Source organism: Podarcis vaucheri, assembly GCF_965113315.1.
Source record: "Podarcis vaucheri genome assembly, chromosome: 9".
Lineage (NCBI taxonomy): Eukaryota > Metazoa > Chordata > Lepidosauria > Squamata > Lacertidae > Podarcis > Podarcis vaucheri.
The window spans coordinates 60,109,401-60,253,579 of record NC_138767.1 but is presented as its reverse complement, the minus strand read 5'-3'; the positions used below and the strand labels follow the sequence as shown (position 1 = coordinate 60,253,579).

At 44.8% G+C, this 144,179-nt stretch overlaps 3 protein-coding genes across 4 annotated transcripts; 2 read left to right on the top strand and 1 right to left on the bottom strand.

Annotated features, from left to right (window-relative positions):
• The first annotated feature begins 41,945 nt into the window (after positions 1-41,945).
• On the top strand, positions 41,946-48,674 carry GNPDA2 (glucosamine-6-phosphate deaminase 2). Its single transcript, XM_082238289.1, has 6 exons — positions 41,946-42,199; positions 44,759-44,860; positions 45,002-45,184; positions 45,685-45,869; positions 47,054-47,228; positions 47,774-48,674. The coding sequence occupies exons 1-6, from the start codon at positions 42,076-42,078 to the stop codon at positions 47,833-47,835; spliced, it is 831 nt and encodes a 276-aa protein (XP_082094415.1). The 5' UTR covers positions 41,946-42,075; the 3' UTR covers positions 47,836-48,674.
• Positions 48,675-49,093: 419 nt separating this feature from the next.
• Positions 49,094-74,839, bottom strand: GUF1 (GTP binding elongation factor GUF1). The gene is given in 19 exon segments (XM_082238154.1): positions 49,094-49,466; positions 49,924-49,960; positions 50,998-51,117; positions 52,066-52,167; positions 54,125-54,258; positions 56,406-56,549; positions 56,625-56,757; positions 56,944-57,067; positions 58,564-58,703; positions 60,029-60,232; positions 61,235-61,299; positions 61,645-61,728; positions 63,554-63,631; positions 64,939-65,019; positions 66,281-66,429; positions 68,367-68,478; positions 70,464-70,633; positions 70,636-70,869; positions 74,775-74,839. Coding segments are annotated over 18 exon segments (2,067 nt in total). The 5' UTR covers positions 70,688-70,869; positions 74,775-74,839; the 3' UTR covers positions 49,094-49,328.
• A 12,003-nt stretch (positions 74,840-86,842) lies between these two features.
• On the top strand, positions 86,843-107,816 carry YIPF7 (Yip1 domain family member 7). 2 transcript variants are annotated; one of them, XM_082238296.1, is made up of 6 exons: positions 86,843-86,942; positions 90,446-90,562; positions 92,644-92,810; positions 100,709-100,854; positions 105,999-106,180; positions 107,211-107,816. In XM_082238296.1, the coding sequence occupies exons 2-6, from the start codon at positions 90,447-90,449 to the stop codon at positions 107,371-107,373; spliced, it is 774 nt and encodes a 257-aa protein (XP_082094422.1). In that variant the 5' UTR covers positions 86,843-86,942; position 90,446; the 3' UTR covers positions 107,374-107,816. The 2 variants fall into 2 exon arrangements, with proteins under 2 accessions (XP_082094422.1, XP_082094421.1); XM_082238295.1 differs by having other exon boundaries at positions 86,891-86,988.
• The last annotated feature ends 36,363 nt before the right edge of the window (positions 107,817-144,179 follow it).

Below are 144,179 nucleotides of genomic sequence, written 5' to 3'. Positions count from 1 at the left end.
TCTATCTTACCTGAAAGGGGGCTCTGTCAACGATGCTATTCCCCAGGAATTTTGCACAGTCAAGTATGCCTCTTTTGACCAAGCAGTTAAGATGATTCGGCAATGCGGGAGGGGCGCGCTGCTAGCAAAATGTGATATTGAGTCAGCGTTTCGTCTCCTCCCGGTCCACCCAGCTGACTTCCGCTGGTTGGGCTTTAAATTTCAAGGGGAGTATTTCGTTGATAAAGCGATGCCTATGGGCTGCTCCGTAGCCTGCGCAGCATTCGAGTCATTTAGCACTTTTCTCGAATGGGCCCTCTGCTTCAGATCAAGGTCCGTGGGCGTGTCCCATTACCTCGATTACTTTATCCTGGTGTCTGACAGTACACAAGGCTGCTCCGCCCTCCTGGATGCCTTCACAGCCCTGGCAGAGGAACTTGGGGTTCCCCTGGCAGCTGAAAAAACGGAGGGTCCAACCACTTCTTTGGCTTATTTAGGCATCCAATTGGATACAGTAGCGCAGACTTCTCGGCTGCCTGTGGAGAAGCTGTCCGCTCTTAAAGCGCTGATTCAGCAGCTTCTGCCCCTAAAGAAAATCACTCTGAGACAAATCCAGTCTTTGCTGGGTCACCTGAACTTCGCCTGTAGAGTGGTGGTGCCAGGGCGCCCCTTCTGCAGCCGTTTAGCTAGATTGGCCGCAGGGCTCAGGGCTCCCCAACATAGAGTCTGGCTTTCCAAGGAAGTGAAGGCGGATATGGGCATGTGGTTGCAATTCCTCGACAAGTACAACGGCATATCTCTATGGCAAGATTCCATGTCCCTAACGGCCGACTTTCAAGTACAGTCAGACGCCGCTGGATCGTTGGGCTTTGGGGTGTATTTCCGGGGTCAATGGTGCACCAAAAGGTGGCCCCCAGAATGGCAGGGCCAGCCCATCACCCGGGATCTCACATTTTTGGAGTTCTTCCCTATCGTGGGAGCAGTACATCTTTGGGTAGATCAGTTCCGCAATCACAGGGGTTTGCTTCCATACAGATACAAGCAGTCGTAGCGGTTCTCTCTAAGCAGTCTGCACGTTCCTCCAGGGTGGGAAACCTTCTATGGTCTTTTGTCCTTTTCTGTTTAGAACACAACATATACTTTTCTGCCAAATTCGTACCCGGCATTAACAATGACATCGCGGATGCTTTGTCTCGCTTTCAGATGGAGCGCTTCCGCTTGTCAGCGCCGGATGCCGAGCAATCATCGATGCCTTTCCCGGAGCATCTCTGGAGCATTGGGAGCAAGAAGTGATGAAAGGTTTAATCGGTGCCGTGGCCCCTTCCACAATGAGATCATACAAGAAGGCCTGGGCCGACTTCTTAAAATTTCGCAGCAGTAGGCCCAGCACGGGGCCTCATTCCATTCCCTCAACGAGGGAGGTTCTCCACTACTTGGCTCACCTAAGGGAGTTGGGAAGGGCCCCTAAAACTCTTAATATTCAGTCCGCAGGAATTTCATACTTTTGTAAGGCCTTTTTTGCCACAGACCCATGTTCCGCTTTCATCGTCTGTAAGACTCTTGAGGGATGGCGTCGGCAGCACCCTCCCAGCTTAGACAGGAGGAGGCCCATAACGTTTGACGCTTTGACCCAGATCCACAAGAAGTTACGCTCTATATGCTGGTCAAAATATGAGGCGCGCTTGTTCTCTGCCGCCTATTCCTTAGCATTCTTTGGCGCCCTGCGCATTGGGGAGCTGGTCTGTGAGTGCGGGTTCGCCCATTCTCAGAGAGGCTTACTACTAAGTGATCTGTCCCTGTCCGATTCGGAGCTGGTCGTCCAGGTGCGGAGTTCTAAGACAGACCAGCTCGGTAAGGGCGCTCTCCTACGACTATCTGCCGTGCAGGGTAGTGGTCCCTGTCCCGTAAGAGACACACGGCGCTTTCTTTATTTGAGACCCAGTGGCCCTGGCCCATTTCTTGTACATGCAGATGGGTCATTCTTGTCTAGACACCAGTTCATGCGCGTGTTGCGGGCTGCACTTGCGGCTTGCGGTTTTCCAGCCGAGGAATTTTCAGCCCACTCCTTCCGCATCGGGGCCGCCACCACCGCAGTGCACTTAGGGCTCTCCATGGAGAGGATCAAGGACTTGGGGAGGTGGAAATCGAATGCATACAAAACTTATGTGAGAAAGAACCTATGACTTGCCGTGGTAGTCCTGACCTTGCCTTTTCCGTTTATTTTCCCTGCAGAAGCCAAGAAAGTGCGCATCTGGTTGGTGGGCCACAGTATAGTCTACTGGGCCAAGAACCGTGCTGTGAGTTCCAGACTGGGGCATAATTTGAGCCTGCCTTCAAACGTTGAGCTGACTTGGATTGCGCGTAGAGGGATGCGCTGGAGCGAATTCAAACCGGTGGTGTTTAAGAGGGCTGCCGCCGAGGGGCCTCCCGACGCTTTGTTAATTCAATTAGGGGAAAATGACTTGGCATACCGCAAGGCTATCGATTTGAGATGGAACATTTTCGATGATTTGGCGCATTTAAAGGCGGTTTACCCAAATATTACCATCTTGTGGTCCTCGCTGCTTGAGAGGAGGATTTGGAGGGATTGTGTGAGCCCCGCGGGAATCAATAAGGCTAGAAAGGTCTTGGAGCGGGCTGTGGAGCGTAGAGTGGCGGATCTGGGTGGGTGTGTCATAGGTCACCCTGGCATCCAGTTCAACAATGAGGCCCTCTACAGATGGGATGGCGTGCATCTATCAGATGCAGGAAATGACATGTGGTTGGGGGACATCAGTGCAGGGATTAGGGATTGGTTGCGGGTTTGAAGGTATTGGCGGCGAGCTTTGCTCGTGTGGCGGTTAGGCATTGGCATGGGGCAATGGTTAGACAAATGGAGGGGGAAGGAAGCGCCATCACCTTCCCCCAATGTGAAGGGGTAGTCCGGTAGAGGACTCCGGGGGGCATGGCCTTGTCCGAAGCCTTGCAAGGTAGGGCCCCCGAGCGGTGACACCCGTGGGATCCTAGTTGGCTTACTTCAACAGGACTCCCGCGGTTTGTGTTCAACCCTTCCCGGTCACCATGCCAGGTAGTCGATAGGAGCCAATGCCTAAGGCCAATACCTTCAATTTTCGTAATCAATAAAGTTGTGGCCATTTACGCCCATTAACCTTATATCATTGAGTCCGTGTCTTCATTTCATTGGGGGAGGTAACTTGCCACGCAATATACAGAGCTTTGCCTCCAGTGCCAGATGAGCCAGAGGTAGACGAGGGGTACGAGCGAATGCATAGGGAACAAGTCCCAGTGCAGGAACAAGCCCCATTGCAGGAAGCAACGGATTATTCTGATGTCCTGAGTGGTGTTCAAGCTCAGGAGTCAGATGAATCTTCTCTCTGAGCTTGAAAAGGGGGGAATGAGGCAAGGAAGAAGGGCTACCCCTATGCTATCCATATAATCAGTTATCAGTAATCAATACATTCAATATATATTTATATATGCTTACACAAATCAAGGATTACAGTACTTTATAATCCATTTTGAATCAAAGGGAAGCTGTGCTTTAGCTAACTGCAAACTGCTTGGAACAGCAAAGTTAGGAACCGACCTTTCCCCTACAAACATCCGTGTACACTGGACAAGGGGAAGACGTGAATCAGAGATTCTGGTACAAATTCCCCTCAGATACAGGCTAAATTAATCCCCAGAACAGGAAGAGCAAAACCACAAAAACTCAAAAACTCCATGTCCTGTCATAACTGGGGGAAAGGTTAGACTAAGCGTCACTGGAAGCATTGGAAAGCAGAACTAGAACCCTGTGCTTGACCAGTGCTTGACCAGGAGCTGGTAGCGTGACAACAGCTTGCTGATTGGCTGATTCTTGCTGACAATATTGTGAGTCCCTCATGGTTGTCTCATGATCTATGATTTGCTGTGATTTGCTCAGGTATAAAGACCTCTGGATTTCTGTCAATCGGGGTCCCAGTTCCTTTTGGAAGCAATTCCAAACTGGGTCCTTATTGCCTGGCAATAAACTTCACCTTCTTATTCTCCATTGCTGAGTCTGTTTGATCCTTATTTTTGCACCTAGCCAGAACCACTAACATCACGTGCTTCATTACAAGGCAAAAGCAATTATCACTCAGAGACTTTATGATATCGAACTGCAACAAGAAGGCGCCCTACTCCTGGAGACGTATAAATGTTTAAAAGCTTGGCCTAATTTTGCAGCTGCCCCTTACTTAACTAACATCACTAACGAAGCCTATAGATGGGCTTTCTCTAGAGCCCGCTTTGAGACAATGCCTTCAGCAGTGCTGTACGGCAAATTCACGCGGGTTCCAATGCATGCACGTCTCTGTCCTTGTATGTCTAATAAGGTAGAATCTGTCACACACATTCTTTTATTTTGCGAATTTTAAAGTGAAGAACGAGTTCAACTTATTTTACTGCTTCTATCAAAATTTATACCTCTTCAATATTATTTGGAATCCTCCCCCGAAATTCTTCCAAAATACCTCCTGGAAGATTCCTCAAGCTCAATATCATATGAGGTGGCAAAATTTTGCACTTTAGTAATTAGGAAGCATAAATCTCTTCTGTTGAATGGCACACTGCGAAGTTCCCTTGTGTAACCTTTTTTTTCCCTGAGGTTGTTGATTTCTTGTTGTTTGATCTTGTGGTGTTTAGTGTCACTGGCTTTGGCCGCAATAAAACTTGAAACTTGAAACATCAGTTCGCTAAAGTTATGCGTAAGGTCATCTCTGCTTATGGGATTTCGACCTCTGGTTTTGCCCCTCATTCTTTTCGCATAGGTGCAGCGACAATGGCAGCTCATTGGGGCCTGTCGGCTGCCAGGATCAAGGATTTGGGGAGATGGAAATCGGATGCCTTCAGGGGTTATGTGCGAAACAAATGCTGAGTTTTTATACTAATGCTTCTTTGTTCTCGACCCTTGTAGATCCTACAGTGGTCCGCATCTGGATAGTAGGGCACAGCATCATTCATTGGGCTGGCAGCAGAGCAAGGCAATCTGCAAGGGGATCAGGTCTCGGCCTCCCGCAGCACGTGGAAGTGTCAGGGATTTCCAGATGCAGAATGTTATGGGGAGAGTTTATGCCGCTCATTAGATGTCGGCTGCTCTTGGACCCCCCCCCCCCATAGCCATAGTGGTGCAGCTGGGGGGGGAAATGATGTGGCAACCATTGATTGCCTTGCTTTGCACACCACAATCCAACGGGATTTGGAGGAATTGGCAGCCTTATTACCTTCAGTGAGAATGATTTGGTCTCAACTGCTGCAGAGGCACACTTGGCGCAGCATTTCCCGCCTGGAGGCCGCTGAGAGGGCCAGGAAGTGCATTAACTCTGCTGTTTGAAGGTATTGGAGCTGGGTGGTTTGGTGATTTCGCACCCGGATATTAATTTTAAGGCTGAGGCCCTTTACCGGGCAGATGGAGTTCATCTATCCTACTTGGGTAATGATGTTAGGCTGGATGCAGTGGCTGCTAAATTGGGCATTTGGTTGGGTTTGTGAGTGGTTTGGTGGTGAGCGTAAGAGCTCATGTGGCAGTTAGGCATTGGTTATAAAAATTGGTGGTGGAGGGGTCAGGATAGGCTGTGCCTGCCCCTCCAATGGTGCTGGAAGGAAATTCCGTTAAAGGAATCCTGGGGCTTGCCACGATTTCGTCCAATCCCTGAAATGGGACCAAGGCCGGCAAGCCTTGGGGAGCTGCTTGGGTGAGGGGTGAGGGACTGTCACTCAGCTCAACTGATCCCCAACATTGTTTTCCCTTCACTGGCGTCCGATGGAGTTCGGATAGTCAGTTCTGTCCCAGGCGGGGGGACAGATAGTCATAACCAATGCCTAAGCAACCACTCACAGATTTTGTATTTTAATAAAGTTGTGGTCAAAATAGTGCCAAAAACCTTAAATTAAAATTACGTGCGATTTGTGAATTGTTTTGAGGGGTGGCTTGGGGACCTGTACACGCAACTGGCATATTTTTTTTGGAGCTAATCAGAAAACTGACAAGAGACCAGCCTACACTTCCACTGCATTTTGTGTGAAGTGGGATCTCTTTTTACCACATTTGGCTAATTCCTATCTTTCTCCTATGCTAGATTTTAATCTACTCTCTTTGTTCTTGACATGCCTTTCTAGGCTGCTCACATTTTGCTCCTATACAGGATTCAAAGATATAATTTCAGAAGGAAATCAACATGCTGATTCTGCTCTGAAAGCTTTCTGTCCATTATTTTCTAATACAATTGATAGCCATGCATTTTTTTCATCAGGGAACTACGTAGCTGATGAAATATTTTTCCCATTCATTTGACACAAGCTAAGGATATTGTTGATGGGTGTCCTTCCTGTGCTTTTTACCTTAAATCAATTAGCTGTTTCCTTTCCTAATAAATTTTCTCCTATGGAATACCATTGTAGGAAAGAGGTACCTCTGGAACCCTCTAGTGACGTACCAGCAGCTCCCCAACCCGCAGTGAGAGGGACCTGTTCCTTTGATTACCTGGGGCAGGATGCCCTATTGTTCTTACTTCCTCAGGTCCTTTGTGGATTCCAGGTCGCTGTATCCATCCCTATAGGCCAAGACATGTGCTGGCACCAAGGCCTGCAGAATCCCATTCCGGACTTTGCAGGGACCATGACCCTGACAACCCCATGTGAAAGTCCATCATGTCCATCCTCATCCTCGAAAGGCTAAGGGATGCCCAAAGGTGACATGGGGAATGCTGAAGACCTTGGACTCTGATGCCAGGACACGATTTTAGCAATCATGATGATTGGGGAACGGTGATGCAAAATTTACCCCTGGATGCAATCACATTATACACACCTAGAGTTGCAGCCATGCCAGACACCTCTTGTGCTCAGATCATGAACTGCAGTAAGAAAGCAACTCGCTGTCTGGACACAGGCCAACTTGGAATTGTTCACGTGTTCAGCAGATTACTTTTGATTATGCTCATGTGCGCTTACCAGATAGCTGGTTTTTCATGTGTAATCAAAGAAGTTATAACTACATTTCCAGAAATTTATCTGATGCTCAATGCTGCCTCAGCAGACTGACATGGGTCCTGCCTAGTTGCTCAGTTTTAGAAAAGAATAGGCAGAGGTTGTTGAGCACTCCTTTAGGAATGTCTGCTAGACGTCTTTATGTGATACAAGAACACATACATGAACATGAAGAGAACGCAGTACCCCTGATACCTTAACATCTACTATCCTAAACTCTTCTTACAAAAACTATCTTAAACTCTTCTTACAAAGCGTGTTCTCCTTCATGGAGAGCACGTGTTGCGGTGGGGGCCGCCAGGACTCTCCAAAGTCGTGGGGGGCGGGCTAATTGATCGTTGGCCACTGATGCGATTGGGGCTTCCCTTGTTGTTGGGAAGAAGTTAATGTTGCCAATTTTTGATTGACAGCCAGAAATAGTAAAACTCCCTGCACGAGGCTAGGGCTTCCTCTTTTCGCCCGTGCATCGGATTGATCACAGCGAAGGGAGACGGTGGTATTTTTCTACTAATTACCAATTATCCATGTGTCTTTGGCCTGCTTTAATTGCGTTAGCTCTATTTAATTCTTAATTTTGTCCTTTGATTAAGTTTCCTCTCTGTGTAATAATTATTACTTTTATTTTAATTTTCCCTCTCTCCTCCTAAAATTTTTACCCTTCATTCCCACCCCCCTTAGTCTTTTAATTTTCTCCTATCCCCCCCCCCCACTGTAGCTTACCTTAACATTCAGAGGCACTAGGCCTCTGCGAAGTGTGCCCAGCCGCAGGGGCACTCGCCCGGCCCGCGCAGGGGCGCAGCTGCCTAGGCCTGGTACCTGGTTGGACGAAGGGCCTTTTTTTGGCAGCGCCTGGTGCTGCGCCGAAGTGGGGGGGTGCCTCCAGCTCTGCTGGGCCTTCTTAGGCTTTCCCGAGCCCCCCCCCCACCCTCCCCCCCGCTGATTTCTGAGGCTGGATTTGGCCTTCTTTTGTCCTTGGCGGCCCTCCCTGCGAAGCGGGGAGGTCTGGTGTCTGGCAGGGCTGCAGGGAGGCAGGTGCAGCCTAACTTGGGCCTGGGTGCAGGCCCGTTGTGTTCAGCCGCCTTTCCCTGCTCCGTTTTGGCAGGAACGCCATATTCCGGGCTTCAACTGCTCACGCAGGCCATCTAGTGGCCGTTCTGAGTCACTGCAGCCTTTTTTATTATTGCTTTATTGCAGCCTCCCTGATTTGAATTGCCACTGCAGCCTGTTTTATTATTGCTTTATTTAGGCGCATAATTGCTGCCATCTGGTGGCCGTCCTGAGCATTGCTGCCTCCCTGATTTAATTATAAAGAAATACTTTAGACTGTTAACTGCTGTCACTTTGTGGACATTCTGTGCATTGCAGCCTGTTGTTTTATTTTAGTACAGGGAAGCTAATTTGCTGCCAGCTAGTGGCCAATAAAGGAAAGGCGCCTTCTGGTTAATTGGATGCTCCTTAATTAAGTAGCTTACCCTTTTATTTTGGTTCATTTGTGATCGCCAGGTATCTGGGGTACATTAACTTCTTTTCTCGTGTTGATATTTCTTTTTCTTGGTAGCCGTCATGTCTCCGAAGAGAGTCCCAGCGCAGCCTGCCTTGACCGTTCCGCCTAAAAGGACCATTCGGGGACCTTCTCAGTCGCTTCGATCCCCCTCGACTGGTCAGGCCTCAGGGCGTCTGCAATCTTTGGTTTCGAGCCTGGCGGGTGATCCAGCTGCTTTGGCTCGCTTTGCTTCTGAAGTAGATGGCCTGATCCAATGCTGTAGCGCCGGGCCTAGCCAGCAACCAGCGGTGACCACTGTGGCTGCAGTTTCTTCACCTTCTGATTCCGCATCTAGCGATGAAAATGATCTGCCTGTGTCTGGTGTTTTGTTTTCTGATTCTCAGTTTTCTCAGAATGCGGGCTCAGCCACTGCATCTAGTCACACACGGGAGGGCAGAACCCCTTCTCGGCGCACAACCGGGAGGGGGCGACGGGGAAAGGCCCCTTCTAGGTGTGGGGGGTCTTCTAGGCCAGGGTCAGCTTTGCAACCCTTACCTAGTACCTCCGTGGGTTCTCATCAGTCACCTGCCACCTCTTCTCAGTCTGTCCCAGACGCTGCACTTCAGGGTCCAGCATCAGTCTTCTGAGGAGGACAGCCTACCTGTGCCAGCCAAGTCCTCTTTGGGCAGCACACGCCGCCGCAAGAAGTCTTCCGAAAAGTGTGCGAAGAGAAGGCGGAGGGACACCTCCTCTTCATTGACAGGTACATCTTTGCAGAGTTCAGAGTCTGAGGCCTCCTCAGAATTTTATTGGGGTCTGGGAGAATCGGCCTCTGGTTTCCCCAAATGGATTTGGGAGCGGAGGGCCAACTCCCATCGAGCAAAATATGGAGCCACTCAGGAGTACTTAAATGGGGTGTTGTTACCTGATATTAAGAAGTCGACTAATTCGGCTAGGGATGTGATCCCAGGGTGTCACCTTTCAAGGAAGTTGAGAACTAGGATATTGAATGGTTGCTATGTTGACATGTTCAAACTGAGCCCTCCAGTAGACAGTTCGCAGGCCCAAGGGAAGTCAGTTCTATCCTCTAAGAAACGGGCTGCTGATTCTAAAGTGGATAGAACCTTCGACCGCTGGTTGGATTGTTTCCAGGTTTTTGCCGGGATCGTTTCAGCATGTTATCCCAAGAGAGCGGTTTATTTAATTGTCTACCAGTCTATCGTACGTAAGGCATTCGAAATGGCTGGTCAGAATGCTACCTTTGATTATGATGAGAATTTCCCTGGAATCCGGTTAATCAGCAGTCAGTTAGGGAAAGGCATGAAATGGAACGTAAAAAGATTGAGAAAGAAATTGCCTTATGTCGTATGGCAGGCCCCTTCCTGGCTCTTCCTTTCGCTAATCTACATCTCTCCCCCTTGGGAATTGTTCCAAAGAAAGCCCCCAGGGAATCTCGCCTTATTCATAACTTATCACACCCCAGGGGTTCATCAGTAAATGATGCTATCCCCCTGGAGCTTTGTTCGGTAAAATACGCTACTCTTGATCATGCGATCAAGATGATCAGAAAATTTGGGACAGGTGCCCTGCTGGCGAAATGCGACATTGAGTCTGCTTTTCGTTTGTTGCCAATTAATCCTCAGGATTTCTGGCTTTTAGGGTTCCAGTTTGAAGGGGCATTTTATTTTGACAAAGCCATGCCCATGGGCTGCTCAATTTCATGCGCAGCTTTTGAGTGCTTTAGTACTTTTCTCGACTGGGCCTTGCATTTTAAAACCGGCCTGGATGGGGTGACCCATTTTTTGGATGACTTTTTACTGGCCTTGGCGAGGGACACGGGTGACTGCCTGGCCCTGCTTCAGGCTTTCGCATCTCTTACGGAAGAGTTGGGTGTCCCACTGGCATCGGATAAAACCGAGGGACCTTCCACTCAATTGACTTATTTAGGTATCCAATTGGATACAGTTGCATCTACATCTCGCTTACCTGAGGACAAATTGGTTAATTTGCGAAGGATAATAGAGGAGTTGCTCCCATTGCATAAGGTGACATTGCGTCAGTTGCAGTCCTTATTAGGCCACCTTAATTTTGCATGCAGGGTGGTGGCTCCCGGTCGCACATTCTGTGCGCGCCTGGCCAGGCTTACGGCCGGCTTGCGTGCCCCTCATCATCGGGTGCGGCTGTCACCTGGTGTAAAGGCGGATTTGCAGTTATGGCTTGAATTCTTAAATGAGTTCAATGGGGTGCCATTATGGCAGGACACTTTGAACCTCCATAATGACTTCCAAATGCATTCTGATGCAGCAGGCTCTCTAGGTTTTGGGCTATACTGGAAAGGTCGTTGGTGCGCATTGCCCTGGCCGCCATCGTGGCGAGAGGAGCCTATTACGCGGGACTTAACTTTTCTTGAGTTCTTTCCCATTGCAGTGGCAGTGCACCTGTGGGTCAAGGAATTCAAGGACCATCGGGTCTGTTTCTGGTCCGATAACCAGGCCGTTATGAACGTGTTGGCAAAACAGTCGTCCTGTTCAGCCAGGGTATCGGCCCTTCTCAGGGCTTTTGTTTTTCATTGCCTGCGCTTTAACATTGTGTTTTCAGCTCGATTCATCCCTGGTGTTTCTAATGAAATTGCTGGTGCTCTGTCCCGTTTTCAGATGGAGCGGTTCAGGTCCCTTGCTCCAGAGGCGAATCTGCTGCCAGAAAATTTCCCGGATCATCTCTGGAACCTTGGCAGCAATTAGTCTTACAGGGAGTAGCCGCGTCCATTTCACCTTCCACTCTGCGCTCATATAATCGAGCTTGGACTAACTTTTTAAAATTTTGTCGTCAGTCTTTGTCTATGGAGATTGTGTCATCCCCTTCTACTTCACAGGTGCTGCAGTATTTGGCGCACCTTTTCCAATTGGGTTGAGCGGCCAGGACGCTCAGGATCCAAGCAGCAACCATCTCCTTTTTCTGTAAAGCCTTCTTTAATAAGGATCCTTGCGCCAAATTTGTTGTGTGCAGGGCTCTGCAAGGTTGGGGGAGGCTTGGAACTCGACCCCTTTTGGTAAGAAAGCCTATAACTCTTGATTTGCTTACCAGCATGCGCTTGAAGTTGAGGAGCGTCTGCTGGTCCAGATATGAAGCGCGGCTTTTTTCAGCCGCCTTTTCTTTGGCCTTTTTTGGTGCCCTGAGGGTAGGTGAGGTGGTATTGGAGGTCATCCAGGGCAGAGAGTCTAGGGGTTTGCTTTTGCAGGACGTAACTCTATCCCCTTCGGAGGTGGTTCTATCTATCCGGAATTCAAAGACAGACCAGTTAGGCAGGGGTGCTACTCTTAGGCTCCCTGCCACTGGGGGTAAAGGTCCTTGCCCGGTTAAGGATACCTCCCAATATTTGAACCTTAGGCCTCAGGGGAAGGGTCCCTTCTTTATTCACGAGAATGGTGCCCCATTGGCCAGGCATCAATTTGCCAAGGTGATGCGCAAAGTGATTGCAGCTTGCGGTTTGACGGCAGCAGATTACGCCCCTCATTCTTTCCGCATTGGTGCTGCCACTTCGGCAGCTCATTGGGGGTTGTCTGTAGAAAGAATTAAGAACATGGGTCGTTGGAAGTCTAATGCGTATCGCAGTTATGTGCATAGCCGTCGTTGATTGCTTGTACTTACATTCGCTTGTCTTTCTTAGGTGTGGCGGCTGTTCGCATTTGAATGGTGGGCCACAGCATTGTCCACTGGGGCAGCATCAGAGCGAGGGAGTCTGGACTTGGACCCAGTCTTGGCCTGCCTCATCTCGTGCAGGTGTCCTGGCTGACCAGACGTGGAATGCTGTGGGCCGAATTGCTTCCTCTTGTTCGGAAGCACGTGAGGTTGGAAGGGCCCCCTTCAGCTATCGTGCTCCAGTTGGGGGAAAACGATCTGCCCGCCACAGACTGTTGTTCTTTACGCTTTACAATTCAAAGGGACTTAGTTGAATTGGCAGAGTTTTTACCGGGTGTGAAAGTTTTTTGGTCCCAGTTGCTGCAGAGGCACACCTGGCGTGGCAGTCGCTGCCCGGCTGCCACTGAAGGAGCCAGAAAGCGTGTTAATAAGGTGGCAATGAAAACAGTCATTGCTCATGGTGGTTCCGTGATTGCGCACCCCAATATCACCTTCAAGGAGGCCGTCCTTTTCAGGGACGGTGGTGTGCATCTTTACCCGTTGGGAAATGACACATGGTTAAATTCTGTTGTGTTGGGTTTGAAGGTGGGGTTGCAGTTGTGAGTGGTTGGCGGCGAGCTTGAGTGCTCGGTGGCAGTTAGGCATTGGTTTATGGTTTGGTTGGTTGAGGGGCATGGATTGGCTGTGCCTGCCCCTCTAATGCTGCTGCTGCAAGGGATTCCGTTAAAGGAATTGGGAGCTAACTATTGCTTGTCCACTCTGTCAAGGGGGCTCGGGCCATAGCAATGAGCTCCTGGTTGCATTTGGGGTGCGGGCAGGTTCCCTGCTCCGCATAACCCCCCAAGTGTATTCCCCCATTCTGACTTTCGCATCGTGCGGAATGTCAGTCTGTCCCCCATGGTGGGGGCAGATAGTCGCAACCAATGCCTATGCAACCACTCACAAATTTGTATTTTAATAAAGTTGTGGCCAAAATATGCCAAAAATCTTAAACAAAAACGTCTGTGTGATGTGTGAGTTATTGGGGTGGACCTGGGGACCTCGACACGCAAAAACCAAAACAAATAAAAAAACTAAATAAATAAAAAATGGTGAGATGTAGTGATCAGGTGGGATTGCTATGAGGAATTATAATAAATATAGAGTAAGCCATCTGTGTCAGCAATGAAAGCATTGCGTTGACTGGGTTTAAACTATTTTGATATGATTCTTGATCAATCCACACCTCTAATCCCTGTTCCATTTTTCTTTCTTTACAAGTCACATGCACACAGGCAGGCAGGCTCCTGGGTTATCAAAGACAGTGGGCAGTTTCTTTGCTATAGCGTTTCTGATATGTTAATCTTAGGATGTTACTCTTAGGGCCAGGAAACAGTTTCACATAAAGGTGATAATGATTGCTGTCCTCGTGGCCATCCTTCTTATCATATGTATTGATTGTTTATGACCTCTGGGGTTGCTGAATGCACTCCTTTGTAGTTTTCATTCATTTACCCAAAAGTATGCATGCCTAACTAGTGTTTGTAATTTAACTTTGTCCCCACGTGGGGTTTGTTGAAATGCTAAGAAATCTGATTGGTTCTTATGAACACTCTGTAAAAGGTTATTTTGTGAATAAAACGACCTGGACTGAGGGGTAGAGGACAGAGATTATTATACACACCCTTCCCAGTCTTGCTGGTTCAAGCCTCTGTGTGTATTCTTATTAATCAGAGTTCAATCCTTCCTTTACTTTGTGAACGCCTCATCTATTCATCCAGGGGGGCTAAATTCTGAACTTGATTTAAATTGATTTGTTTAAATATTGCTGTATGCATTAGTTATATATTTGTCCTGTGTAACTGCTTCTTACAGGTCTACTTTGTATTCATATACTGTACTTGCTATACTGTCTCCTTAAGCGTATCGTCATTAGAAATACCTGTGGCTTACTTGATATATCCTATGCAATTGAGTTGCAAGTATCAGCAGCTACACTCCTAGTGAGCACTGAACTGTAGCATGAATCTTACTTACATATTCTTGTGAAAAATATTGGGTATGTACCTTTCTTTATACACTTTGTTTTCTATATTCTGGGGTTTTTTTTACAATGTCTATGTGGGTAGCTCAATTCTGTTATCATTCATTGGTTGTATGCTTTATATTGTATTTTCAGCTGATGAAGACTATCACGAAACAGTAATATTCCGGAAAAACTGTCCTTGAGGCTTTTGGGACGTCTTCCATCGAAATGTTTGAAAAACTTATCGAGAAAACTTTACTTTTTAGCTGTCTTCTGTTGAAACCTTTGAATACCCATTGTGAGACTGACCTTTTGACACCTATCTTTAACACATGGTCTGCGCCACTAGTCTGTTACATTGTATATATGAACGCTAATAGATTTATTTCTACCTTTTGAATGAGATCATCATTCTATTATATATTCTTTAACAGTTATGCCTACGTGTTGTGTCTATAGAGAGCCAGTGTGGTGTAGTGGTTAAGAGCGGTAGTCACGTAATCTGGGTAACCGGGTTCGCGTCTCCGCTCCTCCACATGCAGCTGCTGGGTGACCTTGGGCCAGTCACATTTCTTTGAAGTCTCTCAGCCCCACTCACCTCACAGAGTGTTTGTTGTGGGGGAGGAAGGGAAAGGAGATTGTTAGCCGCTTTGAAACTCCTGAAGGGGAGTGAAAGGCGGGATATCAAATCCAAACTCTTCTTCTTCTTCTATATTCCTGTGATTGGTTCTTGTTGCAATACAGGGGTTTGGTTTTGGAGCACTAAATATGGCTACACCGTGTGCATGTTCAGTGTGAGATGGCACTAGTTGTGGGATCCATCTTGGGAAAGCTGGTTGGGAGAGATGCCTTGGACTTCTTGGCTCATTGCTGTGGGGGGCAAGCCCCTCTTGAAACGACCATGCTGTAAGATCTGGACTCCCTCTATGCAGACTGAAATGTGTACATGGGTGAGTAAACCATATTTCTTAAAGCTGCAACAGCCTCTGCTGTGTTTCAGTTCTCCAAAGGAGCGCAGACTGTACCTGAGTGCTTGGGACCGTCCCCCCCCCGGAGTCTTGCAGAGAGTGGGGATGGTACTTGACCTTTGAAACACTATTTAGGCACACCGTCTTAAGAACAAATATATTCTCCTGGCTGTAAGCTGTTATTTTAATATTGTATGTATATGTATATGTATATGTGTATGTGTATATATATATATATATATAGCAGAGACATCACCTTGCCAACAAAGGTCCGTATAGCTAAAGCTATGGTTTTCCCAGTAGTGATGTATGCAAGTGAGAGCTGGACCATAAAGAAGGCTGTGATTGCCAAAAAAATGATGCTTTTGAATTATGGTGCTGGAGGAGACTTTTGAGAGTCCCATGGACTGCAAGAAGATCAAACCTCTCCATTCTGAAGGAAATCAGCCCTGAGTGCTCACTGGAAGGACAGATCGTGAAGCTGAGGCTCCAATACTTTGGCCACCTCATGGGAAGAGAAGACTCCACTCCCTGGAAAAGACCCTGATGTTGGGAAAGATGGAGGGCACAAGGAGAAGGGGACGACAGAGGACGAGATGGTTGGACAGTGTTCTCAAAGCTACCAGCATGAGTTTGACCAAACTGCGGAAGGCAGTGGAAGACAGGAGTGCCTGGCGTGCTCTGGTCCATGGGGTCACGAAGAGTTGGACACGACTAAACAACAAATTAGTAGTATTTACTTCTGTGAGGTAAGATGAGGGAAAGAGATGTTAAGTTTTCTCTGTCTAGATTGGACCAGAAATGGGAATTTTACATTGTATTTAAACTGAAGGCCATGTAATACCTGTGGTTGTCCTTAAGCTATTTCCAGAAGTACTATTGCTATCTAGGGTGAAGTAAACAAGTGAAAGGCGCTGCTCCCCTCCTTGCATTTAATCTATCCACAACTTTTTCTGGGTTGAATCACAGGCACTAAAGTCAGACACTTCAACTTACTGTGGGTCACCATGGTTACAATTCAGCAAGTTATTTCTTTTTGTACCCAGAATAGTTAGTGGGTTGTGGGTGGGTTTTTAAAAAATCCTCTTCAGTTGAGATACTCTCAAGCCTAACTTGTGAGACATAAAAAAATAACAATAATCTGGCACGACTATAAGAAATGAAAATCACATGGAAGAAAAGATGAGTGCAAATGTAGGTGTTATGTAGAGAAATGAGTTCAAACTGTGGGAGTCACTGAGCACAGAAAATCTCTCTTTTGGGATTTTGAGAGAACATTTTGTGACCTGCATATCCATCTGTGCAGAAAGCCTGCTTGCTTTCCCAGGGAATTTCCCTTAAAAAAGAAAAAAGCCTTTGAGTAGTTTCCTTCTGTTTGCAATCTGGAGCCTGGGCTTATTTCAGAACTACTGTTCAAATGCATGAAGAAAAATGCCAGAGTTTGTGTTGGACCTCATCCCAATAGCATGGGTGCAAATCTAGGCTTGCCATACATCAGAAAAATTCCTGACATGTCCTGGTATTCGGGTGTAAAAATGGCGGTGGGTTTCTACAATGCAAGAAAAGCTCAAAGGGTGTCAGGAATTTTATAGGCAACCCTGTATCTGAAGCTCAACATCAAAAAACCGAAGATCATGGCCACTGGTCCCATCACCTCCTGGCAAATAGAAGGGGAAGAAATGGAGGCAGTGAGAGATTTTACTTTCTTGGGCTCCATGATCACTGCAGATGGTGACAGCAGTCACGAAATTAAAAGACGCCTGCTCCTTGGGAGAAAGGCGATGGCAAACCTAGACAGCATCTTAAAAAGTAGAGACATCACCTTGCCAACAAAGGTCTGTATAGTTAAAGCCATGGTTTTCCCTGTAGTGATGTATGAAAGTGAGAGCTGGACCATAAAGAAGGCTGATCGCTGAAGAATTGATGCTTTTGAATTATGGTGCTGGAGGAGACTCTTGAGAGTCCCATGGACTGCAAGAAGATCAAACGTATCCATTCTGAAGGAAATCAGCCCCAAGTGCTCACTGGAAGGACAGATCGTGAAGCTGAGGCTCCAATACTTTGGCCATCTCATGAGAAGAAAAGACTCCCTGGAAAAGACCCTGATGTTGGGAAAGATGGAGGGCACAAGGAGAAGGGGACGAGAGAGGACGAGATGGTTGGATGGTATTCTCGAAGCTACCAGCATGAGTTTGACCAAACTGCGGGAGGCAGTGGAGGACAGAAGTACCTGGCGTGCTCTGGTCCATGGGGTCACGAAGAGTCGGACATGACTAAACAACAACAACAAATAAATCTAAATTAGCAATTCACTGTAGCCAAGAAGGCAATTGCTTTCATCCATAGCTGCCAAAGGTTATTTTCAAATTATCCTGTTATTATAATTTAGCACCCTAACCATGGTTGTTGCGAGGGGGCGGGAATTGTAATGCATATACCTACAAACGTTACATATATGTTCTAATTTTAAAAAAAATCCCTGTTTGTTAGTTATTCTACAAGACATTTTTAAAGTATGTCGATTGCAGGAATTTCAACATTCTCCAAGTTTGTCTTTGGTCACTGTTAATCCTGCCCCTTTCAGTGACAACTCCCCATTTACAAGATATCCTCCCCAAAGAGGCCAGTCTATACCCTTTTTGTTTTTCCAGAAGGCTTAACTGATATGCTACCTGTAGCTTCTGGTAGTGAGAGGGCAGGAACAAAGAATGGTGACCAAACACCGAAGCCCTGAAGGTGGTCACCCATGTGTATCTTCCCCTGCCCAGCAGCACTCACCACCACTGGAATTGGGGGAGCAAAACAACCACACCCTGCTAACCAGCTACCCAGAAACACTGATGCACCACTGTGCACCCCATATACAGCGGAGAGATTGGGCCACATAATACTACAACTAAGGCCCAGAACTATACACATTCCCACAGTCAGTGGATGTTAAATCCCCCCAGTTACAGACACTGATTTTGTTATGTACTGAAGTTCTCACCCTGGGCCAGCAGGGGGATACTGTAGAGTTTTCACTCAGGTCCACATATGCAAATAAGGGATGGCAAGTGACGTTCAGTGACTGGATAGTTACAGAAAATGGTTACTGTTGTGTTGTACTGGAGCTCTATATAAGCAGGCTGGCTGAACCAGTTCAGTTCAGGCCTGTGAATAAACAAGAGCTGTTTGAAGAATCGCTGTGTCGTCTGATATGTTCACCCACAATGTTAACAGATTTGAACATTTTACCATCTCTTCTGGAAACCTGAATATTTATCTACCTGAAGCGTACCAACCAATGTTTAGTAATTGAAGTTTAAGAAGAGGAGTACCTATAATATTGTGTTTAAACCTGAGACTTCTTACTTTAGCTATAAGTTGAATTCTACCTGAAAGAACTCTTTTCCCAACCCACTTTTTGTCATAAACTTCCTTTGTTTAATAAAACATTTCCTGTTTAATCAACTCCTGCTCTTACTTCCAGATAGCCGTGTAATGGCAAACAGAGGGCAAGCCTGATCGCTCTGACGGACTTGAGCTCCGCAGAAGGAAGGGGTAAGTGTGTAGGCGCGGTGCACCCCCAAAAAAGCCTCAGGGGGTGCTCTGAGGTATCTAGAGGTCCTGCAACCCACAGAAATGGCTTTCTGGCTGCTGCATCTACCTCTGTACCAAAAGTGGGGGGGGGGGTGTGGATGTGAGTGAGCCAGCGCACTATGCTCCAACCCAACTCTGCAGAGCGAATCTTCAAATTCCTGCCAACAGAGGACCATCTTTCCAAAAAGCTTTCAATGTAGACTCAGAAGGTAAAGAATTTGAATTTAAATTGGATGTATTAATTAGGCTCTAGACAGGAGGTTAAAACGGAAGTTCACCCCCATTTCTGGATAATTTACCCTACATGGGAAAACTTTACAAGTGAAAAAGCTTCTGTTCTACTTTTGAATTCAAAGCGTTGTTAATGAAAAGTTTGGAACAAAAGCAGACTGAATCCCTTCTTTAATAAATCTTATTAAGACATGAACTTGACAAGTGATCTTGAGATTTTGGATTAATTAACCCTGAACTTGGCCTCTCTCCACGAGCTTGGAACCCAGATTTTTTCCTCATTTCTATCTCTTTTTATTATTATTTGGAACATGAACTTGAGATCCAGGATTGAAAGCTTACAAACTTGGGAGATGTGAGCTGGAGATCTTGGATTAATACATTGATACTGAACCTAAACGTAAAAGAGTGTCTTCAAGAGTTTGGAAGTTGGAACCTATTAGGGCTGTTTTTCTCATTTTTATTTCTTTATTTCTACTCTTGGAACTTTATAGGTGATGCGAGACTCTGTATTTATTACTATATCCTGGATTTACAAGCAAGGCTGGTATCTGATTAAGCTAACTGCAACAAGCTCAGAGAGCGATTAAAAAGCAATATTTACAATTGTATTTGGATACTTATGATTGGAATTTAAGAGCAATAAAGTGGATCTTAACTGTGGCAAATAAGACTGAACTAAAACCAGGGACAGACTTGACACTGAAGGAGATCTGTTCCATTTGTCATTATTGGAGACAGTAACTGCTATTTTAAAACCTGGTACATTTAAATGGAGATCTGAGTTGTTTTGCAGATTCCTGTGGAACCGAAGAAAAGGAACTGTTGACCCATCTCCTCTGTTAATTTGAATCCTACTGGGGAAAATAGGTGGTTTCTTCTTTCAATTTTTGATTTTATGCGCTTTCTACTGTCTTTAAATTTGTAAGTTACAGTTTACGTTTGTGAACATATCAATTCATATTAATACAAATGTCTGATGGGAAGAGGGGAGATGGTAGAAGATATAAAGGCTCTGTAATTCATGCAAACCAACCTTGGTGGCCTTGAAGTGCAGTGATACGGTTTAAAATAGCTCTTCTTCCTTTGAGACAGAGCTTTTGAGAACTGAGACTGACTGAAGGATTTTGGAAAACTAGAAGACAAAGGGGGAAACATCTAGACCGTTTTTTATATTTGGTGTGAGATTTGTTAACTATTTAAAGAGGCTAGGAAACTTTTAATAGCAATAAAAAGGATAAAAACATAAGAGGAATTAACCTGGGAACTCAGTGTTGTGTATTGAGTCAAATGATTTTATATCTGTATTATTATTGTCTGTATTTGCATTAGGGTAAAGTAACTGCCTTTTGGTTTCAGAGGGTACAGCTACTATTGGTTCATTTAAGCTGCTGTATTTGGATCCTCTGTCTTATTGGTTTCCTCCAAAAGGCAGGACTGTGATTGCCTGATATTGTTCCCTCCAAAATGTATCCTTTCTAGCTAGTCCCCTGTCCCTATAAATGTAGCTTTCCCCTCCTCAGTCTTCAGTCTTGTTTGCTTTAATAAAGAAGTGTTACTAGAGAACTGTCTCCAGCATATTACAGTATGTCAAGAGAGCTGAAATCACAAACCCCACGTCACAACACTCAGTACTGTAAAATTAAAGCCTTTGCAGATGATGTAATCGTAACCACTGAAAACCTAGTGGAAAGTATCCAAAAAACGCTTGCACAACTGGAAGAATTTGGGGAGGTCTCTGGGTTCAAACTGAATAAAGGAAAATCCAAATTATTAACAAAAAATTTACGTAAGTCGGAACAAGAGGAACTGGAAAATACAACAGGTTTAAAAGTAGCCAATAAGGTAAATTATTTGGGGGTTTGGATCATCAGTAAGAATATAAACTTATATAAGGACAATTATGAGAAGTGGAAGGAAATAAAAAAAGAATTAAGAGACTTGGGGGAAATTGAATTTGTCCCTGTGGGGGAGAATATCCAGTTAAAATGATGGTATTGCCAAAGATTTTTATGTTCCAAACAATACCTATAATTAGAGGCGTAAAGTGTTTTAAGGAATGGCAGAAAGACCTTGCCAAGTTTATTTGGAAAGGGAAAAAAACCACGCATAAAATTTAAGCTCCTAACAGTTGAAGGAAAAAGGAGGCTTTGCGGTCCCTAACCTGTAACTGTACTTTGAGGCAGCGAGCTGGACATGGATTAAGGACTGGATATTAATTAAAAACACAGAAGTCCTAGATCTGGAGGGATGGGATATTGTGTACGGGAGGCATGGCTACATAGGCCATGACAAGGTTAAATCCCACAAAGGATTTTTATATTGTGAGAAGGGCATTATATGAAGTATGGGAGAGGAGTAAAAAATCAGTAGTAACCAAAACACCATGGTGGTTGTCACCAATGGAATCTATGTCGGTTCACAGGATAAATATGAACAGCGATTGGTTGACATATAAGGATTTAGTAGAAGAAACAAGTAGTGATCCGAAAATAAAGGACCTAAGCGAATTGAAACAGAAGGGAATAACGTGAGTCAAGTACTATCAACTAAAAGCTGCCCTTGAAAAGGATAAAGGAACCAAAGGATTTGGGGAAAAAATATCCTATCTGGAGAAGGATATTTTATATAATAATCAAAAGACACTTTCCAAAATGTACAAACTACCTTTGAATTGGCAAAGAAAGGAGGAAGATATCAAATAAATTACAGTAAAATGGGAGAGGGGCCTGCAACTTACGATCAAACCCATCATTTGGAATGAATTATGGACTAAAAATATAAAATTCACGGCTTGCTTCCTTATAAGGGAAAATCTTATGAAAATGTGCTATAGGTGGTACCTGACCCCTGTAAAACTTGCAAAAATAAATAAATCAAACAATAACAAGTGCTGGCGATGTAAGGAGCAGATAGGAACATACTACCATATGTGGTGGTCCTGTCTAGAGATACAAAGATTTTGGAATATGATTTATGAAGAGATAACTTTAAAAACTACATTTAGCAAGAAACCGGAAGAATTTTTACTAGGAATGGTTTCAGATAATATTCCCAAAAACAAAACTAGGCTATTTATGGATGCAACATCAGCAGCAAGGGTTATAGTGGCAAAACACTGGAAAGATAAAAATACACCCACTAAAGAGCTGACAGATGCAATAAGAGATAAACCTAAAAAAATGGTGAAAGAATGGGAATGTCTAAATAATTATTTGGGGGACAAGGACTTAACAAGAAAGACCTGGCTATGTTTAAAATGATACCGCATAGAGAAATGCTCCCTGATACCAAGATGAGGGATTCCTTTGGAATGCAGATAGAGAGAATTGACAAGAATAATGATCTGTTGTGAGCTTGACGGAAGTGTACAATAGATGAGCTTTCCTGCTTTGGCTTCCTTTTTCTTTTTTCTATTTTTCTTTTATCTTTCCCAGAGTTGCTTATGTTCTGTGTCATGTATTTCAATATTTTTTGTAGTTTTTTCACTACTATTAAGGAATTTTCCTTTGTCATTTTGGTTGTCTATATTTATATGTACTTGTTTAAAGCAAAAAAAAAGTTAAAAAAGAGGCTAGGAAAGGAGCGAGTAGTACCTTAAGGTGCACAAAAGGTGGATGTCAGCGCTGCCTCAGGTCCTAGCTCACAGAGGACCAACGCCAGTTGCTCTTTATAAACAAAAGTCTTTATTGTGGTTCATTGTTGGTTTGACATCCTCAGCGCGCAGCGCTACGTCTGAGTCCTTAGACCGGCGAAGCTCCGTCTGACTCCTCCCTGCCCACACACCAGTTCAAGACCCGAGCTTTGCCCCACCTTTTCCTCTCCTCCTTCTGCTCCTTTCTCCTCCGGGTCCTCCTGCCCTCTGGGGTTACCTCCTTCCTACTTTCTTCGGAGGCGGATTCTTCTGACTCCTCCCCACCCTTCCGGTGGGCTTTAGGACCTGGCTCCCAATCCTGGTTTTCTGCTGGCCCGCGCGCCTCCACATTTGAACTTGGCGCGCGCGCCCAGCTGCCTACTTTCCTCCTAACGGCTACACTGCTCCCCCCACTGCTTTCTCCTTCAGGAAGGCTGGCCGGACCTGCTCTTCCCTCCGCCCCTCCACTCTCTGACGGAGGCGTGGTCAGTCCAGCCTCTCTCCTCCTGCAGGAGGCTCTTGTGTTAACCCTTGGGATTCTTCCCCCTCGCTACGCTCTGGTGGGGAAGCTACCCCTGATTTCCAGCTGCCGCTGGGAGACTCCCCACTGGCCCCCCTTGCCCTGCCTTTGGGGGCCCCCTTCTGGGAATCCTCTGATTCGCTGGAGAGACTCATGGAATCTCTCTGATCACTGGCATACCCTCCTGAACTCCCCTCGGATTGTTCCCCTTCGCTCTCCATCTCCTTCTTCCCCTGTGGCTCAGCCCCTGAGCCCATGACAGTGGATTAATTTTTGCAGTCTATTTGTTTCATCTGAGTGAAAATCAGGAGTAGAAATGGCTGCCAAAAAATCCCCACAAACACCAACCGAGAGCAGAAGGTCTTCAGCTCAGGAGGGGGAATCGGAGATGGCGGAGCTTTTAGCAGAACTGAGGAAAGATACATGAAGATATGAAGGAAAATGTGAATGTTTTGGCAACTCAAATCGAAAGTAATACAAAATCGGTTTTGGATTTGACGGGCCAAATTAAAGAATTGACAAATAAAACCTCTGCTCTGGAAGTATGTATTCAGACTGGCTGCAGTTCTCACTCTGGGCCACCAGTATGCAAATGAAGGATTGCTTTCACCAATTGGGTAGTTGGAATTCATTACTGTTACAAGTTATTGAGCATTATATAAGGCAGCCAGCTTCACTTTTGTTCAGAGAGACTTAGAGCAGTGCTAACTGCTGTAATAAAGAGCTGTTGCTTAAAAGAGCTGTCTGTCGCCCATCTTTCCCACTATACAACAGGAAGTATCAGTAAAGGGCATGGAGGAAAAAACCTTTTAAAAAACTGCAATCTGAGACCCAGAACCCGAAAAAAGACCAAGAACTATTAAGGGTAATGGTGGAACCTGCACCATGCAGGGAGCACCCTGGAATGCTATCGCAGTTTTGGAAATGAAACCGAGGGAATTGGTTGTTAGGCAGAGAGGTATCCCAGAAGAAGGGAAACAGGATTTAAGAGAATATTTAATTGAGGCGTTTGTCGAGTTAACCTGCCACATGGAGGGAGAGAACACGCTGTTGATTAGACAGCTGTTGGATGTCTGTAGCTGGTGCCATAAGGGACGCCAATAAAGCTTGAGAGGACTGAGGAAAGTGACCCCCTCAACAGTAACATGTCATGACAATCACATGTGCCACCTGGGAGCCGCATCAAAGGCCATGCAAGGTCTTGGGACGCGAAGTCTGCTGCTTTGTAAAAACCCAGAAGTCGAAGGCCCCTGCGGTGTGGGTGCTGAGCCCCACTAATTTTTGTGGGTACCCAGGCCCAATATAATTGGCATCAGTGCCCCTATGTGAACACTGGGAGCAGTACCATGTCTCATATTTATGAGCTTCACCAACAACTGAGAAAGGACACTTGGTTCCTACATGAAAGGTGGTTCTTGTTGTTAGACCTCACCCTAAGCTGTTAACAATTATGGCTGTAGGAGATACTGCAGCCTATTATTCCCCACTGGAAATTCGTTTTGATCTGCTTTTTAGTGTTAAATTTATAATTAGAAAAGTTGTGTGCTTGTTTGTTTGTACCTTTTCTGTGTTGCATTGTGGACCAACTCGCAGTGAACCCCCACTCCGGAGCAAGGCCTGAGCCAAGGTAACAAACTGGAAAAGACAAAGTTCTGGGATTATAAAAATTGGCCACAACAGTATTGATTCCAGGTGTATGTTCGATTTGGTTTAGGCACTGTAGGGAAAACACTGAAGCCTAATTTGCTTAATAAAATATCTGGCCTCTAGTGGGTGGAGCTTTTATGCTGTACTCTGGAATTGGCCGATCCCTTGAGGTGGTCAGTTTTGAAATGGAGGTTATCAGTCATGGACCATCCAGATGTTTTTGGCCTACAACTCCCATGATCCCTAGCTAGCAGGACCAGTGGTCAGGGATGATGGGAATTGTAGTCTCAAATCATCTGGAGGGCCAATGTTGAGGAAGCCTGAGCTAGACCATGTGGTCTCCCATTCCTTTTTTAAATTTCTTTATTGCAAACACGTAGATACATCCATTATACATAAATAAAATGAAAAAGAAAAAAAAATAGTGTCAGGGCTGCCTCAGGTCTCAGCTCACAAAAGACCAACGCCAAGCTCTTCTTATATACAAGGATGTTTATTGCAGCTCATTATTGGTTCCACAACCGAGGCGTGCAGCCCCGCATCTCTTTCTCCTAGACATTAGAAGTCCCCTCTGAATCGGTCCCTCCCCTACACCAGTTTAATAAGCTAACGCTGCTCCACCTCTTTCTCTCTTTCTGCCTGCCGCGGTTCCTCCCCTCCTGCTTTCTCCTGAAGCGGAGTCTCCAGACTGCTCCTGCCCCCTCCTGCGGGCTTTGGGTCCTGGCCCCTCCTCCTCCGGGCTCCCTGTTCTCCCGCGCGCCTCCTCATTTGAACTTGGCGCGCACGCCCAACTTCTGACCTTCCTTTTGACAGTTATGCTACTCCCCTCACTGCCTTCCTCCCCTTCCGGGAGAACGGCTTGCTCTGATCCCTCCCCTTTCTCTGTCGCCGGAGCTGCTCCCTCTGACACACTGGAACCTCCCCCTCCCTCGCTGCGCTCTGGTGGGGAGGCTGGCCCTGATTCCCAGCTGCCGCTTTGGGGTCCCCTGCTGGCCCCCCGCTCCTGACACTTTCCCCCTGGGGCTCCCCTTGCCCTTACCACAGGCGCCCCTTTCTGGGAATCCTCTGATTCGCTGGAGAGACTCATGGAATCCCCTGCGTCATTGCCATCCTCTTCCTCGCTCTCCTGGGATTCCTCTCCATCGCTCTCCATTTCCTGCCTTCCCTGTGCCTCTGTCCCTGTACCCCTGACAAATAGCCATCTATTTTTTGTTCTTTTTCAAATTAACTTCTACATATGGAGTAGAAGCCTTATGTTTGTTTTGTTTTTTATTGATACAGCAAGAAAAGAGAAAACACAAATACCAAATTACACACAGGAATAACCATAAACACAAAATTTTCTTAAACGATAAAACATAAATTGGTCTTAACACTATAAAGACCCAACCTCCCATATATTCCATATTTCAATTTCATATTACTTATTGCCAATACACTTTTATCATAATGGATAAAAGCCACTTAATGGATCCAAATGGTTTCCAGAGAGTGGTAGGGGATGCTTTATCCCATGTTGATGGCCTTTCAGCTGATTCCCTGGTGACCCGCTGGAATGCGGAGTTAACCAGGGCTATTGACTGTTTGGCTCCGAAGCGCCCTCTCCGATTGCATGGAGCCTGGACTGCCCCATGGTTTTCCACAGATCTAAGGGCAATGAAACAATCGTTGAGATAGCTAGAGCGCCGGTGGCGGATAACTCATTCTGAAGCTGACCGGACACAGGTTAGAGCTCAATGCTGAGCCCACCAAGTAGTGGTAGCGATGGCAAAGACTTTCTTCACCGCCTCTATTGCATCTGCAGAAAACAGCAGGAGACTTTTTCAGGTGGTTTGCAATTTAGTGGAACCACCTACTACATTGGGGCCTGGCAGGGACCCCAAGATCTCCTGCAATGCTTTTGCAAAGTTTTTTGCAGATAAAGTCGCTCAGATTCAGAAGGAGGTATGCCTGATTTCAGTGGTTAAGATGTATGTATTGCCTAAGATGCTGTTTTTGTTCCAAACCCTCCCAATTATTTACAATGTGAAATGTTTTAAACAATGGCAGAAAGCTTCGGCTGGGGAGGGCGGGATATAAATAAAATTTATTATTATTATTTATCTAGATTTATCTGGCAGGGGGGGAAACCCAGAATTAAGTACAAATTATTAACTGATTCAAAACAAAGAGGGAGACTCTCCCTGCCAGATTTGAAGATTTATTTTGAAGCTGCTGCTCTTCGCTGGGTTAAGGAATGGATTTAACTGGATAATGCAGATGTTTTAGACTTGGAGGGATTTGACAATGTGTTCGGATGGCATGTGTAGTAAAGTTAGTGTTTATTTAGAAGCTATTCCTTGGTCAAGCAACGAGAGTGAGGTCTTGTGGGTAACCAACAAGCCACAAGAACCATGGGAAATAAGTTCTGTCCCTTTAACCCCAGACTAACAGGCACCCAGGGTGTGAAAGGTTTAGTATGGGAAAGGAAACCCCTGATTTAATGGAAGGTTTGACACCTGGGTCCAAAGTTATGTGCATTCCCTCAGTGATATTATCTGGCCTTGATTGCCTGGGAATGTGCATCTGCATAGGCTCCACGGAAGGGAGGAACCCCTTTAATTTAGGCCCTGGGTTCTTAATTGGCCCAGCTGCCAGAAGTTAGATTAATTAGCCCGCAAGCCGGTCATTGGAGAATTTAAAAATAATCAGGAGTTATGATTGGTTTCGGGGGTTCCGACGCCGCGTGCAAATCGGGGATAAAAGATATTGGGAAAGGCTGAGAAAGCTCGCTCTGCAATCCGCAAATCGCCCGGCTGCTGATGTTCCATCTAAGTAGCTATCCTTATGTCCTTTGTGATGGAGAATTGCGAAAGCCTCTGAATGCGGAACTTTGAAAGGACTCTAACTATTCTCTCTTTGCTTTATTCGTGAGTATGTAAGTTAGTTAGATTTTACAATGTTCTTGTTTTTTCTTGCTTGTAACTTCCTAAAGATGTGCCTGCTATTTTAGCATGTTTTCTTATGTTCCTTTAAAATAAATTTTAAATAAGAAACTGTTTTAGTTTGTGTGCCTTTCCAGGGGGAAAGCTAATTCCTAGCCTTACGCTTTGTTACGCTCTACCGTAGAATTTCTGTCTGCAAGTCTGTGGATACAACTTGTGGAGTGGGGATAACCAGCAATAACGGGGCACAGCCTTCTCCTTGGGTTGTGGCTCTGGGTTCCCCGGAACAGAGGGAGTGGTGGCAACCTTACCGGTTCTATTTTGTCCTGTTTCTGTAAAACGTAAACGCGCCTGCCAGCCCTGCTCAAGAAACCTGGTCTGGCCGGAGGGCAAAGACTGGTGAGGGAGGGGCGAGTGGCTAGGGGGAAAGTTTACCACATGTTGGCAGCGTGGTGGGATCGAGCTTCCCTGCGGAAAGGCACTGATTTTTTAAAATTGGCACGTATCTTTTGTGGGTTACAGGTGGTTTATTTTTTTGGATAGAGATAGTTAGGAAAGATGGAGGGGGAGGCCGCAACTTCTCAGGAATGCACCATGAAAACGTTAGACCAGTGGGGATTGGTGGGAGAAGGCAGTTCCCTTCCTGTGGAGACCAATCCCCCCCCCCAAGCTTTAAGCCCCAGAGCGGAATCCGCTTCCTGGTTTTCGGAAGACCCTGATTCAGAAGGGGAGCTGGTGGACGCCAGTGAGTTAAGTACTGTCCGGAAGGGTTGGCAAGAGTCCTGTGGTGGTCAGGCATGGAGAGGCTGCCAGTTCTGATGTTTCTGCAGCTGAAGACTTTCCTGGAGGTTGTGAAGACGGAGGGCTACGTTCCACAGCAGGTCTTCAACTGCGACAAGACCAAGCTGTTTTGGAAGAGGATGCCCTAAAGGACTTTCATCACACAGGAGGAGGCCAAGTTGCCTGGCCACAAGCCCATGAAGGACCGTCTGACCCTGTTCTTCTCTGCCAACGCAAGCGGCGACCTGAAGATCAAGCCCCTGCTGGTGTACCACTCGGAGAACCCACGGGCCTTCAAGAAACACAAGGTCGACAAGGAGCAGCAGAGTGTCATGTGGCGATCCAACAGTAAGGCTTGGGTCACACGTGTGCTGTTTGTGGACTGGGTCGATTTTGCTTTTGGCCCTGCTGTCAAACAGTACCTGCTGGACAATGACCTGCCGCTGAAGGCTTTGCTTCTGATGGACAATGCTCCTGCTCATCCTAAAGGCCTTGAGGAGGACTTGTTGGAGTTCAGCTTCATCAGAATCATGTTCCTGCCGCCTAACACCACACCACTGTTCCAGCCGATGGATCAGCAGGTCATCACAAATTTCAAAAAACTCTACACCAAGGAGCTTTTCAGGCGATGTTTCGAGGTGGCTGATTGCACCACCATCACCCTGCGGGAATTCTGGAAGGACCACTTTGACATCGGCACCTGCTTGAAGATGATCACCACGGCCTGGAACGGGATCAGCCAGAGAAATTTGAATTGCGTTTGGCGCAGCCTGTGGCTGGACTGTATGGCACCAAGTGACTCTAATGCACCAGAGTCAACAGTGGTGCAGGACATTGTTGCCTTGGGGAGGACCATGGGCCTGGAGGTCACAGAGGAGGACATCAGCGAGCTGGTGGAGGAGCACGACCACGAGCTGACCACCCAGGAGCTGGTCGAACTGCAGGCAGAGGCTGCGCAGGAGCAGGCCTCACTGGAAGAGGAGGAAGCAACTGAGGAACTGCTATCCTCCAAAAAACTGAGGGACATTTGCCTGAAGTGGAAGGATGTGCAGGCTTTTGCACAGCGGCACCACCCTGACAAGTACGTGGCACATGACCTTGCGAACACTTTTGATACGAGGGTCATGTCGCCTTTCAGGGAGGTGCTGAAAAGGCGGAAGAAGCAGCAGACCATGGACAGGTTCTTCAGCAAGAAGTAAAGAGTGGAAGAGGAACCTTCTTTGAGTTGTCCCCCATTGTCTTAGAAAATGTACTGTACACTTTGTTGATTTTTAAATGTTTTTCTGTCATGTTTAGAAACTTAATTGTTCCTTCAATTTTTGAAATGCTCTTTACAGTATGTGTTGACTTTAAAGAGCACTTAATAAACTCTTGTTGTACCAAATTTGGCTTTGTTTGGACTTTTTTGACCATAGGAACGCATTAATTCAATTTCAATGCATTCCTATGGGATTTTGTGCTTCACAAGACAAAAAATTCGCTAGACGAAAAAACTCGTGGAACAAATTAATTTTGTCTTGCGAGGCACCACTGTAATGAATTGAAAAAAATGTTGAAATATACATTTCAACAGGGCCTAGGGGGCGGGGCCTGCACACACCACCACAGCTTAAGAGGCCTGAGAGAGGCCTCCAGGACATTGCTGCTGCTGCTCTTGTGAGTGCAGGGAGGACTGCTCCCTCTCCTGCCAATTCCATTGGGCCTAGGGGGCGGGGCCTGCACTCACCACCACAGCTTAAGAGGCTTGAGCAGCTCCCTGCAGCAAGTGACAAAAATAGTTTTAAATGTTCTTAATTTGCTGCACCTCAAATGGTGGGGGCAGAAATATTTAGTCAGGGTGGGGAGTAGTTTAATTTTAGCATAATTGTTTCTTGCTTTGTTTTTACTTTTATTATTTTGTTAAGTTATTGTATTTTGCTTTTTAAGGGGAAGGGTCTGGGCTGCCTAGGAGTGGGCCTCAGCCAACAGAATGGCTGGGGCAGGTTTCACAGGGGGGAGGGATGTATTGGGACACCTGATCTCAGTGATCACGGGCAGGAGGAGTTATACTAAGACCAGACCATGTCATTACCGAGGAGGCAGGCTTAGTCGTCGTTTGAGGACTATCCCTGCCTCCAGGTCTGGTCCTGACCAGAAGGATACTGAAATCAGCAAGGGAAAACACCCATTGTTAGACCATCCATCTCTGCTATTGGGTCCCCGGAGCAGATTCACACAAAGCGGCGAAACGTCCTTGCAGGTTATTAACAGGATTTATTTGAAGTGCATATATGCAGAACAAAGGTACAGGGTGATAAGCTCACAACCTGCACACCCAGTCAGGGTGCGCCCCCTTTTTATACATTTGCAGAATACAATACCACCTGATTTCTGGGAAAAAGGAAGTTATAGCAACTTCCTATGTCCTTATATGTGCTTGCCCCTCCCCCTTCTTTCCTGCAATGGCCTCACCAGACTCTCCACGCCACGGCAATATGCATTCCCGAGTCTGCCTATCTCTTTACAACCTTGAATAATAAACATCTGAGCCTGTTCCATCAATGCCAGCCTTGTTCTCCTGATGGACCTCGAAACGTGTTCACATGTAAAACATGTGATTTACACTAATAGCAATAAGCTGGGGCTTTGTTACTTGTGTTACCCTACTCCTCTTCAATTCGTCTCTTTGTTTTCAGTCTCCCCCTGTCTGGGGTACAATAACATCCATTCAACTTTGCCGTTATCTTTTACCCGCCTAAGCCAGTCATTCTGAGAGAGGAGAAAATGCCTAAGAGAGTTTTTGGGATCATACAGAGAATATTCTAATGGCCCTTCAACATGACCTGAAAGTGTTGCTGTGCAATGCCCGGTCAATGATGAATAAAACCACTACCACCCATGACCTGATTGTGGATGGAGGATTTGACCTGGCATGTGTGACAGAGACCTGGTTGGATGAAGCAGATGAGCCTGTCCTTGCCGCTGCTTGTCCACCAAGTTTCTCTTACGCACAGCAACCCAGGTCATGTGGGTGGGGAGTTGCAGCGATTTTTACGAAGTCTTTAGTCTGCACCAGGCATCCTATTGGGAAGACCCAGTTTTCTGAGTGCATGTTCTGGAAGTTGGGCAATAGGGGCAGTACAGGATTCCTTTTGGTGTACCAACCTCCCCACTGCACCAAGGATTCCCTGCCCGAGCTGCTTCAGGTCGTGGTGGATATGCTCCTGGAGACACCTAGTTTGGTTGTCCTGGGGGATCTTAACATCCATGCCAACATGACCTTATAAGGGGCCGCTCAGGACTTTGTGGAAAGCATGGCCTCTATGGGGCTGTCCCTGAATAAGTTTGACCCAACTCATAGCCGCGAACATGTTTTAGACCTGGTGTTTACCTCTATGGATGTTGGTGATCTGACACAAAACAAAAGAAGTGCCATGGTCAGATCATTTCCTGGTGCAACTGGGCTTCTCCGCGACCCTTCCCCTCTGCAGGGAGGTGGGACCGATTCAGATAGTGTATTGAAGTTAGGAAATCTCGAGACAAAACTTTGGTCAAGTAAGAAGCAAAATATTATGGGAAGACCAAAGGCCATAGGATTTATGGGGGAATGTGTGCCCTTGTTACTTTAAAGCTGCAGACTAACAGTCTCTGAAAGTGTGACTTGCTTATCTCAGACAGGAAACTCTCCATGTTGATTAGTGGTATTCTAGTACCTAACAAGGCTGTCTGGGTGTGAATGAGTTATCAACCCTAATCATTCCGGGAATGTGTATCTGCCGAGTCTCTGAGAAATAAGGAAGAACTCTTTGATCCAAGGTCCTGAGAACTAACAAGCTCAGCTGTCACAAGTTATTAGTCAACTAGCTGACCATTGGTGAATTTAAACATAATCAAGAATTTTGAGGTGGTCCATGTGAGGTTTAGAAATAAAGACCCTAAGAAAGAAGCCGTGGGTGCGCTTTGCAATCCGCCTGTCTGTCAGTTGCCATCCAGACAGTCTGCCTGCTGCATTCACATGCGGGTCTTTGTGATGAAGATTCTTACTATCTTTGAGATGCGGATTCAACTGAGGACTTTGAAACCATTCTAACTTTAACTCTGTTCTCATTTTGTAAGTATGTTAGCTAGCTATACTCTACAATGTTATTGTTTTTTCTGTTTGAAACGTTTAAGAGATGTGCCTGCTTTTTAAGTATGTTTAATCTTGTTTTTAAAATAAATTTTAAAGAGAGACTTTCTTGTTGTTCGGTGTACCATTATGGGGAAAAGCCTGAATCCAGAGCCTGACCAATCAGCCGCATACTGCATCTTTTGAATTTCTGCCTGCATTTTGTGGAAGCAACCTGCAGGGTGGGGCAGCAGATAACTAGGAAGGATAACCTTCTCCCTTGGGTTAAGCCTTCTGGTGCCCCTGCTACAAGGGAGTGGTGGCAGCAACTACCCCTTTTGATGCGTTTTGTCCTGTGAAAAGTAGATGCCTCTGGCTGTAGATGCCTTCTACATCTACATCATGAAAAGTAGATGCCTTCTACATCATGAAAAGTAGATGCCTTCCTCTAAACCTGATCCAGCTGGATAGGAGGACAGGTGAGGGAGGGGCGAGTGGCCGGAGCATTACTACATCTTGGCAGCATTGTGGGATTGAGCTTCCCTACAGAAAGGCACTCTTGATTTTAATTGAGCATGTATCTTATAGGTTGCAGACATTTTTTTCCCCTTCTGGTAGACAGTTAGGAATCATGGAAGGCGGAGCCCCCCATGAAAATACAATGCTAACGTTGGATCAATGGTGGCTGGGTGGAGAGAGTAACTCTCTTCCTACTGCAGCAGAACCCCCCAACTTCCAAGTCCCAAAGTGGATTCCTCGTCCTGGTTTTGGGGGGATTCAGAGGAGGAAGAGGGACTGGCGGACGCCAGCCAATTAAGAACTGCTCGGACGGGTGGGCGAGAGTCCTGCAACTCTCAAAGAGCAATGGGCGTGTTGTTTAATCAACAATTGTCACCTTGTGAGAAAATTGGAAGCTGGGATGGCTTCTACACGTCCTAGAGAAAACTATCTTGTCTATGCTGAGCCGAAAGAAATGTAATTTTCAGCCAGTGAAGCTGTGGAGTGGGTGCCAGATCCAGTTCAAGGAGGATTTTGGTGCCGTGAGAAATTTCCCAGAATGGGCCAGTCCATCATTAAGAGCCCAAGAACCAGCTGGATGGCCTATGAGTATTGAGACTTGACACAACAACTGCGAGAAGCATCTGTAGGAAACTGCAATCTGGAGTGTCCACACGACAGTCGCAGATCGGTGAGACAGCGTTTGCCTAGCCCAATCCAGGTCTACTTGCCAGTAAAAGCTTGGGACACCCGTGGGGTGGTGCGACAGTACGAGGAGGTTGAACCTCACCCCAAACCCTCGCGTGGATACGCAGAGGACTGCCAGCGTCCGAATGGGCAGGCGCCTTGTTATTGTTATGCTCCAAGGTGCTGCCCTCTACAGGCCCAGAGCCACAAGGAGTAATTTCCAGACCATCTCCTCCAGGGCTTGCTCTGAGCAACCTTCATTGGAGGGCAGTTCCTAAATACCAACCCCCCACCGATGTCTTGAGTTACTTGACTCTCTTTGAAATAACTTGCCAGGATATGGGGGTGCCCTTGAAAATGTAGATGCCGATTTTGCGCCCCTTAATTTGTGGGGAGTTAGCTGAGCTGATGGGCCATCTCCCTTTGTCCCAAGCAATGACTATGAGCGTTTTAAAAAATTGATTATGCAAAGGCATGGGCTTCATGACGAAAATTATAGATGGGCCTTCGGAAGGGGGATAAGTCCAACCCCTCCGACAATATTTCTGTGTCTTCCGCGAAAATGCCCCAGAACTTTGACTTGCGGCTTTCAGCTGAAGGCGTCCATACTTTAGAAGGAATAAAGAAACTGGTGTTAAAAGAACAGTTTATGCACCAATTGCCTCCTGAGATTGCGAGCTCTTTGGACCAGGCGACAGAACTCGCAGAATCCTTTAAGCTGAACTAGTCCCATTTGGCGAATAGGGGACAGACGAGTGGGAATAGACCGACGGCATCAGCTCCTGCTGGGAGGTCTGCTCCTCCCGCCAGAGACCAAAGGCCACTCCCATGCCTGCAAAAGACTCTTCTGTAGCGGGAGGGGAGTGTCCTACAATTTCTCCTAGTTCAGGACTGTGTTTCTACTGTAAGAAGCCTGGCAATGTAAAAGCCGCTTGCCCCCAACTAAGTGAAGCCTCCAGTTCTAACTTCAAGTCCTGCTGTGCGACCTGCGACCAGAGGACGATTGGGAAACAGAACAGCAAAGTTCAGGAACTGGGGAAAACCAGTTGGATCCAGCTGGATGGTAGGACAGGTGAGGGAGGGGCGAGTGGCCAGAGCATTACTACAGATGGTCTGCCCCGCCACTTAATGGATCCAATAGGCTTCCAGAGAGTGGTAGGAGATGTGTTATCCCAAGTTGATGGCCTTTCAGCTAATTTCCTGGTGGCCCGCTGGAATGCGGAGTTAACTAGGGCTATTGACTGTCTGGCTCCAAAGCGCCCTCTCCGATTGCATGGAGCCCGGACAGCCCTGTGGTTTTCCCCGGAGCTGAGGGCGATGAAACAATCGCTGAGACGGCTAGAGCGCCGGTGGCGGAAAACTGATTCTGAATCAGACCGGACACGGGCTAGAGCTCAACGTCGAGCCTACCAAGTGGCAACGGCAAAGAGGGCCTTCTTCACCGCCTCTATTGCATATGCAGCAAACAGCAGCTGGGGACTCTTTCAGGTAGTTCAGTCTATCGGAAACCACCTGCACCACCGGGGCCTGGTAGGGACCCCAAGATCTCCTGCAATGCTTTTGCAAAGTTTTTTTTGCAGATAGTCACTCAGATTCAGGAGGTGGTAGACTCCACCAGGGTGGTAGGGCCAGGGTGGGAGAGTGCTAGAGTCCTGTCTAGTCTTGATGCATGGGATAAATTCCAATCTGTTACCTCCGAGGATGTGGACAGGCTGCTTAGACAAGTGAAACCAACCACCTGTCTCCTTGATCCTTGCCCATCCTGGCTGATAAAAGCGAGCTGGGAAGGGCTGGGCGATGGGCTCTGTGGGTGGTGAATGCTTCCCTCACAGAGGGAGCCTTCCCAGCCCTGCTGAAATAGGCGGCCATTAAACCGCTTCTAAAAAAACCATCTTTAGACCCGGCCAATATGGCCAACTATCGCCCAGTCTCAAATCTACCATTCTTGGGCAAGGTGATTGAGCAGGTGGTTACTGATGTGGAGCGTGGTGGTTAAGGGTTAAACCTCCTGAGCGTTCTGTATCTGGGGAGGAGCTTCAAACAGAAACTGCAGTTTCTTTGTGTGAAGTTAGTTTCACTTTTCGCAAGAGCGAGATGTGTCCAAGTTCGGATGGAAAAGTTGCTTGTAAATAAACGCTGTTAGGAAGAAAAGAACAGTGTGTGGACCTTTCCTTTCCTTCTTCTCACATGGCAGCAACCACTGCTCAGCTCTGCTACTGCCTGAAGAGACCTTGCACAGAGGAAACGTACTGGACAGGCAGATATAATACAGCTGAACAACTCCAAGCACGCCTGGAGGATGCGGGACCATTTGGATCCCTTCCAATCGAGATTCAGGCCTGCACTAAAGGGAGAATGTGTTTTCTTAAAGCGAATATGCTCATTTGTTTTCCCTCCTGTCCTCGGCAACTAAAAGGAGCAACAAGGAAAGGGAGAAGTACAACAAAGCAAAAAGGCCCCTTTGGAGTGTAATTTCACAAACTGGATGAAGGCCTATTAAATTTCCGCTGAGTTGATCTCTGCCTCCTACACCCAGATAGGTGATGGCAACTTTTTACCCAGCATGAAAAAAATCCTGGGGATTTAAGAGAAGGCCAGTGACATAGCTGCCATCAAGAATTATGAGATTTTTAAGGAAACGGGTCTGAGAATTCTGGCATCTAGTTGGAGGTTGTGCAATCTTGAGGAAGGTTTCAAATTTGGTTTTAAGGCAAAAGGACTTCTCAAACTGCACCAGCGCCTGCAATATATGCCATATTCTTATCGGTATGCCCATGGTGGCTAGTGTCCTGGTTTGCTGCCCAGCCCTGGCCATTGATGCAGATCAAAGATGTCACATGGCCATCACCTGAGCAGACTGCATCACTCTGCCTAATGGCTGCGCCGGCCATGTATAGAAGTAACCGCTGTGGCGCTTTTTCAACAGCCATGACTTAGTAAATTAATAAATGCTTAAGTCAAGAAAGAACTTAGAATATGAAGTTGAATGTATGTAAATACACCAAAATCTTGAGGGAGAATTTCCTGAAGAAATTAAATATTGCAGCTTAATCTAAGAAGAAATGTAACATATGGACTTGAATGTTTATAAATATATCAAAACCGTGAGGATTTACTGAAGAACCCAGACTCTTCATGGGCGAAACAGGTGACAAAGCCGCCACCCTCTCTTAACTCTTGTGCGTAACATCACTGACACTTCGTTTGATCAAACTTATCCTCGTTGATATCTACAGGAGCCTGGCTAAGGGAACATTTAAAGACTGTATCTTCCTTTTGGACACAATCTGAATGAGTTTTCTTTTTGTGGCTTCTGTAGATCTTGTACATAGCTCTCTCAATAAGATTTAGAACATAGAATTTGTTTTATTGTTTTGTGTGCCGCCTATGTGCGTCTTACTTTATACTGGTCATACTATAAGAATTGGCAGCATAGGTTCATTTCTTCAGAGCTTTTTCAACAGCAGCAAACCAGTAAGCTATACACATCAGCAGGACTTGCCCATTTCAGGAGATCAGGGCAAGCAGCATAGACGGGGGAACAAAAAGACTGCTGGTTACCTTAAGCCAATCATAATAAATTCCTACATTTGGCTTTTTGCACACTTGGTGTTCATTTTCTACAAGTTGCTCAGCCATTCACAAGCCTTTTCTGCCATCTGGTGGCTAGTATATATGTGTCACACAATTTTAAATATTGTTTGTACATTTAAACAAGGCATCTGAACACTGGAAGCCAACAGGTACAGCCAATACCTGAACCTAAAACTTAATCCTATCGATCAATGAAATTTTAAGCCAGGAGAGGGATCAATTTTTTAAAAAAAATATGTTTGCATGACAGCAATGTACATAACTGAGCATTAATTCACCAATAATGAGGCATCTGGTGGATGCACTTTTCTGAAGTCCACGGCAGCTACAAAATCTGGGCTGCAGAAGCAATAACATTACCTTTTAACTTTTGTCTTTTAATTCTCTATGGCCTTTTTGAGTAGGTGGGATGTTTTAAATATGTATAGGACTTTGGGTCAAGATGGCACCTGGAAAGAGGATATTCAATCTGTTCAGCACTCTCAAGTGAACCTAAGACAACAGATGCATAAATCTCAAAGGTGTGACCACAGGGTGTGTCTGTTTGGGAGAAGGGGAAGGATAATCCTATACTGGTGGTCACCCAAGCTCAGTTGCACAAAGCCGCCTAAGACACCTAACGGACCCTAGTAAAACCTTCAAAGGAGTCAGGCAAGGGTGCCATTGTGCCATTAGCCTCTCTACTATTTAATTTCTATCTAAATAACTTAGTATCTGCACTCAAAGACTCAGAACTCCACCTGCCGAAGCTTGCAAATCGGCATTTCGGTCCTGCTATATGCCGATGATGCGGTAAACCTATCTAGAACCCCCATTGGACTCAAAAGAGCACTAAGAAAGCTCGCAGCATACTGCGACTCTGAATGTCTCAAAATCAACTGTCAAAAGACCAAGATACTCGCTTTTGGGGAAAAACCAAAGCTTAGAAGCTGGGAACTCCAAGGCCATAAATTAGAACAAGTCACAAACTACAATTATCTAGGAATGGTGGTACAGGCCTCAGGAACCAACAAACTCCATCGGGAGTTCAGCAGAAAAAAAAGCACAAATTGTATTCTTAAATTCCGCAGCTCTAAAATTATACAAGGCCAAAACTTTGGCACAACTCCTGGATGGTTCCTTCCTCTGCTTTCTCACCCCTTGAGAGAGTTCAATCTAGACTTCTTAGAGCTCTCCTCCAAGTCCCCAGATGTGTCTCAAACACATGGGTGAGATTGGAAACAGGGATGAGAGTGGAGGCTAGCATTTACTTAACATCAATTACAAATGGCTGACATTGAATCTGCCCCCCCCGGGATAGCCCCACTGATCCTCTGTGACCAATTCCGGTCAGGCTGGCAGACTGCAGTTCTCAACACCCTCCACAAACTGGGTTTTGCCCCTCAAGCCCTTCTAAGTCTGGGGTTGGGCCAGGCAAAAGCCATGGTCAGGCAAACAATATTAGATACCAAGAGACAACTGGACTACGCAAGGTGCCCAGACTATAAAATTGGAGAAATCGAGGGATATATAGCCGCACCGGCAACATATCTCTTCTTTCTCGTATCTAGAAATGCAAGAAGGGCCTTTACACTCGCCAGAAGCACAGCTCTTCCCTCACCGATCCTGGGTGGAGCCTTTAGAAGGGTCCCGTATGCTCAGAGACTTCGCACCTGTCCATTGGGAGACAGGAAGGAAGCCCAGAACACTTGCTCTTTAAATGTCCCTTTTACTTAGAGGCACGTAGTAAGTTCATTTATCCCCTACTGGTGAGGCTCGCAGACTTCCCGCAAAAGCAAAAATTTGACCTTTTGCTGTTAGGCAAAGATCAGAAGAAAACCTGGATGTTCGCCAGATTCTGCGTACAAATCTGTAGGCGCAAACCATCACCCAACTCAAAATAGTCCGGCATGAAAATCCCCAAACTTGGTTCCATGGGTGGCTCTAAGTCAACTCCCTGGGATAGTTTATTGTTGCATTGTTTCTAAATTTATTGTTGTACATTGTTTTAATTGTCTGTTTTAACCATATTTGCACATCAGTTTCTAATGTTGTGTCTTCTATTTCAGAGGCTTGTACTCTGCAGCCTCTTATAGTTGTTTTAACTGCAAGTCTTTTAGTTCTTACGCTCTTACAGTTTTAACTACTTGTTTTTATTTGTTTTTAGTTCTTATCTGGTTTAAATATCAGTTTTCATCCATCCATTATCAGTGTTTAATCTTTTATTTTATTCAGATGTTTTATCCTATGCTTGTTTCTTTGTCCTTATTTGCTCCAACATTTATCAGTTTAAAAAAAAAATCCTAACTGCTATTCTATTTATATGTTTTTTTATACTGGTCTGTGACCGTAATAAAGTTCATTCATTCATCAGTTGAACCATTTGCAATGGAACAAAGCTGACAAATACCCAGGCCAAGCCAAATTACAGATTTCTGTGCTTGGAGTGTATAGCCAAATCTCATTTACAGCCCAGGAGTTTAATTGGTCATGTGGACATTTGACTTGGGAAAGGAGGGGGGATTCATTCAATTGCTGACAATAATTCCACATAAAAATCTTCCTTGTATTTGGTCCCCAGACCCAGAGTTTTTGAAAACACATCGTAAGACTTGACAACAGATTCTTTAAATTCTACCGCTCCCAGGATGAAGGACACAATGAGGTCCCTTTCCCTAATGCCCCTAAAAGGTATTTGCAAGATCCCTTAAATAAATATATTTTTTCAGCTGCAACTCACAGGAACACACTTCTGGCACCTCTCAGGTGGGTGCCATTGTCATTATAGGATAACAAGGGAGGAATTTGTGAATTCCGGCGCCTCTTTCTAGAAAAACAGCAATGGTTACTCTAGATATCTTTTTCAGCCAACAATATCAGAGGCACAATTTGGATTCCATAAAACTGGAAACACTATTAACTATGTCCTTTGCAATTTAATTAAAACTACAAAGACTCTCCAAGAATCTTCCAGCTTTCATAAATCTGATTTCAGCCTTCAACTCAGTAAATGTAAATAGCAAAGCTTGTCACACCACAGGCAGGAGCCCATACAAGTCTTGATCTAAGATACTATGATTATAGAACTCCATCAAAATCTTGCCTACGTAAGATTGAGTTTAACAGGATATATTCTGCCCCCTCTAATTTGTTATACTAAGTACTAGTAGTAAGTTGAGGATTTAGTTATTGCATTGCTATTTGTACGTCTGTCCTAAAAATTCTTATTTTATGCCACTATAATGGATGCCGAATTTTAAATCATGGTGATTAATCTATTAGTTTACAAGCAAGTTTGTCTTATCAAATTACTTTTTCCAGTGACAGCAAAGAAAAGCAAACTATACCCCCAAAAACTTTTTCTTTTAACTGTACTTTGCTTTGAATGTTTCCTGTCAGCTGCTATGTGCACAGCTCACTGTAGGGAAGCAGCATGCAAGTAAATTCAATTAACATTGAAAGATGTTCCTTTATTGGCCTACCAGCCAAAAAATAATTAGGTACTGCATTTTCACCCCTTCCCCTAAAGCAACCTAGATTTACAAGATCCTGTCATGCAGCCCCCCTGAACTTTAAAATGCAGTTTCCCTCAGCTCAAGTTTGAGTATCCTATTTATTTTTGAGTCTATATTGGAAGCTGCTTGCATCATTAGGAAAAACCCCAAGCATTCACAAAATTTTTTGCAGCAAGGGTGGGGGTATGTGTGCATAAGGCAATACAACTAAATATACAACTAGCTGCAGAGAACAAGTCTACAGCATATTTCCAGCATTTTGTGATTGCACCATTTTGAAGCCTGAGTAGCTATGCCTCTCAGTAGTTTAAGTTCAAAGTCTGCCTTTCTCCCAATAAACTATGCCAAAATACTAGTGGGCTAACCTAACACTTCCACATACACCAAGCAAACTAAGGATTAGTAACTTCGCAGGGTTGGCATAATATAGCCCACTCTCCAAGCTAGTTCCCCACCTACCCTTGCAAATACATGTAAAAATCAAATTTTATCTGCATTGCCAGAGTATTCCCATGTTTACAAACTATGGTGGGGGGGTGGAGGTTTGCATTTAGCCCACTCTCCAAGCTAGTTCCCCACCTACCCTTGCAATACATATTAAAAAAATCCAGTTTTATCGGCATTGACAGAGTATTCTCCGCATGTTTACAAACTATGATGGGGGGAGGTTGCATCCACCCCCCCTTGCACTGCTCAAGTTTGCATTTAGCCCACTCTCCAAGTTAATTCCCCACCTACCCTTGCAATACATGTAAAACAATCCAATTTTATCTGCATTGGCAGAGTATTCTTCCCTCGTTTAACAAACAATGGGGGGTAAGAAAGTTTAATTCCCCCCCCCCAGCACTGCCTCAGGTTGCATTTTTCTTTTCTCCCTGCACCGTTTGAAAACTCGTCTAAAAAGGCTCCTCCCTTTCCAAAGCAGCGTTTATCAGAATGGCTTCCTTGACACGCTCCTCGCCCTGCCCCTTCCCCCTCTAAATACACCCAACCTCACACTCCGCGCCCCAAACGCAAATAACAAGAGGGGCCGCTGCCGGCAGGTATTTATAGCCGAACTTGCGCACGCGCGCTGGGTTCTCCGAGCCCCTTCCTCAGCGGCGACGCCCCTTTCCCCATAACCGCGGAACTTGCCGAAGCAACCGCGGCCGAAAGGGGCGGGGCTCGCGGCGGGCGCCGGAAGTCCGCCCGCTTCCCTCTCGCTTCCATAGGCCGGGTAGTGAGTCGCTGCTGCTGCTGCTGTTGTTTTGTTTTGCTCGCCTTGGCCGCCGCTGCTGCTTCTCCGCTGGATCTTCCAGGAAGGAGGAGGAGAATGAGGCTGGTGATCCTTGACAACTACGACCTGGCCAGCGAGTGGGCTGCGAAGTATATCTGCAACCGCATCATCCAGTACAAACCGAGCCAGAGCAGGTATTTCACCCTGGGCTTGCCAACAGGTAAATGAATGCAATTGCTTGGCATTTATTTATTAAAAATTGCTGGGGGGTTTTGTGTGTTTTTTGCCCCCCCCTCTCTCTCTCTCTCTCACACACACACACACCAGGGGCTCCCTGAATTAAAATCCAGCACCAGAGACATAACAGGGTTCCCTGAGTGAGGAGGACAAAATTGGACACACCCACCCAACTTTGAGTTGCCACCTGTATAAATATAGATATTATTTTTATTTATTTTGTTTTGTGGCTCCTTGGCTCTGCGCCCTGTGCAGGGGAACTCCCCTAAATCCAGTGCTCCTAGCACAGCGTCAGAGAATGAAAACCAATACTGTACAAGCGATTAAAGTTGTAAGGAAAGCAGATTCCAGCTAAACGACAGGAATGATTTTCTGGCAGCATGTGTTGTTTGACAGCAGAACGTGCTGCCTCCGGAAGTGGTGGACTCTCCTTTCTGGGAGGTTTTTAAGCATAGGTTGGATGGCCATCTGTCATGGATGCTATGGTTTCCTCTGTTGCAGGGGTTGGGCTCATAGCTGTCAACTTTCCCCTTTTCTTACGAGGAATCCTATTCGGAATAAGGGAATTTCCCTTTAAAAAAGGAAAACGTTGACAGCTATGGTTGGGCTAGATGACCTTCGGAATGCCTTCCAACTCTACAAGTGGGCACCGAACGTGACCCTGCACTGTGCAGGAAGCCACTGTTCATCCTTCAACTGCCTGCGCATTGTTGTTGGATAATTTCCTTCCGGCCAGGCTTGTGAGTTCCTCCCTCATCCTGCTTTCTATTCTCACTTCCCTTATTTGTTTAACGCAGTTAAAGTGGGTTCACAGATACACACATATGACAGAAAGCCCAATAGTCTCAGGAGGGGCTGTAAAGGAAAGAACATAGGATGTTTTTCTTTTCCAACTTCTCCAAACCACCCCCCTCCACAGGATCCAGATTCATTTTTCGAATGGAAAATGACAGGTGCACATACACACATGTACTGCAATTTGCCTGATGAAAATGGCTTTTGGAGTTTCGTTACACATTCATGCGGCAAGAAAGTAGCACATTTTAAAAGTTTCAGCAAGGTCCTGACCAGGTTTACTCGGAGCCAGCTACCACACGGTTCAGTGGGGCTTGCTTCTGAGTAAGGGTTACTTCATATGTAGATTTCTTTCTCTTCCTGCTCTCCAGAATGAGTCTGTTATGGAAAGAAGGGTGAGGGGGGAGAGCTAGTGACTGCCGAAAAAGATGGCTAGAAGCCTTGAACTTCGTGTAGCAACAACGGGTCCCTGGCTTTTGAAGGCAGGAGTAAGAATGGTAGGAGCACCTTCAAAGGACTGCTGACTCTGGGCTTCTAGAGAAAGGTTTCTTTGCTGAATGCATTACATTCAGAAGAGCAGGTTCTATCTCTGTGGAGTCTCCAGAGCAAGCCAGCTTTGAGAATCACCTGTGCCTAGGAGTTTTTTGTGGGGAGCAGGTGGTCTGCAATCCTGTATGTGTACTGACTAGCTTCTAAAAAAATGTGCATCGAATAAAGGTAAGGGACCCCTGACCATTAGGTCCAGTCGTGGCTGACTCTGGGGTTGCGGCACTCATCTCGCTTTATTGACTGAGGGAGCCTGCGTGCAGCTTTCGGGTCATGTGGCCAGCATGACGAAGCCGCTTCTGGCAAACCAGAGCAGCACACGGAAACGCTGTTTACCTTCCCGCCGGAGCAGTACCTATTTATCTACTTGCACTTTGACGTGCGTTTGAACTGCATAGAATAAAAACCTAATAAAAGCCCTGTGTCAGGTCAGGGGCATGTCTAATCTGTATTTCCAAAAAAAATAAAATCCTTCCAGTAGCACCATAGAGACCAACTAAGTTTGTTATTGGTATGAGCTTTCGTGTACATGCACACTTCTTCCGCTATTGTATGACAGTTCTACACCTAGCTTGGCAACGTGTCCAGTCCTGTGACCAGCAAGTTGCTGCAACAAGTATTTATCTTCCTGCTTCTCTGGGTTACTGCTGTAGGTTGACGGCTCCCGTCGCTCTGTCCCAGCTCCTGCCAACCTAGCAGTTCAAAAGCATGCCAATGCAAGTAGATAAATAGTTAGTGCTGTGGCGGGAAGGTAAACAGCATTTCTGTGCGCTCTGGTTTCTGTCATGGTGTTCCGCTGCACCAGAAGTGGTTTAAGTCATGCTGGCCACATGACCCGGAAAGCTGTCTATGGAAAAACACTGGCTCCCTTGGCCCAAAAGCAAGATGAACGCCACAACCCTATAGTCGCCTTTGACTGGACTTAACCGTCCAGGGGTCCTTTACCTTTTTTACCTTACTAGTAATAAAAGGTGGATGTTAAGAGAGAAAGACACATAGTGTAAGTAAACACATGTCCTATTTCCATTTGTGAAATACTGGAAGGTATAAATTGAGGTTTTTGCTGCACGTATACTCAACAACTGCTCTTCAAACCTAGATTTAGCGATCAACTGGATTTGTGATTATTTTGCAATTTGTGACTACAGTGAAGGTATTTTTTCCCCGAGTGCATGAAATAATGAGAACTTGCTTCTTGCAGGAAGTACACCTCTGGGATGTTACAAAAAACTGATAGAATATCACAAAAGAGGAGACCTTTCTTTCAAGTATGTGAAGACGTTCAATATGGATGAATATGTGGGTAGGTTTGTCTTCAATGCTTTTTTGCAAAATAGGGTGGGACTGGGTGGTTTACATGTATGCCATGTAAACCTAGAAAAATTGTTTGCAGTCCAGTAATTGGATAACTAAATTAGCATTTGTGTTGAACCTTTTGTTCCAGGGCTTCCCAGAAGTCACCCAGAAAGCTACCATTCTTACATGTGGAACAATTTTTTCAAGCATATTGATATAGATCCAAATAACGCTCATATTCTCGATGGAAATGCTGCCGATCTAAAAGCAGAGTGTGATGCGTTTGAAAAAAAGATAGAGGAAGCTGGTGGAATAGATTTATTTGTTGGAGGTAAAATATATATATATATATTATTCAACAGTGGTGGCAAAAAAGGTGTTTTTCAGTGAGCACTCAAATCAGTAATGCATAATTACCAAACAGAATTCTGTGTGCAGGTTTACTCTGAATAATCCCATTGAGTTCAATAAGATTTACTCTCAGGCAAGGGGGGGGATTGCAACCTAATAAAAGTATCTGGGTGGAACAAAAATAGTTGGAATGATTTATTAAACAAATGGGAGTAGCCTATAAGCTTAATAAACACCATCTGTTTATATTACATATGCGCTCAGTTCTGTGCTGCGGAGTTGTTCAACTTGCAGTTTGGAGCACATCTAATGAACTAAACTGCAAATATAAAGATATGCTTAGTGTTGTTCTGATGCTCTCAAAAGCAAACTATCAACTATAGCTGAGAATGAATGCCACCAATCTACTGCTGCATAAAGTTATTTAGTATTACCAGACATTCCCATCTACATTGTCTTCCTTGTGTGTTCTCTTTCAAGGCATTGGTCCAGATGGTCACATAGCTTTCAATGAACCAGGCTCAAGTTTGGTATCAAGAACGAGATTGAAGACGCTAGCAATGGACACCATTCTGGCAAATGCAAAATACTTTGATGGAGATTTGGCTAAAGTTCCTACTATGGCGTTAACAGTTGGCGTGGGAACCGTGATGGATGCTAGAGAAGCAAGAATATTTTTCTTTCTCTTCTGGATATTTTTGTAGTGTGCTTGTTTTAGACAAGAAGTGTATCTGTGAAGCATAGCAGGTCCATTTCATTGCAAAACAATGGAACTGCAAAATGAATCATTGCTACAAACATTCTGTGCTAGTAATGCATGTTTATTTATTTTGTGTGGTGTAACTGATGATGTTGGTAAACAATCTTTTCCTCCCAAGTTGGACAAGGTGCTAGAGGTGTAATTTTATTCCCAATCCGTTAGTATCCTTCTTACTGTCAATTAACATCCTGATTGAACTGAATAAAACTCTCTAGATTTGGCTTCCTCTTGAGCCGATAATGCATATAATCTCAGTAGAATAGATGCTGCTGTTTCACACTGGTCTCGCTAGCTAGGGGTGATGGGAGTTGTAGTCCAGCAACAGCTGGAGACCCAAGTTTGAGAAATTGTAGAGGACAAAATATTTTTCTCTCTCCAATTACAGTGCAGCCTTTAGGTGGACTACATTATTTCAATGGGGACACACTTCTCCATCTCAATCCTGTCAGGTTTATGTCCTCTACTGCCTGTACAAGGTCGACTTTGGCAGTGTCTTCTTACAGAAGCATAACACAGTGTCAGTAGGAAATGTGTGCTTAATATCTGCCATCTTCTTTCTTCTTCTTCTTCGGCAATCACTCGTAGCCGAGTAAGATTGTCTTCCATAAACACAGATTTTAACAATGAGTCTGTAAGTGACTGTGGAGGCCAATTCTGTACCCACACGTCCTTCCACAGTGGGGACATTGGTTCCCGGACGAGATTTGATCACGGTGTGGATTTGCCAAGCGTGCCTTCCTCTTAGCACGTTTCTCCCTTGCATCCTGAGTTTGAGTGTCTTCAAAGCCCATGACACCTTTGGTAAAGGCTGTTCTCCAACTGGAGCGCTCACAGGCCAGTGTTTCCCAATTGTTGGTGTTTATACTACTTTTTTTTAGATTTACCTTGAGACAGTTTTTAAACCTCCTTTGTTGACCACCAGCATTACGCTTTCCATTTTTAAGTTCGGAATAGAGTAGTTGCTTTGGAAGACGATCATCAGGCATCCGCACAACGTGACCAGTCCAACGAAGTTGATGTTGTCATCTGCTATAACAACAACTGTCTGCAGATCTTCCTTAGCATAATTATGGTGCTCTTTTCTTCCAGGTGATGATTCTAATCACTGGCGCGCACAAAGCTTTTGCCTTGTACAAGGCAATTGAGGAGGGAGTCAATCACATGTGGACAGTTTCTGCTTTTCAGCAACATCCTCACACTATCTTTGTATGCGATGAAGACGCCACCTTAGAACTAAGAGTTAAAACGGTCAAGTATTTTAAAGGTGAGCTGCATTTGTACACCAGGCTTCTCCCAGTGAAGTCTCCCCTGTTCCCAAGTTATTTTAAGGAATAATGGTTTACTTATTTTTTTAATACACACACACACACACAGCAATTTATTCCTTGATGGGGTGTTTAGAGGTACAATGGGCCAGTGCGTCTGGCTGTTAGCCAGGTTGGTAGTTTTTGAGCTCACCCTTCCAGCTTTACAATTTCATGATTCTTGAACCTCGAAGTGCAAATTTGCCTATTAGTACTGCAGAATTTCCTTGGTATTGTCTTTAATCTGGCTTGCATATGTACTTCTCTCCATGATCCCACTTCTCTGTTTGGCCCAGCTCCTGGCTGGGGCAGGCAAGTCAGATGGCCAGGGTACAAATAATAAAATTATTACTGTTATTATTCCCTTCCCTGACAATTGGCCCTGGTGACTAGCAATAAATGGGAGCTGGATTCCACAGCCTGTTGATAGAGAGGATAAGAAAAGACATAGAATGAAGGTTTATCTACACTGAAGCATTGCTAACGTCGATTCTCTTTTCTCAAGGTTTAATGCATGTGCACAACAAACTTGTGGACCCACTTTACAGTATGAAAGAGCAAAACTGAGAGAGAGGATCAAAGTTGGACTCGTCTGGCTGACCCTGGCAGTGGTTTTAGGTAGCAGATGAATGTACTGCTATGCAATATGCTGGAATACTGGCTAAAATGGAGAATCTAAAGTACTGTGGGGTTTTGTCTTTGTTCGAAAGGTCCAAATGTGCAAACATACATTCCTCTTAGCACTGTTACAAGCACTGTTCTCTGCTTTCTTGTCCAGATCTTTTTTGCCTGTTACACGCTACCTGTATGCTACTGGAAGCCAATGGAAGAGTAGTTCAGACTTTAAAGGTAGCTCTAGACAAGCTGTTTGCAAGAGGAGAGCTCTGTGTAAATTCAAGTATATATAAAAGTTCTTTTTGTCACGGGCTGTGTAATTTTAACCTACAAACTGGTAATTGAGCACTTTACTTTGAGAGACTTGCACATAACTGTCAGACCTAAACCTCAGCAGCTGCGTGCCTTAAAATCTACACCTGGGAATCCGCATGGGGCACAGAAATAAGGTGAAAGACTTTTCATCCCTAAGCTGCTGGTCGTGTTTTGTTGAATTCTGGAGGTGTAGCCAATATTGGTCTTTTGCAGCAAAAACAGCAAGGAAATTATTTGGCACCTTGAATATGAACTTGGACAGTCAAGGGGTGTGTGTACGTATATCTTTGTCTTTCTGCTATAACACTCAGTTTCATTAAACGAAGCTAGATTTTTGAGGGTTAGCTGCCCTTCCTGCAAGGCGGAAGAAAACTGAATTATACACATCTCGAAGTATTACCTCCTTCTTGTTAACTTTCCATAAGAATGCCACTCTCTTGTAATTCTAGCTTAAGTAAAGCTTAACATAGCTATTATGCTGTCTAAAATTCAATTGATGCACAACCACTGGTGCGCACACAGGACCTTTTAGACCTGGGAGAGGGAGGAATAGGCTTATGCATGCTCTGCCAATACGCATAGGGGGCAGGAATGGAATCCCTGCACAAAATGGCCGCTGCCTCTACTGTACATAATACGTTTCACTAAGGACCTCAATGGTGCAGTGGATCAGCGTGTCTGGCTGTTAACCAGAAGGTTGGAGGTTCGAGGCCACCCAAGGATGGCTGTGGGCGGGATTGCTCCACTGCAATGGGGGTTGGACTAGATGACCCTTGGGGTCCCGTCCAAATCTACAATCAGAGCATGTCAGAAATGCAAGTGGAATAAAAGGTGGCATGCAAAGTTGTGGTGGCCGATAAGTTGCAGGATCATAACGCCATCATAAAAAAATTGATTACCAGCCAGAATGCTTTATTAAAGAGTTGCAGGCTTTCTAGCCACTCGTCATTTATAAACGTTCTTGAAATCAGAACACTTGTCAAAAGTGTACATTTACATTCATGACATTTCAGAGTCTTGAGTTGTATGTACACACAGGGTATATCGGATTCCAGACAGGGCATCCACACACTGTAAACACTAGCCTGTCAAATATTTACTTTTAAAAATCCATAATTGTGGACTTCCAACTACTTGTCAGTCTGTCTCTTTAGAACACTTATGAAGGCATCCTTTGGCACTTCCACGTTTCCGATTTTCCTCAACTTCTTCTTTCCCTCGGCTTGCTGCTTTAATAGCTTCATTTTCCGTGTAATATCTCCTCCGTACTGTTTAAAGGAAAACAAACAGGTTATTTTCTCTGTTTTACAATATGAATATCTATAATACTGGCCGGCATACTCTGGTCAAAACATTTCTACTGTTTTTCAAGTACCCAAGGCAACTAAAAAGACAGATAAATGTAAAACTGCTACCCTGAGCTTTGGGTGAAATAAGTGGCAAAACTCTTATAAAAACCAGATCTCTTAACTTCACACACTGTGGAACTGCCACCAAAAGCAAACTTGTCATATTTACTGAATATGCATGTATCAACATGAACCTAAAACATAACAGAAAAGCAGGAATATATTGCTTAGCACCAGTACCTACAATAAAGGAAGCAAAAAACCGAGTTGGGGGGGGGGGATGATTCTATGATCACCAGACGTTACCAAAGGAAAAGGAAGGTGATTATCAGTCAGTCTCTCTCTGCCCCACAGAAAAGAAAAGAATGACACTTACACATTTTGCCAGGACGTTTTTTCTATAAGCTTTCACTCTGGAAGAAATAAGTTTCAATGCTTAAACCAAAGTGCATTTTCACAAGATGCCCTGCAAAAATGTTACATGATGTCACCTAGTGCTGTATCACAAAAGGCAACTCAATAATCGGCATGTGGCCTCAAGTGAAATCTGTTTTCTAGTTCATTTTAACCACTGGGTGTCAGCCTTACTCCATGGCTACTTTTCCCATATCGAAGAGGAAAATTGGAGAGATTTCTAATAGTCTACTATGCGCTTCCTAATTACAAAGCAGTATGACAGAGAAATATAATTATATTTCCTTTTGTGAGACCATTCCTTTAATTCGGAATGGGAAGTTATTTGGTTACTGCCTCAACTATGCCCCGTATTCTGCATTCTATGTGGGACTACCCTTCCAGACAGTTCAGAAACCTTTGGTGATCCAGATTGCAACTGCAAACTAATACCAGCCACCTAAGGCACATGATATACCTTTTTAAGAAAGTCAAAATTCTGGTTAGTCTCCAAGCTAAAGGCAAAGTGCTGATCTTTAAAGTTACGAAACGGCCTGGATCCAGGGGGTCTTTGTGAACACCTCTCGTTCCAATATCCTTGTATGTTGAAATTTTCACGCAGAGCCTTTGTCTAGATGCCTTCTCTGAAATAAAGCTGGCATCCGCTAGAACAAATGGAGACTAATCTGAAATGCTCTTGAAGTGGGTAGCCTAAATGAAAGACCACATTGATTTTACCTTTAGTTGTAACCTTTTAAGAGACTAGAACAGGCATAGGCAAACACGGTCCTCCAGATGTTTTGGGACTACAACTCCCATCACCCCTAGCTAAGAGAACCAGTGGTCAGGGATGATGGGAATTGCAGTCTCAAAACATCTGGAGGGCTGAGTTTGCCTATGCCTGGACTAGAATGTCATCTCAAGTAAATATTGGAAACAACTTTAATAGTTACAAGTGATAAAAGGGGGAGGGGAGGGACTTTTATTCGGTTTGCAATACTTGCACTTGTCTAACAAATTACTTTTTTAGAACAAAGCAAAACACGAAACAACTCACGTTTCTCTCGCAATGACTTTTTTCCCAACAGCTGCCTGAATAGCTATCTCAAATAGCTGTCTTGGGATAACATCTTTTAAACGTTCACACAGAGCTTTCCCAACAGTGTATGCTTTGTCCCTTAAAAAAAAAAAAGAGGAAAAGACCGGGATGTCAAAGTCTAAAACAAGGTTTACAATTAGATTTTCCCATTTAACTATATAAAGGGGAGAAGGATTAATGTTCCACAAAGAAATGGAATCGCTGAAATGAAGAACTCATGTTCTGCTGGAACAGCACCAACCTGTACAATGAAGCTGAAAATCCAAACAGGTAGTTTTGGGAATGTAAGCAAAAGTAGGAAATTGCACTTCAGGCACAATCCTATGGTACCTGAAGGGGGTAAGAAGATACTGTGGGCCTTCCAGTGGCATTTTCTATTATTCTGCTGTCAGTGGGGTCAAGGGTTGGCTCAGATCCACAAGCCTTCCAACATGGACCTGATAAGCGAGCCCCTCCCAATGTAATCAATGGGATTTTTAAAAAAGAAAAAAGCTTATTACAAGGAAAAAAGTAAACCTGCTTTCTGCCCTAAAAGGTAAAGGACCCCTGACAGTTAAGTCCAGTCACGAACGACTCTGGGGTTGCAGTGCTCATCTCGCTTTACTGACCGAGGGAGCCGATGTTTGTCCGCAGACAGTTTTTCCGGGTCATGTGGCCAGCATGACTAAGCCACTTCTGGCAAAACCAGAGCAGCGCACGGAAATGCCATTTACCTTCCCGTCAGAGTGGTACCTATTTATCTACTTGCACTTTTTGGCATGCTTCCGAACTGCTAGGTGGGCAGGAGCTGGGACCGAGCAATGGGAGCTCACCCCGTCGCGGGGATTCGAACCACCGACCTTCCAATTGGCAAGCCCAAGAGGCTCAGTGGTTTAGACCACAGCGCTGCCCGCGTCCCACTTTCTGCCCTAGTGAGTGTAAATCCAGCAGAGTTTAGGGACTGGCAATTCTTCCACCACGGACACACCCACACCATCTCTTAAAGATACCCTCTACAGACTACGGCTGCATTTTTAGTTTACTTACTTATGAACAATAGTTATGAGCTCTTCTACAGGGTTCCCATTTAAAAGAACATCCATTTTGATAAGATCCGCAGGCTGGTATCCTGCATCTTCATAGTCAAAACTGAAGAGGGGGGGGGGGGAATATAAAATTCATCACTCAAAATGGCTTCATCTTTTTAAATACAGTGTTTTTAATATAATACTTGCATTAATTCTTCAAATAAAGATACAGGTTTGTTGTCCCTCAGTAAAAAAGGAAAAAAAGTCCCCTTTGCAAATACCAATAAATACATGGTCTATTCTTAATCACAATATATATCTATTCCCAGTTCAGTATATTAAATTCACCCAGTTATATAGACACCGATCCAATAAGTCATTGCTCTTCCATTTCTATAGTCAAACCTTGGTTGTGGAATGTAATCTGTTCCAGAAGACCGTTGGACTTCCGAAACGATCGACAGCCGAGGTGTAGCTTCTGATTGGCTGCAGGTGCTTCCTGCACTCAAGCGGAAGCTGCGCCGGACGTTTGGCTTCCGAAAAACGCATTTACTTCTGGGTTTTCGATGTTCGGGAGCCAAAACGTTCAAAAACGGAGGTGTTTGAGAACCAAGGTTTGACTGTACTTGAAATAATCTTCTCGGGAGGGTTTTTCCCCTTTCAAAATATTCTTCGTGTTTACTAGCGTTTGCTAGAGGACTTAAAATAGTGGAGAAAGGAAATAACCTGCTTATGTCCCACAAGGCCTTAAAGACAGCCTCCCCCACCCAGCTCTACTTCTCCTTTAAATCAGAACCAGTGAAGGCGGTAAAGGTCCTGTGTGAGTGCCTGGAGGCGGTTGGAGGATGGATGGCGGCTAACAGATTGAGGTTGAATCCTGACAAGACAGAAATACTGTTTTGGGGGGACGGGGCGGTCTGGTGTGGAGGACTCCCTGGTCCTGAATGGGGTAACTGTGCCCCTGAAGGACCAGGTGCGCAGCCTGGGAGTCATTTTGGACTCACAGTTGTCCATCCAGGCACAGGTTAATTCTGTTTCCAGGGCGGCTGTCTACCAGCTCCACCTGGTACGCAGGCTAAGACCCTACCTGCCCGCGAACTGTCTCGCCAGAGTGCTGCATGCTCTAGTTATCTCCCGCTTGGACTACTGCAATGCGCTCTACGTGGGGCTACCTTTGAAGGTGACCTGGAAACTGCAATTAATCCAGAATGTAGCTAGACTGGTGACTTGGAGTGGCCGCCGGGACCACATAACACCGGCTCTGAGAGATCTGCATTGGCTCCCACTACGTTTCAGAGCACAATTCAAGGTGTTGGTGCTGACCTTTAAAGCCCTAAACGGCTTCGGTTCTGTATACCTGAAGGAGCGTCTCCACCCCCATCATTCTACCCGGACACTGAGGTCCAGCACAGAGGGCCTTCTGGCGGTTCCCTCATTGCGAAAAGTAAGGTTACAGGGAACCAGGCAGAGGGCCTTCTCGGTAGTGGCGCCCACCCTGTGGAACACCCTCCCTTCAAATGTGAAGGAAATAAGCAGCTATCCTATCTTTAAAAGACATCTGAAGGCAGCCCTGTTCAGGGAAGTTTTTAATATTTAATCGTGTACTGTTTTTAATACTTGATGGGGAGCCGCCCAGAGTGGCTGGGGAAACTCAGCCAGATGGGCAGGGTATAAATAATAAATTATTATTATTATTATTATTAGTCCTCAAACATGTCACAGGGAAACCTGAGGAATAGACTGCATACACATGTACTTGCGAAGAAGTCCAACTGAACTCAATGGGTCTTACTTCAGAGCAGACATGTATAAAATGGTGCTGCAAGACGCATAAACTTGCCCATTCTGCCCCACAACAGAGGCAAAACCATTGTATTCCTCAAGTGGCTGGGGCAACCCAGTCAAATGAGTGGGGTAAAATTATTATTATTATTATGTCATGCACTTTGGAGAGACTCCACCTCTTCTGCAAAACCTTGAAATTCAGTGGGGACTGGGTACAACTGGAATTCTGAAAACCCAACAAATAATGAATGTCCCACTTTATTTTATTTTATTTTAAAAATACATTACTGTACCTGGCATATCCAGAAGAGAGGGATTTCAGAGCATCGTAGAAGTCAACGACAATTTCATTCAGTGGAAAGAAATATTTCATCATGACTCTGTGGTCATCAATGTATATCAGGTCCTTCTGAATGGCCCTTCGAGTCTGGCAAGCAACACAGTAGTTTTGACAGTCAACTAGAATTTCTCATGATATAAATCTTCAGTAAATATTCCATTCTAAAACATGATGGGTGAATTTTAAACTGAAGGACCGATATTACCGGGACCTGGCAAATTAACATAACTAAGCAATAAAAGCTCCAGTGTTTCTTTACGGAATAGATATTTATTTTCTCATCTTATTTGCACATTCTTCTGTGAGTCTTTCTCCCGACTACTCACATTTCTTATTGCTAAGGTACCAAAAGTTTCATGAAAATACAGTGGTACCTTGGTTTAAGAACAGCTTAGTTTATGAACAACTTGGATTAAGAACGCTGCAAACCCAGAAGTAGGTGTTTTGGTTTGTGAACTTTGCCTTGGAATAAGAACATGTTTCGCTTCCTGTTGAGTGTGCTCCATTTGTAAATTGAGTCCCCCGTTGCTATGGGAAATCATGCCTTGGTTTAAGAACGCTTTGGTTTAAGAACAGACTTCTGGAACATTAAGTTCATAAACCAAGGTACCACTGTAATGGAAAGCTATTTTGCTTGATCTCCTATAACTTTGTCTGCTGGGTGAGAAATGGCTTCAGGAGACCAAGTTGTACGGAGTGAAATAAATTGTAATTTAAGATGGTAAGCTAGTTAGGACAAAGTCTCATCTATTTTTGCTGTGCTGAGCCTCGATAATCTGGAGAACTGGCTGGCTATCATCAAATATTTTGAAGGCTCTTAGTACAAAGAAAGGGAAATGAAACATCCACTGAGGATAAGACTAGAAATAGATTATAGTACTAATATAGCTCTAAGTATGAACCTTAGAAGGGACGCGGGTGGCGCTGTGGGTTAAACCACAGAGCCTAGGACTTGCCGATCAGAAGGTTGGCAGTTCAAATCCCTGTGATGGGGTGAGCTTCTGTTGTTCAGTCCCTGCTCCTGCCAACCTAGCTGTTCGAAAGCACGTCAAAGTGCAAGTAGATAAATAGGTACCGCTCCAGTGGGAAGGTAAACGCGTTTCTGTGCACTGCTCTGGTTCGCCAGAAGCGGCCTAGTCATGATGGCCACATGACCCAGAAGCTGTCTGTGGACAAACGCCAGCTCCCTCGGCCAATAAAGCGAGATGAGCGCCGCAACCCCAGAGTCGGTCACGACTGGACCTAATGGTCAGGGGTCCCTTTACCTTTACCTTTTATGAACCTTAGAAGAAACTGCACTTAATCTAGGATGTTCAGCACTGCATCAAGAAGCCTAAGGTAGCGGTGGCATCTTCTTTCTTGGTGGTCAAACAAGCATTTGTAAAGGATGTTTTGTTTGAGAGAAGTCATCGGACAAGACAACCAACTGAGTGTCTCCATGCTATAAAACTCAGCCATAAGGGTTTTCATATATCTATCCTGTTGCTGCATAAGCCTAAACATATTTATCAACCAATTCCATATTTTAAACCCACATCTGTTCATTTAATCAGTTAACCAGTTAAATGAATAACTGTGGTACGTGTAACTTCCTCTCAACCAATTTATACATATACATGGATTTCATTTGAAGAGACAGAGTACTTCAGTGGCTTAGAGTCTGAACGATGAGAGCCGGGAAGTTGTCAGCTGAAACTTCATCTCCGTCACAAACTGAATATATAGCCTTAGGCCAGCCACTGTTATTTCAGCTCAGTTTCCAATCTGTAATGAAGCTGCCTAGTGCCTCACAGGGTTGTAATAAGGATTACTGGGATAAAACAGGCTAACAGCTCTGAACAACTTCATGGTGAGTTAATCCATGTGAATGTGCTTGCCCAAATCAAACATGTTCCTGGCTTTCCAAACTCTTGTGAGGAACCTGTGATTTCTGGAAAACTTGCTTGCCACCATGGATGTTCTCTGCATTGCAGGTTGAACGTGTTCTAGAGCAAACGCTCAGTTCACACAGGGGAAAAGGAGGCTCAAGATACTTGACCCAGGCTCCGATGTTAACAAAGAATATCCCCCAGAATCCTCTGCAATAGGTGAGGTTCTTCAGCAGACAAGTGGCTCTCTAAGAGTGTGACCGGCCCGTTAAAATTAACTTTTGGCTCGTTAAAATTAAAACGGCCTCATTTCATCTCAACCCTGAAGGCAGAAAGGAGACCCAAGCTTAAAAAAAATTCACTAACCTGGCATAGACTTATTATTTTTCCAATATATTCATCAGGTGCTATGATAGTGCCCAAAACTGTAGGCTCCAAGTATTCCGCCACTACTGACTTGTCAGGAAACTTGTCAGGATTTATTATAGTGATCACCTCTTTTCCATGTTCCTACAAAAGGTTAAAAAAAAAGTCAGCATTGCACCTCCCCGATTTCAAAAAGCCAAATCAAAACCATGCCATTACCTTTATCAATTTTGCTGAGGAAAGAACGGCTTTATAGGGTACGGTGGGTGCTGTCAAAATGACAGATGCATTGTACTCTTGTTCCAAACGCTGATTAAAAACTTCCATATGTAAAAGGCCGAGAAAGCCCAACCTGTAAATGCAACGTTTACATGGTACTCAATCTTCCCTGTCAATCACATGGTGCTAAAAAATGTGTCTCGTCCCGTCCCCCCCCCCAAAAAAAGCACCAACTAAGGATGTTAAACTTCCTGGCCAAAGGAAATCGAGAAAATGTTTGTGCTTTGTGGCGCTGAAGTTTGAATATTGCAAGTCTCACCTCCATCCGGCTCCCAAGGCAAGGCTGCTATCACGATGAACAGAAACACTGGAGTCATTAAGAGTCAGTTTTTCTACAGCACTTTTCAGGTTGTTATATTCCGACTGGTCTACTGGGTACATTCCTGTCAATACAACACAGAACTTGGCTGATAAAGGCAGCTGATCCTCATATATTTCATCCAGCATTTTCTCTAGAACCACTTAAGACACTTCTCTGTAAGAGATAGGTGCCAGCCCACAAATAATATACCAGGTTCTTAAATTATCAGTCTTCAGTCTTGTTTCACATAAGGGCTGAATTCAGTGGTTGACTGAGCAGTAAAGGTAAAGGTAAAGGTACCCCTGCCCAAACGGGCCAGTCTTGCCAGACTCTGGGGTTTGTGCGCCCATCTCACATTTATTGGCCGGGGGCCAGCGCTGTCCGGAGACACTTCCGGGTCACGTGGCCAGCGTGACAACGCTGCTCTGGCGAGCCAGAGCCGCACACGGAACGCCGTTTACCTTCCCGCTGGTAAGCGGTACCTATTCATCTACTTGCCCCCGGGGGTGCTTTCGAACTGCTAGGTGGGCAGGCGCTGGGACCGAGCAGCGGGAGCGCACCCCGCCGCGGGGATTCGAACCGCCGACCTTTCGATCGGCAAGCCCTAGGCGCTGAGGCTTTAGCCCACAGCGCCACCCGCAGTAGGCAGCTTGAATAACTTATCCTTCTCTTCTGGGAGGAGGGGAAGAGAAAGATCAATTGCATGAACATAAGGAAGTCTCAAAAATATTCTCCTCCTGGAAGTTTTACATTAGAGTAAACTGACTGAAATTTTCGAAGGTACCCGTCCGTGTGAGGAAATCGTTCCTTGAAATTAAATCTGATCGGGTAAAGCAGTTTATCTGAATAACTGTGAAAAGGCATAGCGATTCACAAGCCTGTACAAAATCACTATTCTGTCAACAAAAAATAAACCACCTTTCCCAAGAAGAGTTTGGATTTGATATCCCGCTTTATCACTACCCTAAGGAGTCTCAAAGCGGCTAACATTCTCCTTTCCCTTCCTCCCCCACAAGAAACACTCTGTGAGGTGAGTGGGGCTGAGAGACTTCAGAGAAGTGTGACTAGCCCAAGGTCACCCAGCAGCTGCATGTGGAGGAGCAGGGAATCGAACCCAGTTCCCCATATTATGATTCTGTCGCTCTTAACCACTACACCACACTGGCTCTAAAGCCACTGTTGTAATAAGCAGTGATCTTGACGGGCACAGCACTGAAGCACCACCTCACCTAATTTACAGAAACCCACCATAAACACAAAATGAAAGCATGGTCAACAAGAAGATTCTGCGCTCTACGTGGGGCTACCTTTGAAGGTGATTCGGAAACTGCAATGAATCCAGAATACAGCAGCTAGGCTGGTGACTCAGAGCGGCTGCCAGGACCATATAACACCAGTCCTAAAAGAACTACATTGGCTCCCAGTATGTTTCTGAGCACAAAAAGTGTTGGGTACAATTCATACAGGGATCCATGGCGTTCCTGTTACGGTTAACAACGATTCCTAAATGCACCCAAGCACTCTACCGGTATAAGTAAACATGAAAGTACTTCCTGTCATTGAATGCGTGTGCCTCACCTGCAAAGACCATGGGTTTTGCCGACTTAAACCCGGGCAATGGCTCCACTGGTTGGTTATGCAAATAGATTGTATCTCCTATTTGGGCCTCTTTGACCTCTTTCATTCCAGCAATGAGATAGCCAACCTGGCCGGCATATCTAAACAAAACCAGCATCATGCGGAAATATTTATCACATTAGATATTTCGAGCCTTTTTTCTTGGCGAGAAGAAGCTGTTTAGGGATTTAATCGCACATTATCAAATGCCTACAATTATGTCAAATCCTCTTCCCCACATTCGTGTGCTGCAATCTTTACAAAACTTGCTGCACAGCCTTGGCAAATGGACAGGAAGCAGAGCATTTTACTCTTGCCTGAAATGTTAATGTAATAATAATAATAATTATAATAATTATAATAATAATTTATTTGCACCCCGCCTATCTGGCTGGGTTTGCTTCCAGCAAAGATTAAAAATACATTAGTCAGTCAACAGTGCTTTGTCCTGGGACAGAGGCACCATGAAACAGCTCCTATATGCCATCATGGGACACGAGTGGTGTTGTGGTCTAAACCACTGAGCCTCTTGGGCTTGCTGATCAGAAGGTCAGTGGTTTGAATCCCCATGATGGAGTGAGTTCCCGTTGCTCTATCCCAGCTCCTGCCAACCTAGCAATTTGAAAGCATGCCAGTGCAAGTAGATAAATAGGTACCATTGTGGTGGGAAGGTAAATGGCGTTTCCGTGCACTTTGGCTTCTGTCACGGTGTTCTGCTGCACCAGAAGTGGTTTAGTCATGCTGGCCACAAGACCCAGAAAGCTGTCTGTGGACAAGCGCTGGATCCCTCGGCCTGAAAGCGAGATGAGCGCCGCAACCACATAGTCGCCTTTGACTGGACTTAACCGTCCAGGGGTCCTTTACCTTTTTATATGCCATTAGCCACTTCCCCACGCTGAGCTAATCAAGAAGATGCTTCCACTCTGCGTTTTGCAAAAGGAAAGTGCAAAGCTGATGGGAAATCAATCTTACTGCTGCTGGCAGTAGCAATCCAGATCAGTTTCCCAAACCTTGGTCTCCAGCTGTTTTTGGACTACAACTCCCATCATCCCTAGCTTGCAGGACCAGCGGTCAGGGATGCTGGGAACTGCAGTCCCCAAAACAGCTGGAGACCCAAGTTTGGGAAACCCTGATACGGATACAGTGGTACCTCGGGTTACATACGCTTCAGGTTACAGACTCCGCTAATCCAGAAATAGTACCTTGGGTTAAGAACTTTGCTTCAGGATGAGAACAGAAATTGTGCTCTGGTGGTGCAGCAGCAGCAGGAGGCCCCATTAGCTAAAGTGGTGCTTCAGGTTAAGAACAGTTTCAGGTTAAGAACGGACCTCTGGAACGAATTAGGTACTTAACCCGAGGTACCACTGTATTGACAAAGGCCAAATAAATAACAGTTTCTGATTTATTTCAAACGCTTGCAACTTACAATTTGTGCGTTGGCTGCTCGTTGGGTTTCAGAATTCCCACTTCATTAACTTCATAAACCTTTTTCGTGTGAGCTGATGCTATCCTTTGGCCTTTGCGAACCTCCCCACCCAACAGTGCAATATTGGCAATCACACCCCTGTAATGATCAAAGGTGGAGTCGAACACCAAAGCCTTCAACGGATCCTGTGTGCTGGCGCTGGGCCTGTTATAAGAAAGACATATATATCACGGTTACTGTGTAATACATACTGAGAGTTAATTTTCAGTACCAAATGTCTGTTTTCCAAGTGCTCGCATAAATACAGTTCCACTTACTGTAGCAAATAGCAACACACACTGCACGCAGAACATTGAAATGCCTTTGTTTCTGCTTTATCATGTTATATTTACCAGAGAAATCTACTGTTCTGAATTCAATCAAGAATTCAATTCAGACTGAAATTCCCAGGTGTCAAAAAGGGTTATTTATGTATGCCACTACTGCGGCCCCACAATGGAGAGTGAGCGAGGTCCCAACCAAAGAAGAATGGCAACTTAGGTTGACAGAATATGCACAACTTGCAGACTTACCATATAGAATAAGAGAACAAGAAGAACATATGCTTAGAGAAGACTGGAAAAATGTTTATTGAATATATGGGGGGAGTTTGTGTACACTTGAAAACATGGGCAGCATTAAGATAAACTCAACAGTGTAAATAAGTTTTGATGGATGCAATAATGGAATACTGAATGGCACAGTTTATGTAAAATATGCAGGGATTTATGATATGGAAAATGAACCATGGAAAGAGAGGAAGGGAAGTTATTGATATCTTAAGGATGTAAAATGAGGATTTTAAATTGTAAAACTGAAAATTTGAGAGCGAGCGAGAGAGAGATATGTTAACTCACTAAATTAAGGAGATTATTAAAAAGAGGCAAAAATGTAACTGGCTCTAGCAGATGGCTCAGCGTAACTGCAAGGCAGTCCATTTCTCAATAGTACAGTGGTACCTCCAGTTGCGGACGGGATCCGTTCTGGAGCTCCGGTCGGATCCTGAGGTTTTCCCAAGCGGAGGGACCTCTTAAGCGCATGCGCGCGTGGTGAAACCTGGAAAAATACTTCTGGGTTTGCTGCGTATGTATTCTGAAGGATACGTAACCGGAGGTGAATGCAAGTAGAGGTACCACTGTATATAAGATGCCAGAAAAATAAACTTACGGAGGGATTCGTTCAATAACTTCCTGAAGTATTCTTTCAACATTTGTTCCCAGTTTAGCAGAAATCTAAAGCAAATTAAAAAGGGAAAGAGAGCTTAATTCAGTGCACACTAACTAGTAAGCTGTTGTCACCTCAATATATTATGCTTCATGAGGTTATATTTGAAAATGCTTTACTCTGAATAGTAAGCAAATACATTTCTTCAATGATTACAGTAGAAGGAAGCAAAGCACTTTATTCTGGGAGAAGCGCCGAGTTTCATTTATCTCAATGGAGCTTAATTGTAAGTAAACACTCTGCACTGTGAGAATATAATCATTTAATAAAAATAACCTGGTAAGGTTTCCATGTAGGAGAGTTTTATCAACAGCTACTACACACATATTTATACACCAGAAAAGGTGTCTTACCCTAATACAGTCGTCTTTGGGGATATCAAACACGGTTTCAATTTGATTTTCCACCCGCTCAGGATCTGCATTCTTTAGATCAATCTGCAAAACAAAGTTATTGTTGGAAAAATGCACCCAATGTAACAGAAGTCAGAAGTAAATTCTGTTAGAGCAAAAATAAGAAAAGCTTCAAAAATGTGCATTGCCTTTACACTTTCACTTTCCTCATCTTTTACTAGTAACCTGGGAAGTTTTTGTGACTTATGAACAAGACTAGGGACCTGCAGTCAAGAAGATGGAGTTTGTTGAGAGCAGTTTATTCAAAATTGGAAACCTGGGGTTCGTTGTCACCCTATTTTATTTATAAAGCACATAAAATTACCGGGCACGGGACAAACCATTTTTAAAAAGACAAACCCTCTGCCTAACGCAAAGGGAAGGGTAAGGGAGGGGATGCATAAAGGGGGAAACCACAGAAAATGGACATCTGAAACAAAAATCCAGCTAAAGTATTTGTAAAAGAAAATGCAGGGCAGAATAAGTCGGTTCAAAATTCTGTTTTTCTTTCGGCATCAGGAGACAATGCGAAGCATAACCGTGTGCATGTTTACTCGGAAATAAGTGCCACTGTTTTCAGCAGGGCTTACTCCCAAGTAAATGCACAGAATTGCAACTGCTGAGCTCAAGGATAAGGCAGCACTGAGGAAGTAACAAGCCTAGCCAGAAGATTAAATTGAGCACAATATAAAGAATAAGAGGGACCACTTAGTAGTGTATATGCTCTCAATAATAGTAATAATAATAATAGTAATAATAATACATTTCCAAGCACAATTCAAAATGTTGGTGCTGACCTCTAAAGCCCTAAACGGCCTCGGTCCAGTATACCTGAAGGAGCATCTCCACCCCCATCGTTCAGCCCAGACACTGAGGTCCAGCGCCGAGGGCCTTCTGGTGGTTCCCTCACTGCGAGAAGCCAAGTTACAGGGAATCAGGCAGAGGGCCTTTTCGGTAGTGGCACCCGCCCTGTGGAGCGCCCTCCCACCAGATGTCAAAGAAAACTACTACCAGACTTTTAGAAGACATCTGAAGGCAGCCCTGTTTAGGGAATGTTTGACGGACTACTGTATTTTAATATTTTGTTGGAAGCCGTTCAGAGTGGCTAGGGAAACCCAGTCAGATGGGCAGGGTATAACTAATATATTATTATTGTTGTTATTGTTATTATACCCCGCCCATCTGTCTGGGTTTCCCCAGCCACTCTGGGCGGCTCCCAACAGAACACTAAAAACACGATAAAAGATCAAACATTAAAAGCTTCCCTAAACAGGGCTGCCTTCAGATGTCTTCTCAAAATCAGATAGTTGTTTATTTCCGCGACATCTGATGGGAGGGCCTCTTGTGTGGCAGCACCTACCCTTTGGCATGTGTCCTGAAAGAACACTAGGCTGGCAATTTCAATATTGGCATTTGGGCACCTGGTTACAACTCATTTGTTCACCCATCCCAGGCTTTCCCTGCTGGATTGGTGTTTATGTGGAAGCATCAATCCGACCTACAGATTTGTGATGTACTTGTTTCACTAATGAAATTTCATTGCGGATTTCATGCTGTCCACTGCCGTGATATTATTATTATTATTCCTTAACCCCGGCAGGTATAGAGATTCTGAAAAATAAAACAAATGAACAAACCATGGGAAAGAAAGAAGACGCTCATAAAGGACCTTAAAAGTTAAGTATATGTTGGCGGAATGATGTAAATTAGGGAAGAGACAACTACAGAGATGACACACAACCAGAATGGCCACTTGCCCTTCTGTGGGTGGCCTCTGTCACAACTGCATTTAGAGGTGCTGAGTGCAAGTTGCTATTCTACAGTCCAAAGTTATCTAAGATTTTTTAATACCGCGCATGGCAGGTATTACCTTATTTATAACAGGAATTATTGATAGCTGTGCTTCAAACGCAAGATAAAAATTTGCAACCGTTTGAGCTTGAATACCCTAGGAAAAAACATCATTATTAAACATTTGAGAGGTTGTGAATGTAGTCTCTCCACCCCACCCCAAATTGTCCCAAAGGGAAAAAAGACATGGCCATAGCTCAGAGGCAGAGCGGATATTTTCCACATAAAAGGTCCCAGGTTTCAATTGCCAGGTAGGTTAGGAGAGGCCCCTGCCCATGAAATCAACTGGTCATGGAAAATTGTTTATGTAGCAGTAGAGGTTAGAATCACAGAATTGTAGTCCTGGAGGGAACCACGAGGGACATCTAGTCCAACCCCCTGCAACGCAGGAATATTTCGCCCAACATGGGGCTCAAACTCATGACCCTAAGATTAAGAGTCTCAAGCTCTACGGGATGAGCTATCGCAGCATAACAGGTTACCTAATCTATCACCCCAGTTATCAAGCGAAGGTAATATCTGCAGAAACTCAAAGTGTTCATTCAGAAGGCTCATTATATCTAGTAGGGCTTGGTCTCTTGTGGGCTGCAATCCAGTACTCACTTATTTGGGAGTAAGTCTTGAAAGACCTACACTGGCTCCCAGTACGTTTCTGAGCACAATTCAAAGTGTTGGCGCTGACTTTTAAAGCCCTAAACAGCCTTGGTCCAGTAGACCTGAAGGAGCGTCCCCACCACCATTGTTCTGCCCGGACACTGAGGTCCAGCTCCGAGGGCCTTCTGGCGGTTCCCTCACTGCAAAAAGCCAAGTTACAGGGAGCCAGGCAGAGGGCCTTCTCGGTAGTGGCACCCGCCCTGTGGAACGCCCTCCCACCAGATGTCAAAGAGAAAAACAACTACCAGACTTTTAGAAGACATCTGAAGGCAGCCCTGTTTAGGGAAGTTTTCAATGTTTGATGTTTGATCGTGTTTTTAATATTCTATTGGGAGTCGTGCAGAGTGGCTGGGGAAACCCAGCCAGATGGGCAGGGTATAAATAATAAATTATTATTATTAAGTCCCACTGCACTCAATGGGGCCTGCTCCTGAGGAGACGTCTATAGGATTGTATTGCAAGTGTGTTTAGGATTGTAGGCTAAGATCCCTAGCACTCGTAGCACCTAGAGACTCATAATATCGGACAACACACAGGATCTAACTCTCAGAGCCAACAGTCCCATAACTGGCTCATCAGGAACTGCCTGTGGTGGAAATCTCACTGGTCTTTTCCATATTTCTGAAAAGTTATCTACAACGATAGACAACTCTTCCCTCGAACCATTTGGGAGAGGGAACCTCTTCATTGCTCCAAGAAGAACAAAGACGATGCAGAAGTTACTGTTGTCAGTCACACCTCAGACCCTACCTCATTTGCATCCACTACAAGCAAGACGCCTTGACAAGCAGACAACGACCGTGAGACTTCATAGCTAAAATCTACGTGGCCCTGTAAGGGGGGAAACAAGCAATGCAAACATTTCAAGAACTTGGCATCTCAAGGTCCGGTTAAAAAGACCATGAAGTCATGTAACCCACTGTCTGACAGCTTACCAGAAAGCATCGAATCTAGTTTCTGCCATTTTGTGAATATTGTCAAAATCTGTGGTTCCCAATTAGGGGTCCACGGACAACACACCTATGCCAGAGACTCACGTATCTTGGAGGAACGGCTCATAACATCAAAACAGCAACCTACCCCCTTTAGGAAATTAGTTATGAAAGCTTCTTGACCTGTATTTAATTAACTGTAGTTCCTGAAGAAATGACAGAATTTTTATTTTGTGGGGAGGAGGCAACAAAGTATCGGAGGGACTAAGTATCTACAACCTGGTGTTTTCCATGATGACTACAACTCCCATCATCCCTGACATGACCATTGGGCCAAGATAGCTAGGGTGGATGGGAATTGTAGTCCGAGTTATCTGGGATGCACTTGCATAGTGTCTTAGGCCTGTGAAACCTTGTATTTGTACTTTCTTTCGAAGAGACCATGAGAGTCAACAAATTCCTCCCTGTACTGATTTCTGGATGACTCATCCAGTTCATTTGCTTCAATCTTTCTAAACCCCCTCATTAACTCAGCTTCTCCTATTTAATAAATTAGTTGCATTAGTCTAACAACTGCAGTGTGTCCAGTGATTAATTGCAGCTCTGCTTTGTTCCTGCCTGATAACAACGGAGCTTTATCCAACCCCTAAAGCAGGCATTAGGATTCATCACTGCTAATATACCAAAACATGGTATCCCTGCATGAACTGAGCTACACAACCAATTCGGTGTTACTAGATCACAGCCATGGATTTGCTCCAGTCCGCGGTTATTTATATATTTATTTTACAATATTTACACCCAATTATCTGGGCAGTTTGCTGTAAAAAGTGAAAACCAGAGGGTTTTTTCCAACTGTTCGGTCTTCGCAGAACAGACCCACTGAAATGTATGGGGATGACTAACTTCAGTTCATTCATTTCAATGGGTCTCCCCTCTGAGCAAAGCAGACGGCCATTGAAGTAAACAAATAAAGCATACATTTAAAAGCTAAAGAAAATAAAACCAACAGCAGAATGAAGCCAAAGTAAAAAACCAGCAACAAGAAGTAACAATAATGCAAAATATAATAATCTAGAAGCATTCAATATTTACTTTTTCAAAAACAACAACAATAGTTCAATTTCGTAGTACTTCAGCAATGATGATGATTGACTTACAGGTGTATCAATGAGATTTAAGAGGTAATTTGTTCCTTTGTGGTTATAAATCAGAGAGGCAGTCTGGGCTTTAACGGTGATTCCTCTTTCTCGTTCCACTTGCAATTTATCCAGCACCTGTTTGTTATGGTCTGTTTTGGCAATGGTTCCTAGAGGGTCAAAATACTGCATAATTAATGTACATCATGATAAGTGTCCATTTTTGCACAGCCATATTTAATTCTCATAGACCTATGGCTGCTTTAAAAAAAACCAACCACGATCAATTTTATGTGTTATCTTTCTCAGTCTACTCCTATCAAGAAAGCTAGGGTTCCAAAGTTTAGCGGAGCAGGCAGACAATACTCAGGGAAACTCATCTAAAACATTCGAGCAACTGATTGGTGAAAGGGCTACTCTCAAAATTGATGTAATATATTGTTAATTTTGACATCTGAGTTTCAGAGTTCTAGTGGCACAGCCCAAATGTTGAAGTGCAGTCTCAATACCTGTGTCCATGCCTTTCCTAGTCCTGTCTTAAACTCCACAGTACATGTAGTCCTGACTTACCAGGCCTTCTCTATAATCAGAGACCTAAATAGGTGCTACGCATGAAAATGGTAGGAAGGGAGCTGGATACATTATCATCTGTACAGATGCTAGTCTGTATAGAAGATCCCTATGAAAAAAAGAGCTAAGAGCTGCACGCTTTCAATGGACAAAGGCGGATTCGCAAACAAGGCAAGTTACACAAGTCATATGTGTGCATATCATATGTTGCCTCTGTGACTTTGATAATCTGAGAATGTTTAGCTGGTAGGAGAAATGTGTATACTTCTTTTGGTAGTAAGGTTAACATGTTTTTTTTTAATGCAAACTGACTGCCGTTTCACAAAACAGTTGTCCCCCAAATTAAGCACAATAAAATAGAATGGAAACTTTAGCGTCCCACTTCTGTGACAAAAATGCACTCTCATCTCAGGTAGTGAAAGAAAACTTATAATTTACAATACCATAGCCATTACCATAAAGCGTTTTATTTTAGGTATGGAAACGATATACATTAGAAGTATTCTACTGAACCTATAAACAATGGTCAGCATAGAAAATGAAACTGGTATTGGAATCGTAATTGCTGTGCATAAATAACGAAGACGAAGACGATTACCACAGTCTGTGAAGCAGGTCCTGGTAGCCATTCCATGGCCTACAGGTCACCACCTCACCATAGAAAGAAGGGCTTTCTCCCTTGTGGCATCTCCCTTGTGTAGATCAGGAAGCTGCTAAATGTTTGCTTCCAACAGCAAGAGAAATCAGACTGCTTCACCCAAGCTTTTCCTGACTATTAATAGGACCTTGCTATCATAACAGAATATGACGTTTTATCCATATGGCTTTTATTATTCTATTTTGTCTTATGTCGCTGTTTTACATGTTCTGCCTCGGTATTTATTTTAAATGAAGTGTGGGAACGTCAAGGATATCAGGAAAGGATATACTGAATAAGTACTATCCTTCCTTCAGAGCAGATTCCCTTCAATATAGCAGGAAGCTGGTTTGCAGATTCATTTGAATCTCTTTAGTTAAGTAATCCAATCTGGCTTGCCCATTATTCCTGGTGTCCCCTTTTATCCCTCTTAATAGAATAAAGACACAAGAGTCTTTCCTTAAAAGTAGCAACAGGTTTACTCACGTTTCAGTTCACAATTTGATTCCTGAAAGGCAGGCTTGACTTAGTAGTTACATAACAATCTGTGAGTACATCTCACATGGAGACTGAACTCATGTGCTGCTAGCTGGGAGCCAGCAGACAGCAAAATTACATGAAGAGAACAAAATGGCTGCAGGAGAGCAGCATGGCAGCAAGCAAGAGAGAGATCAAGAGAAAGAAAATGGCTGCGTGACTCGGCTCTTTTATGGAGGAAACCATGGCCATGCCCATCTCCCAGATCACATGCAGGGGGAAGACACTCCAGACCAGTGGAACAGGAAGTTACCTGTTGTGCCCACTCTAGGGAAATAAGGAATGTTGTATTTGACTGCTCCAATGGATTACATCCCACAGGCAGTACCCAAAGAAATAAAGCATACTGTAAAATTATCTCACCTGTTATCTCCAGCAGCCTATCTGCTAGAGTACTTTTCCCATGGTCCACATGAGCTATTATGCTGAAATTTCTAATGTTTTCAACAGGAAACAATGACATGTCCACTGTATCCTAAAGCACATAAAGGAAAAGGGTCACAAATCATGAATAGTCTGGGGTGGTGGACCAATGTATTTGCCAATGTATTTATATTCTCGTTAAAAACCTAAAAAATACCATTTTGCATTTTTTGCTCCAAGATACAAAACTGGGAGGAGGTCCAGGCCAATGAAAGTTTGTGATTCTGATGGAAAATCCCTTTGGTACCCTTACAGCTTTTGTTTTCCATCTGCATTAATAAGCAACAAATGCATGGGCAAACAGAAAGGTTGTTAAATTTAAATAATAGTAATAAAATCAGTGGCTGTCTTTATTTCAAGGGATGGGGGTGATTTCACAAACTGGGCACCGTAACAGAAAAGACTGCCCCTATGGTTGGTCCCAAGATGAAACTTAGGGCTTTATAGCTCAACAAGAGTAACTTAAACTGTGCTGTTCTTTCCAAAGTGGTGCAGCTCACATTAGGCAAATAGACAGTAGTCAAGTTAAAACACCTGGAGAACACTAATCTAGGGAACACTGAATTATGTTACACACACACAGCGTGTTTTAAGTTGCAGCTCGTAACATCTCAGTTAAGAGTTACTATTCGTCACCGCATACACCGCATAGTAGCTACGCAGTCAATTGATAGTCACTCTTAACCGAGATGTTTCAGGTGGCAACTACATGCTGTGAACCACTCTACTGTTGCGAACTCATATGTTGCATACAAATTTACTAAATAACTAAAGGTAAAGGGACCCTTGACCGTTAGGTCCAGTCGCGGACGACTCTGGGGTTGCGGCACTCATCTCGCTTTGTTGGCCAAGGGAGCCGGCGTACAGCTTCCAGGTCATGTGGCCAGCATGACTAAGCCGCTTCTGACAAACCAGAGCAGCCCACGGAAACGCCGTTTACCTTCCCGCCAGAGTGGTACCTATTTATCTGCTTGCACTTTGACGTGCTTTCAAACTGCTAGGTTGGCAGGAGCAGGGACTGAGCAACGGGAGCTCACCCCGTCACGGGGATTCGAATCGCTGACCTTCTGAGCGGCAAGCCCTTGACTCTGTGGTTTAACCCACAGCGCCACCCACATCCCTACTAAATAAATAGACCAACTCAAAACATAAATAAATAAATAAATAAACTCAAAACGTACCTACTTGGGAGATATGCTTCACTGAAATGAATGAGACTTACTTCCAAGAATATGTTCTTAAGACTGGGATTTTTGATAAACCTTTAACCTCCCTGATACTCATTTAACCAAATAAAAAGTGGTAAGAGGGGAGGAAAACATCAGGTGGCCTAGGAGCATAATTATGTTTGCAAAGTACGTTTCCGAGCACAATTCAAAGTGTTGGTGCTGACCTTTAAAGCCCTAAATGGCCTCAGTCCAGTATATCTGAAGGAGCGTCTCCACCCCCATCGTTCAGCCGGGACACGAGGTCTAGCTCCGAGGGCCTTCTGGCAGTTCCCTCATTACGAGAAGCCAAGTTACAAGGAACCAGGGAGAGGGCCTTCTCGGTAGTGGCACCCGCCCTGTGGAATGCCCTCCCATCAGATGTCAAAGAGAAAAGCAACTACCAGACTTTTAGAAGACATCTGAAGGCAGCCCCGTTTAGGGAAGCTTTTAATGTTTAATAGACCATTGTATTTTAATATTCTGTTGGAAGCCGCCCAGAGTGGCTGGGGAAGCCCAGCCAGATGGGCAGCGTATAAATAACAAATTATTATTATTATTATTATTATTATTATTATTATTATTATTATTATTTAGTAGTAGTAGCAGCAGGAATTAGCTACCTGTTGTCATCTACTTCAGAACCCAATCCAAAGACTTGGATTGCAACTTGCTATGGAATTTGTTGGCCACCCATTTACTTCTCAGTTACAATATTTACAAGGTGAACTTAATCGTGCTGAACTCAACCCAATAACAGTAGACAATATTTACAAGGTGAACTTAATCGTGCTGAACTCAACCCAATATAAGTAGACAAGACAACTGTCACCTTGCCAGTCTCGGAGGAATATCGCCTGAGGAATGTGACGCGATGTCCGGGAGACTTTTCCAAACCCAGAGAAAGAGACGAAAAAATGCCAGCATGATATGACCTCTTGAGGCAGACAGCAAGCCATAATGCCCTTTTCCTAAGCGCAGACATGCTTTTAGGAGAACTGCAGCAGTCACCGTCCAGAGTGTGGTGTGATAAGCAAAGCGCTCAGAACAGGGCATAAACGCAGCCACTGGCTGAGCATAGTTTACTTATCAGTCAAAGGAATCCTTAACAAAAATACATTTCCAAAAGTTGGAGAAACTTGGTTTTATGAAGCTGTGCATGTGTTCTCTGTATAGGGCAGAAAGATCCAAGGTTTACATTGTTTATTCCCATTCTGCACCGAAACACTGGGCTACACCTGTGAAGAGAGAGAAAGCTTGAACTTAGTTTTTTTAGCAGTACACTGAACTTGTTCTCAAAGTGTGCTCCTTTCCCAGCTGCAACCAAACCACTAATGTTTGAGAGAACCAATTTACGAAGCAGTCTTGAAGTGACAGACCTTGCCTGTATCAACTTACATCCTTCATTGCAAAGGACTTAATTTTTGTCCTAACAGTTAGGTTTATTGCAACTCAAACTCATCAGTGCTCTTTCTTTCACTTCTGCCCACCAGCCAGTGTATTAGAAGGATAGGCCGATCAACAGTTAATTGCCAGGGTAGCTAGGTAGAAACTCCCAAGTCACAGCCAATATTCCTGCAACTACCAAATGATGGTGAGATAAAGAAGAGAGGGCAGTTGCTTTGATACCCTATTTGTAACCCTTCCTAAGCTTTGGTTAGGCACTGCTGGAAACAGAATGCTAGACTAGAAAAAATGGCTAAGCTTTTCTTATTTTCCTCATGCCTTCTATCATCTTGACCCACATGCTCCATGGCCATTATTTTTAAATGCACATTATTTTAAATTCCGGCGGAGTCAAGAGATGCAAGCTGCCTGTTTACAACAGCACAAATGAGCATTATTTCAGAATACTCTCCCGTGGCTGGACTAAACATAATTTTATGTGACTTGAGTTTCATAGTCCACTGATCAGGAATTTGTTCCACAAGTCTAAATGCATGGCCTATTAACTATTTAATAGACTTCTGTGTAGGAATCAATCTGCACATTATGCAGAACACAAGGGACCTGAAACAAAACATTGTTCCAGGCAGTCAGCTATGACCTCCAACACAATACTCCATTACTGCTCACATCCCATTGACTCTTTTATTCCTCAGCAGTCTGTCATTATCTATAGACAATGAACACACTCAGCCTTCACTGGGCTTTTGGGGGGGATCTTCCCCATTAAGGTTTTAAAATATGAATTTCTGCAAATCCAAACCTGCTGTTATCTCCCTCTTGTATGTGGGTGGTGTCCTTTTGGGTGCATAAGCATTTTAATATTGGAAAGGGGAAATTATAGCGGCAGAGCAAAGCAGTAGAATTCTAGTGGGGGACAATATTTTTTAAAGCATCTCCACATAAAACAGGCAGTCTTTGCGTGTGTGTTTTCCTGTATATGCTAGTTTAGGGGCAGGCATTTAAAATGGAACTCTCTTTTTCTCTCCCTGCAGTCTGAAGTAGTACAGTTATACCACATTATGCATAATGCATAGAATTGTTTCACAGCTGGTGTAGACATAATGTTTATGGTTTTGTTCGCATCAACACAGGCAAGGCAGCAGCAAAGTTGGGAGCACACAGAAGATTGCATCAGCAACTTCTATGATAATAAAATATACATTTGCAACATCCAAGCCTGATAGGATGATGATTTTTTCCATGTTCCCACAATGTTACACTGCTCACATATATCACATTTATGAAAACAACACACAGGGTTTAGGCAGGTGTAGTAAACATATGAAACAGCTTGTAGACACGTCATCCTTGTAGGAAATCTGCAACACATAAAACTTCCAGAGAAGCAAAGCTATGCAAATTCAGAGACATATCTCCCACTTGCCTTCTTCTATTACAAAAGGCCACAGACAAGTTATATCAGAACTCTCTAAGCACCAGATCTGGTCAGTCATAATGGGACAGTGTGGGGGGCTAAGGTTGGGTAGGTTGCTTCAAGACTGGATTAGCTGTATGTGGGGCTCGATCTGGAAGCTGCAGCTAGTGTAGAATGCTGCTGCACGATTGCTGACGGGAGTGAGGCCTTGTCAGTATTTAACACATGCGCTCAGAGATCTGCACTGGTTGCCTATTTGCTACTAAGCCAAGTTTAAGGTGTTGGTATTAGTCTATTCAGGGACGCGGGTGGCGCTGTGGGCTAAAGCCTCAGCGCCTAGGGCTTGCCGATCGAAAGGTCGGCGGTTCGAATCCCCGCGGCGGGGTGCGCTCCCGCTGCTCGGTCCCAGCGCCTGCCCACCTAGCAGTTCGAAAGCACCCCCGGGGGCAAGTAGATAAATAGGTACCGCTTACCAGCGGGAAGGTAAACGGCGTTCCGTGTGCGGCTCTGGCTCGCCAGAGCAGCGTTGTCACGCTGGCCACGTGACCCGGAAGTGTCTTCGGACAGCGCTGGCCCCCGGCCAATAGATGTGAGATGGGCGCACAAACCCCAGAGTCTGTCAAGACTGGCCCGTTTGGGCAGGGGTACCTTTACCTTTACCTTTATTAGTCTATTCAGCCCTTAGCTGCTTGGGAACAATTTACCTATGAGATCGCCTTACACTACACTTCAGTCAGCCGAATTAACACTATTACAGGTGCCACATAATACCCATTCTGCATTTGTAAGAACTCAACCCTTCAGTATGGTGGCACCTTCACTCTGGAACTTCCTGCCTATTGAGATCAAGCAGGCGCCTGCCTAAACCATTTGTTTAGGCAAGCTTACGAAGATGCTTAGAAAGTCGGTGTGTAATTTTAGTCTTATTTTAGTATTTTATCTTTTTGTGTGTTTTAAAGTAGGGTTGTCATTTTTTCTTGATTTTACTGCTTCATCTTTTGTAAACTGCTTTGAAGCCTTTTTAGTCTTTTTTTTACAATCAAGTGCTGTGAATAAATCTTATGAAAGATCCTGGTTCAAATCACGAAGTTCTCTGGGTGAGTTTGGGCTGGTAGGTCACTACGTCTCTTCGCCTCACACACCTTACAGGGTTGCTGTAAGGACACAAAGGGGAGGATGAGATGAACACACACACTAAGAGGAGAGGCAGTGTATATAATACAGTAGTACTTCAGGTTACAGACGCTTCAGGTTACAGACTCTGCTAACCCAGAAATAGTACCCCGGATTAAGAATTTTGCTTCAGGATGAGAACAGAAATCGCACGGCGGCAGCAACAGGAGGCCTCATTAGCTAAAGTGGTACCTCAGGTTAAAGAACAGTTTCAGGTTAAGAACGGACCTCCAGAACGAATTAGGTTCTTAACCTGAGATACCACTGCAAATGGATGAAAAGTCACGCATAGCCTTTGCAAAGAGTTGCTAGCGGGCCTTCTGCAGGGACAAGAGCAGTCAGAGGAGCTTTTATAGAAATAATGGAATCGTAAATTTGGAAGCTCCTGCCAACCTAGCAGTTCGAAAGCACGTCAAAGTGCAAGTAGATAAGTAGGTACCGCTCTGGCAGGAAGGTAAACAGCGTTTCCGTGCGCTGCTCTGGTTTGCCAGAAGCGGCTTAGTCATGCTGGCCACATGACCCGGAAGCTGTACGCCGGCTCTCTCGGCCAATAAAGCGAGATGAGCGCCGCAACCCCAGAGTCAGTCACGACTGGACCTTTACCTTTTTAAATTTGGGAGGGACCCCCCCCCCGGGTCATCTAGCCCAACCCCCATTGCAATATGCAGGAATCACAACATGTGTTGGATCCCCATCCAACCGATGTGAAACCATACCGGATCCTGCTTAGCTTTGCGAAATGTGCTGGCAGTTTCATGGCTGCACACAGTTCTTCTCTCGCCACCCTTTCCATGTTTACAATCTCATCTGCCCTTGACATGGAAGTACGCGGATAAAAGCAAGACAGAATGCACCAAAACAAATTAAAACTTCAGTGGCAATTAAAGCCAATGTTTTATTAATCTATTCCAATATGGGTTTCTTCACTTAGCACTGCCCACTCTTAACATTTCTGCACTAGCCCCAACTTTACTCTACGGTCTTTCGCGTGGATTAGAAATAAAATAAAAACCTTGCATCACTTATCACAGACCCCAGAGTAACCCCTTGCCGCCGCCTCATTTAGCACCCCGGGTAAGATACTGCCCGTCCTCTTATGAAGGCAACGAGGTGAGGAAGGAAAAGGGAAAAAAAGGGATCACCCACCATTACTAACTCGGACATCACAGACTTCCGAGACCCTTGACACGGAACTAATCGATGTGTACCGGAAGTGAGAGGTGGAAATAATAACTCTAGTTTATTTCTTATCTCTATGGGATTTTCGGGGCGAATAGAGATAGAAAAAGAGAGTCGTACATCCATATAGCGCACGGTTTAGAGTTTTGCTGTTTGTCCACTTAACACAGTCTGGAATAAGACCAGTGCCGGATTTATGTATAAACTAAACAGGCTATAGCTTAGGGCCCCACTCTCTTGGGGGCCCCCAAAAAATTTAAAGGAAAAACAAACCTGGATGTACATTTCAAAAATACAAAATAGAAAACAAATAAAATAATACCTACATTCAGCAATAGTGTTGTGTGTTGTGTAGGCTCCTGTGATGTAAGTCTGGTTTGCTATTATTATTTCATGCTATAGCAAGTTTCTAGAGGCTAGATTATGAGTCTTTGTAAATTGTGTTTCTAAAGGAACTTTTGTTATTGCCAAATGCCAACGTGTTTGAATTATTAAGTTTGTCATGAAAAAAATAATATCATTTTAAGTTGGAACTTAATAATTATTTCACTATTGATATCCTTCTTAACTGTATTTCAGTTCAACAATTATTTGGATAAAATACATACTTTGTTATGTGCAAATGGCTTTAGATACCTATTAGGTCCATAAATTACCATATAGCATGTATTCAACACAAAAAACAGCGACATTTCGTTGTTGACAAAGGGCTTATAGAAGCGAAGGCCGCACATGGAGTTGTCACTTTTAATCCCTGCAGGCAAGAGAGAGAGAGAGATGGAGAGAGGCGAAGAGGAAGGGTATCAAAACTAACCCGGAAGTGAGCTTCCAGGCTATGAAACTGGCAGTCTAACCCTTTAAAAGTCTACAGGCTATACGCGGGGAGGGGAGGGGAGGGGAGAAAAGGAAGGAACCGACCGCTCTGCGCACTAAAACATGCTGCTCCGAGGGAGAGGGACGTACTGCGCGTGCGTTGTAGGCACTGGGAAACCTCTGATTGGCCAAGCTCACGGGCAGGGCTAGTCCTGGGGAGAGGAGAGGCTCTTGCGGCAGTTCGTTTTAAAGAGAGGGGCGCATGCGCGGGGCCATGTGCTGGGTATTACCTTATTTGGCGGGGGGCGGGGGGAGTGTGACCTGTCCTTCAAAACTGCAAGTGATGCTGGATTTTATTTTATTTTTAATCCACGCGAAAGACCGTAGAGTCTAGTGCAGAAATGTTAAGAGTGGGCAGTGCTAAGTAAAGAATCCCATATCTGAACAGATTAATAAAACATTTGCTTTAATTGTCACTGAAGCTTTTAATTTGTTTTGGTGCATTCTATTCTGCTTTTAATTTTATTTATTATTTCATAAAATCGATACACTGCTTTATTATTATTATTATTATTATTATTATTATTATTTAAAAAAGGCAACCCCAAAACCCTCAAAGGTCTCTATGTTTTTAATTATGGTTCTATGTTTTTAGTGATAAATTTATTCTTTTATCTTTTGTTTTGTTTTGTTAACAAGCCACCTTGAGGCTTTCCCCCACCACCACTCCTTACAATCAAGCTGCATATAAATCTGATGAAATAAATAAATAAACAAACAAAACTCAAAAGCCCTAGCTCATCAAGGAACTCTCTTAGCTAGAACCAGTGTCAGCATGAAATGGGTTGTGGAGGAAGTGTAGCCGCTCCCCTCCCCACCCTCTGGATGCAGATAGGGCGGGAAGACCATAGAATTGTACCGTTGGAAGGGAACCCTGAGGGTCATCTAGTCCAACCCCCTGCAATGTAGGAATATGCAGCTGTCCTGTACGGGGATTGAACCTGCAACCTTGACTTTATCAGCGCCACGCTGTAGCCAACTGAGTCATCCAGATCCTCCTTTGCTGTATCCCAGGGGTCAGCAACCTTTTTCAGCTGTGGGCCAGTCGACTGTCCCTCAGACCATGTGGGGGGGGCAGACTATATTTTGAAAAAAAATCTGAACGAATTCCTATGCCCCACAAATAACCCAGAGATGCATTTTAAATAAAAGCACACATTTTACTCATATAAAAACACGCTGATTCCCAGACCGTCTGTGGGCCTGATTGAGAAGGCGATTGGGTCGGATCCGGCCCACAGGCCTTAGGTTGCCTACCCCTGCTGTATCCTCATTGCCTCGCCCCACCCCAATATCCTGATAAGCCTAGCATAAGAACATAAGAGGAGCCTTCAGCTGGATCTGGCCAGTGTAGTAGCTAGTAGCTCAACTATTGCTACGATGATGACATTACCTGTAGCCAGCCACCCCTTACGAACAACTGCTGACTTTGTGTTAGGGGTTTTTCAGGGGGCATGGGCAGTAATGATGCGGTTGCCGTACGTCCAGAATTTCCCAGACATATCCAGAATACTGCAGTCGAAAGCAAAGTCCGGGTGGAATTCGGCTAAATGTCTGGGATGTTGGCAGTCTCGTTTTTGCCAATTTCCCACAAAAATTGCTCAAAAGCATCCCATTATTTCGCCCTCAACAACTCTTCTGTCCGGATTTTCACTTTTTGAAATATGGCAACCCTAGGGTAGCACCCCCCCAAAAAAAAAATGCATCCTGAAGTGATATAGTCTATTCTTCCATTTTATTCATGCCCTCCAACATTTCTCTCCATTGTCTTTGGAGACAATGGAGGAGTGCGCTTTTTGGGGTGAAGGCAAACTCTTGGAAGTTTACAGCGCCTGCTGTGGCTGGAGAGGTCGATACAGGAGAGACATGTTTTGTTCCATCCGGGGCAGATCAAGGCATCTGGATGCACTGCTGCAGATACACCATGGCCTTTCTTGCAGGACCAGGCATTGGGGTCCCCATAGGTAAAGGTAAAGGGACCCCTGACCATTACGTCCAGTCACAGATGACTCTGGGGTTGCGGCGCTCATCTCGCTTTACTGGCTGAGGGAGCCGGCATACAGCTTCCAGGTCATGTGGCCAGGATGACTAAGCCGGTTCTGGCGAACCAGAGCAGGGCACAGAAATGTTGTTTACCTTCCCGCTGGAGCAGTGCCTATTTATCTACTTGCACTTGGACGTGCTTTCGAAGTGCTAGGTTGGCAGGATCAGGGACCAAGCAACGGGAGCTCACCCCATCGTGGGGATTCAAACTGCCAATCTTCTGATCAGCAAGTCCTAGGCTCTGTGGTTTAATGAAAGGCTCTGATGAAAATAGGGACGCCCGATTCAATAACAACAGTTTTATTATTTGTATCCTGTGTTGCCCCAGCCACTCTGGGTAGCTTCCAGCACATATAAAAACAACATAAAACGTTTTTTAAAAAATATCCATATACAGGGCTGCTTTCAGATGTCTTCTAAAGGTTGTATAGTTACTTATCTCCTTGGCTCATGGGTCATATAACTCCATACCCTCCAACATTTCTCCAGTGAAAGTAGGGGTATCCTAAGGAAAAGCGGGACATTCCTGGATCAAATCAGAAACCGGGATGGCTTCTGTAAATCTGGGACTGTCCCAGGAAAATAGGGGAACTTGAAGGGTCTGTTTTACTTTGCTGCCTGAGAGCTGCAGACCTGTGTCATGTGTGACTGTTGTAAAGGCAGAAAAGACTACAGTATAGAGCAGAAATTGAATTTACGTTCGTGCAGGTTGGTTTTATGGTTCCCAATATAAACTTGTGGCCTTGGTATGCACAGTAATGGCCTGCTAATGCTTCTGACAGAATGGCCAAGGGCATGATTGAGAAATGAACTGGGTCATTAAAACAATGCATAGGTAAACACTTTTTAGCTTAGCCAGCACAACACTTAAATTGCGCTTGGAGTCACAGCTGTAAATAACTGTAAGCGGGCTGTTTTTAACAGCACGCTGGTTTGTCCATTGTGATATTTGGATCCTGCCTTTTCTCCAAATTGCTGAGGATGCTACACATATTTTAACTTACTTTATCCCGTACCACAGAGAGGTAGACGAGGCTGCTAAGCATGATTTGCCCATCACTCTTACTCAAACTCTGATTTCAAATCAAGATTCCCACAGCTAACACTAGTCACCTCAAACACTCTCTGCCTTTATCTGAGCTATTTTGTTAGATAAAATTCCCTGAAGAACCAAAAGGTAGTTCAAGTGATGATTTATTAATTCCTGCGTATATGCCAGAGACTTTATGTACCTGAGCATGAGGTAAATGACAAGGTGCTTTGAATGTAGAAATGCAAGGCGAGGAATAATATCTTGCCTGGCATAGCAAAATATAAAGCTGAAGAATGTGATTCAATATTATAGCAAACATTATACAAATCACTAGCTCTGTGCTATTGCACCTGCTTTTTTCTAACACCTGGCCCTATAAAATTGTCTGCACAGGAGAATGTCCAGAGATTTCAAAGAAACAATATAGTCTGCCACAGTTTTCAAAACATCCATTATATGCCGGTGATGAGGAACCTTGAATGAGACATAATTGCATTATGCACCATTCTCCTGGAGCCAGACTCTAAATGTATGATAAAGGCATATGGAGAGGTTGTCAATAAGCACATCTGTCAAACCACCCCTTTTTGCATTGCTATAACTCTATATTACGCACATGACACATCTTATCTGTATATGGAAGCAAAATAAAAACAACAGGGGCACAGTGTTTAACCCTAGTGATGTGGGGCAGAAAATAATTATTTTCCCTAAGTTCATTAGTAGTAGAGAATTGGTGCCAAGTAACCTTTAGATCACATAGAGGCAAATCACAGATTATTTTTCTTAATTAATAGTGGAAGTGGGGAGGGGTCGAGTTTCATCCAGACCACAGCATATGCGGAGGGGAGGTTTAACCCTTTTCTTCACCAAAGTCCTGGCAAAATAATCCGCCCACTTCCACTTTCCAGGCTGCTGTTAGCCTTCACAGAGATGCTCACATTGGTACTAATGCAGAGTCCCACAATATGTAGCACTAACACCATTCCAGAAAACATTGTGGAGAAGGTGGCTCTGCAATAACAAAGCCTTGTAAAGAATATGAGGATCAACTGTGTACAGAATATGACCTGGCTGGAATTTGGGGCTGTTCATCATTTTGATGACATTGTGATAATACATATGTGTCTGCTTTGTTGTTGTTGTTTAGTCATTTAGTCGTGTCCCGACTCATCGTGACCCCCTGGACCAGAGCACGCCAGGCACTCCTGTCTTCCACTGCCTCCCGCAGTTTGGTCAAACTCATGCTGGTAGCTTCGAGAATACTGTCCAACCATCTCGTCCTCTGTCGTCCCCTTCTCCTTGTACCCTCCATATTCCCCAACATCAGGGTCTTTTCCAGGGAGTCTTCTCTTCTCATGAGGTGGCCAAAGTATTGGAGTCTCAGCTTCAGGATCTGTCCTTCCAGTGAGCACTCAGGGCTGATTTCCTTCAGAATGGATCGGTTTGATCTTCTTGCAGTCCATGGGACTCTCAAGAGTCTTCTCCAGCACCATAATTCAAAAGCATCAATTCTTCGGCGATCAGCCGTCTTTATGGTCCAGCTCTCACTTCCATACATCACTACTGGGACACTACTGTGTCTGCTACCTAACAGTTAATACATCCCATTCTGTACTTACTTGGACTCAACACAAATGAGGTGAGGGAAAATTCTGCTCTGCATTTTGTCAACTGTGCACAAGGTAAAACCAGATGACATGGAACCAGTACAGTGGTACCTCAGGTTACAGATGCTTCAGGTTACAGACTCCGCTAACCCAGAAATCGTACCTCAGGTTAAGAACTTTGCTTCAGGATGAGAACAGAAATCGTGCGGCAGCGGCGCAGTGGCGGCGGGAGGTCCCATTAGCTAAAGTGGTGCTTCAGGGTAAGAACAGTTTCAGGTTAAGAACGGACCTCCAGAATGAATTAAATACTTAACCCGAGGTTACCACTGTATTCATAGAACCAGTGCTTTTTTTCTGGGGCACGCGCAGGGGTAAGCATACCCCTAAACATTTTGTGAATCTAAGTTTGGCCTCATTGAGGGGCAGTATTTCAATATGAGTGGAAAATGAGAGTACCCCTAAACATTTTTAAAGAAAAGAAGCACTGCATAGAACTGAAGGTTGACCACATAGGAGCCAGTGTCTCTGCTAACTAACATGCTGTTATAATTTACACACACACACAGAGAGAGAGAGAGAGAAAGGCTAAAATGTTTTTTCTTCCTGCTCAGACTGAATGGGCACCAGTCGAAAAAGCATTTGAAATTATGTCAGTGGTGTTCATTTCCCACAAAACATTCCCTAGCCCAACCAGTCCCCTGACTGAGTATATGCTAAAAGGAAATGGCATTGTAATGTGCACAATATGAATATAATTCTACCCTTCCAGAGAAAGCTCAAAATGTTATTAGCAGGCACGTTCTGTCGCCTACGAATGTGCTTCAAGCATCTCATCAGCATCTGGTCAAGCAGGTGTGATTAAGGCTGAAGGCAGAATAGTGCCTGAACATAATCATCTGCAGGAATAGGCTCCCAAGGGCAGAATCAAAAGGTTTCCGTCAATCAAGCTGGTGTAGGACCTCGTTTGCAGAATCTCAGGATGGCATCACAAGTCCTTGTGTCAGCGTGTAAGCTAATGAACGAGTCACTGAAAGAAATGGCTCAACATTTCCTTCCTTAAGTAGCTGGCTCGGACTCAACAGTGAATTTCAGTTTCTTCCAAATGAAGTTTGAAAATGAAATTTAGGCACCACAACAAACTTGCAAAATGGCCCCCTTCCCCATAGGTTCTGCTTCATTTGCTGGATTAAAGAAGAGTATTGCATGGATGGTGTCATTATATGCCTCAATCACTCGATGTCAACTATTCCCATAATGTTTAGTGATGCAAAACACACTTTAAAATTTGTGTGACGGGCGTTAACTCCTACTGGAAACTTTTCTGCTCCACCAGGCAATTAAGAATGTATCCCCCACAATGGTCTATTGATGTTTGTGAGCCATTTCACAGGGGCTCCCTGTCAGTCCTAACAACTGGCAGCTTGCTTTCAGTTGCCAGTTTTCCTTTTGTAGCTCCATCTGTACCTGCCCTGCATCTGATGTCCCATATGACATCAGGTGCAAGGCAGGTGCGCATGTTTTTTGGGAAGCAGCCGCGTGGGCCAAACTAGGCTGGAGTCTCCTCACCATTGTCTTGCACAATGATATTCCACCTGATAATTTGGTACACCAGGCTAAATCACAAGAAAAGCCGAGGCAATTTATTTGATATGACAGGTAGCATCATCTTAAAGATGTTTCACATTGAAAATGATTTTTTTTTAGAAAAAAGAAAAAACCTAAATATTATTGATGAGGAGAGTTTTACTGCTAATGAATCTCCCCCCACATTTCCTCTCCCACATGGTAATGTGACATTTGAAAGTGTGTTTTCCTTCTCGCATGATGGCATTAATTTTTCAAGAAGGTTCTGAATCTTCGAGACAGTTTGCATACGATGTGTTGCAAAATGGCACAGAGATAAATCAGTAGTTTGGATGAAAGCACAAAGGATTAAATTGCCTTAAGATTAGTCACACACACACACACACACACACACACACACACACACACACACACCCTGACTTGAATCTAGAGTTTGAGCACCTGCACGATTTGAGGAAAAAGCACAATTTTCCAGCTGTTCTGCAGAATAAAGGAAGTTGTCCATCCATTTAGCATGACCTACATTGACTAGTATCACTTCTGCAAGGTACAGCAGTGCCTTGGTTCTCCAACTTAATCCTTTCCGGAAGTCCATTCCAAAACCAAAGTGTTCCAAAACCAAGGCACGCTTTCTCATAGAAAGTAATGCAAAACGGATTAATCCGTTCCAGACTTTTAAAAACAACCCCTAAAACAGCAATTTAACATGAATTTTACTATCTAACGAGACCATTGATCCATAAAATGAAAGCAATAATCAATGTATTGTACTATAAAATAAGTAAGACAGTATTGTAGATGATAAAAATTAAAATTATTAGTTTTTCTTACCTGCACTGATGATAGTCATTGTTTGGATCGGGGGCTTTTTATCAATTTCCGCAGCCATACAATCAATCAATCAATCAATCAATCAGTAGCTGAACTGGGTTCCACACAGTCACAAAAACAAAGTAACCAAAAAAGCCTCAAAAACAAAAATGCAAAATAAATAGCTAAAACAAAAGCGCCAAACTTAATCCGTTCCAGAAGTCCGTTTGACTTCCAAAATGTTCAAAAACCAAGGCACAGTTTCTGATTGTGCAGGCGCCCAGGAAACAATAGTCAACGGCCACATCAGACGTTCGGCTTCCAATAAACGTTCGAAAACCAGAGCACTTACTTCTGGGTTTTCGGCTTTGGGAAACCAAGGCATTTAAGAACCAAGGCGTTTGAGAAGCAAGGTGCCACTGTATTAGGCAGGGGACATTTGCAGTCCTACCTGGAAATGCCAGGGATTCAACCTGAACTTCCTGCATGCAAACCAGGCTCTGTACCTCTGAGCTACAGGCCTTGCGCGGGGGCTCCGCTAGGGGCGCCATGGAAGATGGCCGATAATACCATCTCTCCAGCTCACACGAGGTAATTTAGAGGCTGAGATGGGAGTAATCAGCCTCCCAAATTCTTCCCGGTGGAAGGGAAGATGCAGTCTCATTCGCGGCTGCCCACAAACCACCCCCGAGTTCGTAAAGAAGGAGGGGGTGGGGGCACTGGATGGAAAGCCCTCAAGGGAGTTCAGATCTCCTGGACGCTGTCTCCTTGAGTGCTCCAAGTTCTATTTATTAAGATAAAAAATTGGATTTAAGAATTTTGGACATGCTTCAGGCGAAGAAAGGGTAATTAATCTGCCAACTACAGCCACTGAGGTGCTAAGAGTGATGGGAGGAAGAAAGATAACATCGAAGAATAACATCTAAACCGGTATGTTGGAACGGAACAGAAAGGAGGGGGGACAAAACTTTTTCTTTTTCTACTACGATAATACCCAACAACGCCCCCCCCCCGAAGAACCGTCTACATTACTTATAGCAAGTGAGATCGGAAAATATAAACTGTGTGGAAATAATAATATTAACTAAAGCCTTTGCTCTTTGAAATACTTGGAAGAAGATAAAAGACTCTCCTGTGACGCACTATTTAATCGGGATCTGCTGTTATGAGACAGACTGAGTTGCAGCGATTAATAGTCATAGGGGGAGGCGAGCTCTTACTTTGTTGTTATATCTGTATTTCAAGTCTGGTTTGGCAAACCTCCTCTGGAAAGACTAATGTTTGGTGCAACCTGTCTGAGAAAATTAATGAGCAAACGCCTAGACTTTATTTCATCGGAACTGAGAGAAGATGGCGTCTGCCACCAGAGAAGGACTTTTGGATTGATTCGGCATAAACACCAGCATGTGAGGACATACTGCAAATAAAAGACTACCAGTTGCAAAAAAAAAAAAAAAGGAGAGTCATACAAAATTCACACAGGAGCATATTATTGCTCACTTCAGCTCGCCTGTGGAAACAACTCAGAGGCTATGAAAGAAAGAAGGATAACAGCAGGAAGATTTAAAGAAGGAACTATTGGAAACTCAAGGCAGTAGAACCATAAGATGATTGAACCCCACTGAACTTGAAGCATGGGAAGCCCCAACAAAAATTTATAATTTGGCAAATTATGATATATATGTATTTGTATAATTTGGAATATTTAATGTGATTGGATTGAATTGTTAAAATGGAAAACTTAATAAAAATTATTCTTAAAAAAAGAGCTACAGGCCTTGCGCTGTGACAGATCCTCACCCAATATACCCTTACAAAAGTTGGGTGTCACTCCAACTCTCTGGTGAGCGGTGGCAACATCCCATAGGGTTCCAGGCACTCACATCAGGTCTGTGTTCCTTTGGAGAATGGAGACACGGCAGAGACTGTCATAGGTTTATGAAATATGGTTTGTTCAACTTTTTACCCCTTCAGTCTGCATGGAGGGAGTCCAGATCTTACAGCATGGTCATTTCAAGAGGGACTTGTGCCCCACAGCAGTGCAGGTCTCTCAGCCAGCCTTCAGCCAGCCTGCCCAAGATGGATCCTGGTCTTTCTTTCTCCTTCCTCCTTCCCAGAACAAAAACTCTCTTTCCCTGTCACTTCAAACACACACCTTGGCAACATCTATCTCCCCAGGCCAAAGGATCCCTCTCCGATGGCCCGATCAACCCTTTTTGTCATGTTAACAGATTTGCTCTTTGCTAAGCCAGCCAGGCTGCTTTGCATAAGGCAGCCCAGGGATTCCTTATCTGGCAAAGTTCTGGAGCTTGTACTTCCATACATATTACAGTTAATCAAAATCCTACCATTTATTAATTTCTAGGATTTAGGGGTCCCCCTGCCCCAATCTTTAACAATTCGTATACCCATACATAATAACCAAGACAGTTATTATATTGTTATGTGTTTGAGGGGAAGCATTTGTTGTCATCCATCTGTCTTTGGAGACAATGAAGGAGTGCACTTTTGGGGGTGAAGGCAAACTCTTGGAAGGTTACAGCGCCTGCTGTGCCTGGAGAGGTCGATACAGGAGAGACATGTTTTGTTGTATCCGGGGCAGATGAAGGCATCTGGAGGTGCTGCTGCAGATACACCATGGCCTTTCTTGCGGGACCAGGCATTGGGGTCCCCATACCCCAACCCAGAGAAATGAAGAGACCAATAAGACTGGTTTGGGGTCAAAACAGGCCACAACGGGATTGAATACAGATGAAAGAGGTTTGGCTTGGGCGTGGGGCAATCTAAATATGTGTGGTCAATCCAAGCGGAGGTTCCTAAGACACACATCAAATAGGATGACCCCCTCAGGGACCACTGCTTGCGGGAGCACCTTCAGCCCCGGCGCCTGTTGACATGGCCACTCTCCCCACCCCTCATCCCTTTAATAGGATACCCCAGTGTTTGGAAGGGCAGGTGGAGACTAAAACCTCCCCTCCATCCAAGACAAAGGATTGCCCCGATGCCCAGCCGCCAACCGAGCAACGCTCGCCACCAAACCACTCACATCTGCACCCGTGCCTTAATGCTTTTGATCGTATCTGACAACCAAATGTCATTTCCCAATAAGGAAAGATGCATGCCATCCGGCAAGGGGCGAATCTGACCGAAGCCTCCCTGCCCCCTGGCAAAGCCTAAGTCCCAGCCTACACCCCCACTTGCCAAATCAGGATGCAGGCTAGGATCCTGATAGGTGGTGAGGGCTTCAGGAAGGGCACGGCAGTTCCAGTTCCCGTGTCGGGGCTCCAGTGAAGCCTCTGCCGTCCCGCAACACTGCCACACCAAAAGGAGTGAATGGACTTCTCTCTGCGCTCCCGCCCAGCAGTCATTCCTCCTTTGGCCACTGCTATGGACGCGGGTGGTGCTGTGGGTTGTAGGACTTGTTGATCAGAAGGTCGGCGGTTTGAATCCCCGTGACGGGGTGAGCTCCCGTTGCTCGGTCCCTGCTCCTGCCAAGCTAGCAGTTCCAAAGCACGTCAAAGTGCAAGTAGATAAATAGGTACCACTCCGGCAGGAAGGTAAATGGCGTTTCCGTGCGCTGCTCTGGTTTGCCAGAAGCGGCTTAGTCATGCTGGTCACATGACCCAGAAGCTGTACGCTGGCTCCCTCGGCCAATAAAGCGAGATGAGTGCCGCAACCCCAGAGTCGGTCACGACTGGACCTTATGGTCAGGTGTCCCTTTACCTTTACCTTATGGATGTAGAACCTGACTGTCTCTTTGTCTCCAGGCACTGTGGTCATCTGCTAGGAAATGCTCTGGGTAGACCTCTATAGGATTGTTTTGTCAGCCACTTGAACAGAAGGCAGAAGTTTAGAAAAAGTGTCCCGTCCCCTGTGAAGGACAAGCCACAACACCAAAGAACCCTTTTTTTGTGCAATGTCCTTCTCTGGGACCCGCTAGGCAAAGCGGGTTTTTTAAATTACTAGTCAAAGACCAAAAATACTGTTTTAAAGTAAAGAGCCTTGTCTACTTTCTGGTAAATTTATTAGCTCTGTTACCAGACAAATCATGTTGGAAATAATGTCCATGGCACTGAAAGTCTTTCTGTCATGCATCTGTTGGAAAGCCAAATTTAGGACTTTATAAATAGCTCAAGATCACCCTGCTGAAGACAGCAGAAGGCTTGGCTCGTTTCTCTGCATGTAAGCTGAATCTATAGTAGGGAATTTTCACCGACGGTAGGAAGAGGTATGGGCCTTCAGTTTTAAATCTTTAGAAGGAGTAGTTCTAAGTCCCAGCTGTGAACCTTTTAGACACACTCAAGTAATTGATAGCAACAGCTTGGCTTTTGTTTTGGGTGGGGGTTTTTTGGGGGGGAGGGGTACGTCTGAGAAATATTAAAGGCATTTTAAAGCATTAAAATTGTACTGACAGTTAAATTAGAAAATATATTCCAGGGTTGCTTTAAGAATTATTATGTACTTACATAATTTTATGTGCACATAATTTATAGAAAATGTCACATTTCTAATAAAAAACCCTAATTTACTAGACTTATTAAAAATAAATCAGATTTTCTTCTAAATTTGGAAACATGAATGATTTGTTAACTGGCAGGAAAGAGAGTTGCTATATGGCATAATTGTTGTGCTAAGTATTTTTGATAAATGAAGGCATCAGCCTGAAGCAGATTGATTTGATTATAGGATATCAATCAGCACTTGTAAATACAAAATGCGTTCTGTGTTGTTTTTTAAAAAAGAACTCCCAATGAAATACTGATCACATTTTAAAGTTTTTCTTAGAAAGTTGTTCCTGCATCGGTTTACGTTTTCTTTGACTTTATTCATTGATAGAGTGAGGATGAGAAGTCGCTGGACTACAATTCCCATCATCCGTTGCAATTTGCCCTCCTGGCTATGGCTGATGGGATTTGGAGTCCAACAACATCTGGAGGAACTACGTGTTCCCTACGCCTGATTTAGAGGCCTAGTTGGACATTCTCTAGCCCTCAACTGGTCTAGGAGCAGATACAGGGCTGGTGGGTGAATCACTCACAACCCTTTCCCACCTCCCTATTGCCCCATTACACACATCCTAAACCTGCTGGTACCATATCAGCAAGAAAACAGGATGACATGGACATTTGCCCCTATTCAGGATGGCAGTTCTTATTTTTTTGTTTCGTTTCATTAGGATGCAATCCCGTACCCACTTCCTGGAGGGTAAGCCCTAATTAACTCAGTGGCACTTCTGACTAGAGAGCCACAGCTAAATGGAAAACAAGTGGACTCTATAAGTCCTTCCATCTCCCCTCTCCTAGACAACCTTACAGTCATACCTTGGTTCTCAAACATAATCCTTTCCTGAAGTCCATTTGACTTCTGAAAACCAAGGCCCGGCTTCCGATTGGCTGCAAGACCTTCCTGAAGCCAATAGGAAGCTGCGTCGGATGTTTGGCTTCCAAAAAAGTTCACAAACCTAGAGAGAGGGGGGTTTGCCCTGCCGGACCTAAGGTTATACTATGAAGCGGCAGCCTTCTGCTGGATGAAAGATTGGATTCTATTAGAAAACACTGATGTCCTAGATCTGGAAGGCTTTAACAATTCGTCAGGTTGGCATGCGTATTTGTGGTATGACAAGGGTAAATCATATGGAATGTTTAAAAACCATATTGTCAGAAAAGCAATATATATGGTCTGGAAAAAATACAAAGACTTATTGGAAAGTAAAACTCCGAGGTGGATCTCACCAATAGAGGCCAAAGCTCGGAAAACAACCAATATGGAGGCTTATTGGCCGAAATATTGGGAAATAATAGAAAATATTGAAGGTAACTGGAGATTGCAGAGCTTTGAAAAACTAAAGGATAAGGTGCAAAATTGGCTGCATTATGCCCAAATTAATGAGGTTTTTAAGTTAGACAAAAAAACAGGTTTCCAGGTGGAAAAATCGAAACTTGAGACAGAGTTGCTTGAACCAAAGACCAAGTTATTATCCAGAATGTATAACTTGCTGCTTAAATGGAACACTCAAGATGAGACAGTTAAATCAGCAATGATAAAATGGGCTCAGGACATTGGTTATAATATTATGTCTGATGACTGGGAAAGGTTATGGACCACCGGTATGAAGTTTACTGCATGTAATGCTTTGAAAGAAAACATTATGAAAATGGTATACAGGTGGTACATGACCCCGGTTAAGTTAGCTAAGATTTACCATCTGTCCGATAACAAATGTTGGAAATGCAAGGAAGCTGAGGGAACATTCTTTCACCTCTGGTGGACCTGCCCAAGACTGAAGGCCTTCTGGGAAATGATCTATAATGAGTTAAAAAAGGTGTTTAAGTACACTTTTCCCAAGAAACCAGAGGCCTTCCTTCTGGGCATTGTCGGCCAGAAGGTGTCTAAAAAGGATAGAACCTTTTTTATGTACGCTACAACAGCAGCAAGAATTCTTATCGCTAAGCATTGGAAGACCCAAGATTTGCCCACACTGGAGGACTGGCACACGCAACTGATGAACTACATGGAATTAGCCGAGATGACTGCAAGGATCCGAGACTTGGGAGAAGAAGCAATGGAGGAGGACTGGAAAAAATTTAAAGACTATTTGCAAAAGTATTATAAGTTATATGAAACATAAGATGTCGTGTGATTGGGAATCTAGCCCCAGTAACAAAACTTAATTATTTATGAAATTTGATAAGATTTACGAAAGAACCAAGGTTTAAATGGGTAAAAACGATATTATGGTATATTGCTTAGAGTATATGTTGATCAAGAGATTTAAACTTAAACTGTAATTGAAAATAGAAAGAAACACACGAAATAAGGATATAATTTGCTGATAAATTTATTGTCAAGAAATGCATTCTGCGAGGGATGGGGGAAGTCCAATGGAAATTTGAAATGAGTTATCGAAATGGTCGTGTTTTTCTTTTTCCTTTTTTTTCTTGTCTTTTTTCTTTTTGTTTTTTTGATCTCTTTGTTATTTCTGCAAAAAATGTAATAAAAATTATTATAAAAAAAAACAAAACAAAAAAGTTCACAAACCTTAACACCCACTTCTGGGTTTGCGGCATTTGAGAGCCAAAACGTATGAGTACCAAGGTGTTTGAGAACCAAGGTACGACTGTATATCTTATCTGGCGGACCTCAATAGTCTCCTTTCACAAGGGAAGGGCTCGATTCTGGCCCATGAATCAGCAGCAAGTAGAGATGGCATTGATGACAAGTCTTTATTGTTGGCTTCTTTCTCCTACCTGCAGAATAAACTCTATTTTCCATTAACTTGTTTAATATTTTTTTAAAGAGTGGGGGGAAGCTCTAAGCTGGCAGCTAGGGCCAGGGGCCATCCCCATAAATTGTAGTGCTAAGTTAACTATGAAAAATATATATACTTTACGGAGTCTACACATAGTAAATTGAATGCCAGTTTCACTAGCATTCCTACAGAGAAAAATACCTCTCTGCTGTGCCCATGATTTTATAGACTTGCTATAGAATGCAATAGTTTAGCAGCAGCATCATTTGGATTCACTGTAAATTTAATGGAAGAAATGCTTTTAATTCCAGAGAAAATGCCCAGTATATCAGTAATCCTGGATATCCAGCTTCTGTTCCAAAAGGCACATGTATCAAACATTTGCCATATTTCCGATTACATTGTTGCTAAAGTAACCTGTTTTCCTTCTCTTCAGTATGTCAAACTTTGAGCAATTTGATATAGATTTTTACCAGTCAGATTACATCGCTGAAAACCAAGAGCAAGGTTATAGCGGGCCTGAACCCCCTGGAAATGAGTATGGAAGCAAACAGTAAGTGCTTGAAATAGAACAAATTTACTGATTTAATTTTAACATCGCATTTCAATTGCAATTAATAACACAATTTAATTGCCCCCCTTTTGTTAAAAATGTGTTCCAGCCTTGAGAATTTTATGAGGCGTATCAGTTGGCTGCACTTATAATAAAACTAAAAACATTAAAATGTATGCTTAGGGTACTTTATAGTCCCTTTACCTAAAAAAAGAAGAAGAAGTAATAACACAGATTTAGAACAAGATCCCACCAATAGTTTTTCAATATTAATCCCCATGTTTCTTGAACACAGTTTTAGCAATCTTCTTCCTTCCTTCCTTCCTTCCTTCCTTCCTTCCTTCCTTCCTTTCTTTCTTTCTTTCTTTCTTTCTTTCTTTCTTTCTTTCTTTCTTTCCTTCTTCTTTCTCTCTTTCTTTCCTCCTTTCCCCCTTCCTTCCTTCCCTCCTTCCTTTCCCTTCCTTCCTTCCTTCCTTCCTTCCTTTCTTTTTTCTCTCTTTCTTTCCTCCTTTCCTCCTTCCTTCCTTCCCTCCTTGCTTTTCCTTCCTTCCTTCCTTCCTTCCTTCCTTCCTTCCTTCCTTCCTTCCCTCCTTCCTTCCTTCCTTTGTCTTTCTTTCTTTCTTTCTTTCTTTCTTTCTTTCTTTCTTTCTTTCTTTCTTTCTTTCTTTCTTTCCTCCTTTCCTCCTTCCTTCCTTCCCTCCTTGCTTTTCCTTCCTTCCTTCCTTCCTTCCTTCCTTCCTTCCTTCCTTCCTTTCCTTTCCTTTCCTTTCCTTTCCTTTCCTTCCTTCCTTCCTTCCTTCCTTTCCCTCCCTCCCTCCCTCCCTCCCTCCCTCCCTCCCTCCCTCCCTTTCTTTCTTTCTTTCTTTCTTTCTTTTTGGAAAGATGCTGCTTCCCATTTCATGCATTCCGAGGCCGACAAGACACATTCTCCAATTTCCAAATGCTACAGAAAGTGCATCTTTTTCATGGGCTGGCTCGCCTATGAGCCGTGGTGAGGTGGTTGTCTTAGGGCAGCAGGCTCACGGGCAATTGCCACAGCTGGGTGCTCGCTGCCTCCTCTTGCTCCTCCTCCGCTGCTGCAGCCATGGTCCCCGACACTCTGCTGGTGGTTGGGCCACAGTGTGGGTCACGGCAAGGGGCCATGGCTGCAGCATGTGGCACAGCCACAGCAGTGGAGGAGCAAGAGGCACAGAGCGCCCAGCAGACCAGAGCACTGGGTACCTGGCAGGGTTGAGTGGCGGCCACCCAGCCATGATGAGGAGCAGGAGGAACTGGCAGGGCACAGTGAGGAGGGGAGCGCACAGAGGTTTTTCTGAGGGCCTTCTGGTGGTTCCCTCACTGCGAGAAGTGAAGTTACAGGGAATCAGGCAGAGGGCCTTCTCGGTAGTGGCGCCCGCCCTGTGGAACGCCCTCCCGTCAGATGTTGAGGAAATAAACAACTACAGTGGTACCTCAGGTTGAGTACTTAATTTGTTCCGGAGGTCCATACTTAACCTGAAACTGTTCTTAACCTGAAGCACCACTTTAGCTAATGAGGCCTCCTGCTGCCGCCGCACCGCCAGAGCACAATTTCTGTTCTCATCCTGAAGCAAAGTTCTTAACCTGAAGCACTATTTCTGGGTTAGCGGTGTCTGTAATCTGAAGCGTATGTAACCTGAGGTACCACTGTATCTGACTTTTAGAAGACATCTGAAGGCAGCTCTCTTTAGGGAAGCTTTTAATATTTGATGAATTATTGTATTTTAATATTTTGCTGGAAGCCACCCAGAGTGGTTGGGAAACCCAGCCAGATGGGTGGGGTATAAATAAATTAATTGCTTCTGTGCATGCCCAGATGCTGAAAATCGCTTCTGCACAGGCACGATTTTTGGCATCTGGGCATGCACAGACGCAATTTCCGGCGTTGCGCTGTGCAGGTCCGGCTCACGGAGGATCTCCATGGGACTGATCCGGCCCATGCCCGGCAAGCCTTGCCGACCCCTGGTTAGACCCAATTCATACTTCACTGTTTTGAGGAAGACGCCCTTTCTCTCCAGTAGCAGTGCTTTTGACTCCCGTTCCCCATGTTGTCTTCCTTGTAGAGGTTGGGCAGTTGCCTCGCCACCGCCAGATGCATTTGCTTCTCCAGAAAGGGCTTCATCTTCTCAGCAGTACACAGGCCAGATTTTTCAACCGGCATTTACCTCAGAGTTCCCACCTAACAGCGCTTACCCTGACAGCTTTGATGAAGAACCGCCTTTGCTAGAAGGTACGGAATTAAAACGCTTAATTACACTTTCCCCACGTTCTGGCGGCTTATACGTGGAGCGGAATCCCTTAATACTCATCGCAAATTTCTGTGGTGTCAAGGAAGTGATTTATTTTCCTTCCCTATAATATTACTAACAAGAACTTGTCTAAATGAGGGGTGGAACTCGTCTGAGGCTGGGGAAACGACCTGCCTGGAATATTACCCTTTTTCTGGCTTCCCAACTAGGGAAGGCAACATTTCTCCACACAACAACGCACAGTGATCCTTCCTAGAGCCGGCCCTGTCATTGGGCAAAGCGTGGCCTTAGGCAGCAGATGCTCAAGGGCTGGGAGTTGTGTCCAGGTAGTGTTAGATGGCAGTGTTGTGTGTGCCACTTGAGCTGCCTTGCACCCCTTAACCTATTCGGCTGCCCTCAGGTGTGATGGAAGATGGTATCCTGTTAGCAATGTTAAAAGGTAAGGGTAAAGGGACCCCTTGACCATTAGGTCCAGTCGTGACCGACTCTGGGGTTGCAGCGCTCATCTCGCTTTATTGGCCAAGGGAGCCGGCGTACAGCTTCCGGGTCATGACTAAGCCACTTCTGGTGAACCGGAGCAGCGCACGGAAACGCCGTTTACCTTCCCGCCAGATCAGTACCTATTTATCTACTTGCACTTTGACGTGCTTTCGAACTGCTAGGTGGGCAGGAGCAGGGACCGAGCAATGGGAGCTTACCCTGTTGTGGGGATTCGAACCGCCAACCTTCTGATCGGCAAAGTCCTAGGCTCTGTGGTTAAAGCACAGTTCAAATGGCACTTTCTTTGACTTGTGCATGTGGACTGGTGCCGAGGGAGCATCTTGTATTTCACCTCCAGCAGTTGAAAATGTTTTTGGCCAGCTCTGACCCTCTACACCAGGGGTCAGCAAACTTTTTCAGCAGGGGGCCAGTCCACTGTCCCTCAGACCTTGTGGAGGGCCAGACTATTTTTTTTGGGGGGGATGAACGAATTCCTATGCCCCACAAATAACCCAGAGGTGCATTGTAAACAAAAGCACACATTCTACTCATGTAAAAACACGATGATTCCTGGACCATCCACGGGCCGGATTTAGAAGGCAATTGGGCCGGATCCGGCCCCCCGGGCCTTAGTTTGCCTACCCATGCTCTACACCGCTTGCAGGCCAGAAGCCAGATTTTACTCCATTCCTTGACACCATTTTGGCACCTTCTTTCATGTTAAAATTAAGCAGCAGATCACTTGTTCTTAATAGACATTTCATAATGTCCGAAATATCAAACTATAAATTGCAACTAAAACTCCCTTTCTTATAAATGAATAAATGTAAGCAAGAGAAAAGTTTATCGAAGTTTGGTATGTGTTAACTTACCACTCACACACACGTTTTCAGTTGCTCTGTGCCCAGAATAGTAATTTAACTGATCACAGTACAGTCAAAATCCTAGGTAAAAAGTATGTTTAAAAGCAATCTTAGGCTATCAAATCAGAAACTTGGGGTTGGGGGGGAGAGCTTTGTTTAATTTGTTGTCTTGCATTTGTAACACAGACACATGTTTATATTTGAAAGGGCAGCACTACAATTTGCATGGAAAATAAAGGTGATAACTCATTTTTATGGCACATACATCATGTACTTTACTGCCTCTAGATGACAGCATCACAATAAATTTCGTATTCAGATTTCATAGCATTGCCTTTCCCTCTATATTTATATTGCATAATCAGATATCATGTTAAGGTACCTATAATTAATAAACACTTGTTATAATCTTGTTTACATATCTAGTAATAAATTTGCCGGCTTTTTAAAAAAAATAAAGGCAGCGTATTCCAAGGCAAAACTTGATAAATTTCCTATAACTATAACATACTATAGATTACCATAACAACATCAACTGTGCTAGATTTAAATAATGAAAAAGGTTAAAAAATCTGTACATGAAATACCTAGTGGAAATATTTGCATCTCATTCTGATGTACCGGGAACTGTAATTTACACCCCCCCCCCCGAGCTATAATTCCCAGCACCCTTAAACTGCAGTTCTCAGTATTCTTTTTTGGTGGGGAGCGGGATGTGTTTTGAATGTGCTTTGATTGTGTATTTGCACTCCATAGGACTCCCCTGTTAGAGTATTTATCTCCATTTGATCCCTAAGAGGACAAAATTGATGCTTTTGAATTATGGTGCTGGAGGAGACTCTTGAGAGTCCCATGGACTGCTAGAAGATCAAACCTACCCATTCTGAAGGAAATCAGCCCTGAGTGCTCACTGGAAGGACAGATCCTGAAGCTGAGGCTCCAATACTTTGGCCACCTCATGAGAAGAGAAGACTCCCTGGAAAAGACCCTGCTGTGGGGGGAGATTGAGGGCACAAGGAGAAGGGGACGACAGAGGACGAGATGGTTGGACAGTGTTCTCAAAGCTACCAGCATGAGTTTGACCAGACTGGGGGAGGCAGTGGAAGACAGGAGTGCCTGGCATCCTCTGGTCCATGGGGTCACGAAGAGTCGGACACAACTAAACAACAAAATCTTTTATTGTTTCTCTGCTTATTGGGTGCTAGTGTAGGAGGGATCAGATTCCCCGAAACCTGACAGAAAGTCCCATCACCCCCAACCAATATCGCCAATGGCCAAGGAGCATAGGAATTGTAGTCCACCACTTCCGGGTTGGCGCGATCTGGAAATGGCGGATTCCCTCCGAGCTCCGGAGGGAATCGGCTCAGCGGTGGATGGGTCTTTGCCGTGCCGGCGACACGGGGACCCTTAAAAACCGCAGGCGCGGAAGCCTGCGGACTGAAGACTCGGTGGGTGCCTTAAGCGCCCCCCCTGATTCGCGAAGAGCCTTTTTATTTTTTTATTTTTATAATATTTTTTATTAGTTTTACAAAAGTTTTTATAACAGACAAACACAAAAAAGAAAACAGACAAACAAACAGGTATAATTTCATAATGTCATTTCATAAACTTCTTTCCTCGGACTTCCCCATACCTCCCCTTTCTGCATCCTCATGTCCAAATTTTATAGCAACTTATAAATGTTTTTTCCAACTCTAATTCATCATAGTCCTTTCTTATTCTAATCTTATATTACTGCAGCCCTTTCTCTCTATAGAATCTCGACATTCTAAGCTTCATCAAGTTTATAGTAGTCCTTAAGATAAATCTTGAATTTCTTCCAATCTTCTTCCGCAGTCTCCTTTCCCTGGTCTCGAATTCTGCTCGTCATTTCCGCCAATGTCATATAGTCAATCACTTTCATCTGCCATTCTTCCACGGTGGGTAGATCTTGTGTCTTCCAATACTTTGCGATCAATATTCTTGCTGCTGTTGTTGCGTACATAAAGAATGTTCTATCCTTTTTTTGCACCAATTGGCCGACAATGCCCAAGAGAAAGGCCTCTGGTTTCTTAAGAAAGGTATATTTAAATACCTTTTTCATTTCATTATATATCATCTCTCTTCGTGGGAGGTGGGGGGGCGCGAAGAGCCTTTTTAAAGGCTACGGAGGGGATACGGGGGACGGCGCGGCACTGAGAGTCGATCGCTACTGCCGCTGAGCGAAGCCGCGAGCCATAACTGGAGAGCGCTGACTTCCTTCCTTGAAATTTGGACTGAAAAAAAGAACCCGTGAGTAATCTGGAATTGAACTTTAAAAATTTTACCTTCTGAATTTGAGACGACCGGGGGGTGTGCTAAAAGGAAGTCCCCACCCCCCCTTGCAGACGATCCAGAGCAACAATATAAGAGCTAAGCTGGAGTGCCTACCCTGTAAAGGGTGAGTTTCAAAAAGACAGTAACTTCCAAGATTTGGAAAGGTAAATTTGAGCAGGAGAGTGGAGTGTTGGAAGTGTCTTTGTTTTGTTGTAAACAACCCTCCCTCCCGGGCCCGGGAGCGACCTGCTTTGGAGCCTGTATAAGAGGAGCAGAATTTGACAGCTGTCAAAGCTGTCAAATGGACTGTTAACAGTGGAAAAATTGCTATTTAAGATCTCTCTGGATTAAAAGGAGTTACAATTGAATCAAAATTGTTGGAAACAAAGAAACAATAACAGGACAGAGGATTGTTGGAGAAAAGAACATTAAGTAACCAGATTCCCTCTAGGGGGAATTCTGTGGAATTACAATGGCTGTGGATGGAAAGATACTGAGAGAAATCGAAAGGATGTTTTCACTGGTGGGAATCTTACAGGAGCAGACTACAGCTATGAGTAAACAACTGATGACCTTGAATTCTGAAACAAGTAGTTCTGCTGAATGTAATGAGGACCTGAGTGAGAAAGAACCCACAGCTGAATTTGAAATAACAAACAAAGAAGAGGAGAAGACAAAACAAGAAAGAGAACAAGTTAAGTGGGAAAATACTAACCAGAAGCCGACATCTGGAGAACACAAGCAAGGAGACTATTGGATTAAATCCATTTTAAGCCTACGAAAGATACAGAAGACGAAAGTGGAGGCCCTGGGAGTTTATGGAATTCAGGAACTTGAAATAAAGAAGTACAATTGGGGCCTCCACATAGACTCTGATTTTGATTATCATCAAGAGTCAGGCCTTGTGGAAATTCTTCAGCAGTTGTTTCTAAATATGGGAAGAGACTACGGACTGATTGGATTGATTGTGAAGGAACTCTTTCGAGACTCGATGACCGACAAAAAGGACTACCAACAAAACCGGCGGAGAGGGACTGAAAGAGATTTGAGAGCCTCGGACGTGCGGAACCCAGGCTAAAAACTGTTATTTTGGACATGTCTTGGGAAAGGACGCAAATCGGGGATGGGAGGGAGGGAAGGATTTAAATTCAAACAACACTCAAGACCAGGGGGTTTAGTTAATAAGAAAATTATTCAAAAAAAAATGAGAAATCGAGGGAAGAGAATTGGGGTCCAACTTAGGGAAAATTTATTTTTGCTTTTCTTTATAAAAGGATTAATATTAAGATGGAAAAGGAAATGCCAATTTGCTGACATAAATTTGGGAATAGGGATGCAAGGGAGGGGGTGGGGGGAAGTCAAGGACTAGGGTTAGAAAATAAGATTTTCGGAAATTATACATGTTTGTTGTCTTTTATGTTTGTTTTGGTCTTCTGTGTTTTGTTTTTGTCTATATAAAATGTGAAAACCCAATAAAAATATTTTTTTTTTTTTTAAAAAAAGGAATTGTAGTCCACACCCAGGGACCCAAGGCTGGGAAGCTGCCTAAGAGGAACCTCCAGGGAGGAACGCAAGTGGCTTAAACCAGTGTTTCCCAACCTTGGGCCTCCAGCTGTTTTTGGACTACAACTCCCATCATCCCTAGCTAGCAAGACCAGTTGTCAGGGATGATGGGAATTGTAGTTCAAAAACAGCTGGAGGCCCAAAGTTCGGAAACACTGGCTTAAACGATCTCCAAATTCTATCCTTGCAATCTGATTAGGAAGAGAGACAGTGGTTTGTTCATAGATGGTTCATGAGTTTGCGGGGTCCTTAGTTCTGACTGGACCATGCCCCTCCCCCCCTGTACCTTTGGCACCCAAACTCCACACACACACCCCACAGACCGTTGGACAATTGCCGACACTCTACTGAACAATTCCTCTGCCTGTTGTAGAAATTGCTGTGTGCTGAGCTTTACGATTTTTAATTGTATTTTTATCGCTTCCTTTATTTCTTAAATTGTATTTTATTGTATTACAATTTGCAGCCCGTCGGATTCAAATTGTAAAGCAATAAAATACAATGTTAAAAAATAAAAAATAAAATAAGCAATAAAGCACAGTTAAAAGTAACTGTGAATATTTAGTGTGCACATGCTACAGGCCATCAGAACGAAGCTCGCTGACCATGGCTGATCCCACAGACCACGATTTGGGAACCACTGACTGTGAACCACCCTGACTGTGAAAATGTCAGAAGCAAAATGCTATTTTTGCTGGGAGCTTGGGTAATTTCACACATTTCTGCTGCCTCTGTTGCTTCACATCTTTCCAAGCAAGCTGGCTAGGAGAATTTCTGATCCACCACCGGAGTTTGGCATAGCAATTAGAAATGCATTTGTAAACTTCAGGTTGTTGTTGTTGTTGTTGTTAAATAAGGCTTTCCTAGGTGCCACGTAAAACAGGTCTCTGTCTTACAAATGCACAGGCATTTTCCTGGCCATCTCACCCAAAATAACTGCAAAAAAGGACCCACTTGCCTCTTTCTCAGAGGCCAGGTGTTGGACAAGAAGATGGAGGGTGATGAGGTTTTGTGAGGGGCTGGTGGGGGCCTTTCTGAGCCCAGGAACCCTTGTCCATTGCCCAATCTAGCCAACCGCTGAAATTAAGCCTACTGTGAAGGATATCTGGTTCTGCCTGCTTCTCTCACCACCACCCCCGCCAACCCCCCCCCCCACATTTTGCTTAACACAAAGACAGAATGCTTAGACAGGGCTAGAGTGTTTCACCCTCTTTGTGCTTTCTGCGGTTTGTGAAGCTTTAAGGCAGCCCTGAGGCTTTGAGAGCAGCCCGGTTTGGCATAGGACGCCTTGTAGAATACTTGCTTCAACTCGGAAGAGCCCAGAATCTCTCCAAATCTGCCTGATTCAGCTCAGAATTCATCCAAGCCTCCCTCCCCCACTCCAAAAAAAGCTGAGAGGTTTCCAATGTTTGCAGCCGACAGGCTGCATTCGGCTTGTTGGATCACTAGTAAAACAGGCCTTTTAATAGTATAAGCTTAATATTCATACAATGCTACGTTTGACTGTGTCGTATTTAAAATGCTATGCAGAGAGGTTTGCATTAGGCATGAGGTGTTTGTCTTTAGCAAATGCGGCAAGGAGAGTGTTTAAGGCTAATTGATGGCTCGTCCCAGAAACCCAAGCAGAGATCTCTCACAGCAAAAAGATGAAACCTGAGAACTCAGTGTCTTAGTCAATCGCGGGAGCCAGCAGGAGTATCAGAGATAGTGAACAAGCAAGATGGTTGCATAGGATCTCGTTACAGAGAGAGGAAAGTTATTGAACTGTATTAATGACTGAAAAGAAGATCAGACCGCATTCCTTGCTTATTTACAAGCAATGTGTTATTTTGTATTTTGTACTGTTCATTTGTAACTGTTTCAAGACTGTTCTGCGGTAAAGCTATGGAACTCATTATTGTGGTGAAGAGCAAATTCATTTCTGCTCTGAACAAGGTCTGGATAAGGGATTCCGTTTGCAATGACTCTGACAAAGCCTACGCCACTGAATCCTGAAAGCCACCTACTCTGAAGCGAGATGCCCTATACAGCCACTTTCTTGTCTGTCAAAATTGGCGATTGGCTTATGAAAACAAAGCAGTATCTTCTTGTACAATTAATGAGGGCAGCTCATTAATCAAATTAATAAAAGTAGCATGGATATAAAGAGCATATCCATCAATATTCACATTGGAATATGTCCGATTTCATACATGTATTGTGTCAGGTGCAAGAGAAACAGAGCATGCAATGAAGGCTGTTGCACCCAGGTACTGCTTGTGAACTTCTCAGAAGTCTCTGTTGACTGCTGCAGGAACAAAATACTGAACTACATGGGTCATTGGCCTTATTCAACAGGGCTATTCCTGTCAGTGAAGTTATTCAGGACTCTTTCTCTCTGACTCTCTCTCTCTCTCTCTCTCTCTCTCTCTCTCTCTGTGTGTGTGTGTGTGTTTGTGAGAGAGAAGCAAAGCCATTTGAGGACAGTGCTGGCATCTGGTTCACATAGTTTTCCTTTGCCTAACTGAGTAATCAATACTTCCAAATTAAGTCTTGGCTACAACGCATGCATCATTAGAATAATTTGCCTACAGCCAACCGACTGTTTTGTTATTCTAAAGCGAGCTATTGCAGTGAGGTTTTTCATTTAGGGTGATTAACCATTTTGAAACTTCTCTTCCCCCCCCCCTCTGTTGCAGAGCTGGGGATCAACTTCGATCACATCTGGCAAAAAACATTAACCGTCCTCAACCCAATGAAGCCAGCAGATGGCAGCATCATGAATGAGACGGACCTGACAGGGCCTATGGTTTTCTGCCTGGCGCTTGGAGCGATGCTGCTACTGGTACAGTATAGTGCAAACTGCAGCTGTTCTCATAGCAATATCCTCCGTAGAAAGGCAAACGGCTTTGGGCTTTGTAGGGAGAAGGAGCCCGATTAAAAGCCCCACGTGCGAAGGAATGTCGAAAGCAACAGCGACTCATCTGCTAGGAAGCTAGCCTTGTGGCTGCACCCTGCTCAAGTGAGCTGCTTCTGATCAATGGTCAGAGATGATAGGAGGTCATGTGCATGGTATCTGGAGAGCCACAGACTTCCTATCGCTGGGATAGTGGGAAAGGACACCTGAACGCAGCACCTACAGCTATCTAACCAACTTAATTGATGAACTGAAAGCTTTCTCAGCTGCCTTGTGCGGTTGTGCCCTCCCCAGGCACCTTCCATTATATAAAGCGCAACACATTGAACTTGAAATCTTCCGAGCCACTCAGCTGCTGTGCTTCTTGACCTGTTCAAAAATGGCTTCTTGCAACTGGGAGAGGGAAGCGGCTAAGAGCATCACTAAATAGGGCTGTCAGTATATGAACTAGGTACCAACGGAAGAAAGACAACAACCCAACCCGTTTTAAAAAAAATAAAAATTAGGTTGTTATCTGAAACTACCTTATTGGACATTTCCCTTTAAAAGTTGTCAGCAGCGCTTTTGCTTAGAACACTCTATGTTTTGCTAGTTATGTGATTAATAACAATAATAGTCATTTTCTTATTTATAACCTGCCCATCTGGCTTGGTTTCCCCAGCCTCTCTGGGCAGCTCCCAGCAAAAAAAAAAAAAAGAAAACACAATAAAACATCAAACTTTGAAAACTTCCCTAAACATTACGTACCCCAAAACGTGCATGCGGGTGGCACTGTGGTCTAAACCACTGAGCCTCTTGGGCTTGCCAATCAGAAGGTTGGCGGTTCAAATCCACGTGACGGGGTGAGTTCTTATTGCTCTGTCCCAGCTCCTGCCAGCCTAGCAGTTTGAAAGCATGCCAGTGCAAGTAGATAAATAGGTACCACTTCAGCAAGAAGGTAAACAGTGTTTCTGTGCAATCTGGTTTCTGTCACGGTGTCCCGTTGCGCCAGAAGCGGTTTAGTCATCCTGGCCACATGACCCAGAAAGCTGTCTGTGGACAAACGCTGGCTCCCTCAGCCTGAAAGCGAGATGAGCGCCGCAACCCCATAATCGCCTTTGACTGGACTTAACCGTCCAGGGGTCTTTTACCTTTACCTTTTTTTGCATGTTAGGGTGCCAGCTCATTAGGTTCAGCCCAATTTCACACACAGCTGCATGTGAGACTGCTGTGTACAGTGGTACCTCGGGTTACATATGCTTCAGGTTACATACGCTTCTGGTTACAGACTCCGCTAACCCAGAAATAGCACCGCGGGTTAAGAACTTTGCTTCAGGATGAGAATAGAAATCGTGCTCCAGCAGCGTGGCAGCAGCGGGAGGCCCCATTAGCTAAAGTGGTGCTTCAGGTTAAGAACTGTTTCAGGTTAAGAACGGACCTCTGGAACGAAATAAGTTCTTAACCTGAGGTACCACTGTATATGTGTATGATTCTTCCATAGCTGCCCTCCACGGGGTCTTAAGATGGGAGAGAAAAGGAGGCAGAAATGTAGCCTCGCCAGTCCCATTTTAGAATTCATTTGCGCATGTTTACTCTCTGCACCTGCCAAAGAAGAACACTTTTGTCCGTGATTCTGCCTCTGGCTTACCAGCATCTGATGACTTCTGCTTTCTGATTCACTCGGGGCCTGACCCTGCTAAGGTGCCAGAACATTTGAAACAAAAAGTTGGCAACTCTTTTAAACAGCTGCTGGATCAGCACCAATTAGCAGGTTAGAATGTTCATTCCCATGTGATGAAAACCTTCGGTGTGCTGAGTTCTGGAGATCAAGCTGTTGTTAAAGGCCGGAGACCAGGCTGCATTTTTTCCTCCTCATTAAGCAAAGCTCCCGGCGAAGGGATGGAGTTAAATGAGATGGAGTTAAAGGGATGGAGTTAAATGAGAGGAGCCAACTTAGTTCTTTCCAGTTGTCATTGGACCTCCAACTCTTTTAGGCCCCATACAGTGTGGACCAGTGGTCAGAGATGATGGGAGCTGTAGCCAAACCATCTCTGGAAGGTAGGACATTTGCTACCCCTGGAGCCTCAGCTTCAGGATCTGTCCTTCCAGTGAGCACTCAGGGCTGATTTCCTTCAGAATGGCCTTAGCAGTTCTCAACCTGTGGGTCCCCAGATGTTGTTGAACTACATCTCCCATCATCCCTGAGCTCTGGCCTTGCTAGCTAGGGGTGATGGGAGTTGTACTTCAACAACATCTGGGGACCCACAGGTTGAGAAAGGCTGCCTTTGGCCCTCCAGATGTTGATGAACTACAGCTTCCATCGTCCTTGGCCATTGGCCATACTTGCAAGAGTTGATGGGAGTTGTAGTTCAGCAACTTCTGGAGGACCAAAGGTTCCACACATCTGTTCTACCGCCTGAAACAGAGACCTAAAAGACACCGAGCAGCCTTGAGCAGTTGGTGCGTTGGGACTGAATGACATTCAGATTTCCAGATTGCTGGTTTCTGTGTCAATTTCTGGCAAAATCTCTCTCGGAGAGGCTTGAACATATTCCTTCTTGGTCTGTATTTCAGGCAGTTTGAGAGATGGCAAGTATTTCTGGGCCAAAGTTGCCATCTGTGGGCTAAGTCATAAAAGGTTAGATCTGAGAAAATAATGTGTGTTCTGTGTACATAAACCTCATCAGAAATATTAAGTTCCAAAGCAGTGAATTCCCCCCACCCCACAAACAAGCCTTTAATGAAAGTCAAGGAGACAGAAACGCATGTGGGGCATGGGAAATGGGAAGATAATTTGACTTGATCTGTTCCAGCTTCATTTCCCTCCTCTCCTCCCCAACTACCCCCTTCCCTTTCTTATTGCACCAAAACCTCCCTCCTCCGCCAAGCAGTATATCAAAGAGAGTTTTCATTTAGCCGCTATCTTGCTGTCTTCTGCCTCTGGCGCAAGCAATTTGTTAATCTTAGATTAAGCTGCTAAGTATGGCTGTGTCAATTAATCAAACGCTCTGGAACAAACAAGTTAAAATATTAGCTGATTATTGCTGGCATTGTGTTTATGCGCGGCATCTGCAGGAAATATTGCAGATCAAACCTCCCTGGCCAAATTGAAAATGCTAAACCTATTGAAAACCTTTAATGACTATCGAGGTTGTTGATAGTAATCTGTTACACTAATGGCATTATATACCCACAGTATGTCAGCAGCAGTCGGGGGAGTGCTGGAAATATGAGTGTTGGAAAAGCCAGTGGCCCGTTAATTCTCTTTCAGAGATAAAAGTGTCTTGTCAAATTGCCACGACAGTCCTTGTTACGGAGTCGATAGCTATTAACATGCTGTCCCATGTGGGTCTCCTCACATGTCAGTCCCATTGAGTTCAATGGGAATTAATCCCAGGTAAGGCGGGTGGCGCTGTGGGTTAAACCACAGATCCTAGGACTTGCCAATCAGAAGGTCGGTGGTTCAAATCCTTGTGACGAGGTGAACTCCCATTGCTTGGTCCCTGCTCCTGCCAACCTAGCAGTTCGAAAGCACGTCAAAGTGCAAGTAGATAAATAGGTACCGCTCCGGCGGGAAGTAAACGACGATTCTGTGTGCTGCTCTGGTTCGCCAGAAGTGGCTTAGTCATGCTGGCCACATGACCCGGAAGCTGTACGCCGGCTCCCTCAGCCAATAAAGCGAGATGAGCACCGCAACCCCAGAATCGGTCACGACTGGACCTGATGGTCAGGGGTCCCTTTACCTTTACTTTTTAAGGATGTGTAGGATTGCACCCTAAAAGGAGGGGGGGGAATGATAACTGGGTGAAGCAAAGGAAGAAGAAAAGTGTCACGAAAAGGTCAGCGGTCATTGATAGGTTAATGCAGCGGCAACTGCTTTTTGGCTGCAATATTAAGGGAAGAAATCACAATTGTACTATTGGTGCCATTAGCTTGGAGATTCATAAAAGGTATCACTGAAACTTTCTAGGTATTCCTTTGCTTACAATGGCCAAGCGCACACGCTCAGACTCATTTTGTGGATTCAGTTACGTAAGTTTTGTACTTTTTCATGAAGAGGTATGATGTATCTTTGCTGCAACAGAAAGGTGCACCCAGATGTTGAACACTTTCCAGAACGCTCAGTATGGAGAAAATAAAAAAGAATGGGTGCAAGCCAGCAAGGTCAGCAATAACTAGACCCTGGTTCTTAGTGGAGTGGTAAGCTCCATTACATCAGACCGCAGGCCTTTATGGCAGGGAAAACCTTCCACGTAGAAAACTGGATGTTGGGATGGAAGGAAGGGTCTTGCATAGCTGACTCCCTGGTATGTTGGCTTTCCATGTGGAAGGAATTGTGTTACAGGTCAATTATATCTCAGGGTACTGCCAGATACTCTGTTTAGTGAGCATTTGCCTGTGTTTGCAGAGAGATTAGACAATGCTGGCTATTGGATGATCTGTTTGCACACAAAAATGCGGGGAGTTTAGATTACATCTGCTATTTATCGAGCACTCGTTCTGATTTGTTTGTGGGAAGCTTAGATGATAATAATATTAATAATAATAATAACAACAACAACAACAACAACAACAACAATGATTATGATTATTAATGATGTTGTGTCAAATGAAATGCTGCCCCACACTTTCCAGCGCATTTCCCTCATCATCAATGCATCTCTTAAGGATGCAGAGCCAGTGTGGTGTAGTGGTTAAGAGCCGTGGACTCGTAATCTGGTGAACCGGGTTCGCGTCTCCGCTCCTCCACATGCAGCTGCTGGGTGACCTTGGGCTAGTCACACTTCTCTGAAGTCTCTCAGCCCCACTCACCTCACAGAGTGTTTGTTGTGAGGGAGGAAGGGAAAGGAGAATGTTAGCCGCTTTGAGACTCCTTCAGGTAGTGATAAAGCGGGATATCAAATCCAAACTCTCCTCCTCCTCCTCCTTCGCCTCCTCCTCTGTTCCTTTTTTTAGGTGGGATTCAATCACATAACAGCAAATTCTACCCCCATTGCCTCCATGGCTTGGCAGAAAGGAAGACCTTCCACTGCTTTTCCAGCTGATCTACCATTTGTATGGTGATCCCCTCCTCTCTTTCTTCATTTCCACAGGCAGGAAAAGTCCACTTTGGCTACGTTTACGGCATGAGTGCTATTGGTTGCACAGCAATCCATGCTTTGCTCAGCCTGATGAGCCTCACAAGTGTTTCCTATGGCTGTGTAGCGAGTGTCCTAGGCTACTGCCTGCTGCCCATGGTGATCCTATCAACCTACGCGGTCTTTTTCTCCCTACAGTAAGTATGAAGTTTCATCTCAAATGCTGGCAGGTTGCTTTGAATGATAAGGAAGGGGTAATGTGAGCTTCACTGAGACAGAGGACACCAGGAAATAGCAAGAAAGGATAAGAGAAGCAATGGGGAAACTGAGAGTTATGGGAATTGCTTTGCTGGATCTGTTTAGGTTAGCATGCTTTTTTTCATTTGCGGCCAGCCAAATTTATTCTAGATACTCAGATTATGGTTGTGACAGGTACCCTCTAGGGCCTGGCAATACAGAGAGCCAGTGTGGTGTAGTGGTTAAAAGCGGTAGTCTCGTAATCTGGGGAACCGGGTTCGCGTCTCCGCTCCTCCACATGCAGCTGCTGGGTGACCTTGGGCTAGTCACACTTCTTTGAAGTCTCTCAGCCCCTCTCACCTCACAGAGTGTTTGTTGTGGGAGAGGAAGGGAAAGGAGAATGTTAGCCGCTTTGAGACTCCTTCGGGTAGTGATAAAGCAGGATATCAAATCCAAAGTCTTCTTCTTCTTCAACAACAACTGTTTCTCTGCGGAGAGGGAGGGCAGCAGTTGCACGAGCGAACTCACAGCCCCTTCGCTAAGCTGCCGCTTCCAGCTGCCTCCACAAGTCCGTCAAATTGAGACAAAGCCGGCATCAGTTTGCAGGGCGGATGTGCCCGTTGCCCTAGATTGCACAGTGCAAATATTACATCATGCACACATTTCTCTTTATCTGCTGCCAGCTTCTGGTTCGCTGCGGGATGAAAATGCTGCGGTTGTTTGTCTTACCGACCTAACAAACGAGATAGCAGCTGACTAATTTACTACTTGCTGCTTAGTCTTTTAAAGCTGCAAATTATGAAGCTGTTTTTCATCCGAAATGAAAAATGCCCTCCCGCCTGCTCCCCTCATCTTCTGTTTGTTTGGCTTGATGTTATATTGTCTTTGCCGCTGGCCCTTGGCTATCAATGCATCCCTGATTAGGAAGGCTCTTGAAGTGTTTCTATTCTGCTCTTATTAACCAGCAGGGGTTTTTTTATGTTCTTGCAGGGGGTTTCTCGGAACTCTGCTAGCTCTCCTCATCATTGGATGGTGCAGCCTCTCAGCCTCCAAAATATTCACTTCCGCCTTGTCGATGGAAGGCCAGCAGTTTCTGGTTGCCTACCCCTGTGCTTTGCTCTATGGTCTCTTTGCACTCATGGCTATCTTCTGAGCTTTGGTCTCCAGGAAGACTGTGCTATCTTATCTCTACATTGGACTGCAAAATCAGAACCATCTACAGATCTTTTTGAATGATTTAGAGGTTGCTCCCCAAACTCATGGTTTAGGGCTCGAATTCAGCCTGGAAAGCTTGCTGTATTGAGGGGCACTAGCTCCTGGGGACCGAGCGTTTTTGGCCCCCCAATATTTTGGGGGTGAGGGCCAGCCCCCCAATGTCTAAAAAGTACAAAGGCAAACCGTGGAGCTGAGTGCGGTATGGTTCGAGTGGCCGGCTCCTTTTCTTCCTTCATTTCATTTTCATTTTACTTTTAATTTGTATACAGTGGAACCTCGGCTTACATACGCTTCAGGTTACATACGATTCAGGTTACAGACTCTGCTAACCCAGAAATAGTGCTTCAGGTTAAGAACTTTGCTTCAGCCTAACAATGTTAGGTTGGAGTCCCCCCGAGATCTACTCCTCAGCGATAAAGGAAGGAAACTAAGAACAAGATCAGCAGAAGACAAAGTAAAGTGCAGGTATAAATATGAAGAAGATCTGCAGAAGGGACATGGAAAAGAGTTAAGAGCCTCGGATAGAAGATCACCAGGTTGATGGACTAAATGAATGGATAGAAAGGACTGACAGAACCCAAGACCAGGAAGAAGAGACGGTGGATGAAGATTGGAAGAAAGTTTAAAAATTCATTTAGAGAAATATTGTAAAATTAATCAGTGTTAGAAAAAATGTTGGAATGAAACTATTTGGCTTTAGTAGAAATGCTATAAGGAGTTATGTACAAATAAGTTTTAAGTTTTAGGGCTTTTATGGTAAAATAAGGTTAAAATAAATTAAGACAATTTAATGACAGAACATAGTGAAAGATGGAAAGGATTTGCTGAGATAATTAATAACTAGAATACAAAAAAGGGAGGTGTGAGGAGGTCGATAAAACAAGATAACGAAAGATAAAGATTTGGGAATATTGGATTTGTTTTTAATTTTTTGTTCGCTTTTGTTTTTGGTTTTGATGTATTGTGTGTTTTGTTCTCTTCTTTCTTTTTATTGACTTGTATTGTTTAACTTCTTTTTTTTCTCTTTTTCTCTGTTTTAAATTCTCAATAAATATCATTTTTTTAAAAAAAGAACTTTGCTTCAGGATGAGAACAGAAATTGTGTGGCAGCGGCGTGGCAGCAGCAGGAGGCCCCATTAGCTAAAGTGGTGCTTCAGGTTAAGAACAGTTTCAGGTTAAGAACGGACCTCCAGAACGAATTAAGTACGTAACCAGAGGTACCACTGTACCACCCTTCTATATTTCTATATACAAGGTGGTTTATGGCAACAAAATATACAGCAAAGAACACACACCTTATCATAATCTGATCCAATACAAAAAGTCATAATAAAGCGTAACTTTAAAATGGAACAACTTAAATCAAATCAAATAATTTTCAAAAAAACTAGTAGAATATAATAGGAAACAATAAAATTCAAGTCTCAAAACATCAGCAAATAATAATTAAGCAGAAATTCACTCTTAACAGCTACAATAAATAATGACTAAACTATGATCTATAAAAATAACTCCCAGTCACAATGCATAAAATACCACAATACATACAAAACCATGTAAAAGGGTCAATTTGAGAAACAATTTGATTGTTTCCTTCCCGCAGAGGGGAAGGAGTGTCAAAGCAGTCTCCCCCCAGTGGCAGTGCTGGCCGCTGCATTTGGCTCCGCCCCCAGCTCCTCGCAGCGTTCTGATGTCACGCATGCAACGATGCCCGCCCCCATCACCCTCACAAACTGGCCCCTCTGCTGTATTGTGAATTGAGCCTTGTTTCCTCCAGAAGTTTCTCCTTGGTTCAGCATATAATACGTTATTCTGACAAGGTTGCTTTGAAGGAAAACGTACATCAAGGTCTTTTACGTTAACCTCTTAACTCCCAGTGAAATGCCTATTGATTGCAATGAAGTATGTGGCCCGAACACCTAACCCTTCTCTTTTTTACTTGGTGAATAATTGCTCTGTTAGGGCTAATTATCTTCATTTGTTTCTTGCAAACCTTTTATATTTTTCCACTCCCACTTCTAGATCTGGAACCTGCTCCTGGATTTGTTTGTTTTGAGGTGGGAGGGTTTTGAATATCTAGCTGATTCTCAGCCATGGCTGACGCTGAGAATTACATTTTCCAGGAGACTATGTGATCATCCACTTACACATAGCCCTGTCACCACACCGTCATTTCCCAGTGGGAGAGAATTCTCAGAAAGCAAACAACAGTTCCCCCCCACAAAAAAACTTACTAATTACCAGGTCAATTCAGAATTGATATGAGCATTCACTCATTGCTATCTAGCTCATTCAACTCTTCATGATCATAATATCGATCTGAGGAACAGAATGTATAGAGTTTGGGGTGAGGGGTGGAGAGAAAGAATTGTGTCACATTAAACCCTCTTCATTATGTAATCATTTTTCAAATTAAAAAATGGATAAGCAAAGACTGTATTCTTTGAAACCTCTGTAGTGATTGGCTAATATTATGATGAACATGAGCCCTCTCTAGCCATTGGCTGAACTGCTTGAGTGCCACGGAATGTTTGTGACCATTCCAAATGCTCAGAATTAAGTGGGGAGAGGGAACTGCCAGCAGACAGTGTCTAGGGACATATTGGTCTATGAAGTTAATGGAAAAGGATGCTGCAATAAGAGAAACACTTACATCAACTACTATACCATGCCTGGCTGTGCACATATTCCTATTTTACTCTGCCATCCCACAGCTGGCATTAGCCACAATCCATATCGCTTCATCCATATCTGTGACGTTAGCCACAATCTATATCCAGTCTGTCATTTCTTAAGAATTACAGTCGTACCTCGGAAGTCGAACGGAATCCGTTTGGAAGTCCGTTCGACTTCCAAAGCATTCAGAAACCAAGGCACAGCTTCCGATTGGAACCTGCAGAACCTGCGTTGGACGTTTGGGTTCCAAAGAACATTCACAAACCGGAACACTCACTTCCAGGTTTGCGGTGTTCTGGAGCCAAAATGTTTGGCTCGCAAGGCATTTGACCTTGAAGGTACGAGTGTACTATATTTTAATGCATTTCACCCCAAAACCAGCTTCGAGCTGAATTGAGAAAAAAAGGACAACCTAGCTGCATATTAAGCTAGTAAGGTGTACACAGCTTGTGTTGTGAATATTGTCTGAGTTTGAGAGTAGTATGTGAATAGTATACCCTGTGAGCATTTTCTGTAACTCAGTACACAGGGTAAGTGTGTGTACGTGAATAAGACAGTGTATGAGAGAGCGAAGAGGGAATGGGCAATGAAAAAGATTCTGCATACAGGAAAATTATGCATTAATTTTTGGAGATATCTACTTCTGTATTCACATTTAAATGTTTTCTGCTCTTCCCCTACCTAGCATGCATTAAATCCCATTACCGAAATTAGATTATATGATTTACATTTTATTTGTTTAATGGATGGAAATGAAATAAAACCAGGAAGGGGATGTTAATAATTACACAGGGAAAGCATTAAGCTGTAAATGTTTGCTTTTAAAAGCATTTTTGCTGAAACGACTTTTTTTTTCAAGGCACTGGAAAACTTTGCTTTAAAACCCCCCCAGGGAAAATAAAATAAAATGTATTTTATAGACGATGGGAAAGGCACATGTATGAATCCTGCAGTTCTAGGGACCTGTCCACATATCTTGGGGTTTCCAATGCAATTTTCTTGTGTGCACCCAGGACTGAGGCCTGGCTGCTGTGCAGCAGAATGAGGCCAAATTTAGATGGGACCATGGCGGGGGTGAGGGCAGTAGATGGAGGTAGTAATTCATGTCTGGATGGTGCAGTAAGATGTCCCGGGCCAGGACTAGAGGACATTTTGGCTCCACTGGTTTGTTTGCATAGCCCTGACCTCCCCGCCAGCTCTCCTCCCAGAAGGCAGCAACAGCTGGGAGATCAGGTAATGGCTGCCACCCCATCCCATCTTCTGCTGCTGCCAAATTACGTGGGCAAAACATGGAGTTTGCAATCTCCTTTTGCCATCTAAGTTTGACGCTGGTATCAAGAATGGAAAGGCAAATGTCTTCAGAAGAAGAAAAAACCATGGAACGGAAAATGGCAAAGTTAAGCAGGGCTGGACATGAGAAACTGCAATTCCACATAGCCGCTGAATTTCACATACTGATTAGAAACTGAATCTTTTTCTCCAGGCCTTCAGTTTTAAATTATCCAAACACAAGTTTGTCTTGGCACCTTGTACAAAGAGTTTATTCAAACATGAGAAATGTGTTTGTTTTTTAAATGGAATTATTATGATGCTGAAGGATTACATTATGGGACAGGACAACAGGAACATGTTATTAGAGCGCCACATGAGCTAACTGAATTTCAGCCCATTGGGTTGCTGTTTCTCTTTTTCAAGACAAATGGTTCTGTAAGCTCCATTGTACTGTACATAATGTACAGCAATGTTTGATTCCAAAATTGCCACTAAACTACCACCTGCTGTCACAGCAGAAACAACCCTTTGCAGAGCCAAGGTAATTCCTAAATATGTCTCCTGGAAGCCAGAACTGAATCTGAGCATGTAACGTACAAAGCTCACTCAGCCAGTCTATGGGGAAGGAATCATCAACAAACAATACATCTGCAGCAAACCAACCACTTGAAGAATACAAAACAGAATAACGGGGAGCCAGTATACTGAGAGGGAAGAATTTAGAAGGGTCATTTTAACATTATAAAACCGGAGTTTTCCGACTTTGTCCTCCATCACCTAAGAAAGGACAATAGTATCTGGTTTATATGGGCTGTGCTGTGCACTGGATTCAGCCAAATCTTCAACCAAATGGGCTGATTTGAGGAAATATGGGCTTCATCCAAATGGGCTGGAGATAGTCAGGGCTTTTTTTCAGCCTGAGCTCACCTCTCAGGTGGGCGCCATTGCCATTACCAGAGAACAAGGGAGAAGTTCATGATGAGTTCCAGCACCTCTTTTTCTAGAAAAATGGCACCGGAGATAGTCCTGGATTGGCATGGTTTGGGTTGGGCTGCCCATAGCAGGAAGAAGGAGAAGCAATGGAAAGATCTAGTTGAGTAGGAGGGACCAGCCAGACTGGCTGCATCTTCCTGGGGGAAAATGGAGTTGGGTGGCGGATGCCTTTCGATGTTGCAGGTGAAGTTTTTCCTAGTATTTTCCTGTTACTTGTCTTGTCTACCAAGCGCTTGCCAGAGGCACTGTGGCCACATCAGAAAATATTAATTAGGGATTTATAAACGTTTACGGACCTGCATTTCTACGGCACCTCACTTGGTGGGGCCACGACTGCTGCACAGACTTCAAAACTAGATTTCTTTAAAGAAGTGAACAAAACAGGTCCACAGAACCAGGCTGTCAGCAGACAAGGACTAGATGACCCCCCAGAAACAGAAAACACAAGGAAGGTGGTAGTGGGAGGATTCCCTTGGGGTTATTTTGTGTTACAAATTTAAAAATCAATCAGCTGATCAATTAACATAGCCTTTTAATCACCTGACAGCGCTAGGGGGGAAAGAAGAGAGCCGTTTCCACAAACTCTCTCCATCTCTCTCTGTAGTAGTGATCCTGTTTGAATCCGCAGGGAAATAACAGGCCAGTCAATTTCCTGGCATGCAGATTTGCAGGCCGTTGCATCAGAAATTACAGCACATCACTTCACATTACTTTGCATGAAGCATGGCCCAGCATCAACATCCATTCCCCATACAGCGAGTAACAAAATTGTTTCATGCCCGTTTAACTCCCCTGCATTCTTTAATTAAAGATTAAAGCCAAGCCATTCGTTGTGGGGCTACTGCGAGATTTTAAAAATTCACTTTCCCCCCTCGACGTAACAAATTAATTTACGGACTGGAAGCACTTGCTCTTTCGGAGTATTTTATGTCTACATCAGAAGTATTCAAAACAGAGGAAGCTTCCATAGATTAATGTTTGTAGCGCAAATTATGGAAGCTCTCTGTTGTGGAGATTTATGGAGCCTTCTGCTGAACCCAGACACGAGTTTGTGCTGCGTAGTGACTGTGAACTAGTAGGTTCCGGGATCAAATCCCACCTGCCAGTGTGGTGTAGTGGTTAAGAGCGGTAGTCTCCTAATCTGGTGAACCGGGTTCGCGTCTCTGCTCCTCCACATGCAGCTGCTGGGTGACCTTGGGCCAGTCACGCTTCTCTGAAGTCTCTCAGCCCCACTCACCTCACAGAGTGTTTGTTGTGGGGGAGGAAGGGAAAGGAGAATGTTAGCCGCTTTGAGACTCCTGAAGGGGAGTGAAAGGCAGGATATCAAATCCAAACTCCTCCTCCTCCTCCTCCTCCTCCTCCTCTTCTTCTTCTTCTTCTTCTGCATTTGTGCAAGTTTGGAGATGACTCACCCACGCCAAGGCTTGATGTTTTGAATGAAGGATCACAATGAATGGGATAGAAGAGGAGGCAAATGCCTCCTGAAAAAAGCCAGCACCTGAAATGTATTGGCAACTGCAGTTTTCAATAAAATGTTCTATTCCCAACATTTCCCCCCATTGTTGTTGTTGTTTTTCATCCAGTTCCCTTTTCCTCCCAATGCTTGGGAAAAAACATCACCCAATGTTAACTAAACTAATAAACGCTTCTGTATTGATTCTGTGATATCTGAGAACACTTTCCCTGGATAAACATGGCATGGCAACATGACTGGTCTGAGCAATTTTTCCTTCTTATGAGGGCCAGTCGATTTATCAGCAGCTTCACAATTAGTGAATGGAGTCCGCAGCATCTAAAAAGACCCAGATGGCAGTAATGTACCAGGGCAGGAAGCCAAGCGCTCCAGATGTTTCAACGGAAGCTGCGGACAGGCTCAATCGGCAGCCTCTTCTCCTAAACAAAAATAGTATTCACTGTTACTTGTTTACCCAAGTGCCTTTCTTCCACCTTAACACAGCGGCGAGGGCGGCTGGCATTGAGCAATAGCAATCGTTCAGCTTCCATAAATATAAATATACCTGCCAGGTGACCTTCTAAAGCTGCTGCTGCTGCTGCTGCTTCTGCTTCTGCTTCTGCTTCTGCTGCTGCTGCTGCTGCTGCTGCTGCTTCTTCTTCTTCTTCTTCTTCTTCTTCTTCTTCTTCTTCTTCTTCTTCTCTTCTTATGCCTTATAGGATGGATTCACAGTGAAATCCATGCCTTGCTTCTTGCTGCCATATCCTGCTGACTGTTACCCTCTTTTTTAAAAAATAAATATTTATTAAAATTTTCACAGTATTACATAATGAAAAAGAAAAAAGAAAAAATACAAAATAAAAAACAGTTAAAAATAATTCCATCTTTTCGTCACTTATCTTTCATTTACTTGTTTCCTGGACCTCCTCATACCTCCCTTTTTTGTATTCCAGTTCAATTTATTAGTTCAGCAATTCCTTTCCCTCCTTATTTTATCCTAATCTTTAATCTTAATATATTATAGCATTAAATTTTTACCTATTAAAAATCCAATTTTTCCATATTCTTTTATACCATTACAGCTAGAAACCACTTAACTTCAATCGAGCATCATTCTAACATTCATTAATTTTGCAATATTTCTGTAAATAGTCTTTAAATTTCTTCCAATCTTCTTCCACCGACTCTGACTGTTACCCTCTGAGAACCAGTGTGGTGGAGTGGTTAAGAGCGATAGACTCGTAATCTGGGGAACCGGGTGTAGGATGTGAAACACAAAAGCAGTCAAGTACAACATTCCTAGAGTGAACATGTTTGCACATGGGGAGGAATGTTTGTCCAGCCAGCAGGTAAACTTCCTGTTTCCTTCTGGGCTGGGACGGACTTCCTCTGCATGTGACTAGAGGTGGGTGTGGCCTCACCTATGCAGGTAACGACAATAGCACAGGGCAAGGCAGCCATCTCTCTCTCTTTCACCACATGCATTGAAGAAACAACATCTACTAAGCCAAAGATGCCCTCTTTGCTTCCAGCCAAGAGAGAACAAAGGGACTGTCTTCTTATGAAATAGATTCCAAGTGTATGTTACTTCATTAAGCTAGGTCTGCCTTCTGGGATCTGATTGTGAACAGAATGTGAGTATACTTTTTATACTTTTGAAAAAGACTGTGTCGTCTCTTATATTTTATGAGGGAATAAGGGGAAAATACCAGAACAGTTATTATAGAGGCTTTAGCAAGCCTGAGCAAACACATCTGTTGCAAAGCTTAAAATAAGGGGAATGTTACTCTGCTGAAATTGTGGAACTTGTTAACACAAGTTGAATAACAATATAATCAGACAATATATCCTCTCCTGCATCCCTGAACATTCCCACAAAGGGTTCGCATCTCCACTCCTCCACATGCAGCTGCTGGGTGACCTTGGGCCAGTCACACTTCTCTGAAGTCTCTCAGCCTCATTCACCTCACAGAGTGTTTGTTGTGGGGGAGGAAGGGAAAGGAGATTGTTAGCCGCTTTGAGACTCCTTAGGGTAGTGAGAAAGCGGGATATCAAATCCAAACTCTTCTTCTACTTCTTCTACACTCTGGTTCAGATTAGTCCCTCCTCTCCCCCCCCCCGGATCTTTCCCAGCATCCTCAGGGCCTTTCTACTTATTCTGTGTTATTCAGGAGGGCAGCTTCCAGATGCATATGTATAATACACAAAAGGGAATTTGCAGATCTACTCTGTATACCGCAGGAGATAGCTGCTCTCCAGTGTTTTGCGCCCTTTCCAATGGATTTGAAAGGCAAGGAAATGTATGCAGACCCATCCTTGATATTAGTAGCAGTTAGTTAGGATCTCCTTGTTATGGAAATCAGAGGCCAGAGGTGTGATGATGGGGTAAAGACCTGCTTGCTTAAAATAGCTAAGGGAGGGAAATTAAAATGCTTTCCATATCCACTGTTGCAGTTCCTTGAAGGCCTCAACTGATATGGTTTCGCCACACATACAAAAGAGGCCCTGAATAATATGCAAGAAATTCCAGCAGTTTGCAGAAGGGAAGAGAATTACTGCCATGGCATATTTACCAATTACAGATGTTGTGAAAGTTAGACCATGTGTTTACTGTTAAACAGAAATCAGAAGAGCCCAAAGAGGGAGAAGTGAATGCAGTATTTCCTAATAGTAATAACAACATTTTTATTATTTGTACCCAGCACATCTAACTGGGTTGCCTCAGCCACTCTGGGCAGCTTCCAATATATATATATATATATATATATATATATATATATATATATGCTTTCGTAGATTTTCACGGGTACAGGAATGCAGGTTTTGGTGTCTTCGGGTGTCTTCCCGTGTAAGAGTCGGGGTGTCTGTGCGACGTTTCGACGAGGTCTCACTCGTCATCTTCAGGCTGGTGCTTTCGGCTTCTTGTTACTGGAACAGAGCAGAATCTGGTGTTTGAGTTCCTATAAATACTGTTGAGGGGTTTTTTCTTCCTCTCTTTTCCAACACATGAAAGAAACAGGACACGAAATTAATTTTGCAGATTCCAAATTGCTCTTTAACATGGAACATCACCACAAGAGAATAATCATGGAAGCCATCGAGATAGAGAAACACCCTCACAACATGAACAAGCGTGACGACACGTCCCGCCTGCCAGACATCTGGAAATTAGCCCTCCCCACAAAAACCGACACCAGAACCAGAGGCACACAGAACGCCGTCACCAATCAACCACACCAGACCCAAACCCAGACCCTCTCCACAGACATATTACAGACTCCATCCAGTAGCCAAACTATAGTGGCACCTCCGGATGCTGCACCCCCCTGCAATCCCTACACAGATCTGGCTGGCACAAGGCACAAAACCACAGCTCGCCCCTATACACGAAGCCAAGCCAGAGCACAACTAAATGCAGCACAGCCATCTTCTCAGAAAAACTCTTCACAAGCTCAAGAGGTCAAGACACGAAAGCTTTAGCAACTAATCTACACTTAATGACCCACCCAGTGGTATTCAGAATATCACTCATGAAATCACTCAAGATATCCCTCAAGTAATTAAGGAACAAAAGAAGAAAAGGCACACTAATCTAGGAACTTCCTCTCTGCCCAGAACGTTGGAGGCTATACACCACACCCCTCAACAGTATTTATAGGAACTCAAACACCAGATTCTGCTCTGTTCCAGTAACACGGGAAGACACCCGAAGACACAGACACCCCGACTCTTACACGGGAAGACACCCGAAGACACCAAAACCTGCATTCCTGTACCCGTGAAAATCTACGAAAGCATATATATATATATATATATATATATATATACACCATCATAATTTATTATTTCTACCCCGCCCATCTGGCTGGATTTCATAATAAAACATTACACATTAAAAAGCTTCCCTATACAGGGTTGCCGTCAGATGTCTTCTAAACATTATAAATTTACTCATCTCCTTGTCATCTGATGGGAGGGAGTTCCACAGGGTGTGCACCACTACCGAGGATGCCCTCTGCCTGACTCCCTGCAGCTTCACTTCTCTCACCAAGGGAACTGCCAGAAGGCCCTCGGAGCTGAATCTCAGTGTCTGGTCTAAACGATGTGTCTAAACGATGGTGACACAGGAAGACAAATTAGGCAAGACCTTTGCTAGTTAAATAATGCTTGCTTTCATCAACTAAAAGGCAAATGACAACCAGTTAAAATTTAAATGTACCTGCCTACCATGGGGAACTTTTGAATAAGTGGACAGTCAACCTTCTTAGAAGCCTAGCCATTCCTTCAGATCTTCAGTGAAGGGGTTCTTGTGAGCTTCCCCATCATCTGAGGAGAGGGCCTTTTTGGTGGTGGTGCCCCAGTTGTGGCAGACTCTCTCCAGAGACATTTGCCTGGCACCTACCTTTCTGTTCTTTTAGCACCAAGTACTCCCTCCCTCCACCGAGCTTTTTAGATGCAGTTTTAATCCTACGTCCTGTTTTGTACAGCTTTTATGTTATGGAACATAGGAAATGGGCTTGCTGCTATCTCAGTATTGTCTACACTGACCAGGGTTTCAGAGGACTTCCCAGCACAAACTGGAATTTCTTAGCATTGAACCTGGGCCCTACTGCATCCAAGCAGATATTCCCATCACTCAGCTATAGTCCTATCCCTGGTTTTGTGGCTATGTTTATTACCGTATTTTTCACTCTATAAGACACACTTTTTCCTTCCTAAAAAGTAAGGGGAAATGTTTGTGCATCTTATGGAGCGAATGCAGGCTGCACAGCTATCCCAGAAGCCAGAACAGCAAGAGGGATCGCTGCTTTCGCTGTGCAGTGCAGCGCTAAAGAGGTGCTGTGCAGAGAGGGAGAGCTGCGCAGCGCCCCTTCAGCAAAGCGGGAGGAGAAAAAGAGCCCCTTCCATTTCTCCTCCGACTTTGCTGGAGAGGCACTGTGCAGAGAGGGAGAGAATATTTTTTTCTCTTGTTCTCCTCCTCTAAAACTAGGTGTGTCTTATGGTCGGGTACGTCTTATAGAGCGAAAAATACAGTATTTTTTGTCTTTATGTTTTGATGCTTTGATTTTTGTATCTTAATCTTTTGTTGGAAGCCGCCCAGAGTAGATGTGGAAACCCAGCCAGATGGGCAGGGTATAAATAATAATAAGTTGTTGTTGTTGTTGTTGTTGTTGTTATGGTCCCCCCCCCCGTCAAGCACCCAGGAATATGAATGAATGTTAATGCAAGGAACATCAGTCCAAGTTGAAGTATCTTTTTTTTGTGGGGAAGGAAGATTTATGAGTCATTATCAAATGTTTTTATCTAGTCCTTTTGTCAGGACACAGAAACACTTCTCTCATTTTCAAGATCAGGCCAGCCACTTGCAACCTGGCCAGGTGAGAACATTTCCCTCCTTTCCGTAGTGATAGTTTGTTTTTTCTTGCTGAAGATGCAGGGTTAGAAATCAATTTATGAGAACCATCCTGCATTTTCCCCTTCCCAAGAAGATTATCGATCAGGCAAGCAGTTGTCTTTCAAAAGTGCAAGTCAGCAAAGCAGCAGCAGAGCAGGAGGACCAATGGCACATTAAAGAGCAATGTCCATTGCAGCATTAGTGCCTAATATATTTTTACCGCACGTTAGGGTGGGAGGGTGCTGGAATCAGTGGCAGGATTCCAAGTGAACCTTAAAGCAAAACTTAACACAATGTTAAATAGCTGTTTACTGGGGGGGGGGGAGAGAGAGTAGGGTTAACAGTGTTCCCGACAATGGGAGGTTAAAACAGCAGCTATGTATTGTATCCATTTCATTCACCTGTATGAATTCTTACCCTTTCCACTGCTCCTTTTGTTATTCTTTCACCCATCAGTAGGGTCACCGATTTATATTGTAAGGGAGCAAGCCAACCAAGCCCTACTCAGAGTAGACCCATTGAAATTAATGAAGTCCTGCCACTTTGCGTTAAAAGCCCTGGAGAGGGAGTGAGAATGGGAGAAAGGGATGTCACGCTCATAGCAGCAGAGTCAAGGTATAGATAATAACAAGGCCAATCTGTCAGGACCCTGGACAGATCACCATGAAAGGGGTTGGCTGAAACTCTCTGTTCCAGGGGTTTGGTTTTTAAAAAATATTTTTTATTAGAAATTTAAACAAAACATATTATCTTAAAACATATCATCCTTAATTCCCCCCTTTCCCCCCATAAAACAACCCACTCTCCCCTCCCCCCCGACTTCCCTCAGTTCCAATCTCTGGTTTCTCTATAAATGCTATTCTCTGCATGTTACATAATTGTATAAACCCTTAATTTATCTGACTGGTTATTATCAATAAAAAGTTTGTGAGTGTTTATTCAAAGCCTGCCAAGGAGTCCAGTTCACTTTGTTGCATCTTTAAATACTTTGTAAAAGGTTCCCATTCATCTTTAAAATCACAGTTATCCTTGTCCCCTAGTTTATGTGTCAACTTTGCCCATTCTGCATAGTCCATCAGTTTCTCTTGCCATAGTTCTTTAGTCGTCTGTTCCCAGGTGTTAAAGCAGGCATAGGCAAACTCAGCCCTCCAGATGTTTTGGGACTACAACTCCCATCATCCCTAGCTAACAGGACCAGTGGTCAGAGATGATGGGGATTGTAGTCCCAAAACATCTGGAGGGCCGGAGATGCCTGCTCTAAAGGTCATTGCTTGATTCTGCAGCTGTCAGCTCCTTCTTGTGTAGGGACAGTGAGGAATGCCATGTATGGTCAGAGGCGGGTACACCTCTGAGTTTGACGAATCAGGTAAAGTCACATCTTCCAGATGTGGATTCTGGAGTGGATCAGGGTCACTGGGTACCTGAGCTCCCCAACCATGTCTTTCTTCATCTAAGCTGGAGGGGATTGAGGCCAGAGAACATGACACCATGACTGAAAGTAAGAAAAATGAAGGTGGCAGGAATAGAGACACAGGGGGCAACTGACCCCATTTGGTTCTGAACCTGCCTACCACTGGCTAAGGACCACAACTAAAACTGGCATGTGGTCACCAACATATGATGTTGGGAAACTGTGTACGTGCAGCTACTCACACAGAGTCAATTAAGGTTTGGCAGAAAGCCAGAAGGCAATCTGAAGGAGTAAGTCTGCCTGGTGATAACAGAGACATGGAGACCGCTCCCTGATTGGTCAAGCTCTCTCAAGGGAGTGATAATTAATGGCCTACTAACTGTTAGTTCATTGTTCATAGTTCTGTGTAAGTGTAGGAGTTGTGAGTCGTGTCAGAGAGAGCTAGCAAAAGATCTGTGTTCTGTTCCTGTAAATAGTCCACTGTATATAATAAACACCTAACTACAAGTTCCTGGTTCCTGCTTCGTCTATCCTGTCTGCAGCCAAGTTGCCAATTGCTTCCATGGATTCTGCGTTGACTCTGCTAGGTCTCGCTAAGGTCCTGCAACTAGTCGGAAAGTTGCAAAACACCAAATAGGTTTTGCCATTATATGACCCCCAACGGAATGCAAAAAAAATAATATGGCTTCTTTGTTTTTGAGATCCTGCAAATCATGGCAGCATGTGTGTGTCAGTGACCTTGCATACCTGGAACCATCCAAGAATCTTTCTCATAATCCCTTCTGTAGCTACAAAACCCTGATGCATTGCAGCCCTATCAGCGTTGACCCTGGAATCATTGGAAAGTCTCAAATCATTACCAAACATTTCTCCCATACTACTCCCTAATCAAAGGCACACGGTGTATTAATGCCTTTGCTTGGTAAAGTTTCCTGATGGATCTCTTCCTTGTGGTTCGCTATAGACCATTTTTCAGAGTAGAATGTTATCGCTCCCACTATGCAGGGTCAGCAAGAATTTGATATGAGCATTCATCTACAAGCTCTGCTTAGATTCCCTTTAATAGACATAGTCAGCGCTTTGCTCATTCCTCATTTGCCCTGCTCCTTGGTGCTATTCTAAGCATGGATCAGATTTTGCCATCCCTTGACAAGGAAGTGGAGTCTTGTTTATTTACATGGCGCAAGTGCCAGACGGCAGCCTCGATAGCAGGGGATCCATTGCCAGTTACCTCCAAGAAGCATAGCCAAATTGCATCCAGGATGAACCAAACCCTCTCCCTGGGCCTTAGGACCATCCCAGCCCTGCTGCTGCCTCATCCCGTATCATTTTGGTAACACCTCACAATCCCATTCATTTCCCCTCCGAGTCTTATGCAAGGCTGAAATGATATAAGATAGGAGGGACTACTGGTTGACATCTGTTATGTACTGAGTTGAATAGGATCCAAAATGCAGCAGTCTGATTGGTCCTAGAACATTAGGATCCAGAATGCAGCAGTCTGATTGGCCCACAGGAGCCACCCAATCTAGCTCCAGGTGGAAGTGAATCTGCAACCTGATTGGCCTACAGGAGAATCCCGGAATTAACCAATCACATGGGGCTCATTGTGTAATAATGTATATAAAGCAGACATTCTGGGGGAACTTCCATTCCTCCTCACCACTATGAGCTGAAGAAAGAGTATGAAATCCACTCTTGACTCCGAATAAATTTCAGCATCCTTCAGTTCTCTTATCTCCTGCAGTACTGACAAGTTGCAGGTCAAATTAGGCTACCAGAGGCACAACCTAAGAGCCCCACCAGGTGAGCCAGGAGCCAATACAGTCCCACTTGACCCTAGACCATTACCTTTATTCTACACAAGGAGTCTTCTAGTGATATGATCCTGGCAGCCTTAAGTTGTGCTAGCCATTCTTCTTCCCGGTAGTTGCTGATTCAGTGTTAAGTACAGTAATTTAATTCACTGAAATTGCCAATGCTTGTATCCATTACCATGTGTTTGAATTTGATTGGTTGGTAATTGAATTTTAGAGAGTTCTCATGTCACTGGCTAACATCAGTCATGTGGGAGGTATCTAGTGAAGGAGAGACTCCATTTTATGTGAAGTAAGATGACTGTGTTTCAGAATCCACTGTGACCAGTGCTAAGTGGAACTGAGTGTTTGAGTGCTTCTGTGCTTGAAAGAAAAAGCAAAACGGAAGAAGACAGTAAAATGGAAATCTCTCATAAGAGCTGCAAGGCATGGCCTGAGATACAGAAAGTTGAGTGCTAAGCTCCGGAAAGAGAGGAAAATACTGTTGTTTGGAAGTTAGAAGAGACTATAAGCCCATGCTTGGACAGGCATGTGACTGTAAATATTATGTTTTAATTCGTCTGTAAGTTTCTGTAGGGACGTGGGTGGCGCTGTGGGTAAAACCACAGAGCCTAGGACTTGCCGATCGCATGGTCGGCGGTTCGAATCCCCGCGGCGGGGTGAGCTCCCGTCTTCGGTCCCAGCTCCTGCCCACCTAGCAGTTCGAAAGCACCCTTAAAGTGCAAGTAGGTAAATAGGTACCGCTTACCTAGCGGGAAGGCAAACGGCGTTTCCGTGTGCTGCGCTGGTGCTGGTTCGCCAGAGCAGCTTCGTCACGCTGGCCACATGACCCGGAAGTGTCTCCGGACAGCGCTGGCTCCCGGCCTCTTAAGTGAGATGGGCGCACAACCCTAGAGTCGGACACGACTGGCCCGTACGGGCAGGGGTACCTTTACCTTTACCTAAGTTTCTGCAAGTAAAGTTTTTGAATGTTAAAGTCTGGACATTGGTTTAATTTCCAAAGAAGGGTGTCAGCCATATATACGAACTTCTTAGCTGTTTTTGCTACCCTTCCTTCAACACTGAGGACCCCAAATGTCTGCAAAGAATATCCTGCTTGCCCCCAACCCATCTTCATACCAGTTGCCATCTCATAATCTTGACCATACCTCCTTGCCTTTGACCCCTACTTGACTATCAACTTGCTCATTCTGTCCTTGGGGCTGTAACCCCATTACCACTTCTTATGCTGATTCTCAGTGAACCTGGGCAGTTTCTCACTTCCAGAGCCATGCAGAGGAAGGTCAAAGTCATCTGGTATGAGGCTGCAACTGCTCTTGGAGGTCTTCAGTGAGGTCCCTCCTCCAGCTGCCCCCCTTGAATTGCTGCCCAGGTCACATTACACAGCCTTTTGTGTGAGTAACCACGGTGGGGCTATGAGAGTTAGATTGTGCCGTGATTGACGCAAGCGCTGCAGCCGAATGCTGTGCTATGTCAGCTTAAAGGAGATGGCTGCTTTGACTCCATCAGAAGTGTCAACCCCTTGCCATAGAGACTGATGATTCCTCACGCCTTATTCGGCTGCATCTGGAGAGGGTAGACTAAATGCAGCTGAGCTGAGCTGAGCTGATTTGAAGCCAATTGCGCACAAAGCTAAATGGCGGCGGCCACCAGGCCTTGTGATCTGAATATGTGATCTGAATTTCCAACATGGATGCAGGTTCAATTTCCCTGTAGCAACATCCCCTACACTCCCAGCCTATGTCACTTCTGCCACATGAACATATGAAGTTGTCTTATACTGAGACACATTGCCTGGTATTGTCTACCCTGACAGCCACAGGCTCACTGGGAAGTCAGGCCATGGCTTTCTCAGCACCTGTTACCTGAGATCCTTTAACTAGAGATGTTGATGATTGATTTTTTTATAAATGCAAAGCATTCCTATACATCCTCAAAGAATGACTTCTCCCAATGATTTCTGCAGATTGTAGTCAGGGTGTTGATGGGTTCTCTCCCCCCCCCTTAGTTTTCTACCCACCAACCGCAAACAACAATTCCCAAGCCTCCCTAAGATGAGAGAATGACTGTTAAACTAGTTAAAGTCTAGTGTGTGGATATGCCCATGATGTTTTTCCTATATAGATTATTCCAGGATCCATTGATGCAGCTGATAAGCCAGGCTACCGACAACATCAGATGTGTTTTTCACAACCTCCATGTGGTGAAAATATTGCAATGTTTTCTTTTAGATTCCACCTGGAGGCCTTAATTTTGGCCTTCATAACATCAGCGATTGACAGAAAAATACAAAGCAAATTGCTTGTTTCTATTTCATAGAAGGTTGTTTCTGGGTTGCTGGTTTTTTAAAAATATTTTTTAAAAATCCTAATTCTTTGCATCTGGAAAACGAGGTCAGTTTTGTAAGAACAATCAGTCTGTCTCCAAATCTGATTGCTCAGTACAGTGCAAGCAATTTTTATCAGCAATTTATAGGGGAAAGCAAGAGCTTATGGCTTGAGGAGTAGAATTCAGTATACAATACGCAAATTTTATGCGTGTGATTGTGTATACAAGATGCATAGCTCTTGCTCCAGCTGTATTTGCAGACTGAAAGCATCAAGCCAAAATAAATTTCTGAAGATAGATGTTTAACCATTTCCCGCCTCCTTTTTTCCTGACACATGCATCTAGTCAAATAGCCTAGGAACATGACAGAACTATCAGCCCTCTTCAAAGACACACAATAGGTTCTGCAATTCACATCCTATGAAATAACTTCCTATATCCTCTTTTTATTCAGTTGCACAGATAAGGGTAGATTTGCAAAGCTACATTTATTTGTTGGGGTGGGGGATGTATATTTTGTAATGAGGGAATGGGACTGATTGCAGGACATACCCCCCCCAATCTTTGATAAAAGAAGTGGGATCCACTCTCTGGAATAGACATTGGTCATGTTGCTATACATCAGCGGGGGGGAACCTTTTTCCAACCTGAGGTTCTCTTCTGGACAACCTTTTGGGGGCTACAGGCTTGTTTCTTCACACTTATGGATTCCTCTCTATCCTATATGTAGGCAAGCAAGAAGTATCTGAGTTCAAGGACTCATTCCAAAGTAAGGGGAGAGAGACTTTGTGCTGGTCATCAGGCAATGGTGCTGTGATGGCCTGGGATTCGGACTCGGATGCTGAACCCGAGGGTTCCCAGCCTGCACAGGATTCCCTGCCTCCAGAACCAGCTGAGCTGGGGCTGGGGCCTGAGCCTGAAGGGTCCTCACCTGTGCTGGATCCTCAGGTGCAGGCACCAGCTGAGTCTGCTCTGGCCCCTGAGGTGATGGAGGACCCATTGCCTGCAGGTGCTCCACTCTCAGCCCCGTCAGGGGAAGAGGAGGTTGCCTCTGGGCCCGGTAACCCTCCAGCCTCTCCTGAGCTGCAGAGGCTCAGGGCAGAGAGGCGGAGGGAACTGAGTTCCCGCAGGAGGAGTGCTCGCCTCCAGGCCAGGAGAGGCGAGTCACCTGTGGACCGGGGCCGCCCTATGCCTCGGGGCAGATAAAAGCCAGCCAGCCCCAGTCCCAAGTTGCGGGAGCAACATTGTTGGTTGCTAGTAACTGCCTGAACCCTGTTCTGCTTTCCTGCCTGAGCTCCTGACCCGCCCTGGTTCCCTGCTTGCAAGCCTGTTCCTGACTTCACCCAACTCCCTGCCCTGCACCCAGCTTCAGCTACTATGGACTGCCTCCACATTGCACCTTTGACCATGGACCGGACTTGGACCTCGCCTCTTGGGTAACCCACAGGACCAGCACAGGTGCTTTCCACCTGTCTTGCCCCACCCTCCAGCCCCAGGAGCCTTCAGAATGGAGTTACAGCCATGGGCATTGTGTGAAGGTGTCTTTTAATGAACTGAACAGAGTGGAAGATTATGAGTTATAGGGGTGAGGAGACTGTGATGAATTCAACAGGGCTTAGTATGTTTGTTTTGGGTTGCTATTTTGTTAGTGTTGTTAATCAGTGCTTTTTTTCTAGGGGAAAATGTGTAGGAACTCACCACAAAGTTTGCTTGCTTGTTTGTTTATTGCGGGCCCAGTTGCAGTGCTGCAACAACAACAATGTGGCTAAATGTATGATATGATTAATGAACTCAAAACGACTATAATCTGGATTAGAAATGACCACAACTTTTAAAATTACAGATATCACTGGATTTTGGCTCAGGCATTAGGTGTATATCCATTCTAACCCCCCCCCCAAAAAAAATAATAATGATTATTTCATTTTTTTAAAGGTAAGTGAACTCAGTTCCCCTGAGTTCCTTCTAAAACAACAACACAAAACCCCTGCTGTTAATAATGTTTTATAGATTATGAATGCTATAGTAATGTGTATACAGTCAAGAGGACAGGAAAGACATGTATCTCCTACAACCTGCAGGGAACCTATAGTTGGAATTCCACTTTCAGTTCCATCTCTGGACCTGTAGCTACAGATTTCTGCAGAAAACGCATCTGCTGTGTGTGTTGTTGTCAAGTAAAGTCGCTTATCCTTGTGCAGCTGCTCCTTTAATATTTCAACGTGCATGCTTCATCTAAAATGCCCCTGATGATACGAGTTCATTCACAGTTAGCTGAATCCTGTAGCATTTTGTTGTCGTTTCAGCTACATAAACAGTCGCTTATATGGCATGGGGAGGTTGAAGCACTATGAGAACGCAGATGGCTTGGCTCTCACAGATCTGTGTTTCATTCATGAACATGAAAATGGCTTGGCACACGAGAGTTAACCAGCCTGCTGTGTAGGTGACTTGAGTCAGTCTTGCAAATCTTCCATGCCTTTAACAACAACCTAGCATGAAATTAAAAGACACCTGCTTCTTGGGAGAAAAGCAATGACAAACCTAGACAGAATCTTAAAAAGCAGAGACATCACCTTGCCAACATAGTAAAAGCTATGGTTTTCCCAGTAGTGATATATGGAAGTCAGATCTGGACCATAAAGAAGCCTGATCGCTGAAGAATTGATGCTTTTGAATTCTGGTGCTGGAGGAGACTCTTGAGAGTCCCATGGACTGCAAGAAGATCAAACACATCCATTCTTAAGGAAATCAGCCCTGAATGCTCACTGGAAGGACAGATCCTCAAGCTGAGGCTCCAATACTTTGGCCACCTCATGAGAAGAGAAGACTCCCTGGAAAAGACCCTGATGTTGGGAAAGATGGAGGGCACAAGGAGAAGGGGACGACAGAGGACGAGATGGTTGGACAGTGTTCTCGAAGCTACCAGCATGAGTTTGACCAAACTGCGGGAGGCAGTGGAAGACAGGAGTGCCTGGCGTGCTCTGGTCCAGGGGGTCACGAAGAGTCGGACACGACTAAACGACTAAACAACAAACATGAAGTTCAGCAGGTGAAGCTTTCCCAAAACTGTATTTACTGGTAACTGAAAGCTTTCCCTGGTGATTTCCTGTGTGTGCAGCCATTAAAGGCTCCTTCCACCCAGCCAACCCAATTCAGCAAAAGTGTGATGGATTATTGAGCCACCGTTCTATCAGCTTATCTTTTTTTTCTTAACAGATGTAACTCTGAAGAGTACAAATTAAGCAACTATCCCGCTGAAATCAAGGTGGAACACATTTTCTTTTGTTTCTCTCAGGGGAAGAATGCAAAAAGGCAATGCAGGGAACATAAGAACATAATCCCTGTGCTGGAGCAGACATTACAGATAAAACAGGGATCGCTTCACCATAGTGATTATATTTAGTGGTACCTTATAGTGACTGTAATATAATGCATCCTCTGTGCCATCAACAAATGATTCATTTGCTGCTGTTCTCCCAGAGAGAAGGAATTAAGTCAGAATCCACTATACTGTAAAGCAGTGGTTCCCAGATTTTGGGTACCATGACAGACATGTCCAAATTTACATGACAGACATGTCCAAATCTATGGTGGCCCATAGATTAATTGTCAGGCGAATTTTGGACCATACGTCTTTGGCAGCCTTCACCTATAAGGTCACTCAACTTGATCTATCCATGCAAAAGAAACCCAACTTAACTTAGAATAACTTAATGTGGAATTTGTTGAAATATTTATTGTACTCACAAAGTTATTCATGGTTTTGCTTAAGGGACTATAAGAACACCAACCATCAGATTGCAGGATATTGCTTCATAAGCTACATATATGTATGATTATGCAAGTGTGCAGTTTGTTGTGCAGTTTGTTAAGCGTGCTGTGATTTGTTAGGAGAGTGCTATTCCTGTCATGGAAAAGCAATGACAAACCTAGACAGCATCTTAAAAAGCAGAGACATCACCTTGCCAACAAAGGTCCGTATAGTTAAAGCTATGGTTTTCCCAGTAGTGATGTATGGAAGTGAGAGCTGGACCATAAAGAAGGCTGGTCGCCAAAGAATTGATGCTTTTGAATTCTGGTGCTGGAGGAGACTCTTGAGAGTCCCATGGACTGCAAGGAGATCAAATGTATCCATTCTTAAGGAAATCAGCTCTGAGTGCTCACTGGAAGGACAGATCGTGAAGCTGAGGCTCCAATACTTTGGCCACCTCATGAGAAGAGAAGACTCCCTGGAAAAGACCCTGATGTTGGGAAAGATGGAGGGCACAAGGAGAAGGGGACGACAGAGGACGAGATAGTTGGATAGTGTTCTCGAAGCTACCAGCATGCGTTTGACCAAACTGCGGGAGGCAGTGGAAGACAGGAGTGCCTGGCGTGCTCTGATCCATGGGGTCATGAAGAGTCGGACACGACTAAACGACTAAACAACAACATTCCTGTCATGGAGCTACGGTTTCCAGAGTGCTTTAACAATCCCTCTTGCTAGGGAACTCTGGGAATTGTAGCTCTGTGAGGGAACAGGGTTCTCCTAGCAAGCATTATAATATGCCAACCAAACAAAAAAGCTGTAAGAGGTATTTATCATGCCCATCAAGGATTAAATGTTCTTGTTATTTCGGGTTTTCTTCTAAAGCCCACGCGGTCCAATTGCACAGGCTTCCTGACCCATTTGTTGGGAGTCGCTGCTGTAAGGCCTGTGCATCATAATAATTGCTTTGCTAGATCAGACCCAGCGTCCACCAAATAGTATCTGGTTTCCAACAGCAGCCAATCAGATGCCTCTGTGGAGTTCATAAGAAGATGTATGAGGAGCAAAACTAGCCCCTGCTGCTTCTCCACCCCTGAATGTCCATTACTGAGGCGAAAGCAAATTAACTGATACGAAAACTGAAAGTGTGTGCAGAAGTACATCTGAGATGCAATTTTTATTAGTCGTCAATAGTTTTGATGCACACTCTGAAATAAAAGCTATGGGTTTTAAAGAAATCTGCCACATAGGGAGTGGGGGGGGGACCTTTTGGAAGCTGCAGTTAGAAGTGGAAAATAATGGCCAATTCACTTACCTTTGTAATGGAAATTGATGGAAAGTAGGCTCACAGGGGATAATTAGATTGATGTTAGCTTTTTTCATTTTAAATGGGCTAGACAGTTGTTTTGCAAAAAAAATGATTGCAGTAATTATAGGCAAACACGTGACACACTAGCATGGGAAGACACTATTTTAAGCTGGATAAACTCAAAGAAAGGAAATTGAGTATTTAAATAAACTGCAAAATATGTTGCATGCAAAATTTAGCTTGAACTTAAGTATGTTTTGTGTTTAGCCTCCCCCCCCCACTTTTGCTACATTCTCAGCCTTACGTGACTTTTAACAATATGTATTTTTGTGTTTTTTAATCACAGCTCATACAGGCAAAGGGGGTGAGTTAAGCAGATTAATCATGCAGAGCATCAATTTATGTCACAACAGGGTTATATTCAATCAAAACAGATACAGCTAAGGGAAACCCCCACAAAGCTTTTTCTATAAATTCATAAAATTATATGTACCACCACAACAGTGCTCTTAATATCTAGTATCATGCAATTCCTTCCAAAGTCAGGGTATAAGCTTTTAGCTTACTACACTGACAATTGTGAGTTATTCTTACAATAAACAGGAATGCTTTGTTTTTAAATGTCGGGAAATGGGAAACATAACTTTGTTCCCCATGTTATAATGCCCTTGAAACAGTATCTTGTATTGCAGAGGTCTTTAATAATCAGTATTTGGGTGCCCTCGGTTTGTAAAATAGAGCTGGAGTATTTGTCCCCCGAGGATAATAATAATAATAATAATAATAATAATAATAATAATAATAATTTATGTTTATACCCCGCCCATCTGGCTGGGTTTCCCCAGCCACTCTGGGCGGCTTCCAACAAAACACTAAAATACAATAACCTGCTTTTTCTATGGAAGTTCACTGGTGATTCTTCAGTGGGAATATTAGTGATCTGCCATCTTTGAGGCCCAGATCCTGAATGGCACGGCATACATTTTTAAAGTAAATAGATGAATTAGTGATGACATATAGGTTTCCCTTGAAGACAACCAAACCTACAGTTAGCAATCAATCTTTCCCTGTTATGTGAAGCAACAGGTGTGTTATGTGAAGCGAGTGTTGAGTCCTTTCACAGTTCACATAATAAGGCAAAGCTGAGTTTCAATAGACCTGGCCATCATCTCCAGGGAAGTCAGAACACGCCTTCAAATCCTCTGCAACGAAGATGTTCCTTAACAGAACTGCTTGAACTGGATTGAAATCCTCCCTCAGCCATAAGTTAAAGGTAAAGGGACCCCTGACCATTAGGTCCAGTCGTGACCGTCTCTGGGATTGCAGAGCTCATCTCGCTTTATTGGCTGAGGGAGCTGGTGTATAGCTTCCGGGTTATGTGGCCAACATGACTAAGCCGCTTCTGGCGAACCAGAGCAGCGCACAGAAACGCCGTTTACCTTCCCGCCAGAGTGGTACCTATTTATCTACTTGCACTTTGACATGCTTTCGAACTGCTAGGTTGGCAGGAGCAGAGACCAAGCAACAGGAGCCAAGGGGGACCCATAATCCTGCTACTCCTTCCATGGTCCTGATGAAAACCACCCATCCCCAAGTTGCTATTAGCATTGGCAAGGAAGCAACACTGTGGCAGGGAAGAGCCACAGAACTGCCTTCCTGACACCAGCATTGCTGCAGCTCACCTAGATGGGACTTGGGGGGGCCGGGGAACAAGGCAGTGCTGAGATTGGGGTTGTGTGGATGCACCAGCCTTATCCGGGTAAGTTACAGTGATGCCAAAGTCAGGAGGGTGGCTTCATTTTAGTAAACTTTCCGCTGTTGGGTGAAAGCCTCTACTGGAAGCATCTTGCTGTTGCTCATGTGCATGTGCTGTGGCTTCTATTGACCTAAGAGAAACATACACATGAGTTCTGTTCATGCCAATGATGTCCCATCTATCCTGGCCTTCAGAGAACAGGCTGGAGGAGCTCCAGAACAGGCATTTCCGGCCCTCCAGATGTTTTGGAACTACAATTTGTTGGGAAACTGTGTACGTGCAGCTACTCACACAGAGTCAATTAAGGTTTGGCAGACAGCCAAAAGGTCATGTGAAGGAGTAAGTCTGCCTGGTGATACAGAGGCATGGAGACAGCTCCATGATTGGTTAAGCTCTCTCAAGGGAGTGATAATTAATGGCCTACTAACTGTTGGTTCAGTGTGTCAGTGTAGGAGTTGTGAGTCGTGTATGAGAGAGCAAGCTAAAGATCCGTGTTCTGTTCCTGTAAATAGTCCACTGTATATAGTAAACACCTAACTACAAGTTCCTGGTTCCTGCTTCGTCTATCCTGTCTGCAGCCAAGTCGCCAATTGCTTCCATGGATTCTGCGTTGACTCTGCTAGGTCTGGCTAAGGTCCTGCAACTAGTCAGAAAGTTGCGAAACACCAAATAGGTTTTGCTAATACAATTCCCATCATCCCTGACCACTGGTCCTGTTAGCTAGGGATGATGGGAGTTGTAGTCCCCAAACATCTGGAGGGCCGAGTTTGGGGATGCCTGCTCTAGAGTAAATATCAGCCCAAGTCAAATCTGAAGCTACAGGTGCAGCTTTGCACAATTTCAGGCAGGAAGTCAAGCATGGCACAGGTGTTGTGGTCACTGCAGCAGCTCCCTCGCCGTCGCCCTCATAAACACCCCTGTTTACAAGTCCTGGTCACAATGTCCTGGCCACGAGCTCCCAGGGGTTGCAATATTTATTAAGTTTAAACTTAATAAGCTCAATTCTTACTGAGTTCACACACTGAGCAGAATCACCACGCCTTCCTACTTCTATGACAAACATCGTTTCCCAGTATTAACATTTCTAGTACGGTTATGAAACAACCTACCCTGCAACTATATTGTATCAACAGAGTCGCAGCTGTGCCTCTGAACATGGCTCTTTTGATCTCCTTCCGTCTTTTCCCAGTTTTCCAATCACTATGAATTAGGTCAATCATTTTGCTTTCCTGAACTGAAAAGACTGGAAGAAATCCTTTCAACCTCGGGCAAAATGCTGGCAGGCAACATGTTTCCTTTCAGAAAATATTATGCGAGATATTGAGTCATTGATTGCAAATTTTACATGAAGGTTTTTCGTCGTTGTTTTTTACTGAGAAGCTGTCAGCTTCAAGACTTTCTGGCAAGTGTTCTTGTGCAGTTCCCTATTACTCCATATTATATACAGCACAGGTTCAGATGTACAGCACTTAAATCTTGGAAGCAATGGAATAGCAGGCCATGGGAGAGTGGTGAGGATCCAGTCAATCTGCAACATACCTCTGTTAGCTACTTCAGTTTTTGGCCACTATTGTGCTAAGCAAATTACAGAGTAGAGACCAGGCCGAATACCACCCTCTGGCATTTTGTAGTTTTAAAATTCTTGCTCCATGCATTGAACCTCTTTTGTTAAAAAGAAACCCTTTTCACAGTTAAAAAGAAAATAATGAAACTAAATGGCTAGAGTGAAAAGGGCATGCATAAAATAATAACATAAAAATAGGGTGACTCATGGGGTTCACAATACAGTGGTACCTTGGGTTAAGAACTTAATTCCTTCCGGAGGCCCGTTCTTAACCTGAAACTGTTCTTAACCTGAGGTACCACTTTAGCTAATGGGGCCTCCCGCTGCTGCCACACCGACACCATGCGATTTCTGTTCTCATCCTGAAGCAAAGTTCTTAACCCGAGGTACTATTTCTGGGTTAGTGGAGCCTGTAACCTGAAGCATCTGTAACCCGAGGTACCACTGTATGGTATTGGGAAACTGCTCTTGAAGGAGATGTCTAAGGGGGCCACCAGGTTGGGTCACCCAAGTATGTGGTTCCAGAGTCCATAAACTGTCAACAGCAGTATTCCAGATCTCAGTAACTCCTGACTGGGACTTTAAAAGGCAGCCTGATTGCGATCCTCAATGCTTCATCCAGCTTCTCAGTGAGCTGTCCATGGTCCTGATGTCTTATCTGCAATTCTCACTCTTGGAAGTGCTTGCTTGATCCTATGATGGCTTATATATAGCAGGTGACGCTGCGGTCTAAACTACTGAGCCTCTTGGGCTTGCTGATTGGAAGGTTGGCGGTTCGAATCCCCGCAACGGGGTGAGCTCTTGTTGCTCTGTCCCAGCTCCTGCCAACCTAGCAGTTTGAAAGTACACCAGTGCAAGTAGATAAATAGGTACTGCTGCGGCGGGAAGGTAATGGAGTTTCCATGTGCTCTGGTTTCTGTCACGGTATTCTGTTGTGCCAGAAGCATTTTAGTCATGCTGGCCACATAACCCAGGAAGCTGTCTGTTGACGAATGCCGCCTGCCTCGGCCTGAAGCAAGATGAGCGTTACAACTCCATAGTCGACTTTGACTGGACTTTACCATCCAGGGGTCCTTTACCTTTTGACCCATATAGCTACCTTGAGGGTCCTGGCATGGCTGTACATGTGAAATGCATATGGACCTAAATTTGCCTTTGTCATGGATAAAAGGTCCGTACATTGCCCTCTGCACATTTCTCCAAACTCCTTGGACTTGAAAAGGATGTGTGCAAACAGAGAGATGTGCAAACTGGGATGACTAATGCAACCTTTTACTGGTGAGAATGAAGACTGCTGCAGACATGACACATTGCCTTCTAATAAAATTTATGTTTAACCTAATGTGTGAAGTGACTAGTTTTTCAGACTGTGAGATCAAGCAGTTGTGTCAAACAAAAGAAAACAAACTTTCCTATTTTCCAGTAGTTTTTTGGGGGGGAGCAGAAGGAATGCAAAGGTCAGGAGGGTAGCAACACAAGGACAGGCTTTTTCTGTGGTGGCTCCCCATTTGTGGAATGCTCTCCCTAGGGAGGTTTGCCTGGGGCTTAAAAATATATTATGAAATATATAATGCAACATTCCATTTCAACCAGGCCTTTGGCTGATTTAATATTCTAGAGCTTTTTTAATGTGTCTTTTATTGTTTTAATTATTTACTTGTGTTTTTATCTTGCATTTTATTCTGTGAACCGCTCTGAGTTCTTGTGATGAAGGACAGTATATAAATTTAATTAATTAATTAATAATATTTGCTATGGACCAGAACACTTTTACTGTAATATCAACTCACCTTAATCTTAGGCAAGTTCAAATATAACGAAGTTTTCACAGCCAATTGCCATAACTATATAGTTGAATATATTGAAAAGCCCATTTTCCTTTTATCTTAAAAGTGCTTCACTAATTTATCATTGCTAAGGGTAGGATTTTACTGTGTAGCCAGAGTGTCGTTTGTTACCTGTTCTCCTGGATCTGCGCTCAATGTAGCAAGTTCTGGGTAATTGTATGAAGATGTCCCCTCTTTTGTTTTGTGCAGATGCCATGACATTCATGTGAAAGGATGGCTTTTTAAGGCTGCTCTGGCTGAAGAGCTCAGGCAAAGTGGGCCAATTAGGACTCTCGGATTACATATCCCTGGAAACTCATTACTTCAGTTTCATTTAGCAGATCTTTGGGTTGATATCAGTGTATAAAGTATCCCCCGTTGGAAGCTGTTTCAGATGCCATAGCTTCCAGGGTTCAGGGCTATTTCTTTGTTCAGCTGAAGCTTGTTTATTTGCTCTTTTGAGAGACTATCTAGGTGGCTGAATAATGAGAGCCTTCCAGGTAGAAGGAAGCTTGATTGTTTCCCCCTTATTAAGCAGCTGCACTCCCAGCTGGGTTGCTTATAACAAATGAAAATGATGCCTTGACTTCCCAATCTTTGCATGATGACCAAGGTTGGCACCAAAATCGGCTTCCAGACGTCACAAAAGACGAATGCTGGCGGCTGTCTGAACTCTGGATCATAAAAGACCACGGATGCCATAATATAGCATAATGATACATCTCTAATCAGACTATTCAGTGCTACCAAAGGATCTCTTAAAAGTGAATCAGAACTTGCTCATTTGAATTCAAATGAAGCCCGTCTTAGACAAATCACTTCCGTGTGAGAACATATTTGCAACAGACCATAGAAACAATGCCATTATTTCAGAAACACAGATGATAGTCAACAGAGGGGTGTTCACTGAACTATGAGGGGAATATGTTACGCTCTATAAAAGAAAACAAATACAGAGGAGCAAACCATTACTAATGTGCGTCATTTGGTAACTTTGAGCCCCATTGGTTTCAACAAAGGTTCCACCTTTCTCAGATGCGGTAGCACTCCCTGCGAGAAACTCGGGTTCACAGCTGGACCTGAGGAATTCTGGAATTCTAGAGATGGTAGCTACCTTGAGCATCTCACTGAGGAAAGGGGGGGTAAGTGTGCAATCCCACAGACACCTACTTGGAAGTAAGTTTATATTGTGATATTTTCAGCATCAGGTGAAGAACCTCCACCCTGATGTATTAAGACTAAATATTTTCAGAGCTTTTATTGGCTTTATATATTTATTTAGTTTTGTACTGTGGTTGGTTTTATTCTGGTTTTGTTTTTTTGAGCTTTTGTTGATTCTTTTTATGGGGTTCGTTGGTTTTGGGTTTTTTTTAAAAAAGGTTTTTCTCATTCATTGTTCAGAAGACATTGTGAACTAAGTGGCATACAAAGTGGGAGGAAATAAGTGAATAGGTTCCATTGAAGTCAATTTGACTTACAGTGGTACCTCGGGTTAAGTACTTAATTCGTTCCGGAGGTCCGTTCTTAACCTGAAACTGTTCTTAACCTGAAGCAGTACTTTAGCTAATGGGGCCTCCTGCTGCCGCCGCACCACCGGAGCACGATTTCTGTTCTCATTCTGAAGCAAAGTTCTTAACCCGAGATACTATTTCTGGGTTAGCAGAGTCTGTAACCTGAAGCGTTTGTAACCTGAAGCGTATGTAACCCAAGATACCACTGTATTTCTGAGGAAACACAGGTTATAAGGCTGCAATCTGAAGCACACTTTAACTGCATCTGTCTCCTTTTAAGTGTTGGACTTGCTTTTCTAACACACTTGTGTGATGCAGAAATGTTGACATTAATAGTAGTTTGTACTCTAGACTTATGACGAGTGTGCGCACGTTGTTTTGTACCTTTCACAATAATATTGTAGTATTTGTGGTCTTAAGAGTAGCTTAAAGCCTACACCTTGTTCCCACTTTTCACGGGGGTATGCATTTCACTCGAGAGATCAGTCAACAATCCCTGTTTTGTCAAGGTAGATATGTGGGACTGATTATTTCAAATTCTTCCAGCTGAGTTGATTTCTACAAAGCTGGGACGTTTTGCAGGTGAGATTTTCATTTGTTTCTCTCTTGTGAATACATTCCACTTTCTTTTCTGAGTATTCCTTTTGTATTTCAGTCAATATGAGGCAGCAAGTAATCAGGAGACTCTGAAAGGCTGTTTTCTCTTTCCCTCTTCCTCTCAATATCTACATCTTTTGTGCTTCTGCGGCACCTTTTATATATGGGTTCAGATACATTTTCTGCTCAAGAGCCCATTTAAAGTCCTATGTGGCCTTGGCTATACAAGAATTCTGATGCAGGTCACTGGAAGCAGTGAAACACAAGATTATCCTATCTTTGACTTTCTCTCTTCATGGTAATCTGTTTACGTCTCATGTTTCTGAGCTAAAATGAAAACTAACACGAAGAGGCACAAATCATCATTCACACAAACGTGTGTGAAGCCTCAATTGTAATGATTGTCATTAAAATATAAAACACCCACACTGAGGTCCAAGGAACATGCCATGTGGGTCATGCATGGCTTTAAGTGTTCTCAGTACTGTTTGCTCTATGGGGTGGGAAGGAATAAGGAGCTCATCTTAGGTCCAAGCTATATGGTACCAGTATAGTTAAGGTCTGTATAGTTAAAGCTATGGTTTTCCCAGTAGTGATGTATGGAAGAGAGCTGGACCATAAAGAAGGCTGATCGCCGAAGAATTGATGCTTTTGAATTCTGGTGCTGGAGGAGACTCTTGAGAGTCCCATGGACTGCAAGAAGATCAAACCTATCCATTCTGAAGGAAATCAGCCCTGAGTGCTCACTGGAAGGACAGATCGTGAAGCTGAGGCTCCAATACTTTGGCCACCACATGAGAAGAGAAGACTCCCTGGAAAAGACCCTGATGCTGGGAAAGATGGAGGGCACAAGAAGAAGGGGATGACAGAGGATGAGATGGTTGGATAGTGTTCTCGAAGCTACCAGCATGAGGTTGACCAAACTGCGGGAGGCAGTGGAAGACAGAAGTGCCTGGCATGCTCTGGTCCACGGGGTCACGAAGAGTCGGACACGACTAAACAACTAAACAACAACAACAACATGGTACCAGACGCATAGGAAGGTCAGGTGGTACCTGGTCAGAAAATTTCTTGTCACCCCCCCTCCCACATTGATTTTTTTTTTGCCTGCAAAATTGGTTTTATGTTATTTTCTTACAAAGGAATAATAATATGTAATAATAATTGTCAGGGGTTCAGGAGCAGAGACGCAGAGAAGGGAGGAAACAGAGAGCGAGGGGGAGGAATATGAAGAAAGGATGAGTGGGGATGACGACCCGAGATCCCCGAGCCTGTCCAGTGAGTCCGAGGATTCCCAGAAGGGAGCGCCAGCGGTCAGAGCAAGGGGGGAACACAGGGGGACACCCCAGGAAGAAGGGGCCAGAGGGGAATCGGAGAGCAGCAGCTGGAAATCGGGACCAACGTGCCCAGCTGGGAGCAGCGGGGAGAAAGGGGACCAGGCATCAGGTTCCGGAGGCTTTCAGCAGGAGGGAGGGCATGAGTCAGGAGTAGTCACGCCCACATCAGGGAGCGAGGAAACGGTTAAGAGGAAGGTAGAGGGTTGGGCGCGCGCGCCAAGTTCAAATGCAGCGGAAGCTGGCGCAGTAAGCAGCCCGGAGAGTGAGCCAGGTCCCAAAGCCCGCCGCAAGGAGGCGGAAGGGTCCGGGGGGTCAGCGTCAGAAGAGAGTAGGAAGGAGGAGACCCCGGGGGGCAGAAGGACCCAGAGACGGAAGGAAAGGCGCAAGAGGTGGAGCAAGGCTAGGGTATTAAGCTGGTGTGCTAGAGGCGGAGACTCAGACGGGTCTTCGCCGGTCTAACGTAGAAGACGTAGGGCTGCACATTGCAGTTCAGAAATGGAACCTGTAACCCAATAAAGACTCTTATAACGCGAACGCTGGCTAGCGTGGTCCTATGTGAGCTGGGACTGGGTAGCAGCCCTGACAGTAAGACCCGTCTCATCAAAGCTTCGGACACCTGAAACCTCGCAGCAGGGGCAGAAGCAGCGAAGGGGAGGAGATTGGTGTCCGGGAGCAAGCTCACAAGAGTTAGCAAGATGACGGAAGAACAGAAAATTTCAGCGCTGCAACAGGCAGTGACCCAGTTGTCCTCAGAGGTATTGGCTTCCAAGAAAAGGGAGGAGGATACTGCGGCCGCCTACAGAGATCTCCATGCCAGGTTTGAAGCGTTTGTTAAGCACGGGCAACCGGGACCCAGACCGGAGGGCGTTGGGTTAGCACGCAGAGCAGGCGGTCTTGTGTCTCACTTCGATGGGAATTTACAACAGTACCCCAATTTTCGAGCAGACGTAATGTGCGCACTGCAACTGCTGGCGAAAGACTTTAGAGATGAGGAAGAGAAGGTGGGGTTTATACTATCCCATTTGCATGGGGATGCCAAAGCGTGGCTGTGCAATTTGTGGAGGGATAAAGATCCGGCGCTTCGGAGTGCAGATGCCTTCATCAAAGCGATGAATGCGTGCTTTTTATCTACCATAGATGTGGATCTTGCTCGCCGAGAGATACATGGACTGAAACAGGGGAGGGCGAGTGTACGGCAGTATCACGCCCGCTTTTTTGCACTGGTCAGTGCCTTGGAATGGGACAGAGATTCACCTCCAGTTCGAGATCTGTTCTGGGAAGGTCTGAGCAGTGCAGTTAAAGACGAAATTGCGAGGGGGGAGAGGCCCCGGAGCACGCAGGAGGTGGTCCAAAGGGCGCTGACTGTGGGGGTGAGGCTGGAGGAACGCCCATGGTGCAGAGACGAAGGACGTGGAGGGCGCGAAGCAGCGAGAAGTTTCTCCTTCGTTCCCAGGGAAGCAGCGCGTGCGCAATCCACACCTCCGCCAGGAGGGGGGGTGGAACCTATGGAGGTGGGAGGTGCCAGGGCTCAGTCAGCTACCAGAGCCCCAGCATCGGGAGCAGTCAAAACTAAGCCTCCTAGAGGGAATCGGAAGTGCTACATCTGCGAAAGCCCTCAACACATGGCGAAAGAGTGTCCCCAGAGGAACTCCAAGCACACTGCAGCCTCCGCAACAGTGACTGTAGCTACACAACACAGAGAACCACAGCAGGGAAACGAAGATGTCTGGCTGGAGACAGAGGCACTGGGGCCCAGCCAGACAAATCAGTGAAGCAGTCCTCAGAGATCTTGCAGCCCACAGACCCCCTCCCACCCAAACCTGTAGTGCAGCTCACCGCATCACTCCAGCTACCCAATGGAGTCACAGTAGACGTACCACTTTCTGTAGACTCTGGAAGTAATGCAGACTTCATAGCGCAGGATTTCGTGGAGCAGCACGCTATACAGCTACTGCCTGCCACTCTGCCCCTGCAAGTCGTCACAGTGGATGGCAGAGAGTTGCTGGGGGGGCAGGTGGTGAAGCAGACGCCGCCAATGGTGATGCGACTTGGTAACCACAGGGAAGTCATCAGTTTTAATGTCACCCGACTGTCGGACACGCCCATTGTTTTGGGCATGAGTTGGCTGGACAGGCACAGTCCGACGCTGGCTTGGTACCAGCGACAGCTGATCTTCGGTTCTTCTTATTGTGCGGAACACTGCATCCTGCCCAGACAGGAGGGAGAGGAGGAAGAATCACAGCTGCAGTTGGGAACGTTGCAAGCGGTCCCCCACAAATACGCAGACTTTCTGGAGGTCTTTTGCAAGAAGGAGGCGGACAAGCTACCCCCTCACCGGCCGTATGACTGCAAGATTGACCTCCTACCAGGGGTGACGCTGCCGAAAGGGAAGCTGTATTCCATGTCTGAGGACGAACTACAGGAACTCAAACAGTTCATAGAGCACAATTTGGAGCGCGGTTTCATCCGGGAGTCCAAGGCAGTGGGGGGCAGTCCTGTTTTCTTCGTGAAGAAGAAAGACACGCCCCAAAAAAGACTTGTAGTTGATTACCGCATCTTGAACAAGATGACCAAGCCCTCTGATTTCCCCATGCCCAGGATTGATGACCTCCTAGCGACGGTGCGCAAGGGACGCGTGTTCACCAAGTTGGACCTGCGAGGGGCGTACAACCTCATCCGCATGCGGGAGGGCGATGAGTGGAAGACAGCCATGTTCATGCCTCTGGGCACCTACGAATACAGAGTTATGCCGTTTGGATTGCAAAATGGTTCCCACTGTTTTCAAGCTTTCATGCATCATGTGTTGGCGGGGCTCCTCTACAAGAAGTGCGTCTGCTTCCTGGATGACATCCTGATATTCTCTGGATCGCAGCAAGCACACGACCAAGACGTTCGGGAGGTGCTGAGTAGGCTGCAGCAGCATAGACTGTACGCCAAGCTGGAGAAGTGCCAGTTCGACACGACGGAGGTGGATTTCCTGGGATACAAGTTGTCGGACAAGGGGCTTGCCATGGACAGCGCCAAGGTTCGCGCAGTATTGGATTGGAAGAGCCCGCGCAACCGGAAGGAGGTCCAGCGATTTGTGGGCTTTGCCAACTTCTATCGCAAATTTATCAAGGGGTTTGCGATGCAGACGGCGGCCATTACGGACACGCTCAGCTCCAAGAAAAAGAAGTTCATCTGGACGGAGCAGGCAGAGCAGTCCTTTCAAGCGCTCAAGCGTCTCTTCGCGTCGGAAGAGCAACTGCTGCACATCGACCCCAGCAGACCGATGAGGGTAGAGACGGACGCGTCCGATAGAGCCGTGGGAGCTGTCCTGCTGCAGCGAGACCCGCAGGGGGTCTGGAGGCCGGGAGCGTTCTACTCCAGAAAGCTCAGCAAGTCGGAGCAGAACTACACCATCTGGGACAGGGAGTTGCTGGCCATTCATGCAGCGTTCAAGGCGTGGCGGCATTTCCTGATTGGCGCCAAGCACACAGTGCAAGTCTGCACGGACCACAAGAATCTGGAGCATTGGCGCACGGCGCAGTTCCTGAACCAGAGGCAGATACGTTGGGCAGAGTTCTTTGCGGACTTCGATTTTCGAATAGAGTACGTCCCAGGCGAAACCAACGTCATGGCGGATGCACTGTCCCGCAAACCGCAATACCTCGAAGAGGTGACGCCAGCGGCGGCCATGCACATCTTCGCGCCAACAGCGTGGGCGTGCGCTTCGGCTACAGTAGACCTGGATGCGGTGCGGCGTGCGTTGCAGGACGACTCATTCGCGCAAGCGAAGATGGCCGAGGTGCACAGGGGCACGGGAAAGAGCGATGAGTTCCAGATACGAGACGGCTTGCTCCTACGTAAAGGGGCTATCTATGTGCCGGGAGACGAACTTCGCGCCAAGGTACTGCAACAGTTGCATGACGCACCCACGGCTGGACACTTTGGCACAGAAAAAACGGTGGAATTGATCGCAAGGGATTTCTGGTGGCCCAGACTGAGAGGGGAGGTCGCGGACTACGTCGCGAGGCGCGACACCTGCCAGAGGGCCAAGACGGTGCACAAACCGCCGGCGGGACTGCTGGAACCGCTGCAAACGCCGTTTGAACCGTGGGAGAGGGTGGCCCTGGACTTTGTCATGGATCTACCCAGCTCGAGAGGCAAGACAGCTGTACTAGTGGTGGTGGACTTGTTCACCAAGATGGCACATTTCATCCCGTGTGCGAAGGTGGCCACGGCAGAACAAACTGCCAAACTGTTCATAGATCACGTATTCAAAGTGCACGGTCTGCCGCGGTCTATACTGTCCGACCGCGGACGCCAGTTCATCTCAAATTTCTGGCAAAAGCTGATGGGTTTTCTAAACGTCAAGATCAACCTGGCTTCAGCAAGACACCCGCAGACCAACGGGCAAGCGGAGAGGGTCAATGGCATCATGCAGCAGTACCTGAGATGCTATGCCAATCAACAGCCTGCGACGTGGGTGGATTACCTGCCGCTCGCTGAGTTCGCCTACAACAACACGAAGCACGTGTCCACAGGGGTGACGCCGTTCTTCGCCAACAATGGGAGGCATCCCAGAACCTTCCCGGGACTGGAGAGAGTGGGGGACGGGGATCCGCAGACGGCGGACGCTTTCGCGTCGGAGTTGCAGGAGGTCCACGATCAACTCCGACGGCAGCTGGAGCTCGCTAAGCACGCATACAAGGTGCAAGCTGACAAGCACAGGCGGGTTGGAGAAGAGATCCGAGTGGGAGACTGGGTCTGGTTGGCAGCCCACGCAGTGCCGACCAGATCGTTAGCCAAGAAGAAGTTGGGGCACAAGCACCTCGGTCCCTACCAAGTCGAAGCGCAGATCAACCCGGTAGCTTTCAGGCTGGCGCTGCCGGAGGGTTCCAGAATGCATCCGGTGTTCCACAGGTCGGTGCTCACTCCCTACAGGGCACCTCACAGATTCCAGGAGCCAGGAACGGCACCGAGTCCGTTCCGGGAGAGGACAGAGACGGGGGGGTTGCCACCGCAGGACCCCATCAACGAAGTCACGGAGATTTTGGACTCCAGGTGGGGGGACGAGGGGGTAGAATATCTCCTAGCCAGGGAGGGCACCCGGGCCAGTGCTAATAGCTGGGTGCCAGACTACGCTTTGGAGGAACCCCTGCTCAAGGACGAGTTTCATGCCCTTTTCCCACACAGACCCATGCCAGCGGGCTTCTTCGACGACTGGCTGTTCACGCCCACACTTTCCTCCAGCACGTTCCATGGATTCGACTCGGACGGGGAACCCGCACTGGACACACGTTCCCCGGAAGGGTCACCAGCGGGTTCGGCATCGGACACCTCGTATTGGTGGGACGATCGACCGGAGGAGCAGTGGCGCCAGAAGTGGCTGAGGATGCCAAGCCGAGCTACGGACGCAAGAGAGACCGACGCAGAGACTGACATGGACGTGTTCGGGGAGGATCTCAGGTTCGAGCACGGCGGTACAGAAATGGAAGCAGAACAAGTTAACGTCGACGAACGCGAGGAGGAAGAATCGGAGGTCTTCAGTTGGCGGCCAGCCACGGGGAGCGAACTGTATCCGGCATTCACCCCGTGACGATGGAGCACCCAGCACCCACACCTGAAAGCGGGGAGGGGGGAAGGGGGGGCTTCGAGGGGGGGATGGATGTCAGGGGTTCAGGAGCAGAGACGCAGAGAAGGGAGGAAACAGAGAGCGAGGGGGAGGAATATGAAGGAAGGATGAGTGGGGATGACGACCCGAGA

Coding starts and splice junctions, on each gene's coding strand:
- GNPDA2 (XM_082238289.1), top strand. CDS start 42,076: ATGAGGCTGGTGATCCTTGACAACTACGACCTGGCCAGCGAGTGGGCT. Junction 42,200..44,758: donor CACCCTGGGCTTGCCAACAG/GTAAATGAATGC, acceptor TGCTTCTTGCAG/GAAGTACACCTCTGGGATGT. Junction 45,870..47,053: donor CCGTGATGGATGCTAGAGAA/GCAAGAATATTT, acceptor CTTTTCTTCCAG/GTGATGATTCTAATCACTGG.
- YIPF7 (XM_082238296.1), top strand. CDS start 90,447: ATGTCAAACTTTGAGCAATTTGATATAGATTTTTACCAGTCAGATTAC. Junction 100,855..105,998: donor TTGGAGCGATGCTGCTACTG/GTACAGTATAGT, acceptor TCATTTCCACAG/GCAGGAAAAGTCCACTTTGG. Junction 106,181..107,210: donor GCGGTCTTTTTCTCCCTACA/GTAAGTATGAAG, acceptor ATGTTCTTGCAG/GGGGTTTCTCGGAACTCTGC.